Source organism: Anabas testudineus, chromosome 15, assembly GCF_900324465.2.
Source record: "Anabas testudineus chromosome 15, fAnaTes1.2, whole genome shotgun sequence".
Lineage (NCBI taxonomy): Eukaryota > Metazoa > Chordata > Actinopteri > Anabantiformes > Anabantidae > Anabas > Anabas testudineus.
The window spans coordinates 12765962-12910140 of NC_046624.1; the positions used below are offsets into that span (position 1 = coordinate 12765962).

The window sequence follows — 144179 nt, forward strand, 5'->3', positions numbered from 1 at the left end:
AAGAACAATGGTTCTTTCTGAACCATCATCCTGGACAGCAAAGGTATCCAGGAACTTGGAGAGAAACACTTTAAGCTTTACTCAGCCAGACTGACTCAAAGTAGATCAATCAAGTGCTAACAGCAAGCAGACTGGGCTCTACTTTCAAGTCTCTCCAAAGTCATGAAACACTGACAAATTTGTGCTGCATTTTTTACACATCATCCATCATTTATGGACTTTTGCACACTGTGCTACTCTGTGGGTCTGTGCAGACACTGGACATTGTACAGTACATATAGTAGATGTCATTCCATTCTGTATTTTCACTGCATATATTTACTGTATTCTACATGACTTACTATGTATAATTGTGTTTGAAAGTTAAAATCTGGATTTAAACTGACACGTAATTTCTTTCTTTACTAATGCATTACCGTGTCACTCAACACTCAAGTCAACACATGCTAACTGGAGGTTTACATTTGTAGGTTTCATAATGACACACAGATACAACCAGACTGACTTCTCTACCACTAAGCGAGTCCCTCTTTCTCCAAGTCGTGCTCGCTTTAACCACTGTCAGTAAACTCAAAACATAAAACAGTAATTATAGCTGAGGGTTTCTAAAGGAGGTGCCTGATCAGTTAAAGTTTCTCCGTGTTTTGTTGCTTGTTGCTACAGGAAGCCAGCAGATCAAATCGCAGGAATATGTCTAGTGGTGCTGGAGAGCTGGGCTTGGAGAAGAATGTCTTAAACCAGAACAGCAGAGGAACTTATTTCTCTTCATGTGAGAACAATTTTCCGAAAGCAAAAAATGGAATGTAATTTAATACATTTCTGCAAGTGATGCACCTTTACTATTTCTTTATAATCTGTACTTTGTATCCTGCTGCATTAATCTGACAGCTATAGGTAGTAGTTACATTTCAGATTAAGATTTTATATACAAAACAAATACATTTTAAACCTTAAAGTCCTTAAAATAAATAAATACATTTCTTACTATTTTCTTACTTTTATGATCAATACAGTTAATACTGATCAAGAAAATCTGTATTGAAAATAATCATTTGTTGTGGACCTCTTTAAAATAAAACAGTGATTGTTGCTCATGTATTAATAACCACAATGTAAAGTACCTTCAATTTAACCTTAATTACACACCACCACTACTTTCTGTTCACTTTTTACATCCTTCATCCAGCCTGTGTAGGTGTGAACACCAGCAGCTACAGCACCTCCTCACTAGGAGGTGATGGAGGCTGGAGACACATAGATGGAGAAAGGTACGAAGGTGGAGGAGGCGGAGGAGGAGGCAGTTATCTTGTGACCTCAGTGTCGAAGGTTACGTCCAGCTCGTCAGGTGGTGCTAGGAGAGCACAGACTGCTGGCTCAACAAGAAACCTAGCACCTGTTTTACAAGAGTGGAAGGTCATATCCAGCCGCTCAGGAGATGATGACGGTGAGATCCTGTAAATAAAACAATGTTGGCATCAGGTTGTATGAAACAGAAGCTTTGAAAACACGAAGGAAAGATTCAAGGATCTTTATTAATCCTAAAGAGGAAACAGTTTTGCCTTGTCACTCCTGCTCTTTGTTCAAAGAAAAGAGTCAAAACAGAAAAAGAACCACACTAACGCAAATAAAAAATAACATCAATACAAAAAAACTCCATAAGAACAAAGGAAATAGTAGTGATCTCACCAACCTGTCCAGTGTTTTAGCTGCTTGTTGTTTTGTTGGTCTGTTCTCTCTCCTCTTTTCACTCACCCCAACCGGTCGAGGCAGGTAGCCGCCCACCCTGAGTCTGGTTTCTCCCTCTAAAGGGAGTTTTCTTCTCCACTGTTTGATTGTTGATTATTGTGTTTTCTGTATAATTCTGTAAATAGTTATATTTTGAAAAGGTCTTAAACCTTAAACTGTAAAGTGCCTTGAGATGACTTCTCTTGTGATTTGGTGATACAAATAATTAAAATGAATTTGAATAGTGCAATGGAAAGTGATAGTATAAATATGACATATACAATGATTGTCTTCAACTTACGGAGTTGTACAGTTTAATGGTCAATAAGCGAAAGGATCTCCTTGTGGAACACTTCACTTCGTTGGAGTTGGGGTAAAATAAAAGCTACAGCGGCAGATGCCCAAACTCAGACATTGAAGGACCTGAGCTGCCTCAGAAAATAAAACTGGCTCATTGGCTTTTTTTTTTTTTTACAGCGATGTTGACCCAGTCCAGTTTACCGTCCAATCATACTCCCAAGTATTGTATATTGACACAACTTCCAACTCCTCTGCCATTATACTGTAGAAAGAGGAGTGACAGGATACCCAGATTTTCTCCTTAGCTCCTTTGATTTTTTTGTGAGCTGGTTTCAACAGTTTCAACACTCTTTACTTTATGATGTCTCCACCCTGACATTAATCTCTGTCTGCTCCTCACTGTTGATATTTGTGCTGACCTATTGTGATTTATTACAGGAAGCTCCAGTGCTAATTCCTCTCCAGAGTTTACACGCAAAGACTATGGAAACTATTGTGGGTTAAACTATAAACTTAGTTGTTGTGCAATGTTGTTTCAGCTTTATCTAAGTGTCCATGTGTATTTATGTTTTTCTTTTTTCTAGGCTCCTCCACCAGAATAGGGAGGAGCAAAAAAAGAGGTATTCCTTTAAAAGGTTTTCGTTCCTGTCATAATTTTTGCACTGTGCCATTCTTAAGTGTCACACCTAGTGTTTTATTAAACCGAGATTCCTTTCTTCATTGTGTGCTGTGATTTTTTTTTTCCAGCAAGCGAGATCAGAGCCAGATTACAAAGTTCCTCTCCAACTCCATGCAGATGTAAGAACCCCTGAATCCATTCACTGTCTGTTAATGCTTTTATTTAATCCACATTTTTAAGTCAGTCAGTCATGTAGGGCCTTTTAATGTTTTGTATCGAGTGCTGTGAGTGATGATTGTTTGTGTGTCTGTGTTTTTTCAGGGACACAGCTAGATGATGTGAAGAAGTTGCTGAGGGGACGCTCAAGCAGTATCAGCCCCACTCGCCCCACCCTGCCTGTCCCTAAAAAGGGCAGAGTGAAACCCCAGACGCTGAGCTCTACGGCCACTCAGTCTGGTATCAACCCTTACACACAGTCACACTCATGCGCGGACACTTTGCCTTGCTGTGACACAGATTGTGATGGCCTCAGGTTGTGCCTCTCAAATAATGAGCATTTCTCAAACGTTTAACAAAACTCAGGTCCTTTTAAATACAGACATAACAGGCAACTCTTGCTTCGATCGGTCATTACAAACATTTTCATGGACAAAAAAAATGACTTTGATCCTTAAAATTACTGATAAATGATGTTTATTCATTCTCTTGTCAGATGAATCATATGGAGTTGCAACGAAAGACAAAGTCACCTATGCAGGTATGTTTCTATATATACTAATATTCACATGATGAGTATTTCAAAGTTTAAAAGGAATTTAATTTCTTTACTTTATCCTCAGAGATTATCAGAGACAGTGGTATTGGATGTAAAGGATGCCACTGCTGCTCTGGTTCATGTTGGTCGTGGTGGAAGTGGCTGCTGGGACTTCTCTCTCTGCTCCTGCTCGGACTCATGTTTGGCCTCTTTAAACTGGGTAATATTAAAGATACCTCTCGAGATATAATTTTCTGAGTTTTCTGTTGTAGGACAGAGTGCCTGAGAGTGACACCCATAAAACGCGTGTTTGAGTTTTACAAGCGAGTAAACATTATGTCATAGTGCTGCTAAGACCTGCTGCTCTCCCTGGAGATTTGATCTCTGGGTGCTGTTTCACTGCCATAAAGGTGATCTGGCATTCATTGTCGGGGGAGCAGCACATCAGAGACTCCTGTTTATTTCCCTGCTGATGAAAAGGTGTTGATGTTGATGTAAATTTAATCTGATAAACAAATGCTGATGCTCTTTTCTTAGCTTACGATGTGAGAGAGCTGAAGGCGGTTCCCCATCCCAGCCCACTAACAGGTGATATTAATCTTATCAATAGCTAAAGAAAAACTTTCCCCTGCACACCCTAAACAAATCAAGTCAATGTCAACCAGATACAATAAACTAATCCATTTCTGGAGTTCTGGTTACTTAAATAAAAGTGTCATATTTTTCTTCTGACTCTCTTAATTTAAGCTTCTCACAATCTAGAAATAAAACAGTGTTTCTGTTGATGCATACAATGGACAGTAACAACAACAGACTCATTTCCATTGTAAGAAGTATTAATCCAGCTTAATGTAAATCTTTGTTTAATATAACAACCAGCCTCTTTTAGTAGTGGAAAACCATTTGCTCATTGATTTTCTGATGCTGCTGAACATCCCATCAATTACACCAACCACACCAGGGAAGCTACGCAGATTTTGTGTGATTACTCTTCTGTTGGAAGGCTAAAACAGGCAAAAGCTGTCATTGTGATGTCACTGTGAAGATGCTAAAGTGGGGAAATACTGTACTTAGATATTATTTCTCTCATCTAGAAAAGTAGGACAAATAAAATGCAGTTGTAGGCATTCAGAGGAGGTGCACATGCAGTATACTGTGTACTGACTGAATACTGAACTCTAATATGTTTATTTACTGATTTAAATCTTATCTTAAACATATTAATTTTGTTCTCCGTTTAGTGGACCCTGAATCTAGAGGTACTTTTAGCAGTTTTTCAGGTTTTGTCGTGTTTTTATACAGTATATTTGTCAAATCTTACTCTTATCTTTGTCATGTCCTGTCACAGGAATCACTGGTTCCCCTGGAATTCCAGGTGAGAAATGAAGGTAGACATTTTCATTGAGCCGTTACAAGCTGTATCTTCTTTTTTTATTGTGAGATCATGACGTCTTTTTACTCACTGTGACCTCTGACCCAGGCCCTCCTGGTGAGATGGGACAGATGGGCCCTGAGGGTCCTAAAGGACAAAAAGGAAACCAAGGTACCGGGAGTGCTTCAGACTTCAAAGTAAAAAGTAGAGGAACCGTCTAGTTTCTGTAGTATGAATGATTTTATATGATGTCTGATCAGGTGATCAGGGACTGGAGGGGCTACCGGGCACCAGTGGTCGTGACGGTCCACCTGGCCCTAGAGGTGAACCAGGACTTCCCGGAATTGGAGAGAAAGGTGAAAGAGGTATGGCTCATCATCAAATGAGTAACATTAGTGTAGTTTAATGTAGTTTGACTTCAATGTACTTCGAGTCACTACAGGAGCTCATGTGTTTGGTTTTTGCAGGTGCCCCTGGGAGTCCTGGTATCCCAGGACTTATGGGACCTACTGGCCCGATTGGAGCAAATGGTAAGTTCACTGAATATAAATACCCATCACTTCTTTATGTTAAAATAAATGAATAAATAAATATATTCAATTAAATTGTGCTGTTATCTACAACCAGCAACAGGTGGCAGTATAGAGTCATTTACAACAGTATTCAGTGAAAAAAATAAATATCTGTACTGTAGATTTTAACATGTAACAAAACATTTAAGTAGAAAAGTTGTTCTGTTTTTTTTTTTTTAATTCTAATTTTCATATGTTGTTAATGGATCTAACGGGTAATAAAATACAATCTGATATTCTGATAATGACTTGGTTACTGTGGTTTTCCTTTTATTAATTATCCGTCTTGGCTCTAGGCCCACCTGGACCTCCTGGACCTTCTGGGCTTCCAGGTAACCTTGTCACTGTTGTTATAAATATTTAACATGACACTAATACCAGAGCTGATTATTACATTTACCAACACCAACTATGTTAGTGCCTTGAGTTAATGCGTTTACATGAACTGTCTTGATACAGGTCAACCATGTCCTGCAGGTTTCCGTGGCGAGGCCGGGCCACCTGGGCCTAAAGGTAGTTTTCATGAACGTTGTTGACTTGTTAAATACAGAGCAATGGATCGTTCATTTAATTAGTTTATAATGTTGTTATGTGACTTTCCTCACTCTGCAGGTGACAGAGGACTTGCAGAATTTCAGAGATAAAGTCTTAATTTAGGGTCTATTTTATTCTAGGGCTCCATTCACTCCATACAAAACGGCAAATACATGTTATAATCTCACTTTATGCAACATTGGTGAGAGAGGTCACAGGTCTACCTGTTCAACTTTCTGAATTATACTATGTTTAAACATTATATATTCCTCAGGTGACCCTGGTTTACCAGGTCTGCCTGGACCAGCTGGAGAAAGAGGGTCCAAAGGGTCCATGGGTGAGTCATCAGCTCTCCAGCTACAGATATCCAATGTCTAATAATAATATTTTTGTTTTCATATTTCCCAAAATACGTGTTATTACTCCGTTATTCAGTTCATGTGCTTTATTGGAGTGGCTCAGTTTTCTGCAACTTCATACTTCTACTGTACTACAGTTTTTTTTTATTATAACCTGTCTGATAGATACTTTTCCTAGTTTTATTTTATTAAAAAAAAAAAAAAAGTATATCACTAGTTAGAATGTTTTTGAGCCTTCTTTTTTTGTTCATGGATTTTTAGCAATTGCAAGACTGAAAACTCACCTGATGGTTTCATTTAGATGTTTTAGAGGCCCAGATGTTTAACCATTTCCATTTCCAGGAAAATGCCTTAAGCTATCTTGATTAATTTTTTTTTTTTTTTTTTTTTAAATCTTGTTTTATATACAAAATGGCATGGAAAATGTTTTATGGAGGTAGTGAGTCAGACTGTTTCTTCACTGGAAATAGTAATTTCCTGGAGTCTTGTTGGTTGTTCTACATTTTAAACTCTTTAATTTCAGTTGGACTTGATTATGATGAATTAAGGGGATGGGTATGATCATCTCCCACTCACAAAGTGGAGGAAGCACTTACGAATTATGGAAAACTATACTGTCTTTAAAAAAAAACACACACACACACACACAGGCTTACTTCAACACATTAAACATCTGTTATTTCAACAATTTAGAGTAAACTCCCAGCTTCCTTTATCTTTGTCCTATTTCTAAATAGTTTAAAATAAAGTTTTAATTCCAGGGAGAAAAGTGAAAGCATTAATTAACATTCTCCACTAGAGGGCATTAGTGAAAAGTTTTTTATAACCATTGCCCATCAAAGAAAAGCACACTGCAAAACTATCACACCAAATGTTTGGATTTTATATTCATTAGATTTTTTTTTTTTCTTTGTTGTCATCAGGGCTGTCAGGACACGATGGTGCAAAAGGATCAAGAGGTAAATTAATTTCAGCATTTCAGACATAACAATAAGCACAAAGATGTAACTTTGCACATAACACAACTCATCCTCAAATCACCATAAATAATAATTTAATCCGTGGTCATCAGGTGACCAAGGACCTGCTGGAAGCCCTGGACACAGAGGTCCTGTAGGGTCTCCTGGAGTTGCTGGACTCCCAGGTAAAAGTAAAGCGATTTCATCCTTGAAAAACATGAAACTATATCTGATAAAAATTTAAGCTACAATATATTAATATTATCATTAATGATTAATATGATAATTTCTGATATCTTCCACTCTGTAGGAGCTCCTGGGCATCAAGGACCACCAGGTACGAACACTTTTAAACGATCCTTTGATGTGTCTGTGATATTTGTGAACTTTAACTGAAGTTGAGTGGGGAGAGGGATCAATCCCACACCACAAACGGTCAGAACGTCACACGTGCACAAATACACTAGCTTGATCACTACGTTAGAGGAAGAAGACTTCCGTGTTCACCCAGATGTCCAACAATTGAGCACTGTACTTTCTTCTCTGTACTGCTACTGTTTTGCTGTTTTCAAAGTGATTCTAACGAGTAAAAACAATGGCAGGCTGAGTTTTGGGCTGAGGTTGTTGTGGGAGTTTGAGCAGGGTTTAGGTCCCTGAGACTTGGCAATTCATCATTTTGAATGTGAACTTTGAATGCATCATTCAAAGACTGCAAATCATCATCATTCTACAAATCTAGAGGGAGAGCACTTCTAACATACTTTGTGTGTGTGTGTCTGTTTTTAGGGGTACCTGGGAATCCAGGGACACCAGGGGCCAAAGGTACCATGAACTCTTTCATGAGGCCATTCAAGAGCTTCTTTCTGAAATACTGTGGATATTGTCTTATTTATTATGAATCTCTGCATGCCTCTGCCTGTCTTTAGGTGAAACTGGTGAATGCCATCATGCCTACTAAAACTTGCATTTTATTCTAACTATAATCATTGTTTAAATAATAATAGTAATAGTTTAGGAATATCTTTTTTCTTTTTTTTCCAAAAAGGCTCCAGTTCTGTTGGCATCCCCGGACCACCTGGGTCTGCTGGTGTTTCTGGTCCTCCAGGACCTCCAGGATTATCAGGTCTGACACATCATAAACCCAGAAACTAGTCAGACAATAATCTTTGCATTCTGCATATCCTGCATCTTAGGCCTGAATGATTGTTTCATAGCAGTAAGAATACGTTTCCCTCTTTTAACCTTCAAAATGTTCACCCTGTATTTTTTAATTTAACTCCTCAGGTCCCATTGGTCCTGCTGGTCTGCCTGGTCAGCCTGGTAGGTCACAACACTTTGTCAGTCCCAAAGGAAGCTACTGTTATGTGGCCCCCAGAGTCTCATGGATGCTGCATTTTCTTTGTCTTCCCAGGTCCTAAAGGAGAAAAAGGGGATTCAGGCTCTACATTCAGCTCTGGTACGATACAATATTTGAACTTGTGTAGTCTTATTTTAGGGTACATAATGTACATAAAGTAGAAGTAACACTTTACAGAAGACAATGGTATCACTGACTTTAACAACATTTTTCTTTTTTTAAATTACATTTTGCATTACTTACATTTTATACTGGACCACCAGGACCGCCTGGGCCTCCCGGACTCAAAGGATCCACAGGTGATCAATTGTTGCCTCATTGAAGTATGAAAGCTTTTGTTTCATTGACATTTTACTTTATCATGTAATTTCCATTATTATTAATTGTAGGTTCTCCTGGGCCCAGAGGATACCAAGGTAATTTTCTTTCAGGTGTGTCTGTTGTGTCCTGATCATTTGCATGATGAGCATCAATAACTGTGACTTTTCGTTTGTGTCTCAGGTGAACCAGGACAGCCAGGTTTGCCTGGCTCTCCAGGAAGATCAGGAAGCTCTAAGAGAGGTCAGACTTTAGTAAATAATAATGAATCACAATAATCTGAAAGACAATTGTGATAAGCTAAGGACTATGCACGTGTGGAAGGAAAGCTCAATGCACTTGATATATAACTGTGCTACTTACTCCCTGGGCTTTCAGATCTACCGGGGCCTCCTGGACATCCAGGACCACCAGGAGTCAAAGGTAAACTGAACTTCACACTGAAATGTGTGATGTTGGCAATATATTGTTGTGTATTTTAACATTAATACTGTACATTATCTGCCTGTGTGCATCATTCAACTGTAATGTTTTTGTTGTTCATCATTTCTAAGGGGACACTGGAGCTCCTGGTATTCCTGGCTCTTCAAGAGGTATGAAAATCCTTTACCTTAATTCACAAAGTCAAGTGTGTTTTTATCGTGTAAAAGCCCAAACGGTTGAGGTTGTTGTCCACAGGTTTTCTTCTTCAGTGCCTTTACTATCACATTTTAAATCATTTCAGGCCCTCCTGGTCCCCCAGGTCCTCCTGGCCCTCCAGGCCAATCAGAGATGTGCCTTAATGAATGTAAGAGTGTTTCTGGAGCCCGATCACAAGGTCATAGGCCGACAGGGTGGCAGAACAGATTTTTAACATTTTCATATTTTATCTGCTCCATGCAGGTAGAACTAGACCTAGTATCCCTGGACCACCAGGTCTACCGGGTCCTCCAGGAAGTCCTGGAAGCTTCTCTGGCTCTATAGAGGAGATTTCTGCCCATGTCTTTGCATACCTGCAACGTAAGCATATATAACCAAGTTCACACTTCTAATAAAAAATAAGTCAAATGAGTCCATCTTTAACAGTGGAAATCGCGTCTGGATTGGATTTCAATCAAATTACTTATTCTTAATTTCAGAAAGAGGGATTGCTAGAGGTCTACCTGGGCCACCTGGTCCTCCTGGGCCTTCTTGTACAGGAGGTTCAGGCTCCACTACTGCTACGATTGACCATTCTGCACTGATAAGAAGTGAGATTTTATCATTCACTTTGATTGATTTTAGCTTAATTACCTGTAGAATAAAGACAAACTGTAAACAACAAGACATCTTCACTGTTTCCTTATTCCTCAAACAGACCCAGACTTCCTTTCATGGATTAGGTCTGCTGTACATCATGGTCCTCCAGGTCCTCCTGGCCCACAGGGGCCACCAGGAGTCTCCACCGCCACTCCATGCGAATCAAGAAGTTGTGGCTACAGCTGGGAGGACATTCAGCGATACCTGCAGGGTACGTTTGACACCGAGGATGAACATAATGTCTAAACTGATGCAGGCTGCCTGTTAATCTGAACTCAAATTTAACACTATTATAGTGTGATCCGTCTTGGCATTCAAAATTTATATCTAGCAATGTAGAATCTTTAAATATGTGGGACAAGTCCCGCTGAAACAAATTTGTATGACTTTCTACAATCTATTACCTTTGTGAATCTTTTATTACATTGTGCAAAGTCATCTTTTTCCAAAGCCACTAACAAACACGGTGATGTGGATTGATTCTGTCTCAGGATATGAGCTCAGAGGACTTCCTGGACCTCCTGGTCCTCCAGGTCCACAGGGACCACAGGGGCCTTCAGGCCGCTGCACTGGATCAGTTTCCAACAGTGGAAACCTCCCTCGTGAGAGCATCCGTGCTGAGGTTCAGGAGTATCTGACCAGTAAGCTACCCACACAGATATAAACACGATCAGTCTCTTTGGTCAATCGTAACTCCTTTCACCTCCATACACTTTATTTTTTAGGTGACAGTGTTCGTCGTACCATCACTGGACCTCCAGGACCAAGGGGTCAAAAAGGAGAACGTGGAGAGCCTGGTTACATCCACAGACAAAGCTACTCTGAGGGTATCTCTCACCTCAGTTCTGATCGCAGAGAGGTCGACGTCACCAAGCTCACTGAGACACTGGACTACTCCAACATCGCCCTGAAAGTTACAGACTACATCAAAAGTGAGTTTTTACTTTACAGTAGAGCTGTCAAATGTATTTCAGTTCAGTGAAACATGAAAATAGGAATATACTTATTTTCATTTTCTACTCTTATTTGTACTGTGACTGGAGTCAAAATCATATTTCAGTTCTCTACACAACCATGTGTGACATATTGATGCAACTGAGGATGGCAAAAACTCACATTACACAAATAACTGTAGTGTATAAACATCTATGGGTACACTTTAAACAGGGAACTGCTAATGGCTAATTTAGCATGAATTTAATAGTGCCAAAAATGTAAACAAATTAAAAATGTTGGGCCAGGCTGTAATTCATATTAAAACGTCATGTAAAAATTTAAATATAAATAAGTATGAACATTTCATTTCATCCTATCAACATTTTTTGACATTATTAATGCTCTGAATGCTCCATCAACATTCTCATATCCCTGGATCAATGACTTTGTTTGATTCATGCACAGATTGATGTGATTGTCTTCATCTATGATCACACATGTTACCGCACTACTGTTTTCTAACCTATAGACCAAGGCCTGCTGCAGGAGTATCTGGTTGAGGATCCTTGGAGGGCAAATGTAAGAGTGAATCAAGGCCCCCCTGGACCACCTGGCCCACCCGGACCACCTGGTTACAGTCGCGTTATTGGAGCCTATGGCAATGTCACAGCTGACCTCATGGAGTTCTTCAGAAGTGAGAATACAGGCTTATGACTTTCCACATTCAACAATGGAAAACTATCCAGACTTATGTAAGTGTTGCTGGAAAATGTTGCTTCATCATGATTAAATCTGTGCTGTTGCTCTCGCACAGCTTATGGCACCATCCCTGGCCCTCCAGGAAAAACTGGACCAAAGGGAGACAGAGGGTACCCAGGACCTAAAGGAGACAAGGGTACATTCAAACAGAGCCGATGAAACACTGCACACTGCTCTCCAAGCCTGAACTGAGATAAGTAATCTAAGGGTTTTGTGTGTTTACAGGTGATCCTGGACAGCCAGGTTTAGCAGGACTACCAGGAACCTACACTGTCCAAATTCCACACAGAGTTCAGAAGAGAGATGCAGGTAAAATATTTAAAAACAGATCAAACCCCCAAAAATATCCAGTATAACAAACATGTAAGTCATTGCTACACCATATTTTTCTATTAACTGCAGAGAATAAAGCGGGTGGCCATCGTCAAAAGCAGCGTCGTCGAGCCAACAATGGCTAAATGGCTATAATACTACTGGATCATGTCAGATTTAATTTCAATTACTTATCTTTTATTTAGTGTTCAACTGTAGCAATGAAATTAGTGGAAATGCTCCTTATTGTTGCCATCTGTAGAAACTTCAGAGGACAATTTACAAAAATAAATGGAACAGTCTCTTTAAAACAGCCTTAATAGAAGTATAGTTTTAGCTACTGGTCGGTTTTATTCTGATACAGATTATTTTTTGATATGTGGGTGTGCAATGTTTACTTTGTTGGAAGTTTGCATTTAAAGCTTTTTCAGGGGTGGCTTTGTTTAGGAGAGCATTAATGTTTAAGCGTTAACTAGCATTTGCTGATATTTTAAATGCACTTTTGCATTTCTTACAGTGCTTGTGTTACTAATGTGTATACTTTTAGTTTTATATGTTGGATCAAGTAAAATCTTCAACATTATGTACAAAATACATTACTGTTATATTACCCATGTAGGCCAACTTCCAGCCTTTACGACCTGGGTAGATATCCTATCACCAAACAATCATATGTCATAATCATATGATTAACATTTTAAGTATATAAAGCACCAATATCTGAACCTGACACAGTTCCTGTCAAACTGTGGGTCATTGGGGATGGGTGGGAGATGAGGGTATATGTCGCTGACATTGTTATTTTTTTTATATGAGACTGAAATCAATATATTTTCTTTATACCTTTAGTTGCTAAAGAATACATTTTAAAGTGTTCCCAGATTATGTTTTACACAATTGAACTTATTGACATTTGATCAGTATATTTGAAAGACGCAAAAATAAATCTATTTTTGGACTTGTGAGTCTTGATATTTGCATGACTAAATTGATCTGAAATATGTTTTTAGACAGTTAAAATATAGAATAAAAGATCAATATTTTATTTACAACAAAAAAGTTGATTTAAAAAGACAATTTAAATACATTTGATGTGACATCAGAATGCATATACTAAAAATATCCATTGTGATAGAATCAATTTATCAACACATTAAAATGCTGTAACTAAAAAAAATATCTGAGGGCTGTGTGGTGTAATTCTAAAGATCGCCTCCAATAACCTCCAATAATAATCCAGCATTCACATCAGTCACTGTTGATATCATCAAACACAAATTATAACACACTCATAATATGCAGTGGCAATAATGAGCTAATCAGCTTTATGTATTTGTGAACCATCAACATTTAGCTCGGACAATACATCCAAGGACGTCTCCTCGCACTAAAATTCCTTATTGAGAAACAACATTTTATGTTTCAACACCGTTTCAGCAAGAGCAAAAGCTCAACATGAAGAAATTACAGCATCAATATATCAGTTATGTGTTTAGAAAAGTAGATGTGGTCCTAAAATAGAATGAGCATATTTGAAAAACAAAACAAAAAGTAAAATCTAAAAAAAAGCATGTAAATTCAAATTAAAACATGTCAATGTGAAGTTTGAAGAAGCTTGGGTGAGACAAAGATGGCTGTCGAAAAGAAAAAAAGATATTGAGTTTACTACTGCATAATAACAGTGCAAATCAACAGCTTTACATTCCCTTAGTATTCACTGCTGCTCAAAAGAGGATAGTTAAAATCTATTTTATCTATTTATATATAATTATATCTAGCAACAAGTCACCTCTGTGTTTGAACAGGGGAACATATGTTTGGGAGTACAGCACTCAAATGAAATCAAGTGCTAAAGTAATACAAATATTTTTGTTCATGTCTCAAGACTAATATCATCATGGTAAGCACAGTATGTGATTAAACTTCATATGTAGGTACACACGTAACATTTCACTCATTTACAACCACAATACATTCCTTTTCATTTGAACTCGCAGCCTTATGATCCCAACATGACACTGTTTTTGACAACATTAAGACACCGCGCACGTAAGACAACACAGCCATTACAAAGTTCGTAGACTTCTCAGGACATCTCCGTTTTGGACCAGCTCTGCCTTAACATGCAGCTAAACGAGATCTCGAAATTGGCTTAATCACCAGCTAATATGAAATGTTGGGTGATTATGGGTGAAAATGTTAACCAGATATTTAAGTGCAAAACATTCAGGGGGCACCGTAATTACTCTATTTACTCCACATTATAAAAAACACAGGGAGGGCCTAAATGCAGAACACAGAACCCATGAGGCACTGGAGATCATTCGTGATGTAGCAGGCTGTGCTTTCAGTAATCTGATAAGCATTATGGGCCTTAAGCTACCAACTTTTTTTTATTTTTTCTAAATACGAACATGCTCAAAAAAAGTGCATATTATCCATTGGAAATTTCTCAACAAGCTGAGAAAAATTGATTAAGTGAGGGAAAAGTGTGTAGGCACGTCATGCTCGCTAATGGCAGAATCGAAGAAGAAAAAGATATTTAGTTTATCAGTAATGATCAGAGAAATAATGTTGTTCCACCAGGAAGAGTCTGTGAGTGCAGCCGAGTTTGACTGGAGTCTGTTTTGTAGCACAGAGAGACAGATACGCAGAGACAGACACGAGGCTATGAACCAGAGTTATTCAGGTTTGGGATGGGGTAAAATTTGGATACTCGACTCTGGGTGGTGGGGTTAAGGCATTCAGATTCACCGCTCATTTTGAAGAAGACCTCCTGCTCCTGGAGCTTCCGCGTGAACTCCTCCTCTAATGCCTGTAGGGGGCAGCAGATACAAACAACTGAGTCAACCAGTTTGAACATTAGATCACTAAAAATATGTAAATCTGCTGAGACCTTTATACTCTTATTAGTACTCAAAGATGATGTAGAGAGAATTTGTAAGCTACATGAATTGTTGATTGTCAGAGTAATTGGATTTGAACTATACCTTCTTCCTGGGTCTTAGCTTCTCTCTCCACTCCTTCATCTCCTGGCTGTGCTCCTCATCCAGCTCCTTCAGCTTTTGGGTCTCGTGTTCAATCAGAAGGTGGCACTTCTCATTCTAAAAAAATATTACATCTGGTCAAACACCTATTTAATATACCCTTTTAATGAATAATTCATGTACTCAACTTTATCTTAATTGAATCGCCCTGTCTCTTTGCTTTTAATATTGATTCCCTTTAATGATTTTTTTTAAATCAGCATGAGGTATAGAGATCAAAATAATGTCCAGATGATAGTTCTGTTCTCACTGAGGACAGTTTATGATTGAAATAGCTTGTTCAAGAAGAGAAGACAACTAATGCCACGTCTAGACAGTTGCTTGGGTAGGTAACAAGCTAGGCTAACTATGAGCCTTAGCTAATAGAGCTACTCTTCATCATTCATTTAACTTTTACAGTAGTTAACCATTTCTTAGTTTTTCCATGTGTCAACAAAATGGTTGTTGCTTCAGTCTTTCTCCGAAGAACATCTGGAGAATCAAAACTCTGCAGAAGTAACTCTGGATTAGCAAACTAGCTGCTAGCCAACAATCTCTTCACTTTGATGTTAGTTAGGCAGCATATGTGGCCTTGTTAAGTTCAATAAATTATTAGTTTCTGTGAGTATGTAAAGCGGCAGAGTTTATTCAGAATTACTTTGACATTTGCGCTACACCTTTATAGCTCAAAAGTGAATTGATCTACGCCAAGAAAAGTGACATAATGAAATAAAGTGTGTGCGTGTGTGTTGTGGTCCCCACCTGTAGCTGCTGCAACTCCCTGATGTTTGAGTCACACTGCAGCTGCAGATCCCTCATCTGGTTCTCATGTTTCTGGTGTTGATGAAGCCTCTCGTTCTTTTGCCTCTTTTCTTCCTGGGAAGCAAACTAGTCCCCACAGACAAAATACATCAAACAACTGAAACAACAATTCCCCCAACGCCATAAAACCATACCAAAAAAAGTAAGTGATATTTCTCTGCAGAGCGGTTATATTTTGATAGGTGGTCAGCTCATGTTTCAGGGATTGTTGGCATCTAGAGCAAAACGGCGATTACGACATTAGGACAAGTGAGACCTGGCCACGCAGAGGTCCAATTCAAACATCTAAAAAACTGATTGTAATGAATAAAAGACGTTTTGTAGTGTCTGTGTGTACACGCATTCATAACAGCCTGTTTTTACACTTTACTCCAAATTGCCACACAGGGTTTATCTGAACAAAGCAAAACTGAAACAGAATCTCTTCTATTATGGAGACTGGAAAGTTACTGGTCTGAGGTCAGACAGGCTGGGATAACAAAGTGCCGTGTTTGTGTTGGCAGAGCCTACGTTAGGTGTGACGGTTTGTTAATGTGACATAGTGTTGCTAAAAAAGACTGCGTGTTGAGTCACTTCTTAAATGTGAAGTAGGGCAGTAGTAGAAGTCTGTACCTGTTTTATCCGTTCTCTCTCCTGTTCTGGGGTGACAGCTGCAGTGGCAGTGATGCGGAGGCTCTTCTTGTACATGGCCATGCGGGTCTTTGCTTCGCTGCGCTGAATCTTGGGCAGACGAACCCTCTCTTGAGTCTGTTTGTTCTTCATCTCCTCTATCAGTCGCTGGTTGTAGCGCTGCATCTGCTCCATCTCCTGTAAAATACACACACGCACACAGTTTTGAGTTCAGCAGGTTTATTTGAAGAACATAAAGCGTTTCCTCTATGGAGACGTTTCTTTCTGCTCTTACTTTTTCATGCCTCTTCAGCAGCTGGTGTCTCTGCAGGAAGTACTGGTCTTTAAGCTGCTGCTTCAGCTGCTGGTGCTTCTCCTGCAGGTGGCGCTCCTCCAGCTCCCACATGGCTGCTTCTCGAGCTGCAAAACACAAGTGAGAGTTAGTGACCATGTACATGCATGGTAGCTGGTGATGAATAGAGTGATGTAAACAAAACAGACACTGTGAGAAATTTGAACAAGCTGTTCCATGTCCTCTTCAGTTCTTTCCCCATCTCTTACCTCTCATCAGCTGCTGCTTGTGGTTAAGGCAGTCTCTCTCAATAGTGGCGATCTCCAGTTTATGTTGCTGGATGATCTTCTTAAGAGCTCCATCCAGGTCTTGCTGCTGCTTCTGTAGGAACTCCTGCTCCTGAGAGGCCAGAGAGAAGAAGAGTAGTGAGAGACAGCGAGAGGAAGCCGTGGAGTTCATGTAGAGGGACAGCCAAAAGCAGCGAGAGAAAGCACAATTAAATGTCACAGTACAAATGCATTTTAAGTATCAAATCTGGCTGAAATAAAATGATGTAATCTAGTCAAATCATCCACTTCAAATTCAGTACAACACACAGCACTATGATGTCACATCATCAACTGGAATCAGAGGAGACACTCAGATCATGGATGGCAACGATCCACAATGAAGGTGAAGAGAGAAAGAGAAAAGTTAACAGTAGAGATTTAGATTCAGTATTATGAAAGACAACATCTACATTGAAATTCACCTCATCCAGAGTCCAGCTACAAAAACATATTCATTTAATTTTATTTTCTATCCTTACACACACGCACACAAAACCTATAATCATATCTTTTTTCTTTAAATCCAAATACATAGCTGGTGGCAAATTGTACATGCGGCTATTACTTACCTATGATTAGGCATAATTAATCATATAATTATAGAGTCTCTTATCAGATAAACCTAGTTAACATAGCTATTATACTGTTGAATCAAAAATGGCTTGATAAAAATGTGATACTGTAACCAAAATATGCACAATGCACAATGTGACTTTTACATCCACTCTATAAGACAGTGAGTCTATATTTGGGCCTTGGCTGACAGAGACAAACATGGATCGAGACAGAAGGGGATCAACAACTACACCACCTCTGGGACGGACTTGTACATGTTTACTGCCAGACTCAATCTAGTCTGATGCAAATATCAATACCAAATAAAATACACAGACTAAATGTAGAACATCTGTGGACTGGTGGAAGAAAAATGCTGAGCAGGAGAGGAAGAGAGTACCACTGCACAAACACAGTGATGGCAACACTCAAAAACAATCACACTGCCCATGCTTACATGTGTTGTTCATAAAGCAAACTGAACTATCTTATCAATAGATTTTGCACACATCTAAGTATGGGCGAGTGACGGAGAATAATGGGGGTAGGGACTTACATCCTGCATCTGAGCGTTGAAGAGTGCGCATGAGGACAACTGAAAAGACTGTATCATAACCTGGGCCACTGCCTGTGGAGGAGAGCACACAGCGCACTCGTCCTGATCAGGAACAGGCAACACACAGCAGGCTGAGGATCTCACACAAACACCAGCACACACACTGATCCGCTTTAAGTTCTCTATGAGATGGCCCTTTTACACTTGAAGACTCCTGGTGAGTTTAAGGCACACAGCACAGTTCTGGATACATATTAGGAGGAAGTCAGTAAATTAGTTATTAATGCTTTTTCATCTTCTCATGCTTAAAAGCAGTTTAGAATGCTGGCATTTGAGTTTAATCCTGCTTGCAGGTTTTATTACTTTCCATGCTAGTGACTCATGGAGTGTTAATAATCTAAGAGTTACCTTTGGAGGAAAAGAAGGCCTTTGTTCATGTGACTTACATCTAAATCATAAAGGGTGTACAGGAAAACTAGGCTTGGGGAAATCTTTTAGTGCAAATGTCTACTGGGAAACAAAAGCTGTGTCTGCAATCACTCCCTCGTTCATTAACTCTGAAATAGTAAAACACGGCTATCAAAATCTTTGAAACTTGTATGTATGTATTGCAATAAAGCAAAAATCCATTACTGCATGGAAGGGCAGAGACTACCTGCAGTACCTTAACATAACAACAGAGGGCCATGGACCACTAGTTGAAAACTCTAGCTTTAAAGGAATAACCAACTTGTTGTAAACTGTAGGGAGATTTTTGTTAGATGACAAATTTATTTTAGAAGTTGACAGAATATTACAATGCAGTAGGTAGCAAATGAGGAGCGATCACAGACACAGCAATAATTTATGTCTGCGTGAATATAAATACCTTACAGGAAGAGAATGAGACAATAAGAAAGGAGGAAAAAGGTCATCTCTGTCTTTCACAGAACATGAGTAAGCAGGTGATGTTTTACCTCTGCAGTCTTATAGAGCGTTAGGTCCTCCTTTAAGCGTTTCATGAGGTCTTTTCTCATATGTTTGGGTGACTGTCCAACTTCCTGTTTCACCTATAGTACAATGTATGTGCAGAAACTTGTTGATGCTTTATATTCTGAAAACACTAGAAGACATGCATGGCCCACTCTAAGAGGAAAGTTACTGCATCCAGCCACCAACCAATTTTAAATTCAGCATGCCATGTTCCCATGTCCTGCATCAGATCATATTTGTCCTTTGATCTAGTCAGTCTCTTGATTAGTAGTTTTTTCCCAGAGTATGTCAGAACTGTGTGAGTTTAAGTCAAGACTTTTGATTTGATAGAAGAAAATGTTAGTCTCAAAAACAGCTCCCTCTGTACTACTCAGCATTCAATTCAGTCCCACGGCCATCAACATGATTATGTTGGCGCTTCATATTAGAAAAGCAGAGTAACTGATTTGGAATCATTTCATAATTATGACCTCTCATTATTCGGCAGTGGACTGTTGTGTTGTCCACAAACTCTACATTTATAGAATTTTAGACTTGACAATAACATCTGATAAATACATAAATACACTTATGGAAAATCAAATGAAAACGATTATTGATCGATTAATTTCTGATAGACTGATTGATTGATAACAGTCTATTAAAAAAATTCCATATCAGTTACACTGATTGAAGAATTTTAGTTCCCCAAAATTAGCCCAAGACCACGTATAAAAATCAGCAAATCTCATCTCGTGTTTGGCCATCCCAGACCAAAGCCACCTCACACACTCACACAAGAGACATGGTTAGTTAAAATACACAGTAATAATAACCTTTAGAAAAAAAGGATAACGTATTGGAAAAACACGAAGAGCAAACAACCCTTTTTATAAACAGACAATAGCTTGTATTTATGCTGCTAAACAATAACAAATTACACAGCTGAAAGTGAAGCAACCGCTTCAAGCCAACCTGCAGTAAAATAATATATTTCGGTACACTGAAAATATACTCTGAGTGAGCCAGGAAGCAAATTGCTAGCAGCAAAACAACCACCAAGGTATCATAAAGCACTGTGGGTGCCAACCAGCACTACAGTCATAAAGAAGCTGCATAGAGCGAAATACGCCAACTGTAAACATCCAACAAGGTAGTTAAGGCCAGCAAGCAGAAGGAGAAGCAGAGACGACCAACAAAGACCAGCACACATTCATGATTCAATTTTTTACTTTATGGATACTTTCATACTCTGAACTTTAATTAAATAGTCTTCTTTAAATAAAAAATAGACTCTGTAGCACAATATTACTTATAAGGCAACAACTAGCCTCTGGGTATATTAATAATGAATCTAAAACATGGAGCTAGAAGCTTCTAGGAGAAAGCTAGCACAGTCTGTTGCTGTCATTTGCACACATACAGTAAGCAGAATAGCAAAACACAGCACTTCCAGAGGATTAATGACACAGCCATACACACCACCGGCTAAGCTGTGAAACACATGCACCATTGAACAGCTGGTATCTATTACATGCAAACACATACAATCCCAAGCTCCCCCAGCATTGAGCTCTAAGATCATTGAAGACATTTCCATGCAGAAATAGTCATGCATGACCGTACCTCCTTCTTCCGGTTCTTTAGCATGTTTTGGAACTTGGAGAGCTCCTTGTCTTGATCTGCTTTGATGCGTTTTGCTTCGTCTCTGAGACGACTGGTGTGATCCTGCTCCAGTCTCTCAATGGTCTGCTTCTGTTTCTTCTCCAGATTCTCCACTTCTTGGTCATATTGACGCTTCTTAGCCTACAAGGATAAAATCGACAGACATTGGCATCAGCCTGACAACATGATTGTTATAAGATGAACACAGAAGTTAGTTTTTCAGGTCTTTATAGCTTAGGAGGGAGGAGGAGAATTAACTGTAAAAGACATCTAGACTGTGGTGTACGAGTACATATCTACAGTGCGAGTCAAATGAAAGTTTGTATTATCATGACCATCTCTGCTTAAAGAGAACGTGTGTTTCGCAGGAGAAATAACAAATACTAAATAATAATAGAGGCAGAACAGTGTTTGGCTATATGCTTTGTGTCAGCTTCACTGTCAGTTTTAGATACATTTCGAGATAAAACAGAGTGTTTCCTAGGACTTGGCCTAATAAAAAAACATCACACCACTGTGGTACAAAAAAAAAAAAAAAACAGACTCACAGTAGTTTCCTGTTCAAAGCGTCGGTAGATCTGCTCTCTCTGTTGCTGCAGCTTGTTGCTGAGCTGCTGCTGGGCCCTTTGCTCCTCTTTTTGCAGGAGGCGCAGCTCTCTCAACTCCTGCCGCCTAAGGAAACCACACCAGAGTAGTCAGGGTGCCACCATTTTTTACTTGCCTTAAATAGAACAGTATTTAGTGATGACATTTCCACCCAAAACTTTGATTTATTTATTTGATAAACACACGTCAAATGTATTTTTACAATATTGGTGTCCCATTCATATTTGCTAGAACGCTGCTCTCTTCTCTCTTGCTAAGGTAATTCTGGTCTCAATATTTCTTTGTCAGTAGCTGTTAGGGTGCTAAATGTCAACTCTGTACGTTACTGACTTAAAGCCATAAAGCCAACAACAAACAATCAGAGAGCACTTGTATAAACAGACAGAGCAGCATGTCTCATGTCTTTAAAAGGCAACATGGGAGATGACAGAAACCTAATGCAGCATTCATCACAGGAGATAACCCACCTGGCATTTGTAAAAAGCTGTGGGAGTTGTGAAATTAACAAGAACTATTTAAGGCAGACGTGTTAAATAGGTCATGTCCCATATATAGGCCAACCAAGTGTGACAAATAGATACAGACATACCTCAGGAACCTCATCTCCTCGCTCTTGGTGTCGTTATCGGTCACGATCTTTGAGGTCGTCACACTGACCTCCACACCATCCACCATGAACTTACGTGTCTTCTTCAGAGTTTTCTTCTGGCGTCTTGACTCCTACAAAGAGGGATGGTTTGGGAGCACAAATGATTAAAATGGTGTCGATAATTTAACAGCTGAGGTTGAAAGTGAAGGAGCAGATATTTTACCTGCATGGACAAAGAGCCACCTTCTTTGCTCTTGGACAGGAAGCTTGAGATGGACAGATTTAGGTCAACACTGTTGCTATCAGCAGCAGAACTGCTTCCAGAGTCAGACTCAACATCAGGCTTCATCACAGCAGGGCTCCCTTGCTCTGTCTTGGTTTCTGAATCAACATCACTCTCTGGGACTGACACAGCATCTTGGGAAACGCTCTCATCTGCATGAGTAGCTTTTTCCTCAACTTCCTTCACAGCAACATCTCCAGATGGGATCACTTGTTCTGAATCGGCAGAGATTTCTTTCTTTTCATCACTGACACCATTTGTGGATTCGGTTGGTGCCTGTTCCTCCGGTTCAATTTCCTCTCTGGTCTTACTGTCTGGTTCAGGCTGCTCTGCCTCTTCGTGAGCCTCAGCCTCATGCCTGTGCTTTGGTTTAATTTCTATGGCGTCTGTCTCCAATAAAACATCAGCAGCAGACTCATCCACACTCGCCTTGTTGTCTACATCACCGTTTATGTTCTTGTCTATTACAACTGAGTCTATATTCTTTGTGTCTATTGTTACATCAGTGTCATTAGCTGTGTCTTCTATTCTGTCTGCTGTCACCGTGTCCTGAGTGATCTCTTCATCCGGTTCTTTGTTTTCTACCTGTGTCACTTCTCCTGATGTAGATTCTGTTTTTTCTGGTTTATCTTCAGGCTGCAATTCTTTAGACTCTTCTATATCAGCCTCTTTTTGTTCCTCTTCCTTCGCCTCCTTAGCTTCTCTTTCCTCTTCAATTTCTTGAGTAGAGCTATCCTCTATTTTGTCTTCTTTTATCTCTTTTAGTTCCTCCTCTGTTTCTTGGCCATCTGTGACAAGTTCTTGGGCATCTGCTGTATCTACATGTTCTTCTGGCTGCGATACTACTGGTACAGCAGGAATCTCTGCAGGTTGAATCTCTTCTTGTTTAGGTTCTGCAGGGGCTTGTGAGACAAAGTCCTTGGCTGGCTCTTTAAGTCCAGAGGCTAGATCTTCACTATTGACTTCAGAAACCTCGTTGAGTTTCTCCTCCTCAGTCTTGTCTACCTCACTTGTTCCAAGTCCTTCATCTGAGAACTTATCACTGGCTTGGTCCTCAACAGGTTCAGCTTCTGTCTTTTCTGTAACAGATTCCAGCGTGGAGGGAGTTGGTGGGACTTTGTCATCCTCTGAGCTGGCCACGCTGGCATCTGATGGTGCTCGCTTGTGTCCAGGAACAGCCTGAACCAGCAGTTAGAAAAGAAAAAAATCTCAACATGCCATAAGGAGGCGATAGAAAAAGTCACAGCAAAATATCCAAAACAACTATTAGAATTTATAATATTTGCAGAATACATGGTACGTACACCAGCTAAACTACATACCACAGGTGTATCAGGCTCATCCTCCTCCTCCTCCTCTTTGCTATCCTCGATCTCCTCTGTGACCTCAGCTTTGGCCTCAGCTATGAGCTCTCTGAGAGGTTTACTATCAGTTACACTGGTGACAAAAGGATGCTAGGTAGATGGAGAGGGACACAAGACAACATCAAAATCAATTAGAAATCTTCATCTGTCACAAGCTGTCAGGCTGAATCAACACACAGCAAAACAGAAAATGACACCCTCTGAAATGTGACAAATTCAGAGTTATAATTTAACTGTGTATACATTGTTTGGGTTATATTGTAAGCTGCACAGTAAGATAGGGAATGAATGGAACAGGGCAGCTTACCTGTAGGAGTTGTACTGTGCCCCACCTATTGTCCACATTCTTATCAAGTGCTCTCCGCAAAAAGTCGCTGAATTCTGGTGACCTTTCAGGAATGAATAAAAACAATCACTAGCTGTCCCTGAGTCCTTCTTTATAGAATAAATTAATATAATTCTTTCCGCTGTGGCTGTTTAGTTAAGCATTAACAATTCACCACACTTTCACACATTAAATTGTCAACAACATTATCGCCAATCTGGAGACACTCCAGTGCCACATCTCCAGTTATCACTAGTGCACAATCTCACCAGCGAGAGGGATGCATGAGTGTGGGCGGCTCGGACTTGGCTATTTTCAGCAGCACTCTCATGGGATTCATCTCGTGGTTGGGTGGCTCAATCTGTGCCAGCTCTATCAGGGTGACTCCAAGGGACCAGATGTCAGCCTTGTAGTCGTATGGACGGTCCTTGGAAGTTTCACACATGACTACCTCGGGGGCCATCCTGCAAAATATGGTATCAGCAGGTTTGTAATTAGCATTAATACAATTAAGACTTTAAGTGAATGTGTGCATTCAGGTGTGTTGTTTGATATATTTGACCTTTATAGATCTAGCTAGATCCCTGAAAAAGCAATACATTTATGTAAAGTTATTACATGCTAACTAAGACAATTATCAGATGGAAACGGGTGAATGACCTCTTATACGCAGCCTGCATGACTCACCAATACGGAGTCCCAATGAAAGAATCTCTTCTCTGTAATGTCTTGGTATTTTTAGCAGACACCCCAAAGTCAGCTGAAAGCAGAGATGAATTATGATTGAATCAAACTAAATTGTGTGATGACAACAATGAATGCACTGGAATATAAGCTATACAGCACATTTCTGTTAAAGCAATGCAATTACAGCAGAATTCTTTTAACTAACCTGCTTTAACCTCTTATAAATGAACCCTGTAAGTGGGAAGAAAAGCTTAAATCTGTGTCTCATAATGCTTTTACAGTCAATCACTGTTCTGTACCTGTGCAATTATTTCAGGCCATTCTCCATTCAATGCGTCACATACAGTATATACACATTAGAGGGACAGAGAAATATATCATTACGTCCTTGGTAACTGCTCAGTAATTATTGTTTGCCAGGCTCCGTCATGACCCTCTGCCTACAGAACATGAATCACCAGGGCTATGGATGCTGCAGCAGCAACATGAATACTTTTACTTCTGGAATATTATGTAACCAAGTCAATGCATCACCAACACCAGTAACAACTGGTGTACAAAAAATACAGTTCCCTTCTTTGAGGCTACAGAATATATGTAATTTAGTTGTAGCATTGACACTACATGAATGACTCATGATGAATGACTCCATTTTTATATGTAGATACAGTGCTGTGCATTTGTCACCACTATCCCCTAAAGTCACATAGCTCAGCTGGTTACCAAAGCCCTGATGGCAAATGGCACAATAATTTACTTAATTAGCTTTTTAAGCCTATTAGTGTTGGCACTGTAGGAAGGTTCAGAGTGGTCACCAAGGACATATATCTGAGAAAAATGGGCCACCAATTATTCTGTGTAGATAAAGCAAGTCTCTTATTGTGTGTTTAACTGGAGTGATCCTTGCTAAATTATCCTAACTATGATGGTCAGCAGCAGCAGCAAAAGATGAGGAAATCTTACCTAGTTTCACTTCTCCATCCAAGGAGAGGAGAATGTTTCCAGCTTTTAAGTCTCTGTGGATTATCTTGCTCTCATGGAGGTAAGACAAAGCCTCCAAGGTCTGCTTACAAACCACACGGATCTGAGGTTCTGTCAGGGGCCTCTCCAGTTCTGTAGATAAACATGCACACAGACAATTTGTAAGTCATGCTTTTTCCAGGCAATATGTTGCTATTAGAGTTTTTGTGATGTACTTTTGCAAACACAGACTGGGCCATTTGGATATATTAGCATCAAATGTGATGGTCTGATGGTTTCCAATAGCAACTAGACTATAAAACTCCACCCTTACACCAGCTGGTATGTATGACTGGACAAATATGGGGGAAGAAATTAGTTTTAGGCGAGTCAGACCATAGAGCAGAATGCAGCAACATCTAATATTAAAGTGAATTAATCAGTATCCTCTTTGTTACGGTAATCAGCATAGAAGAATAAAAAGTGTGGGGTGTATTCAAGCATCAAAATAAGAGAGAGAAACTGCAGCCATTGGAAGTGGACTACCCACCCCTTGAAATGTGAGCTACAATAATTGCACAGTTGGAATAGCCTTTCCAAGCACGGAGATGGAAAAATCATCCCACAAGGATGCTTCTGGAAGGGATAAAAAGAGCTGGCACTCAAGAATGGAGCAAAGAAAAAAACTCCAGAACTTTATAGTTTTTCTGTTTCCTTCAAAGAATGAGGGACTTACCCAACATGATGGCATCCACTGCACCTCCCGCACAGAATTCAATCAGAATCTGCAATGGGAAAACAAAGTGGAACAATATGTAATGTTTACTATAATGCAATGAAGCTAAAAGTAAACTACTCTTGCATATAATTTGCTGTTGATTGAAAGTAGGTGAACAACATGATCTTTCTAGAAAACATATCAGCACCCCTCCTATATATTATTGACGATCTTTATGTTTCAGTCCTTGTTGAATAGAAACATCAATAGAGGTTCTGGCTTCCTGGAGTTTATGGCGTTTATACACAAATTGCACACTACTGTAGGTTATCATAGTTGGTCCTAAACACTTGTTACAAAATGAACCTCTACTCTTCAGAGTACCATGAGATACTGACTCACATCCAGGATATTTCATCACACATTCTGATAAAAAATAATTTCCTCATTTTGTTCAGCAATACAGTACGAACCTCATTCAAGTCAAAATGAATAGGGAAAACAGACAATTTAATTCCTGGTGCACAGACAGTTTCATTCCTGCCACAATTGTTCTTTCTACTCATACGCTAAACTGATATTTGTATTAAGTGAACATGTTAGGGGAAATATTCTGAGGAAGTCATCCATCAATCTCTTCATACCTTTGTCAGCTGTAGAGCTAAAGAATACGATTGAGATAAACATAACATATTTTTTTATACAGCGGCTGAGATGTAAAATTTAACCACTAGCCAATCTAAGCTGTAAAAACCGATGTAATGTACCTCGCCACCACTTCATCTATACTGGCTTTACCAACACATTACTTAACAGTTCATAATATTAGATGATAGACAAAAATCAATCAAACAACAACAGCACACCACCCTCTGCTTGGGACCTCAAACAAAGAGGAAAAACTAAGTGGTTAGTCCTGTTCTGCATAACAACTTCCTGCTCTGTGAAAATTATACTTGCAATTTACACTCTGGGATTCTAACACATGTGCATGAATTCAAATACACTAATGTCTGGTTAAATTGAATTTCATGCATGCAAATAAATTCTCTAGTTTTCAATGAACATATTTTCCTTGATTAATCTTTAATGAAATGAAAAAAAGGAGAACAAATTATACATTAACACCCAACACATGCAGAGCAGAAACAGTCACACATTCATCATACTGTTCAAAGACAGGGGCCAGAGGGACAACCTGCATGCAGTTCTGAATTATTCACAGGCACTTTCTCCAGCCACCAAAACCACTCCATTATCTTCCCATAGATGTGGCCAGTCCACAAGGGGCGATCACATGACACCACCTGCCAGGAACTAATTGCTCTGGGGCCTCTTACTGCACACAGAATGAGATCTACTGACCATGTAGGACTTTTTAAAATGGGCTGAAAGGATTTTACTCTTATATTACTATATATGTTCATTTTTTTAAATCACTGGGATAGCAAGAATAAGATTAAGTCATTGGTGGCTTCCAATTGTTAGAAATAGTTTACACACATTGCTTTTTAACTGAGATATTGTTGATGTATAATATTTTTTTCTAGATTATGACCTGTGATTTCTGGGAGGGCAGACAATCCTGCAGTAGAGCATGCAGTCATAACCTCTGTGCCACAGGGTTGGTTTTAAACTGGTGAAATGCAGGCAACAAGAACAAATGCACGGTTATTATCCTTTAATAGAATGATGTAAGAGTCCTTCGAGAACCAGCATAGCAACTAGTAGCTTGTGATGAACTGGTGTATCTCTATGCATGAGTGGTTCACTGGGTATTTGTCTCTTTTGTTTCATTTCAAGAGCACTTTCTTACTTACCCAGAGTTTGCCTTCAAAATAGAAGGCATCTAGCAGTTTGACAATGTGATGGTGGTTGCAGGAGGCCAGAATGTCAATCTCTACCATGTAATCCTCCAACTCATCCTCTGTCTTTGTGTCTATAACCTTGGCAGCAGCAAGGGTCCCGTTCTGCTTGTTCTGAGCCTGAAAGCAAAACAAAAATAAGATTTGTGGATTACAGTATATCCTGACAACACAAAATGTATAAATCATTAAAGGAAACAAAACAGAATGGGATTGTATAAACTGGGAATGTTGCTCTATATATTTGTAATATTGCTGGCTCTGCACAGTAGTTATTGTGGAAAACAATCCACCAACATCAACATTTTAGACATTTTGGAGTGATGCTTTGAATACTGGGCCTCCATGTGACACACAACTGTGCACTGACAACTGAAGCACATCATGGCTTGAGTGGAGCTGAAAGTTACTTCCTAGAAGATCCTATCTCTATTAACAAATTTCACAGAGGATTCATGTCACATTGTTATGTACTGAAAAGAAAGATTACTTTAAAAAAAAAAAGAACTGCACCCACTTTGAGTCAGAAAATCAGTTTAGCATAGTTCAGCACATTTTCTTCAGACCTCTAAGTTAATCTTATGAAACTTGTTCACTTCCTCCCCTCATCTTCCTTTTGTACCCTTTCTACTGTCTTTGCTTTCAATTTGATACACCTGCTGACAGATCAACTGTCAAGTCACAGCATTAGTCATTTCAATATTATACCAAATAAATCTAGGTATAGTTTAATGAGTTTCTAATTAAGGCACCGGCTTCTGCTCATCTATACTGATAACTCACATCCTAAAATCTTAAATTCTGATTAAGCTACACTAAAGAAAGACTAATACAAAAAATCACTCCATGCTCTGTAAAACAACTTATTTTAAGGGCAGTGTTGAACTCAATGTTTATGGATACAGACACAATCTGAGGGAGTTAAGGAAAAAGAAATGGGAGGGAGTGTTAGGAGCAACTGCAGCAGAGTGTGTCAGATCCTATATTTACACACTTCTGACCTGACACACTCCCTGTTTCTTTCCCTTTGTACTGGCCGACGCCTGTCTAGCATAGGCCATCACTAATACATATGTAGATTGAGTTATTAGTTTCATGATGGAGAGTTCTGCCATAATCTGTCATTAAAGTAGAATCTATAACATTTGGTCATTATGTACTTAATATTTTACATGAGTGAGTTTGTTGGTGTCATAGTAATATTTAAAAAAAAATGCATAGCCATTTGATCTGAGTAAATAATAAAAAAAAGGATGAATCTCACTATTTAGCTCAACTTGTGTCTCTCATGTTATAACAAATGTATACCATACTATAAGTAGGTGAGCTTTCTGGTTCTGTACAGAGAACTGTGGTAACGTTTTTTCTTTAGTCCTAACAATGTTTATGGCAACCGTCTTTGATAATTAAAGTGTCACAACCTATGCTAGATCTCTACGTGAGGTCAGCACTTATTTCTTTCATTTTCTTTAAACAGCTGATTCACATTTTGTGGCAGTCTTTGTCACCCTGCCCAAGCGAGGCAACCACCAAAAGCCTGTGAAATAACCAATGACATGCGTAATCTGTGTTTATATAGTAATGTGAACTGATGAAGGCAACACCCCACCACCCTTTTACACGTGGGAACAAAGAGTCAGTACATTCTGAGGTGTATGTCCATTTAAAACTTAGTTAAGAAAAGACATGGATCTTCACTGGCCTTCATCATAAATGACCTAATAAACTAACATGATTTGAAAACTGGCAAATTAAGATTTCCCGGCCATTAGCTGCATTATTTCATTATAAGAGTTCCTGTAAGTGACAATGTAAGACACACACAGACAAACAGAAAGCTGTTCAATAGTGAGTCTGTACTGAGTTCTGAATTGATGAGGAAATAGAATTTCCTACAAAACTATTTTTAATTGTTCTATTATAATACAAACATTTCTCATCTGATAATTGCCATTCAATCCGTATTACCACGTTTACACTTCCTTGAAAGTTTTGTCAATAATGTTAAAAAAAGAAAAGGACTCTGCTCACAGACATACGGTAAACAGGAAGGTATATGAACAGAGCTGAATGTCTCTCATGCTGCTGACCATTTCACACCGTAATCTCAGCTCAAAGCAAACTCACACAAAGATAACCAGAAGAGTTACGTCAGTTAGGCAAAGATTACAGGCGGTGGGCACACGAGAATATCTGGAGATATAATACAATCCAACACAACATACTGCAGTAGGAGTGAGCATTATAGACTTATAACTATATCACATTTTACAAAATATTATTGTAAAGACTACAACATATTATTGTAAAACGTTAATAATATTGTACTTAACTATTTTAGGCAGCATACAGTCTTTATTGGTGAGCAAACAGGAACAGTGATCAAAAGTAATTAGCCTAAACATAACTAAAGCAAACTAACTGAATAGCTGAAAATAGAATATGAGTGAGATATTTCCTTTTTTCTATAATTAACCTGAACCTGTCCTTGCAGTTTGGTTTGGCACTGTGTCTCTTGGCTTGACCTTCCACCATGCTTTTTGTGTTTGTAGGCACATGTGATATGCCCAAGTTATGGCATGTATGGAAACACATCATCGTGCAGCTACAGACTATACGATATGGCACGAGCTTTGGGACTAACTGATTATATTGCATTATAATGTAGTGGTTTTGCAGTCACTGGGTCCATCTTGACTACATCGTCAACCTGAGGTGACAAAATGTTCTCCACTAAACACACCTGTTCATGTGTTACAGTGTGTTGCATTAACAGGCTGCTTTTTCAAGTCAGTTCCAGCATCAGCCCTCCTACATGTCTGGGAGTGACGGGGCACTAGCTCTCTGTGTTTTGTTGTCACTGTTTGCCTGTGACCTCTCAAGAGACAATCCAGGTTGTCATTTGTGAGGTCATGATTGCTGTGGACGAGTGAGCCACACCTTCACCAGTTTGAATGAAGCCAAGTGCAACTCACTGACATGACAAAGTCCTGCTTGTAACCTCACAATGTATCCGGGGCCTGCCTAAAACCTAAAACCTCCAAAGTGCCGCTTTCATGATGAGGGAGGTTCAGCTGAAGGCAGTAGGTGCACAGTGGACATGTCAAACCATCATTTGAATTACTAGGGGGTCTGGTGGCCTACAGGATGTGGCCTGAACGGGGATTAAGCTGTCAAAATGCTCATTTTAGCGTTCAGCGCTAACTAGACGTGAACGACATACAGCAGCATGACACACAATGGAAGCGGATGTGTTAAGAAATGGGTTAGAAAGCCCCAACGCGGATGTAATGTTCATACATTACCTTGTACACTTTCCCAAACGCCCCATCTCCCAGCTCCCCAATGATCTCCCAAATGTCCTCTGGGTTCACGTCTCTGTGCACATGTTCGTACTGCTTCTTCTTTTTATCGGGCCCCAACTTGAAGATCTTCCGAAAATTGAAGAAAGACATCTTTTCTTTTTCGGACGTCAACTACTGCGCTGTGGATGCGCTGTCTTCGGCTATTTCCGCTCTAGCGGTTTCCTCCAGACGCAGAGAGTCCGAATGGCGAACGAACCGAACCGCATTCAGGCGTTAAATCCAGGCGGACACGGAGGCTCCTGCGGCCATTCAGCGATGATAATGTCAATTATAACTTCCCTCGACGGCTGTTCTTCACGATCACATCCTAGCTAGCAGTGTTCACAGGACGCTGGTGGAGGAGGTGAGGGATACGGAGAAGAGTTCGCCGTTCCGCACAGGCGTGTTTATTCCCGTTTTAAGCGACTGTTTTGCCACGAAACGACAAATTACCGACCATATCATCCCATATAACATGACATTTGTTTGTCATTTAACGATACCGTGAAGACTGAACGCTGATAAAACACCCCATGCTTCGCTCGGCTGGTCACACAGAAGTTAACTATTGGATCAGCATCAGAGTAGCTAACGCTATTTGGATTTCCGTTTAAACTTTCAAAATAAAACAGAGGTGTTACATAGTAATGCATTATATTAAGAAATATAATTAATAAAATATAGTCAGACTAATTTATGTTGGCCTTATCATACTATTTAGTGAGTATTTGTGGATAAATGCTCTTAGCATTAGCATTAGCTATAACTATTACTGTTATTAAACGGTAGTTAAAGCTAAGCTAGAAGCTAACACATTTGTGTAAAACACATTTGTCACCATTACGTGGTCCAAATGCAATAATACAAAACGTATGTTGCTGTTAAACAATTAATGTTGTGCTTTTACATCGGAGGCTGGGTTTAATTATTTCCGCTGTTAGCCCTCTAACTTGACGGCGGTGCTTATCGTCTGTTTCCTGGATCTCCTCGGCAGGACGTGCTCTGCGCGGCGGCTCCACCGCGCATGAAACACTAGATAAAATGGCACAAGTTGTTCCTATTTAACTCTGTTCTGGTCCACATTTTATTACAAGGAGCTGGACGATAAAGGATAACAGTTGAGTTCATCTTATTTTGTGGCTTTTATAAGTAGGAAAGTGACAAATGTGCTCAAGTACTGCATTTCAGTACTAATTTTGGGTACTTGTACTTCACTTAACTACAACTCAGGGGGGAACATTAGGCCACTGTTTAATCCACTGCAATGGTTTAGTTTGCAACATAGCCTGTGCTACTTTATTAAAGATTAAACTAAGCTACTGATTAGTAAAACTATAAAAACTATTAACTCAAGAGTTACTGTGATAATCATTTAAGTCATTTTTCATGCATAAATGCATAAATACCAAATATTTCATGGTTCAAGCAACTCAGATTTGAGCATTTGTTGCTTTTTTGAAAATATTGTTATAATACGTTTTATATCATTCATAATGAATATCATAGTTGCACTACGGGCTATAATTAAAGATGTGTGTTTTATCTCAACCAACTACAACAATAAAATGTTTTTTGCACATGCACACTATAATAATATGTGTATTTTATTATTATAAAAGTAATCCCATAGCCTATACAGAAAGCCATTTTTGTGGGTGACGTGCTTTAATACTTCAAGCTTTTACTTAAGTGACATTGTAATATTATGAGAACATATCAGCTATTTGTTTGTTTTGGTGTTTTTCATTGGAAGATTAAGATATATCATAGTTTGTAGGATTATCTTACAGTTTAACTGTCTTAATATACAATATAAGAAGAATTTTAGAGTTAAAGCTGATCGAGCTGATTCTTATTTAAACTAATGTTGCTCTATAGATACGTTTGCTAGAAATTGTCCTATTTGTGGTAGACGTCTAAAGTGGCGTCAAATACTCCAATACATTTACTCAAGCCCCATATATGCATTTTTAAAAAATATCTCAATGAGTCCTTCTTATTATGGGATGTGTTGTGCTGTATAGCACTCCCGTGTGGCAACATTAAGTAAATACTATGTTCACCCCTCCTCCACCAGGAGGGAGCATTACACCGCAGAGTTTAAGTGCTATCGGAAATCCTGATGTAATGTGAAGAAGATCTCTGATTAGGTTGATGTGTGGTTCGTGTCAGAGCTAAGTAAATGTGCATGCTTTTAAGAAATAAATAGTTATATAAAATGCAAATGTTTTGCTGCAGATTTTTCCATCCCATTTTTTTTATGCAAAGGAAAATATGCCGCCCAAAGTGTAAATGATTTACAAGTTACACATTAGAAATAAGCCCCAGAGTGTGTCCAGACAGCTGAAGCAGCACCGCCCCGTTGACATGCACTGTCCAGCCCAGCCCAGCCCCTCTTCTCTCCGGAGGGAGGAGAACACTGATTAAACGCCCGCTTTAGTGCGTTGTCATATTTCACAAGGAGGTCAGAAGCTGCCAGACGGTCGGACAACATCGCTTCATGGCTGCACCGAAACCCTGAGAGTTTCTCTCCTCGGCGTCTCCGACTTTCCGAGTCTTCCCCGCTCAGTCTGCACCGAGCAGCTCCCTCATGGTGTTTGACACTCAGTCCCGATTTCATGGGTGAACAGATTGTGTAGTGTTTCTAGCGCTGGTTCAGGTCCTTGTGTGTCCGCGAAGATGCAGCTCCGGACGGTTCTTGACGTCAATGTTGTGGATGTTCAGAAGAGGAGGAACCCGTCCAAACACTATGTGAGTCGTGTTCTTTGTTCTGTTGTTTTTACTGTTGTGCAGCCTTCACTTTGCTCACTGTCTCTGGTTATATTTCGTTTTGGCAGCTCTGTGGATCACGGTATGGGTCTGTAGGTCCATCACTCTGCTGGATTTGCACCCCAGACACTTTTTGTGCAGACTTTTATTCTCAGGGTTGTTTCTCTTAAGTTTTATTTGGCTAACATTAGCGCCATCAACAGGCCAGAGTTTAGTTTGTACAGTATTTTGGTTTAAGTTAATATAAATCAATACACAGCTATTTTTTGTTCTGTGCTTACTAACAAATATTAGGTTATATTATAGGTTTAACTGAGATTTGTGAAACTATTAATCATTACACCTGCTAAAAATTAGCATGCTAGCAACCCAAGTTAGCATTTAGTAGACTGTAAACAACAACTTTCAGTCATCTATTTTTCTACAATATTGGCACAATTTGTTTTTAAAAGCCAGAAAACAGTAAAATATTAGAAATGCTTCTACTGTATATTACAGGGCGTATTAGTGTCTGTGTGTAGAGGAAAGAGGAATAAATAAACAAGCACCTACACTGGAGGTCACTTGGACCTTAAATCTTAAGTTAGACAGAATTTCATATTAAAATCCAGCAATTATATAAATATTAAACTATTTAGCAAGTTCTGTCACCGCCTGTTTCTGTGCTGTTATGAGCCTGTCTGACATGAAGATAAAGACTGTGCCTATACTTACAGTAACAAAATACTGTGACAGAAATATATCTTTATATAAGTCCACATGTTTTCTCATTCACAATGAAAAAGAAATCACCTCAGTATCTGGATATTACCTCAACTGGAGTAAAATACTTGCCTTCTGGGATTCATATATGTGATCAAATGACCAGGTAGATGTCACCATCACCACTGTACTATTGGTTTTCCAGTTTAAGGTGTTCGTTCAGCTTCTTTCTCCACACCAGGATCCATCGTTTCTGAGATGAAGATCCTTTGAATTACCCCCCATTGTGTAACCTCTGTTCAGCCCAGCATTGTTGCTCAGCACCTCTCAGTGAGCATAGTTCATAGGGAAGTTTTTAATGGACATATCTACATCAGCTCCTTCACATTGTAATCTTCTCTCACATCATCTTAGAGACAGATGGTTTTGTGGTCCATGAGCAATTAGCATTGAAAAAGTCTTTTCTTATCAGCAATCAGACACCCATTGAAGCCCATTTGGTTTTGAAGTACTAAGAAATTTTGCCTATTCATTTAAACCTGGTCATTATTGGGTTTTGCCAATTCATATAGTAGGTATAGAGGGTTCGTCTGTGGACCATGAACATTTGTTAGTGTTTTATGGCAACCCATGCTAACATGTATATGTACACTGGACTGATCTAATGCCAACCTATGAGCCACAAGACGCGTCTCAGTGGGACTGAGAAAAATCTATTAGTCCATCAGGTACAATTGGATTAATTAACCTGGGAGTTAGGATCAATTGCATCATCCATCTCCTGGTGAGGGAGGCTCCCAGAGGCCACTAAACACAGGGCACAGACCTCCCTTGGGATGGAAGCCGGAGGTGAGGGTTGACTGGGAAGTCCCCACAAGGGAAAAGAGGAGGGGGGGAAAAATGTCATTATCTATGAGCTAAGCAACTGAAAATTCTTATCCGGTTTGAGGAAAGAAGCAACCCTTTGTCTTCTGTCCTCACTGTTCAAGTGTGACTTCCTTCCAGCGACTCATGGCACTGAAGCCACAGAGTGCATGGCAACTAATCATTGTGTACATACATTGCCTGGGGGGATCATGGCATGTCTTCAGTTTCTGTGCAGTTTACAGACTTTGAAAATGTGCCTGTCAGCAATATTTGACCACAGTAATTTAATGCAGATGCGCCCACATAGCCATTAATGTGCTTTCATTTGTGTTTTTTACTCATTATGAATCCAGTGTATTGCGTGATTACTGATAAAGGATCAGTAATGTTGGCTACACTCATTGAAATCAGTTTCCATAAATGTTACTTAAGTATTGCACATTGATTAACTCATAATAATGTGTTGATCTCAAATGGTTTTCTGCTGCATATGTTTCAAACATGAACATGGTTTGTGGTTTCCTTGGGATGTAATTTGACCTCACACACACTCAAACATGCTGTTGCCTAAATTCAGAGTTTGTCTGTCTGTATTCAATTAGAAGAAAGATTGTGCCTCACTGCACACGCTTTCTGTAATGAACTGTGTGCAGAATGAAGATTGCATTTCAAACTAGGAACTCACGTCCTTGCAGATTGCCACCACATGTGTAAAAACTGATTTTGTAAACACTCTGTGCCATGCGCTAGGATGGAAATGCACGCGGTGCAGGCATCTGTTTTCAGAAGTTGGAGCATGCAAAATTGTTGAGGCAAATAGAGGTTTATTTTGGGGAAATTTTTCCGGCAACAGTGTTTCGTTCTGTAAATAACTGATGTTTGCCAAGAAAATTAAATTCCTTTTTCAGCTTCTGTGTGGGTTAACACTTCTTCCCTGTCATTATTCCTGGTGACAAAGTGGGAGCATTATTTGTTTCCCCAGAATGTGGACTTGTAAAAGGAAAATACAAATGCAACTCTGTAATAAAATAAATTGTGAAAATAAGCTAATTGTTATTAACCTCGTAGAATTATCGGTAAAATACATGTTCCAAAGCATTTTAAGTATTAATTATGAATCAGCTGCACTCAAAACACAATAGTCATTTGTTATGTATTGCTTTAATAAATGATAAGATGCATGAAAGTCTGTCATTGAACCCTGATGGCTTTCCAGTGTGTGACTGAAGCAGACAGATATATATATGAGTTTATTTGACCTTTGACGACCTCCTGAAGTTAAGTCAGGAGAGAATGCACTTTGTGTCATTAAAGTAACTCGAGCTGAAGCCGTGGTGTCTTTGACAAAGTGACTGTGTTCATAATGGGCCTCTTTTGTTTGTGCTTCTCTCACTAGGTGTACCTTATCAACGTCACTTACTCAGATTCCACTTCCCATGTCATCTACAGGAGATACAGCAAATTCTTTGACCTACAGGTATGACAAGTACCAAAATACTTTTCTTGCTTTAATTCACAGTTACACTGGAAGTTGTTCCAAAACAATACAGCTTCAAATTGTTTGTCTTCTTCATGTTGCCATGTTGAACTGTGAGGTCACTTTGACCTTTTGGTCATGTATTTCTATTCAGCTGCTGGGAAGCAGCTTAGTGAAAGGTCTCATTTAAGACTCCTGGAGTCTGTTTGGAAATAGGGAAATGGGGGAAATCCAGTCAGCAGATGCAGGAAGAAAACATGAGCTCAATCAGAATGCAGAATGAAGCATGGGGTGAAGCTATGCTTCTGGATTTTATTTGGAGGGATCCAGTAAACTCTAGTGAAATGTCAGCTTTTCCTAACAGTGACTCAAGTGGACATTTCAACCACACACAGCTATAGCTTGTTTTTTTAAAACGGTAACAAAACCAAACATCTAAGTATTCCAAGTAAATGTACGACTGTTACAAACTGAAATCAGCCAAAGCTCTCGTGAAAGGTTGTCTCTGGCTATTCTCTGATAACCCTTTCAGCCAAACTGCACTCCACAATGCTGTGGTGGGCTGTCACTGTGAAGGCAGGAGAGGAAACCCTTTGTTCTCTGGTCTCCTGCTAATAGCCAGGAAAATTCTGCCCTGGTCTGTTTGATGGAATCGGAGCTTCTCTCCTGTCTCTGTAAACATTAGTCCTGTCCATAGATCCCTGCGGTGTGTTTGTCTGGCCCTGGTAATCTGCAAAGAGTTTGCAGCTGTCCATACAACATGGTGGAAATTGTCTTTTAATTGTCCTCCTATAAACATAAATCAACATAATCATGTAGGTGATAGGAGCGTCTACAGTCAAGCACGCTGGCAGTTAAAGACATGTTATATTATATGTATTAAATTAAGAAAGACAGGGTCTTCTTCATACTTTGTTACATAGGATGTAATTACCATAGTATTTTAAAAACACAGAAATCAATTCCAACAGTAAGATTTGAAGTAAGCTTCCAACCAAAAGAGGATGTAGTCTAAGTAGTACATAAACCATTCACAGAATGTAGTGGATGTAATAAGTTGTGCTCAGAAACGGACTGGGGGTTGGGTTAATGAACCGTTTTGGAGCCCTGGATTTAAAGAGGGAAGATGCTTTTCCTTGGTGTTTTAGATAAGAAAGCTATTTCACAGCTGCGTGTCTCCCCATGATGTCAGTAATTTTGAGAAATAAGTTGTAGTCAAATTGTTCTAGTGTTGTATTAAAATATTGCCCTTTCGGAATGCAAAAACAGCTCTTGTTTCTGTGTCTCCCAAATGGCTCCTACAGTCCTTTACAATCTCTACACAGTGTCTTGTCTTCGTAGCACAGTTGGATGTTTTATACCTGGTAGAGAGAAAATCATTAAACACCATTGACTTGACAAATGTGATCGTGATCTCATCTGATCACCATTAATTCAGAATGAAAAGCCAAGTAAGGTCACGGAAAAACAAATGCCTTTCAAGCACTGTTGCAACATCATTCACCGCTGTAAAACTGCTCATATAAAACCCCTCGTCAGCAACAGGCAGCTTTGCTGTTTGTCTTTTAAAGTTGAACTATCCATTCTCATTGCCAAATGGATATCCAAAAGTGCACTTACAGCTAATGTTTCAAACCTCTGTAGTGCAGTAAACATAGCTCATAACTGTTCCTCTGGGAAGTAATTATCATAAATTGTCAAGAGTCTATCTCCTCTTTATCTGATTTCTTCTCTCTTTGTCTTTTCTGCTGACCTAAGTGAAGTGTGCTCTTTGTAATGCATGTGCAGAGTTAAGCAGTTTGACTCGTCTTAGATCCACTTGTTTTCATGCTGGATAGTGCTAAGTCTGAATTCCACCAAATGCTGTTTCTAGCCAAAGGGAAATGTTTTTGACCCGCACATGTTTGACTTGAGCAGAATTGGTCAGTGTGTCAAACAGAGTTTACCGTCAGCGAGAAGAGAGTGAGGTCTCACTCCTCCACACCCGTCAACCTCAGCAGACAGAGCACATGGTTCACAGCATTCCACAAGGGGATTGTGGAGTGTGCAAGCTGGTCTGTTTCCCTTTTGTACAGAAACTACACCAAAAAGCCCTTAGTTGTCATTATTTTTGGATTCGGAAATTGGACCAGGGTCAGCTTTACCCAGTCTGCCTTATAATTTGACTTCCCTACATTCTTGATACAAGATGGGATTTTAACAAAGTTAGTCTTATTAAAAAGCTGTTGTGAAACGTGTGTTATTTTGCAGGGAAGAAAAGGTCAGAAGTTATATGATTTATAAGTATACCCCCTTAATTAATAAAGTAGTTACTCGAATGAGTGTGTCCAAGTACACTTGCACACAAGATATTTTAGTTTGCTACAGAATTGTTTAGTTAAGGGAGCACTGGTATCTACCTAGTACCTAGTACTTAAGAATGTCTTGTGGTACTTCTACTTAAAGCTGAGTACTTTTTTAGTACGTTTCCTTGTTAGTATTGTGTTTGTGAACTCAAAACTTTGTCTTCTTCTTATTCATATCTGTTGTCAAGGCCTGATTCCTACATTACCCATAACTTAAATCACTGGGTATTATGCTAGTATTGACTACTTTTCACCCCGATGGATTTATTATGAGAGCTAAAGCACCACCTCCCAAACCTTTAGCCCTTCAGCCAATTTTTCTAGTGGCCTCTGATTATGATGATAAACTCAACATGAAAATGTTTGAGAGGACATCTGGCCCTGCAAACAAGTTCGGTTATTACTCTTTCTGTTTAGAATTTTTAATCAGTGGAAAACACCAGTGCATGTGCAGTGGTTCCCCACAATGTAGATGCCAGAAACCTTTTTTTGGTTTATGCATCAGCTTCTATTTAAGGACAGGGTGCCATCTTTGAGTCCTGTATCCAGCTCTTGTAATGCATTGATGCTGTAGTCTCAAGCTGCTAGCCTCAAGTAGAGTCAAGGTGCAAGTTACAAAGGTTTGGTAAGATCACTTTTTCTGGACACCACATGCTAAACATGAACATTTTCCAGTGTTGCAGCAATTCATTAGTATCAGAAAAAGCAGACAATGTGATTTAATAATAGTTCCTGGTAACAGCAAGATTTTGTAACCATGTGCATGATAAAATGTGATTCTCTCCAAGTTCTAATAGGGATGTTGCACCATAATCTTTCTGCAGTAAACAACTGTCTAGTAGATGTCAAAACACAGCCCAGAGATGGAATCAGATTGTTTTCCCACTCAAACATTCCTACAAACTCCCCCCCATCTAAGATTCCTCTCCGAACTGTTTCTTTGTCTGCTACACAGTGCAGCTTCTCTATATTTGTTCCTCCCTCCCTACTCCTAAGTTAAATTTAAATGCTTCAAATGATTGTCATTACAGTGAACAGAAGCTGTTTGGGTTTCTCTTGTCACCATAATTCATGTCCACATTGTCGTAATGCCAACATAGAGATATGCTTCAGTGTTTATTGCTCTTTCTTCCTCAGGCATTTGTTCAAAACACTGATTATCAAAAGCAGAAGGAGACAGAGAAATGTGATGACATCATAGCACCTGTTGCTACAGTGGGAAAACTTGGCTGACACTGCAGTTCAATACACTGCTGTATTCTCTGCAGACTTTAGGCAAGCAAGCTAGCGTGAACACAGTCTCTGCTTCCTTCTAAAATGAAGGAATATGAAATGTGAGAAATGTTTTGGCTCTGAGTTGTTGAGCTGTTTCCATAGAAATGACTTTCACACCTGCCCTGTGTCCTTCGAGTGTATCCAGACAGGTCCCTGGGGGTGATGTCATCATTGCTGCCTGTTTCTCAACGTGTTGAGTGAACCATCCCATGTTAGAGGGAGTACACGGCCACATCCAGCTGGGAGGCTGATACCATGATGAGTGTGCAGCTTAGTCTGTCAGACAAACTAGTAGTTGGATTTTTGAAATGGCAAAATTTGATGTCTCACCTTTTTTTAGTTTTAGCTGAAAAAAGCAAAAACAAACAAAAACAAAATAACTCCGATCTTGGTAACATCAAAAATCTTACCATGATATTTTTGTGTGCAGGTGTGGTTAACCAGCACTGTTTTTTATAGTCAGCCCTTTTGCTTTGCCCTTAAAAAACAATAAGTATGGCTGTCCTCATCAAAAGAAACCATTTCTTGTTAGCTTTCTATATTTCAGAGGAGGGTGAAAATACCATGCCCCGAGAGAAACTTTGAGATTTAGCTAAGGCAGCTTCTAAGTGTATAACCACAAGAAAAGAAACCAAACCACCTCTAACTCTAGAAGTACTACATACAACTCCTACAGACCCAGACTGAGCGGATCCAACTTTAAACTACAAAGTTTATTCTGTTTGTCCACCTGGTTCTTTTTGGCTCAGTCCAGACCAGAACTAGTATCCTACTAGTACCCTACTCAGAGCTGTGTAGATGCTCCTTTGCTGTTTGACCCAGCACATCTGGAACAAGGCAAGGCAGTACGAACAAAGGCGAGACTACATCTGGACTGGAGCTTGCTGTTACTGTAGGATGTCCTCATGTGCATTTGTGGTATTGCTGTGATTTATTTGAAGAGGAAACTAGAAACCTTTGGCTGTGAGGCAGCCATATACTCACTGGCCACTTTATTAGGTACACCTGTACAATCTAACGCAAGTAAATACAACAACTCAACCCGGAATTCTGCTTTTACAAGGTTATAATTTCTCTGTTTTTGTTGAAACTGCAAGTCACATTGTAATGCACTATATGAAGTGGTGTTTCTAATGTTTGCCCCTCCTCTTATTTATATAAATAGGGTGGCTGTTTTGGATTGCATTAAATTGTAGAGGTGTACCTAATAAAGCAAGTGTAGGCTCAACATGTACATTGCATGCTTTTTTTCCAGCCTTCTTATAGACAGGACAAATTCTGAAATAGTTGGATGCTGTCACCATAAAGATGTGACAGAACAAGCTTTGTTTTCTTTAGCCTCATTCTCTCATACTCTCAATAGACCTATTCAGTAGATGTATGAAGTGTTAACATCAAAGTGTTAATTAGCTCCTCCGCTGTTTTATTAAAGCTCCTTAAGTGGAACTTGCTTTGATTTTCCTTTTTTCAGTTATGTGCGAGTGATGTAATCTGGTCTGCTGCCCCAGAGATCAAAGTGAAACTGTTGGTAGTGTCACGACACAGTAGCTTTTCAGAAGACATGTAATTACACTCTCCGTAACAAGTAGGCTGACTGTTCCTGAAGACATTGCAAACACTTTTGTGTTCCTATTTTTATCCCAGATTCCTCCATTTTCAACTTGATGATAAACTGTAGATAAAGAGCATGCAGTTTAGCTATCATTCAAACTGAACATAATGATTGCTTTACATTTGTATTAACATGTATAATTTTGGCAATCAAAAAGGCATTTAATTTTGAGTTTTGCAAAGTTTGTGTTTGTGTCACTCGTAACTTTCTCCCTCGTTTTTGCAGATGAGAATCCTCGACAAGTTCCCGATTGAGGGAGGACAGAAAGATCCCAAAAAAAGGATTATTCCTTTTTTGCCAGGTGAAAACAGCATCAATTTAAGATTTATCCAGAAGATGACAGAAAAGCTTTCAGACATTTCATGCACAATCGATGTTTGTTAGAACTCCTTCATACACCACTACATTACATTGTTTTATTGACTGCCATTCTCCACTCAGGCTGAATCAATTTGTGGTTTTCCATGTCAGTAGGAGGCAAGTATAGGACTCATTGTGGGTCAGAGCAGAGGAGAACAGTGAAAAGATCTTTTGTTAGACAAGCTGTATTGCTCGAGTTTAGTCAGTACTATTAGGATCTCTCTGTAAGTCCAACTCTGTTGACCTGTATTCCCTCACACATACAATACTAAATATTTAAATATAATACATACTCATTGTTAGATTACAAAATTGTACTAAATAATTGTGTTTTCTGTGGTGTATAATATAATATATAAAATCTTCATCTAAATATACATATCCACATATATGCAAATATACACTACCTTTCAAGACTTTGGGGTCACTTGTAAATGCCCTTGTTTTTCAAAGAAACACATCAATGTAAACATGTATAATACTACCTCAGCTGGGGAGTGATGTCCCAGAAAATGTTGGTGGTTTTATAAATGCATAGCAACTAGCAAGCTTTTTAAGTAATATGTTATTTTAAATTTCAAAAAGTGTATGCTTTGTTTTTCCTCAGGTAAAGTCTTGTTTCGCCGAAGTCACATCAGAGATGTAGCCGTCAAAAGACTTAAGCACCTGGACAATTATTGCAAAGTAAGACGAAGACTGTGTGTCTTATTGTCCTTACTGTTCTCACATATCTCAGTCTATAATACAGGCACGTTCAGCACGAACAGTAAATGTTACCCACTCACCTTTTTACGTGTTGGTTTGAAGAGCACTTTATCTGTGTCATGGCTCAACTCCCTGAACATTTTCCAGAATATTTTCAAGGCTTCAGCATTTATCTGCCCCCCACCAGCCTCAGCAGGAAAGCAAGTGCTCTATCTGCACTGGTCATTTCCTGTCACCAGTGTAAATAGGCAGCCTTTAAAGGAAGAGATGGAAATGAGGGCACACAGGGGTAAAATAGAGTCTAAAGAATAGAAATGAATCAGCACAGCGTGGCAGTGAGTGCACATGGTCGCATGACGCCCTTTACTTATGGGTGCAGGTGCATTGCCAAGTAGGCAGCGGTTTTCATTTAGAGGAACTAAATAAGATTTACTGTGAGGCCGAGAAGCTCAAAGACAACAAAACTAGATTTCTTTTTAATATTGTTTCTATAAGGATGTCTTTAAATGGGCTGAAGCGTCTCATTCTGGAGTTCTACGCAGCTGAGACAGGCAGCTGTTAAACCATATCACCTCTGCGTGTTTTCCTTTGTTTTAACCCTCACTCTGGGCCCAGTGCCTTCTTCCTTCCCCTTCCCGTCCTCCACATCTCCACCTAGTCTTCTCATCTGCACAATGACTGTACAGTGACTAAGTGTTGTAAACTGGTTACTCATTGCTATTCAAACTGCAGGGCCTTTAAAAATACATGGAACTCTTTAAAGGTGTGGGTTTTTTCTTTTTCTGCAACCAGTAACTTGCTACCTCCCTTCTCTCCCTTTCATGAAGGCTTTAATGAAGCTCCCCTCCCACATTTCCCAAAGTGAAGAGGTCCTTAAGTTCTTTGAGACCAATTCAGAGGACCTCAACCCTCCCACAGAGTGAGTAACTATCACTGTATACTTTAGAGATTGTAAGCAATCATTGAGTATTAGTATTATCTCTGTTATATGTATGAACTGTCAGACACCAAACATTGCCCTCTGCTGGGTTGTAAACACACACTACTGTAGCAGACTGTCTTTGTGTGGTTCAGCAGCTGGGAGAGATCCTTTCACCCATGCTGACCCATCTTGATCCAGAGGCTTATCTGTGTCTCAAAGATGCTTGATTGATGGTGGCTGAGAGGCACTGTGTTTTATTAATAATGATTTCTGGGAGGTGACACCTGATCCCAGAACAAATCCATAAGTACCAGTGGTGTCATGAGGGTGCGTCTAAGTCTCAGCAGATGAGACTCTGAGACTAGTCATTCGTCATCCCCAGTTCAAAGTCAGTGGGAGTAATTACAGACAGGCTACTAGATGACTTTTTTATTTAAATTCTGCTCTATTGAGGTATGTTAGTGATTATATTTCCCTCAATAAGATATTAATTTAAACTCATTATATGTTTGTACTATAAACACACCAGAACAATGAAGGCCTCTCAAGGGGCCTCTCCTCTACTACCAGACCCACCACCTCTAACCCCCCCAGTACCCATACATGCTAATCCCACTTCAAAGTGTAATCCTCCTTCAGTCTTGGAGACAGTCCAGTACAGCTTAAATTGAGATGCTGAAGCCAAGTTCTCAGTTCAGTACTGGGGGATCTGGACCATTTCAAAATGACTTTTAGGAAGTTATACAGTGTCACAAGCTCCTAAGAGCATACAAAATATGGAAATGTGGAAAAACCGATGCCATAAAATTACTATGAGTGAGGTAAAGGGAAAGAACATTTACTGTTAATGTGTATTGATGATGGATGTTTACAAATCCAGTTTTATTTCCGCTGAATTGGATAGCTCAATCACATAGTGATTGAGTATACAGTAGGTGACTTTACAGGACAGACCATGAAAGACAGTTAAGCTTTAATCCAATCAATCCAACATGTATCTATTACAATAATTAATAATGAGCCTAAACTGGTATTTTTTTCTCACATGAAAGAGAGTTCAGATTCATTTTACTGCATTTCACTTAATTCACCACCGACATTAATAAAGATTAGCATTATTTTTAGTATTATGAAAAGAAACCATCTCATATCTTAGTTCCTTACATAAGAAAATATTCTATCAAGAAAGTTCTGGCTTCTGAATAGTTTAAAGCTGCTAATTCCTGCATAATGTGTTACAGTGTGGTGTTGTTGCAAGTAGTAAGTCCCAATTGCCATCAGCAGAGGACGGCTGTTCAGTCAGTCATCTGTTACTGCCATCTGTTGATCAACAGATGTCACTGCAAACCAAAAAATCCAATAATTGATATGTTGTTGTTCCATCACAAGAGGGAGCCATGCAAGCGGCTTAAAAAGTCAAGGTGTTTTGATTTTCAAGATTCAGTCAGTGAAAGATAAAATGACATTACTGTCATTTGTGGCAGCGATTTTGTGTGTTTTGTTAATTTCAACAATGTAGGCAGAGAGTGCATACAAGTAGTGAGTAGCTCTGCTACTTTTTTAGAAATTAATATTGAACGACAACAGATTACAGCATACTATATACATACACAATGCAAAAAAACTAAACAATGACCTCCTAAATATGTGTGAAAGTGTGATTAATAAAGACATTATACAATTAATATGCATTTTAAATTATCTTAAGACTGTCTTTTATTTATGGCCTGAAGCTTTAAGTTCTATTATCCAAACAATAATGGAAACATGCTTTTCATATCAGTACAAATAATCTTCCATGTTTGGATACTGATCAGCACCTTAAATGATTGTTTATACTGCTACATGCAGAGAATACAATTATAATGTAGATTTCCTGTATGATAATGAATGCCAGTGGCTAGATATAAATTGAAATTCCAAGTTTTAGTTTAGCATTAGGGTTGACAATTATGCAGATTTTCTGTTGTTTGCTAGGTAAGGCATTTTTCTTTATGGTTGAAATCAGTTGGCTTCAAGGTGTTTTGCTCAGATAATACAGTATATGCTGTCTGTGCCAGACTAAGTTTTTGCTGTTTCATTAGAAATTTTCCTTCTGCTGCTCAATGTGACTTTGCCTTGTATTATATTTTTAGAGCAGTAATAAGTATGTAACACCTCATTAATTTATTCTTTCCGTTTGATCAATTCTAACTGCAATGGTGTGCAACCACAGCACCATACCTGGAGACCATATTTAAGTCCAACTGGGTCAAGGGCAAAGTAACCAGTATGAATAATGGCAATAAAGCTATGCATAAATTCATAATCTCCATTTTAAATAACCGTTTACTTTGTAGACAGTAGAATCTCTTGTTACATTTAAGCAGCTCTTTTTTTTATTCGTTCAGCTGTTTATATTATTAGATAGTTGATCCTCTTGCCATGTATTTCAGCTCTTAGATACATTTGTTCTGTGCTGTGTCAGTTGTACTGTAGTCAGACATAAGCTCTATATCTACACCTGGGAGTGTGAGCATATGGGAACCAGCAAGGAGTATGTTTACTCACTCTAACAATAAAAACACCAAAGAGAACAACCTTGACCACAGACATGAATGTACCTCTGTTGGAAAAAAACTAAAACATTAGTAGTTCCTGGACTGTACTTCTTGTGTATACAGTGGTGTTGGCCCTCATACAACAACCTTTGTATTTTCTTATACTAAACCTTATTTTAGACTCCTAATGGGACAAACTTATTGTAAATTGCTTGTCTCAGCCTGATGGACACCACTTGTTTAAGAGAGTGTTTGGGTTTGATTATTTGCATTATTTACACCACTAACGTGACCTTAAAAAGAATGTCTTCCCCTCAGAAAACATTCATTGACATAAATGTTACTGAGAGTTAAAAGAGCTTCAAGTCTTGCTGTCGGGAATCAGCAAACACATGCAGCATTGTCAGCAGAGTGATATCAGAAGCGTCAATATAATTTCAGTATCAATAAGACAGCCATCATTGTGTCATCTGAGCAGCATAGAAATTATAGGGTTTCAAATTTTTCAAACGAGTAGTGAGTTTTAAGGGAGTTGATATTGACTAATATCAGAGATGGGCAAAGAGTTTGACAATCGCGGTAATAGTAGATGCTACAGCATTATAATTTGTACATGTAGGCTGTGTTAGACTCTCGACTGCAACACAGGGTGATACTATGATAATCTGATGAACAGAATATTGTTTATCTTAAATATGTATTTTAATTTTGATTCAGATTAAGATATTCTGAACATTTCAGAATGACACAAGTGACTCAAGTTTGAAATTGGTGAATGCAGCAAGTTGTTTTAAATTATTCCTACATGTCACATGTATACACATCCTGAATGTCTGCATGGAAATAAACTATGGTTTTAAGTTTTAAGGCTACTTCTTCTTGCATTTAATAGCTTGAGTTAAAGTGATGGTGTGGTACATGCTGTAAGATTGTTTGTCAGCAATCATTTATACGTCATCACATTACTGGATTTCTTGTGAATTCCTTGCTCAAGACTTATTCAAAGACCTCATTAAAGAGGAGTTAGTTGCATGACTTTATTCTGAGCTACATTTAGAACATTTTCAAACAAAGCTCCACGTCAGCAGAAGCTATGCAGTGAAGAATTAAAAAAAAAAAAACTTTTGCATACACTGGATGTTGTAAGACTTTGGACATCAGAACCCCATCTAAGATCCATTTTCTGGAGAATGAAATCAGCTCATTTAGACTTCAAATGTTGTATCGTAGTTCCTAGACAGATGTTCTTATAGCAAAGACTGTGTGGAGATCTAAGCAAAGATGCTTGTGACAAGATAATAATGGTATCAACGAAGAAAAGAAGTCTTCCTTCAGTGACTTTTTATTTGAAACATACGAGCATGCTGCTGGTACAAAACCTGTAGTCAAAACGCATGATGTGCATAGATGATGATACAGCTGCTGTGGAGTTCTTGCACATGCATATGCACAGACACACATGTGATTTTGTGATGTTGGAAGATATGCCCCCATATTGTGTTAACACAACATGATTAATCTAACTAAATAACTATGCATTTTAAATTACTGTGTGTGACAGCCGGTATAGTTGCTTTAAAACTTAATTTCATGTAATTCAGGCTTTTGTTTTTCTGAGGATTTGAATACGCAATGTCATTACCCTTTTTTTAAGGTTATACACATAAAATCTGCTAGTGCACAATTTCTATGTGCAAACCAGACATCTCCTTTATCAAAATGATTTCCTGTTCATTGTTCCTGACCTAATGACCGCTGGGCTGGAGGTCTTTTGTGCAGAGGTTAGTCTGAGGTCAGGCAGGAGGATCTGTAATGTATACATGGAGCAGAGTAGACACTTCAGTCCTCTGGCTTGGCTAAGAAATGTGAGCAAAGGACTAATATCTCACACATTCCTTTTCTAATAGGCCCACCTACAAAGATGAGCTGCAGTTATGTGCAAACAGATGGTTATGCTCAACTTAGGCTTAGGATAGACTCTCATGGGCTTGGATTTTTAATGATGTGTCAATGTCCATGCAGCCTATTTGCGTGTTTATGTACATTTACAGTGTGAGAAAACCAGATATGATATTGTAAAGATGTCCCAGTTTCTGTGGCTCTGTACTATCAACTAAAGTTTAAAATTTAGGCCTAAAACAGAGGAGCCCAGTCTTAAACACTGAATGGTGTTCAGATGTATTTTCCTCTACTTACCTTCTTCTTTTCTATTATATTATACCGGTTACAGGAATGTGCAAAGAGCTAGAGGTGTGGAATACAATTCCAGCTCTGTGCTATGGGTCACAAACTAGCAGTGCAGGTCAAGCCTCTAATTCCTCTGTGCTTCCCTCAGTTTTATCTCCATCCTACCAGATTTTGGAAAAATGAAAATATTGCATGATATGCATCATGCAATACTTCAGAAAGATTTAACATCTGTACACATGTAAACCATTCCCAAAATCATACTTTAACCTATTCCCAGGTTCATGCTACATTTCCTAAAAAAAAAAAAAAAAAATGCTCCGGCTACTTTGTTCACAACTTCATCCTAAAAAGTATCAGTGATCTATTCCTGCTGTATGTGGTATGTGAGTTGATTTTAAAACCTTTTAGATACTTAGTTTCCTCCCCCAGGGTTTAACATTGTCTCTAGAGATACACTGCGCATCATCAGCTTAGACTATTATTCTTTTTTAATAAACTATAATCCTGTTTGTCTTGGCACAGCATAAATGTTTAACATTTTTGTGTTTTCTGCCCGTCACATTATATAGAAAGTTATGAAATTCATATTTCAGCCGGCTTGCTTGGAGATCCAATATAAACATTGTTTTTACTGTGTCACCATTCAATTTAAGGGTGTATTCATCGTTGAATTTGTTGTTTTATTTTAAAATTAAATATGTATATAATTTATGTTTTTAATGAAGCTGAACTGAGCTGTAAGCTATTACATGCACGATTGGAAATGTCTCATAACTGATGTGGCTAATATTTGTGAATGCATCTGGAAAGAGAAAAGCTTGTGCCAGAAATGACTGTATCTTCAGTAACACTGTTACTGCTAGAAATGTTTTCATTAAGCAAGAAGTGTTGCTTAGCTTGAACAAGGGTAATCTTTTTATGGTGATTGCCAGACTCTAACATATTGTACCCTGGTTTTATAGTTACAATGTCATTTCACATTTTTGTTATTATCATCCAAAAGCAAAATCTAAATGAGAAACAGCTTCTTTGTACCACACCGTATAACTTTAGAAATTGCAAAATAGTTTAAAAAAACATTCTTGTAAACTGGAATCGATGACCAGGCTGTAACCTGGCAGATGTTAATCCAAACATACTTATATCCCTAACTGGCCGTGGCTCCAGTCCTGCTGCTGGCCTCTCCAGAGACCCAAGTGTCTGTTCCCATTTGCATCAAACTTCAGCTTCTCCTCAGTTTGACTACACTCTGCAGCACAGTTAACTAAGCAAAGACTTGCAGCCAAGCCAGCACCTCTCCTGCTCCAAGCTATAAACTATATGTAGGCATACAGAGGCTTAGATGTTTTTGAAATGTTAATGCATTAAACTTGTACAACACAGTCTAATCAAACCTAATTAAATAATGCTGTGAAGTATCATCATTTATGTACCTGCATTACAGTAAATGAAACATTAGCACTCGAATTGAGCTGACACCTTATTGAATTAATGAAAAAGTGCTTTTCCTATGTTTGTTGTACCATTGTTTGTTTTGATTACATCTAATTGACTTATTTCTGTCAGATTAGAGTAATTGCTGCATATTGTCTAGATCCAGAACAGTAGTGAAAAATGTAAAATTATGCAAATCACTGGTTCCAAGAGGCTTTCATATATTTACAGTAAGAAATAAACCACACTTTTCTTCTGTACTGTCCATGCAGAGTCCCATGTTTTGGGCACAAGCAGAAGCACACAGATCTGTACAGTAATCACACACAGTGGAAGCAAATTGCCTCTCTTTGACCCTGATGAAAGCACAGAGCGGGTTCATTGACACTAACGCTCGTCCATTCAGTGTTCTGTTAAAGTCCTGGCTTTGGAAGAGAAAGATGCTTTCACATCTAAAAATGAATGGCACTTAACAAGGAGATATGATTCTGTTGTCAAGTAAATAATTGCTGCTCTGTTAAGCAGGGGCAGCTGCATCACTGTAATACACACCATGTCCACCATGGCACTTTATTGGCTAAAAGATCTGATGATTTGTTTTGTTACTGTCCTTGACACACTTACTGTGGTCTTGCACACATGTATGTATTCCACCCTTTCTCCCGCCCACTTGTAGTGGGTCATATTCTGCATGCATTCTCAATGTGGGTTAGGCTAGTCCTTGTATGCCAACTGTATTTGGAAGGTCCCACACAGGGATTCAGCTGTAACCAGTTACTTGGCTGAAGAAGCTGTATTAATGCTCTGACCTCTCTTGCCCTCGTACTCAAACTGATCATGCTTCTCTGGTGTTGTTTCCTTTGCAGAGACTGTGGAGGCCCGGGCAAACGAAAATCAGGTAAGGCTCTAAAATCAATTTACTTTTGTAGTACAGTCTAAAATAGAGATACTACATCCCTTCATACTTAATACTTATGTAAATGATCTGTGATTTTAAGGTCTCTTATCTAATTTCTTTCCAATTGTTGTCAAACATTTGCACAAAGGTGCTTAAACTTTAAAGGGAAACTCTACTTATTTAGGCATATGGTGCAGTAAAAGATATAACATACATACATATGACATAAACATCAGCCTTGTTTTATAATACTGCAAAGAAAGATTGTGTAAAGCCATTTGAGGTCTGATTAGTTGCTTTAAGTGATATCACTTGGGTCAGCACTTAATGACCATGAAAACTGCAGGTCTAAAATGAAGAAAACAAAAACACGTGTAGTTAGTTAGTTAGTTAGTTAGTTAGTTAGTTGGAGGTTTAGGCAGTCTCAAGAATTTGAAGTCATTTGTGCTAAGTTTGGTTACCTGTAGCTTTATTCATTCATTATACCTCAGTTATCTGTTAACAACTTCTGCTGTTTGACTTTTGGTAGTTCATTTGTAAAGACACTTATCAGGCTGCTGTGGCCGACTACTATGCTCTCTATATAAAAACATATGTAGGAAATCAGCAGGAAATCCAGTTACAGAGACAGTGTTACCTTTGGACTGTTACTTGTTTCTGTGTTAATGGGAGAATCAGTTTCTCAGTTGTTTCAGGCATCCAGGTGTGATCTGGCTGCAGTTACAGTGTTTTCCTTTACTGCTAAACACATTTTTGTTCTGTTAACATCCTATGTTTTGTTATGGTTTGCTGTTTGCTATAATCGATGTTAAACAGCAAAGTTTTAAATACAACTTGCAAAATACAACAGTTTGTAGTCCACATGGCAGTCGAACTTAATTCCTAATACCAGTCTTCAAACATTAGTATTAAATGTTACCAAGATGTTTAACATGCTATAATAATTCATAATGATAAGACTGTTGACTTAGTACTGTATTGACTTTATGCAAGCAATTAGACATTTTTCAATACTATGATAAAGAAATTCATCTTTAATTAATCTCTCATCTATCGAAATCTATCAAAATCTGCCAGATAATGTGAACATTTAAGCTCAGTGTTTGAGAAACTAAAATAAAATCTAAACATATATGACTTTTTCAGACGTCAAAATTTTTGTCCATCTCTAAGAATTGCCGTTTGAATTGATAGAACATGTGAAGAGTTTACTGTCAGTGGTGGACGAGTCCTCATCTTCTGGCCTGTCTTGTGGCTATGGGACAGGCTGCTTGTGTGATCACAACACAAACATCAGTGAATAAATGTAAAGCACTTTGAGCTCAGGTCAAAAATGTGAGAACAGTGAATAAAAACATTTGATTTTAGTTTGCCCCATGTCCCATTCAGTAACATAAAGTAGGCAGGGTTTATGACTTGTACTGCCACCAGCCAACAGGGGGCGTCTATCTTTAAATACAGTATGAACGCACCTGAATCTCTAGCAAATTAATGGAAGTTGAGTTGCATTGTGGGTAATTTTGCCGAGGAAGAAAGATGGAATACAGCAGCAAGACATGCTTTTTCACATTTTATAGACTAAATAATTGATTGAACAAAGTAATTCTCTTATTCTCAATACTGGCAATTGTTGTAGAAATAGTTAAAGATGAAATGGTTAAGAAAAGAACGTTAGGTTGGTGGGACCTGTTTGTGAGTCCACGACGGCAGTAGCTCAGTTGGTAGAGCAGTCGTCTATGAATCCTAGAGTTAGTGGTTGGATACCCAGTTCCTCCTAGCTACCTGTCAAGATACCAAAATAGTGCTGATATGTACCATCTACTGTCTACTGTCTATTAGCTGTCCACTTGTAAGCTGCTTTGGATAGAAGCGTCCGTGAAATGACTAAATGTAAATGTTTGTGAATGCATTCTATTTGAACTGCAATTTTAGGGTTAAGACTTGGTTTTAGGGTTAAACATTCATACAGGTTTAGGATAGGCGTTAAGCACTTAGTTCTGAAAGTTAAGGTTAGGGTAAGGAGCAATGGATTCCATTGCCCCTTACCCTAACCTTAACTTTTATTATGTCAACCAGTGTCCTCACAAAGGTAGCTGTGTAAATCTGTGTGTGTATATGTATGAGTGAGGGTGAATAGGACACAAAAACTGAGTGACTCAGCTGAGCATGGGGATATGGGCGTAGGAGGCAGCAGGAAAAGTATGAGAGGGGTTTAGTGAACAGCTGTGCAAGTGTATTTGTATGTGTATGCACTTGCATGCATGCAGTCTCAGAATACCCGCATGCATTACTAAATTACAGCGTTAGTTCTGCAGTCAGAAGCAAAGCTGCTGTGGCCATCCATCCTGCAATCTGCTTCAGTTACGGATGACATAGCTGGGCAATGAAAGTCTTAGTAAATGACCTGTAAGTTAATTTTCTTGGGGCAATCCACTCTAAGGAAAAACTGTACTGGAGTTGCCACCAAACGAAGTAAGACCCAGACCTAATTTCATTATGTGTTCCGTGGTATTGAGGCTTTACGTAACAGGGAATTCCAGCTACTTAGCGAAATGGAAAAATTTTCTTATTTGGGCTCTGTGTGTGTGTGTGTGTGTCAAATAGCCTACATTCAGTCTGTGCAAAATATTACATCAGTTTCCAAATGTATTTGTATCAGTCTTATGGAATATGTATCTTATAGAGCCTGTTATATGCAGACATGATAATTTACTATTCACAGTCAATACACTGTACAAGCTCTCCATATTTGATCTCTAAACTTTCAACATTGTCCCCATGTTGACCATTAGTGGTTAAAGAAAGACTGATCTTTTTTTTCTATTCTTCTGTGGTGAATTTGTGCTGTAGCTGCAGCTTATGGTTTCTGTAATTACATGGTGCAGGTCCCCCCTACGTTTACTGTACCCCTGTTCTAAACAGGAGAATGTACCCCTTTACCACAAAGCTGCAAGGTTTTGTGGTAAAGAGGTCTCAATAAAAACCTGGCAACAGGAAGAAATTTAGGGGAACATCCTAGGTTTACATTCACTAATGATTGCCTACAGTTGGTGTCATTTGTTGATCTCGTCATAATTTTCATCTCCATCGGGGCTGTTTTTCCTCTTGTTCTCCCTCTAGCTTTTCATTATCTTTAATGTACTTTTTAGTTTTCTTTAGAAAAATCTCTCATCTCTCATATGTTTTTAATAAGATTGTGGCCTGTATCTCATTTCTTGCAACTTTCATTCCAATGAGGTTAAAGTCTATATTACTGACCCAGCATCATATCTGGTGCATTATCTAGGTTCAAAGAAAGACAGTGTCCTCTATCTAACTTAGGGTATTTGCCAGGATTGACTGTCAATACTGAGCTTGTCAACATAAATCACTGTCAAGATACTGTTATGATGAAATACTTAAAGCTTAATCTGGGAATCATTAAATAGGTAAAGACAAACACAATGTTTTTAAATTAATTCAGATTTTGGAATCTACTGATTTTTATCATGTTGAGATTCAAAAATGATCTACACAATATTAGCAATAATCAGTATTACAAAATAAAAGGATATGTGCAGAAGCCAGTTAGAAATTGAGTAGGAGAGAAAGAAATGGAGAGCTCGGGGGTGTCGTGCATGTGAAAAGCAGCTGGAGAGGAGAGGAGGTTTACGTGGCAAGTGGAAACCATTTCACTGTTGCACACAAACTGAGGGAGTGTGTTTATATGTGTAGACTTGCTGTCTTTATTTGAGCTGCAGGTCTCTAGGGGCCTATAGGGTGTGTATGTGTTGTTGAGATTGTGTCTATGGGGGTGTTTACATACTGAATATGGATTTGCATTTGTATGTTTATGCTCAGTGGCAAGAAAAGGGTTAATCCGTTTGTGAGTTAGATGATGGGTGGGTCAAGAGGTTTGTGTGTTTGTTTGTATTTGCAGATGGATAAGATTATAAACCGCCATAGGAAATCATTAAGGCCAATAAGCACTTCCAAATCAATTTAACAACTGTACAGTGTTTCTACAGCCACTGGGTACTAGAAAATCCCCTCTTTCTTGAGTCACCACATGAAAATGTTCATTTTGTGGGTTAAACAAGTTTAAATCTAATTGTTCATTTTGCCTTTTTTAACTAGAGGCTTCTCTGTTTCTGATAAGTAACCAGTTGTCAAAGTGAGCTCACACCCTGAAGGCAGCTGTAATGAATGAGATCATAAATATTTTTTTGCTTTTTTTTTTGGTTTTGTGTTTTTGCACAAGTCAGTCATGGATGTAACTCATGTTCTTTGATCCACTTGTTTTTCCTTCACATACTAGGTATTATGTTTTGAAGGTACAAGAGTTCCCTTTGGAAAACGTGATGAAATGCAGAATTGGTTTGAATTCACTAAATTCATTAAATGAACCATTTGCCTCTGATTGCAGACATTTTGGAAAACCAATGCATCAGCAACATGCAGTGGAATAGGTAACCTGTGAAGTTTCTTACTTCTTGTAGCGATGTGAAGCAATGTTTTTACCAGTGTTTCCAAGTTTGGTTACATGTTTTTTCAGACGCATGTTACAGGATACACAGTCCTCTGATGGTTTCATGTATTCCACTGATCAACAGTTGTGGGTGGCCGTGTTTCAAGAAATATTTTCTCAAGAAATCAAACTCTTCCAAGGTTCAGCTCTCCAAATGTTTTATAAAAAAAAGACACATACACTGCATAAAAAGTAACTAAAACTTAACTTTATTTTTCAAGAAATTCCACAAGGTAACTTATAAATATTTAAAAATGCTGTATCTAATGCAGTAGTTTTTAACTTCTATAACATTTACACTTACATCTGGAACTAACACTGAAAGGATTATCAGATAATGTGGGCATGATGAAGATATTCAGCAGTTTAGCAGCCCTGTAAGTCTGTCTTACTGTAAGATGAGTCGGAGTAAGGTTTTTGCACTATTTGTTTGTGGTCTGCCCCTTCTCCCTTAGGGCCACATACTGATTCAATGACATGAGTACATCTGTACTACATTGAACAGCAGTCCTGTGTCCCTTTCAAATCCAACTGCACATCTGCTGCTGATGAGCCAAACAAAGGCATTGCACTTTGCCAAATTTTACTCCTTTCAGCCCAGTTCTGTTTGCATAAATTTAGTTTAGGGTTTAAAATATTACACTAAGGCATACAGGACAATGCCAACTATACCATCAACCAGAAGGGCTGCTCCTGAAAAGTCTTTCACGAAGAATAATACTTCGAAGAAATGGGTAGACTACACTCCCAGGTTTACTCCTCTTGGTGATGAATTATTGCAAAGTTCCCAACTGTCATCATCTTTGGATGGAGCTGATGATGGGTGAGTGGGGGTGGGAGCTGGATGGAGTTAGGCCGTCTGGGAGTGCAAGGGTGGGAGCAGGAAGCACATGTATAAATCTGAGTGAGGAGAGATATAAACACACAGAGAGGCTAATAGGGTAATCTGGTGGAAGCTAGAAAGAAAGTACATTATATTAAATAAATCTCTTTGCTCATTCAGTAAATGCTTTACATTTATGTTTTGCAAGCACATATATCACATATCATTCATGGGATGTCTCAAATGATCTTTAGCATTTCCTAACGTTTTTGTGTGGAAGTATTAGTTTGCACAACTTCCACTTGGAGTTACAGTCACAGACCAACCGAATCATTTATACCTTTGTCTAATTACATCCTGCTAACAATTTCAACCATGTAGCATAGCTACATTGCTTGTAGCTATGCTAACCTTTTACCCAATCTAGCCTCATTCAATTAAATTTTATTTGCATGGCGCCAAATCACACCAGAAGTCATCTCAAGGCACTTCCTACTTGTACAGATATTTTATTCTTGTACAGATATTTTGTTCTTTATTCTTTTATTCTTATTCTCAGTTAAATCTACTTCTACTTCTTTAGTATATTTATTTCCTATAAACAGTCTTTAATAGTCTTTTATTTTTTAAGGTCACGGGCAGTCGCCTAAGCATTTCACTGCACATCGTACTGTGTATGACTGTGTATGTGACAAATAAAATTTGAATTTGAATTTGAATTTGACTTTACACTGTAACGTTTATGACCTTACAAAAACTGTAAACAGAATTATATAGAAAACCCAACAACCCCACCTTAGTAAGCTTTAGACAACAGTGGAGAGGAAAAACTCCCTTTAGAGGAGGAAACCTCCAGCAGAACCAGGCTCAGGGTGGGTGGTCATTTGCCTCGACCGGTCGGGGTGAGTGGAAAGAGGAAAGAGAAAATAACAGCAGGCAACAAACAACAACAAGCAGCAAAAACAGTGGGCAAGTTGGTAGGGCCAGTAACTGCACTCTGGAGATATACAGCTCCGGGGCTGAGGATACCTGCAGAGGAGACCAGAGAGAGAAAAGATAGAGAGCAGGAAACACAACTATGGGAGAGAGAAAAGACAAAGTTATTGACATGCAATGGTAGCATTTTAATGGAAAGACGAGAGGATAGGATGAAAGAGGAGAGAAGAGGAGCTCAGTACTGATTAATATATTTTTTATCAAATAAATAATTAAATAAATAAATATATTTGTATGCTTTTCCATTATTTTTCAATTATGTTTAGCTGGCTGTTTGAACTTTTCTTATTTGATAAACTATTTTATGGGCTTTGTATGTAAATATACTTTGTTTATACATATTTGTTTCAAATTGAATAATAATATTTGTTTTTGCAAAAAAAAAAGTACCTCTTGTTGGGAATTACTGCTCGGACATGCTTCCTCATGAAATCACCTTTTTTAACTGTGGGTGTCTGAAGTACTGTAATCTTTTTGGTTTGATGCATTTCATTATAACTTTTATTTATTCACATTATCTAATTTTATACTAAACTTTTTAATACATAGCACATTTGAAATTAGATCTGTCCTATGTAAGACTGTTTCACCTCATTTTTCTCACACTTGTTCTGGCTTGGTCTTCCTGCTGTTGCAAAACATTTCATTTCCTGAATGAGGCTGAAATATTAGCTTTTGTTTTTCAGGCCTATTGACTTTGCTGACAAAGTCTTTACTCACTCACCTCAGGTCTCAGATTTACTGTTTGACACCAGAAGGAGTTAATTGTGTATTTTAGAACCCCCATTTGATTTACATCCTTTGACATAGATTATGGGTTTCTGAGAGCATGACCTGCTACATTTTATGTCCATCTGTCTTGAAAATATAATGTTGACCAATAGTTTTTTTTTTTCTTGTTTTGTTAAAACACTGAGAGAAAAGAAATATTTGTAATCGGGTTCCTTATTGGTCATGATTTTAATTCAAGGGCAAAAATCAGCATTAAGTAAGGTAAGCAAAGGCACATAATAAATCCACAGGATTTCAGGGTTGTTGTTTGTTGTGGTTCTTTTACAAGTGGTTAGGTGAGTTGAGAAAAAATTACTGACAAGGAGTAGGTTATTTAAAATCAAGTAGTAAAAATATTAAATAGAAACTGTAAGCTAAGACTGTGGGTGATTATTAATATTTTATGTACATACATTTTGTCCCATACCTTAACTATCTCTGCATCATCCAAAATTTGTAATATACAGTATAATAGATACGTTTTAAAAGAGAGCATGGAAAAAAACACAAACAGAAGCAGATAAAAAGTCACAAACATCAACAAACAGTATTTCTAAGCTGATAAAACACAGTCATGATCTTTTGTCTCTATTGAACACTCCCATTAAACATACAGAGAGATGGTGAAAAAAGTAATGGCAACAGTTTCTTAATAATTGGTTCAACTGCCTTTGGCAGCAATAACTTTAAGTAACCACTTCCTGTAGCTGTGGATTAGACTTGCACAATGTTGAGAAGGACTATTCATTCTTACAGAACTGCTGCAGTTCAGCAATATTATTAGGATGTCTGGTGTGAACGTCTCTCTTAAGGTCATTCTACAGCATCTCTACTGAGCTGAGGTCTGGGCTCTGACTGGGCCGCTTTAAGTTTAGGGTTATTACTGCATCATCAAATTTCTACTGAGCTTCAGCTTGCAGAGAGCTACCCTGACATTATGTACACTGTAAATTCTCATTCAAGAATTTTGTGGAAATGACATGTATTTTTGAAAGTTTTTGAAAGTTAACCTAAAACATTTTGTATTTTCAAGCTAATTCAACCTAAAATTTTGAGTTTTTATTGACAGAACTTCTAAACATTCGTTTTTCTGACTTGACGTCTTAACTCATAATTTAACATACAGTTATGAGTTAAATTAATTAATTTCAGTGAGTTCACTCAACTTGTTAAATTAAGTTGATAGAAAATACAAAAAAAATTAGAATATCAGTAGACTCCCAAGGATGCATTTGTCAAGTTAATGCTCATAAAATATTATTCTTTTTAGTTCTCTAAAGAAAACAGTCATGATGGAAACTTGCTATTTGTCTTTAATACACATACATTAGATCATGGTTATTTATTTTCACCCCAATATATACTATGTGAACTATGATAAAGGTTAGTGTTGAATTCATTCCCTACCCCAGTACACTTTAAATTCTTATAACCACTTGGTACATCTTAACATGATTGTTATGTGCTCATTTTGGTACATTGTGACTCAAGCAGAAGATGTTGTTATGTTATGTTAGATTTAGTACCACGGATAGTTACTTCTTTAAATTAACTTTAAATTTTTATAGTGGGTGTATTTTAGGTCAAACAAGACTGGTTAGTTACATTTAAGTATCCAAAGCGACTTACAAGTCATTACAAGGTACAAAGGTAGGCAGGGTGAGCGTGAGGAGGTCTTGCCTAAGGACCCCTAATGGAGGTAGCCACACCTGGGATTCGAACCCCAGTCTCCCACATGGGAGATGGTGATGTTACCACTACACTAATTGTTGTGGTGCAGATTGTTGAAAAGAAGCTAAAAGTCTCAACAACTACCTAACTTGTTCAATAAACTAATAAATCGAAATCAACCAAACTTAGACATTAGTTTGAACAGCATATAATACTTAGTCAAGATAACATTAAGTTGTATTAGAAGAACTTTGTTGACATTAAATTTTAGGGCAGCCCTTTGACTTGAGTTTTAAAGTAGATACACAGGTTAAATTTTACACTGTAGGATATCTTAATAACCTTTTGTAATTAATTTTCCCCTCGTTAATGGGAAACTCTCCAGGCCCTGAGGCAGCAAAGCAGCCCCAAATCATGATGTTCCTTCCACCTTACTTTACTAATGGGATGATGTATGTGTTTTCTTTTTTTTTTTTATTGGTAAAAAACTATATTTCTATAACTATATAATAATTGTGAGCCATTTTGTCCTTGTTAACAATATTACAAGTGTTAATGGATCCTAAGGTTAACCAAAACTGTGCAACCACACATTTTGAAGAATAATGTTTGATGAAATGTCAATGTTTGCTGTAATTAAAGTAATTGCTGAATGTAACACTCACACTGTAACAGAATTTAAATAATATTTTCTTTTCAGTGATTCTGCACCCGCTTTTATGGTTTAACAAAACAGCTTGAGCAAATATCGTAAAGATTCATAAGCCACAGCCTGGCCACAGTAATCTAGTGTCAGATTCTTTGGCTTTTAGCATTTGAGATGCTATTGGTACTGAGTTCATCTCCAGAAGTTATTAGGTCCTTGACATTTCAAATTTAGTTCCTGAATTGGGTGTAAAATATTATCCAAATTTAGAGAAATTTTAATCTCTAGTGTGGAGGCTTGTCACCAGGTCAGCTGTTTGGAGAAATGGCCGTTTAATCCTTGTTGTCTTTATCATTCCTCAAACTTTATCAAAGACAGAATTGCTCTTATTTTCCATTCTTGGGATAAAATGAAAAAAAAAGTATTTACCACATTTTGAGAAAAATGTTTTATTTGGACTTGCTGGGTTTTTTTCTTCTTCTGGTGATAATATTTTCCTGGAAATATTTGTTGATTATATGAGTCAAGAGCTCACATATTTAACTTCTCTTCTCATGAACCACAGTAACTACAGATGACAGATAATAAAAACATCACATGGAGCAATGTAACCATAAATAGAGACTGCAGTCACCACTGTGTTTGTAGATCTTTTTGTGTTAATCAAACACACCATAAAAGTACATTGTTTAGCTGTTGTAGCAGCATTATTAGGTTTACTACTGTAGATGTAGTCTAAAGTGTGCAGACAGTAGTTCAAATCTGTTCAATCAGTAGAAGCTCTTGTTAATGTGTAAACTGAATGTCAGCTGGGGTTGTGTCTGGATTCTAGCTGATGTTTGTTAAACCTGCTTTAGTTAATTTAGCTATGCTTGTTTAAAGGATTTTTTTTTTAATTAAGACTTTAGCTGCAGTTAATTTAGCCTTACTCATGTGGTGGGAAAAATGTTTCGGATATTTGTAATGCATTGTTCACTATATGGACAACTAAAACATGTTTTTGTGCGTTGAGAAGAGTTAGAGTGAAACTAACGCTTGATAATTAGTGAATTTAACCAAGTTATAAACGCACAAACAAAAAGACACTGAAAAAACTAAGTCATGGCTGGAGCTTATATGGTTAACTGAGCAAAGTAGAGAAAGGAAGATTTTTATTGGCTGTGCTGCATGCTGTAGTCAGAGCTCTAGTGTTTCATGGAAACTGAAGGCCATCCCTCTGAGTATATGTCCAGCCCCTTCATCTGGTTCTATTTAAGGCCTCTAGTGCCGGCTCTTATGATTGGCGTACACAACCCCCTACTCTCCAGCCCCAACTGAGGAGAACAAGGCTTTTTAGCAGATGGTTTATTTTCCAAGGGAAACCATTTCTTTCTCCCACTCTACTGTCCTGTCCTCAGCTGGCTTTAGCTCACTTTTCTGTAACTACTATAATTCCCTCTGCTTTCTCATTGTCGCTCCTCTTTCCACTGTGTTAATGTGTCTACCTGTATCTGCTGACCTGGTCTCAGCTTTGTTGGACTTTAAGGATGAGGCCCATTTACTAATGCAGAATGGATTTTATGCAGTTGACTGCTTGATCCTTCAGCTTTTGTTGGAAGTTTCTTTACCTAGACTTTCAGCATCTCCATTGCCCTTGATGTTGGGCTGGAGAGAGATGCAGCTCTATGGCTAGACTCTCAGGAAGATGCACTGAACCCTGTGAATATTGTGATTGGCTCAGCTCTGCACACAAAGTGGCCTATGGCACAACGAGTGCCGAGCAGTCGTTCTCGTGGACCTATGGCTGGGAGCTGGCTGACAGCATGTTTTTTCCCATCAACCCCAGGTCTGGATGCCTCAGATCCCATGCTCCTGGAACAGTATGTGGTGGTGGCCAATTATGAGAAACAAGAACCAGCAGAAATCAGCCTTCAAGCAGGCGAGGTGGTCGACGTCATTGAAAAGAGTGAGAGTGGTGAGTAATCAAAACAAATGCACATGTTATGCAGTGATATGCACAAAACAGTCATTTTTATGTTTCAATCAATAGTTTCTCAGGCATTCTGCTCATTTCCCTAACCCACCCCTCTTACATCCTTTGTCCATAGTTTGCTAACTGTTACCTAGCCCCATCTGGAGGCTCACTTTGGCCTGCAGTCAGGTCTGTTTTTTCCCACTGTTGGTTTAGGCTGAGGGCCAGAATGTTACCTCTAGCAAGAAGAATGTCTTCCTGACTTGTATTAATTATTCCACCTCATTTTAATGGAAAGCCTACAAGACATGTTGGATTTACAAATGCCAGCTGCAGAGAGTCCTTAGTCAGCTGTTTAAACTGTGGAAAGAGCTAACAGACAGGGCTATGATGGTGTTTTATGGCAGATGAAATGTAGTTTGACAGTATTGAATGTGTTATGAGTCAGTAGCATGCTGACACAAGACACAACTTCATGGTATTCTGGTAATATGCTGTACTCCTTATTGAATCTCATGCATGAAAGATGACACAAATAGTTGTTCATAATTATTATTACAGCACATGGATACAGCATGAATGAAATGTCATAGAATTTGTTATTAATGTAATGAATACTAAATCATCAGTTACATTTGTTGAAAAGCATCTGCTAGAATTACTTTTATTTGAAACAAAATTGTCATATGAAACACATGAGTGACTGTAGAGGTACAGGCCCAGTAACAGGGCCTGACATTCAGCTTTAATGGTGTGCTGAGACAGTAAAACAGTAATGGGACTCATGTGTTCTTAGGATGGAAGACAGGGAAAGCAAGATGGAGAAGGAAACTGTGACCAGGAAGGCAATTGGACTTGGGTTTCATAAGGGTGTGGATGAAATGCCATGCCACACCGGCCTAAGGGAAAAGGTTCCGTAGAGTAGGATTGCTTTGAAGTGTCATATGTCCTGCCTTCGGGTTCATGTATTTGTTTTCACTCCCTGCTGCAGTAGGATTTCAACCCAATGGGGAGCCACAGTAAGGCGGATATTCTGACACCTTGAAGTCCTTTTATCAGGGGCCTTGGAGTTTTGCTCTATGAACTTAAACATGGTCTTGTGCTTTTAAATAGAGGCCCTTTTGCTTTTGTATTTCAGCTGACCACTTTGCAAAGCGATAGTGGTTGAATGTGTCTTCATGATCCACCCAGAATGTAATTTATGATTTTTCCGACTTCTGTGTTATTACTGTTGCTTAGTTTTCATGTTAATATTGCTTTGTTTCATCTTCTACTCTGATACAGGCTATATTTTGTTGCCACTCTAAGTTCAGATTTTTTATTCATCTCTAGTAAGGTTGGATTTGTCATTAATTTCTAGAAAGCAGGACAGTAGACTGCAGGCTTCTTAAAACACATCCTAAGGCTATTTGACAGTTTTATTACACACTGATGACCACTATCATAGATATCTAAATACAGTTCCATCTGCGTTCATCTTACTGTGGTGACTGTTTCCAGCAGCACAGCTAGCATTTAACTCAAATCTCAACACCTTCTGCAATGGCAATCAGCTAAATCGGCTCCATTTGGCTGCGTGACATCACTCTATGTCATTTTGCCAATACTTACAAGACCAGGTGTGTGCTAAGAAGATTACAAAGCTCATTTGATTCACCTTCCATTCCCTCGCCGGATAAGTACAAACCATTTAATAGATTCTGACAGGTTGAGTGCATTGAGGAGCTAAGTAGTGAATATGCTGAGTTATACTCAGTTGTGTTTGTCATAGCTGTCATGATAAAAGTTTTACACTGATTTTTATTGAGCTGCCTAATTTCGTATCAGCACTGTGTCTGACAAGATATGTGTTGGATTTTTTTCATAAACACATAAGAGGATGTTGAGTAGGATTGGAAGTGTAATAGTGACAGATCTATAAATGGCATACTCCAGTTCCTTATTATTTTTGCCAGTCACCCTAGTCCTTCAACAGATGTCCTGCTGTTAAAGCTACTGTACCATAGACTCTGGCTGTGAGTGCTGCTCAGCACAGTTATCGACTTTCCTTTACCTTGGATTAGACAATATATGCCTTTGACAGAGCAGTGAATCTAGGTCAGACCTTTAAGTGAGCTCAGCTTTCTACACTTTTCCAGCCTGTTGTTCCGAGCCAAGACAGTATTTTCCGTTGCATTGGCTTGATGATATAGTTAGTGTTGCACCCTTTGTTTCAACTGGCCCAGTAGTTTATATTGATTGCTGGTTGTAGGGGTTTGAAATAGGTACAGTGAGGGGTAATCTACAAAAAAGAACCCTGGCTGCTGTTGTAGCATTCAGTTTCTTCGCAAAAATACTCTTATAACACAGGAGATGCTATTTGCCAAAAAACTTGTACTGTATAAGAAATTGTTTATAATTATTAATGCTGTCCTCACTCTCTCTGCAGCTTTTTTATTTGTCTACTTTATGAGAGTCTGCCAGGGGGAGACGCTGGCTCAGGAGTAGTACAGGGAGAAAACTTGGAGAGAAAATGGAAAAAGACATTTCCTGCCAAAGTTAGTGGTTCAGTGAGGTTGGTTTATTATAATGGCTTAATGGATCCTCCAGGATGCCTCAGTTTACACTATATTGGAGAGATGTTAACCAAAGCTAAGCTAGCATCTTTGTTGGTCAGTTAAAATGCTCTATATTCAGAGGTTTAAATTTTGCCTTTTAATAGAGTATTATGTAGGAAAGGAAAAAATAATTTGTAGACACTGGGAATATACATATTGTATCCAGTTCACCTACAGTTTAAGGGCAGTGTTACAGTTCTTATGTTGTGCCCAGTCCCCTGCAGAAAATCTCTTTCTGTGGACCATTCATGGTTGATTATGTCTTTAAGATAAGATCAGCCGGTATGAATTACAATTTGCCAAATGTACTTCAGGAATGCCCGACTGTTATGGAGCAGCCAGCTCATATTTGATGGTCCTTCTGGCTTCACCAAGACACCCTGGCACCACCCGTGTACTGTAGCTCTACCTCTTCATTCTGTGCCCTAAAGCAGAATGACATTTAAGGAACAAGTTCAAGTCTTGTCTACCAAGACAGTAATTTAATCTGTATAAGACATGACCCTATAAGCATTAATGGCTTTAGGTTTGCCAACTGGAGTTGCTGGAGGGCAACATGGACATGCATATAGGTGATGCTCAACTGCCTAGCTGAAAGCCCATTAAAAACAGCTGGATTAAAATCCTGTTAGATTAAACGGGCATAGCTCTCAGCATGGCATGATGGGTGTGCAGGATGTCTGCTTTGCCTTTACATGGAACAATGTGCCAAAACAATAATACCTGATCTCTGTCTTCAGGCTGGAAGCAAGATGATCTCACAGCTCAGCTCAGCAGGAGCTCGATGTTGTGCCAGAGAAGTGCTTCTAGGACCTATCCGGGAAGTAGTTAACTACAAGGGCAAAGACTTACTTGTAGTCTTTAAAGGATTATTTCTGTAAAAAACAAGGTATATATAGAAATATATAAGGCAGTATTAGAATCAGTACACTTTCTTCTGTTCCAATAAAATGGCATTAAAACATGTGTTGCCACAATAGCCAGATGGTTATTGAGAATACTTATTTTGCAGATTTTAGCAGTGGTTTCTGCAAGTGTCAGAGCATCATGTGTGCTGACAGTTTTTTTTTCCATCTCTGATATTAAGGAGGATTAAAGGCAAGGTCAACATTTCCCAATTTGGTATGTACAGTTTCAGCAAGCACACTTCCTCGCATCAAAGAGGAAAACCCTATAACTCTTGTCAGTGAACAACCAAAGAGATGATACAGAAATCTTGCCAAGTGTTAAAAGTCTCAGAACAGATGGAAGACATATTATGAACTCTTGGTAATTCCCACCCCCCACATTCTTTCAGCTTACCAAATGTAGTGCTAATGGCCATTTCAAGAAATGAACCTCATCCTGCATTTTTAGATATGAAAACTCAAAGGGAAGGTTTGTAACTCACATGTAAACGTCTATTGGTTAATTTATTTATTTTAATTTTGTTGCATGGAGAATAGATGAAGATTCAGAGCAATAACCAAATTTAAGAGCACAAAATGTTTAGTAATTCTATATAGAAAACTCTGTTGAGCCAAAAAGGTGCCTCTCTCTCATACAAGAATTGACCATTGAGTCAAACCAGCTTTTTTAGGGGTGGGCTTTCAGACAGTCAAGGACTGCTGTGTCTCCAAATCAGTGGCGCCTAGCAAACAAGCTGTGGGCTATAGCTCTGTTCAGACCATGAGGGGATCCTTTCAGAATCTGGGAGGGAGTGAAGGTTGCTCCTTAGGTCAACATTAGCCCTTGAAAGTCGTTTTCTGTCGTTTTTGCACCCCCCCCCCCCCCCCCCCCCCGCCCCCCCCTTCTCACCAAAGCCACCCCAGGTAATTGAAACCCAGTGTTTTATGAAAACTGGAAGTGTATGTATGGGTCTAGAGACCTTCCCCTTTGTGCTTTGATACTGGATCTACTGTTAATAAATACAGAAGCTAGAAATGAATGGGGTTTACTCCTGCTGTACTCAACAGTGGTGTCGAATATCTGCAGGACTGCTGAGCCACTGCATTCCTCCTCATTTCAGCATGTAAAAAAAAACTCCTCTGACTGCTGAATCTTTGGTTCCCATATTCATGCTTTGTGTGTAGAAATCATTTATGAGTATTACACAGTGACTCCAAAGAACAGAACAATGTTGATGATGAATTTTAGTACACTTTCAGATCATGATTTAGAGAAGAATTATGTAAAATGAGCAAAAGAAACCTCAGAGTCACACATTGTTATATATGTAATTGCTTAAGTCTCAGACTTGATTGATTGTAAATGCAGATTGCAGTTTTGTTTTATAGGTTATCCAGTCACTTTAGGAAAAATCCAAAGTGGCATAAATCTAGTCTTGTTGCAGCTGAGAATCTGTTGTTGATTACAGTAAAAATGAAGCACGAGTTGTACAGCTGATAGAGTTTCCAGATGTCAGATACAGTAAAAGAGACTTGTAGAGCTCCTTATACCATTGTCCACTGTATCTGAACTTGCAGGGAAATAAGTTGAAACAGAGTATGAACAAAAGTCCACAAAGGTCTGATATTTCTAAGGGCATTGGCATTAGAAATATCAATCTCACTATTTATTTTCCAAATTGCTCGGAAATATTAAACTTGCATAGCCAATACTGATTTTCCTTCATTGTACAATAATTAAATAAAAACATAAAATAAACAAAACAAAAAAAAGAATAATTTGATGCTAATAGATTTTTACATTCTATTTATTTTATTTACTCTTTTTTGGAGTGGAGTAGTTAAACTGTTCTCTCAATGTTTCTAAGCGGCTGCTGTCATGAGAACTGACATGACAACTCTCAAAGAGAAAGCAACTATGAGTATTTACTAAAATGTCAACCATTGCTTTAAATCAGAATCTGATTGCTTCCGTCTGTCTAAATTACACTTACATTATCAGTTATTATAGAATGAACTGGAATCAAGCAGACATTTGATTGGGGATTAGGGTTTTGCACCTCGCAGCAGTCTACTGGGGTAAAAACAGAACTTTCCTCCACTACGCTTACAAAATCAAATTTTTCATGATGTCCTTGTAATGCTGTTGTCAAGAGAAACTGTTTGGTTTCTTACTTTCTGAGGCTTTGACATTTGAGGTTGACGTCTGTGGTCATGATCCTATGGTGTGATGATGTTATACGAGATCTCCACCAGAGGGTTGTGGGTTTAGCCATTATCTTATGTAACCACTGACCCCAAAAAACGATGAGCGTTACAAAATGAAACTGTGTTCAAACGTTTTAAATTTTTTGATTTACTCAGGATGTTGACTAAGTAGCTATAATCGTAATGTTGAATAATGTTTAGCAAAGTATATTGCTAGTCAGCATTTGGCTATGTTGTGTTTTTTTCCTTTGTGGTGGAAACTCTGCAGCAGCAGTTTCCCAAGTTTTAGTTTTTCCTGTGCATAGAGAGGCCAGGAGACATGGAGAAAATAGAATGTTTGTATCATCAGTTGTGGTGAGGACAGGTTCAGTGTTTGTTTTACTTCCATTATCTGCACATTTGTTTTCCAGCAGCTAAAATCACATCATTCACTCAATCTCATAGGAGCTTTACTTTAAACTGTTTCCCTTTAGTGATGTTATATACTGTCCTTTAGGTGTGTCTGCAGAGATTCTATACCAAACAGCATAAGGTTGAAGCCTTTTAGGACATATGGGGGTTAAATGAAGATAAAAAAACAAGAATACTTACCAGTATGATTTCATTGAAATGTTAGGCATTGTAATTCTGTGAAATTGCAGTCTTGGCAGCGGGAGACCCACAAAACAGCTGTTTCTTTTGCAAAAACATCAGTTAAAGGTCTGTGTCATCTTGAAGCATGTACAAATGATAACCCTGTAAAATATGAAGTTGACACTGTCCAAAATGTAAGAGTCACAGTCATGGAAAGATTCCATACCATAAAATACCTATATCTACAGTGGCAAGAAAAAGTATGTGAACCTTTTGGAATTTCATGGTTTTCTACATTAATTTGTTGTAAAACATGATCTGATCTTCATCTAAGACAAAAGGATTAACAAATATAATGTGCCTAAAATAAAGACACAAAAATTCTGATCTTTTGTGTCTTTATTGAGAAGAACCATAAAAACCTTGTAGTGCTAGTGGGGGTGGGGGGTATGATCTATGGGAAAATAGATGGGTTTTATTTAAAATCTGAAGCCCTAAATAAACTGTATAGATTGACTTTGTTCATCTCCAGAGTATTTTTGTTTTGTTTTACCATATTTGACAATGGAGGTGTTTTTATGCAAGATTGAATTAAGCTTTGAATTAATACATGCAGTGAAAGGCTTTAAGCTGACTTTAAGTGTTTTTTTTTTTCTGCATTTCATATAATTACAATCTGTCTGGTGTAAACCTGCAATGGCCAGGAAATCAGCGCTTGCGTAACGTGTGTGCCTTTTTAAAGTGCTTTTATTGCTTCTTTTGAGGTTCGGTGAACTCAGCCTAAGCACCTGCCATGTGGGAGGTTGGTTGAAAAATACAGGCAAGTCAGCCTTAGCCATCAATAACAGCATATATTTACTCAGCTTTTTAAAGTGACAGTGCGTCTTTGCTGCAAACGTATATTCAGACTTACAGCCAAATGTTCTCAATTAGTACATTCCTGCAGCTTAATCCAATATTTGTTTACATTTCTATATGTGTCAGTTTGCTCACATGAAAATGACACTTGCCCCCAAGTTAGCATGTTAGTGTGAAAATGGCAATTTGCATACATAAGAATTTTTTTCTTTTTGAGTTGACCCTTTTTTTAAAACTACTGCCAAGCTGACCTTTGTTGAAAGTGCTCCGTTGAATTTAACGTGCTATTAATGTACTTCATAGTGCCCTTTGCCTCTCATTAAATACTGTACATTAGATTTAAATATTTACAGCTCTGTAATAAAATATTTCAAACCAAATATATTTAAAATTACAGCGTACAGAGTAATTAATGCCAAAACAATACTTGAATCCTCTCAAAAACTTTCGGTTCCTCTGTGAAAATAAAAAGTCTTGTGAATGTTGTAGGCACCATTTTGTTTTTTCTAGCCTGCTTCTGTGTCTGATTTATCAGCATGAGGTTTTGTTGAAGCCCTAGCTTTGGTGCAAAGATTGAGCCCATTACATGGTTTGTTTCATCTCTGAGCCTGATCCAGCGTGGTGCTCAGAGCCAGACACTAACAGCATCCTCCTATTTGGACCCACCCTAACTCCATGGATACAAGCCCCACCGTACAGCTGATAATGTTTTTGCTGTGTAGCTTAGAAAGTTCATCAATTAAATCATCTTTTACATGGATTACACAGATGTATGGGCAAATAGGCCAGGAAAGAATTTCTCTATCATGCATTTAATCTGTCAGCAGGAAATCCCTAGTTTGCCAAGATTCCCATTAACTTGGGCAGACAGATAGGTGCGTGGCTGGGGAACCATTTAAAGCAGTTGCACGAGACATCTGAATTTGAGACACACTACACAATTAGGTTTATGTAACCACAACTGTAGTATGAAACAGCCTGAGAAATGTACCCAATATTAAATCCAGCCTGCAGCATCCTTGAAGAAATCTGTAGATTGCAATGAAAACCGTGGTGTGTTTTTATTTCTAGGTTTGTATCTTCACTATGGTTTATTTTGCTGAAAGTTAAGATGTAATAATCCAGTAGGTGTGACATTTTGAGTATAGTCATTTTTCAAATGTTGCCTGACCTAAAGCAGAAACATAATGGAGTGAAAAAAGTGCTGAAAGGACCTCTTTGTGTACAATTGTATCATCCATAAACACCATTATTAACCCCTTCTATTTAATTGCTACCTGTCTAACAGTGCAACAGGGCGCAGACTTAAAGACATAATTGCAGCATATCGCTGTAAATGCAGATCAGTCACAATTGCCAAATATAGGGGTCCACAATCTTTTTGTTGGTATTTCAATTGCCATTCTGTAGCGCACCCTATCTTTCACCACAGCATCAATTAAGCAAAACATTTTCCAATTGTTCCTGTCCATCATACACTCTGCTTTTTTTGTGAATTGTCTGCAACTAAACTACCATACAGCTCACACTTTCTGTAGGAAAATATACACTGCAGGTTTGGACCAGCTGTGAAAGTGTGATGGAAAAACTTCTATCCTTTTTATGAGCTGTTCAGACAGCTGTCAGCCATATTGTATTCCAGTTACCACAACAAATAGAGTACATGTGGCATACCACATATAGGACATTTATACCACAATGCGCTTAATTTATTGCCAACTTTGTCACTTTCGACTCCTGCAGAGAAGTGACGCAGTTTCACAAATGTGAGGTGGCTTTGTGCTGTCATTGTTACCACTATAAGTGCACATATGTAATTTACATTTGCCACAAGGGCCCATTTGGTTAACCTTGCCTAGTGCAAGGGATCCCTGTATTTCACTCACTTTATTAAGATCAGATGTAAAAAAGAAACATTATTTTGTGTGCTCATCTCTAATGCTAAGGCATTTGTCATAAAGCAGTTGTTGCAACATTGCAAATGGTTATTTTGGCTAGTATGAGCAAAGTTTTACCCACTGAAATCATGAAATTTCTCACGAGTCGAGCTACAGCTAGGCAGTGTTCCCTCTGATGTTCTTGGCCCTAACTGTGGTTATAGATTCTGTTGGGAGCACAATCAAGTTCCTCATGCTTGTGTTCATTTGTAGCTCATCCCTATGACTTGAGACATTTTATCAAAACAGTGCTCACTGACTAAAACAAAGTGATTTAACAGAGGATATAAGCCAGACTATAAGACTCGGGTGGGATTCTTATCACAAGTTCCAAATTCATCTGGAAAATTTCAACAGATCTTCTAAACCTCAGAAGACCTCTAAACTTCAGGCTGTACCTACAGTACTGTATCTTGCTCTGTAATGCATTGTATGACATGTTTGTTAAACATCCTGCACACAATGCACCCTTCATAGTCTCGTGTTTCCACAGGCTGGTGGTTTGTCAGCACCGCAGAGGAGCAGGGTTGGGTCCCTGCTACTTATCTCAACTCCCACAGTGGCACACGGGATGACTTGGAGCTGGGTGCGTCTAAAGCCGGGGAAGGTAAGTCAGTGCAAACTCTACTGCCTCTGCCCACCCAAGCACAGATACAACACCACACACTCTGTTATATACCTACACACAAATGCCACCCCTGTCCTCAATCCTCAGTCTTTGATCTGTGATAAAATGGAGAAAAATCACCCCTTCTTCACCGCTGCCGACCTACGCTAATGGCCGACGCCAGGCTAATGTGAACACTTTTCTCTGTCTGCCTGCCATCATAAGCACACTTTTACAGAGTGTGGATTCAAACCTGGGTAAACAGCAAGGAGGAGTTGCAGGAGAAACCACACCACAAGCACTGAAGTGATGTACAGTTATGCACTGTACAGAAGAAACACAGCACAGCTGACCTCCATATAACAAGCTATGAAAAAGGCGTGCATTTCCATCAGCAATAAGGAATAAAACATCAGGATGTTTCATGACGTCATGCTCTTTGAATGGTGGTTATTCAGGACAGCATCCAATCATGTAATCATTTTGATTGCCCTGTCAGATTTGGTTATCAAGACATTTAAGGGCAGATCAAGCCATGTTTCTCAATATTTGTGAGGTAAACATTATAATCACTGTGCAGCAGAGTTCACTTAATGTCATATACTCAGATTTTGACAGGCAGTGCAGTGAATGTAGGTTAACATTTATGCCACAATATGTTAGAGAAAACCCAAGAAATGGGAGGTAAGGAAATAATTAAGTTGTGCATTACACTTCCAAACAAACATTACGATTTTCCAGCAGTTTGGCCAACACAGCTTTTGTTATACAAACTGTGTATTCTCTAACAATGGGACCAAGGATCCCCTTGGTGTCGAATATGTTATGACTCAAGGATGGAGTGAGAGAAAGATATTACTGTGTTACTGCTTTACAATATGTGTAATGAGTTTAAATGCCCTTTTCTTCCCATATGGACTTACAGAATACTGTATGTATTTATCAAGAGAAGAGACATACCACAAATGTATGACCACACACACATACCTAAATGCACACTTCTACACCCAACTCCTATCTACTCTGGCAGAGATAGCTAGAGTTTGCTGCCAGGGGCTTCAAGAAGGACAATCTGTCAGTGTGATTTGTGTTTATGTGTTTAGTCAGTCATGGGAATGGCATGAAACTCATAAAGCATCTCCTTGTCAGTCCTGTGGTCTTCAGCAATGTGTGTCACTACACTGTCATAGAAACAAAGCGCATATTTATGGAAAAATTTATTTGGGATTCATGAGATATATATTTTTTATTTACTCAAAAAAGCCAAAAAAGATGCATGTTGAAAGCTCAGACAGTTTTAGATATGATTTATTGGAAATGTGCACACGTGTTTCATCCTTGCTTTGTTCATATTTCATACAGAAATAATCATATTGCTTTAAGGAACAGTTAGACATCTTGGGAAATATGTTTCTTTGCTTTTAGGCAATGAGTTAAACTGATACCACTCATATCACTGATATGTGTAAGCTAAATATAACATTAGCTAAATATAATGTGAGCAGCCAGTTAGTTTATTTGTACAGTCTACAAGATTTCAAATTCACTTTACTTCAGTTTATTTAAATAGCACCAAATGACAATAAAAAAGGAATTAGATCAAAAATCCCTCTTGAGTAAGCACTAGCCATCAGTGGAAAGAAAAACCTCCCTTTATCGGAAGAATCCTCCAGTTGGGGTTAGTGCAAAGCGGATTGAGAAATGAAGAGAAACACCAAGCCACAGACAAAACACTCAGCAGGTAGGTAGGGCTCGCAATTGCACAAAGTTGTGAATGCCAAAACGGCTAGCATAGCTTTGTCTGAATGTAAGGAAATCCAAGTTCTCAAGTTCTGCCAGATATTTCCATCATTGTAATTAAAGATTAAGCTGTGAGGAATAAGGGTTTTGTTTTCCTCCATAAGATAATTACAGAAGCTTTGTCATTTTAACATGAGACATCTTCCATTGGCATGAATCATTTCCATCTTTTAACCACAAAATGTACTGGAAAACATAGATCTTCTGAGGCACAGCACAACTCCAACCAGCAGCACCCTCAGCTGCTCTATTAATTGGGTGGCATTCCTGCAGCAACAATGTGTGTCCCAGATGCTTTAACACAACAGGATTGGAAAACCATGCTAACAACATCCTAATTACAAGCCACAGAGAAGATGTCTTGGTTTAACACTTCCTCCATAACCCCCATCTGTCAACCCTAACTGTCCACCATGTTTTTCTTTGTGGTCTTGTTTTTTGTCTTCCATGTATGTAGCTAATAATGGATCCATGTCATTTGTGTGTTGTGTGTTGTGTGTTTGTGTAACATATGTGCTTGCTCTCCATGTCTCACATGTTTGTTTGTTTGTCGTCTGGTCACCATGTGTGTCTGTCAGTTACTAAGCGACATAAGGCTCATCTGAAGAGGCTGGACCGGAGATGGACGTTGGGGGGTGTCATCAGCAGGCAGCAGAGCCGAGGTGAACTGAGACAGATGCTGTATCACCTCCCTCCCTCCTTTTGTTATTGTTCTTCTCAGTCCTTACGTATTGTCTTTTATCACATGGCTCAACTTGTCCCTCTTCACATTCAGACAGTTGTTCAGTCTTGCATCCCGTCTTGTCTTCCATCAAATACATTTATCATGAGCCACAATCCACAACTGCTAACCACTAACTGATGTTAATATAAAATGAGCCTCGAACGCAAAGGTGAAACTTTATATACACCAGTTGTTGATGCTAAGCTCACATTATGTTACAACATTGCTCCATGCTTTTGATATAATTAAACACTGTGTGCCAAAAAACAATCTTCTCAGAAAAACAGAAAAAAACCCTACCCACTCATCTGAAAGTAGTTGTGTATTAGTTTGGAATGCCTTATGCTGCATTTTAGAGCCATATTTTGCTTTTTTATGAGCAAATGAAGGATTTATGTAGTTTTTTTAATGAGTGTGTGTTTTACCGAAGTGTGTAGAAACAGACATTTATCCTGCTGTTATGTAGATAGTAACCAATATTAAAGGATAAACAAAGAGGCTTATTAATCTCCCACTTGGTTAGCAGAAAAAAAAAATCACATTCTCAGTCAGAGACTCGTACATGTTACTCTTACCAAGGCCAAGAAATTTTTTTTTCCACAGGAGATGCATTTGGACTGTTGTCAGAGGAGTGAGGATAAGCTGTTGAGTCCAGCCCAAACTTTGCGCTTGGCAGTGGATGCTGCTCTCTGGAGTGGAGAGAGAGCTGTTTTCACCCGAGGACAGAAATTCTGCTTTGTGTTAAAAGAAAAAGGAAAAAAAAAACAAAACAAAACAGATAGTTTGCTGACTCCACAAGAATAATTTATAACACTGATGCAGGCGATGCATGTTGTGGTTAACATAACACGTGATTCCGAGTTTGCCTTCACTGCACTGTTGGATAAGAGGATAAGAGGAGGTTAGTGAGAGGAAAACATTCTACCAGCCCTGCCACAAAGAGGCCGGAAGCACCAGGCAAAAGGAAAATAAAGAGCACAGTAATATCCTTTACCCAAGGAGCCTACTGGATTTTTTGCAAGCAAAGGGAATTTCTATCCCACACCCATTCAGCTCTTACACAACTTTGGAAGTGGGTGGGGAAAAGGAAAATGGAATAGTTTGTCACCAGAATGTTCATTTTTGTGTATTAACTTAAAGGACAGCACACAGAGAAGTGATTCTTTACATGCTCTTTTCCTTCTTGTGCTGTCTGCGTTCAGACAGGAATTGCTATAATGACAGGAAATGATCCCTTTGCTCTGCCCCTTGGCCTCAAGAGAATGCATAAATCAGCATGGAGCCTCTGCTCTCTATTATGTGCCGAGTTAGGAGGCACTCACTGTCACAAGGCCAAGGGCACTGGTAGGACTCTGGCTTGTCCCATGTGCTGTAATTTGCCTCAATAGCCTTTGTGTAATTTAACTATGTCAGAGCAGTTGATATTATGATGTATTTTAATTGATGGCATTTTAAGGATTTAAGAACATTAGTGCTTCTTAATTTTTATGGGGGTAAAATGCCTTAATTAGATGATAGTAGAGAGATTACAGGAAATGAAGGAAGAGAGATGGAACAACTCACACTGGGGATGTTGTGGTTTATGATCTTGGCCTTCAGGCAGGGAAACTAACATTACGACTACTGAGCCAGTTATGAGTATGATCTGGGCATCATGACCGTGTTGGGTTGGGTTTGTTTTCTGCTGCCAGCCATTTTCATAGAGAAAGATTTTTATTTTTTTATTTTTTTTAAACTGGGTTGTCACCTGAGTATATTATTATCAGTAAACACATACCAGTAAATAAACAGGTTCACCAGAAGTTAACTTTGTGTTACAAAGTTTAACTCCCTGGTTCATTCTATAGGCTATGAAGTCCTCTCCAGCCAATATTTCACCCTAAAGATGCACATTTTTGTCCTTTTGGCATAAATTGCACTGCTTTTGAACAGTTGCAGTTGCATGTTTTTGTGGTACAAGGACATAAAACACAGGGATTTAAGCGCCTTACTGATTCCTGAAAACTAAACCAGTCTGTATGCATTTGTCTAAGGCTTCTGTATTTCTGGTTTCTGGAAGAGTCTCTCAGCTAGTCTTTATATTTGTCCTAAGCTTTAAAGTCTTACATTCATAAGTTGATATCTTTTGTATATAATAGGCATTATTAGTTATAATTATCCATCTTCTTTATACTGGATTCACAGAGATCTTTTCAAAACAACAGACAAAACCTGCAGTGTTCATTTCATCCAAAAATGCATTGATGTTAAACCACTCTGAGGTAGTGAAATGAAATAGATGTTTTTTTTGTTCCTAATTTACTCTTTGTGTTCCCAAAGATGGTGTGTCTCAGGTGAGCTGTGGTGGAGGGACACAAAGAACAAAAAGAGATGAATTCTCTGTATTATTAGGTTGTTACAGTTTTCTAGTATAGATCATACTATCTGTGTAGCCTAAGATAAAAAAAATATTGATAAATTGGCTAAACACTTTGTAAATGCAGGAATCAATTATGTCTCATACTTAGTCACAACTTTATAAAGTTCTCTCAGTTTCATAAAAGATTTATATACAAATTGGATGTACCAAAGAACATTTTAGGACACACAGCACATCTACATTCACATCTGGTAGCTGAATGAAATGCCAGAAAGCAGAACAGTTCCATTGTGCATCAAAGAAAAGATACACCTTTGTCCTAGCTTTATTTAGAAAATTGGTACCAGTATATCGGGAGATAATTTATAAATAAGTGTTGCTATAAATGTGTATATTTTTGTTTGTATATTGTCCCTTCTTTGCTTTCTTTGCTTTGTACTTCCATTTTCTTTTCCTTACAAATATCTAGAGATTTTACAGCCCTCAAAAGCTTAACTTTGTTACCGTTCTCCCCCTGGTTTGACAGAAGAGAAGTACATAACCGTGCAGCCCTACTCCAGCCAGGGCAAGGATGAAATTGCTTTTGAAAAAGGAGTCATTGTGGAGGTAATTCAGAAGAACCTAGAGGGCTGGTGGTTTATCAGGTAAGCATCTTCTCATTTCCTCTAGATATTTTTTTTTTCTTCTCTTTACAAAAACATGGGATTTTTTATTATGTGCTTTTCGAACTTTTTTGACAGGTATCGGGATAAAGAGGGCTGGGCTCCAGCCTCTTACCTAAAGAAGATGAAGGATGACTTCTCTCCTCGTAAAAAGACTGTAACAGGCCCAGTGGAGATCATTGGAAACATCATGGAGATCAGCAACCTACTTAACAAAAAAGCCTTAAGTGAGAAAGATGTACAGACTGACGGTGGCCCAGAGAGCCCCCAGGTGGCCAGGAAGGAGATCAGCTTGCCAATCCCCTGTAACGACTACAGCCCTGCTAATTCCCCACAGGATGGAAAAAACAAAGCAGAGCCTGCTTCACCAGCTATAGCCCGCATTGCCCCTCATCAGGTAGAAATTGGTAAGTCATGTTACTGCGAATGTTTGAATAGTATCATTACCACTAACTTCTTGAGGTTTATAAATATATACACATGAGTGTAACCAAACTTTTTCTCTGTGTTTGTTTTACAGGTTCCCCAGTTCTTAGGCAAAAACCTCCTCCTCGAAGAGATGCCACACTGGTAATTGTTTTGATATTTTATCTGTCTGTCCATCTATCAATCTACTCTAGTCGTTAATTATCACATTGCTTTATAAATCTGATAACTAGTAGATAATCAAGTTCAGTACCTCAACATTGGACTAAAATACTTAAATAATGGAGTTATTACCATTACTTTAACGCTAACAAAAAGTCTTGTTTCTAATCAGGGATTCCAGTTGCCCTCCCCACCAGAGCCCCCTACAGTTGAAGCAGAGTATTACACCATTGCAGAATTCCAGTCCTGCATATCCGATGGTATTAGCTTCAACGGGGGACAGAAAGCAGAGGTAAGAGCTCCTTTTCAAGATAAGCTTGACATTGTAAGACATTTTTTAATCTGGGTACCAACGATAAACCTCTTTCTGTCAGTGTATCAATTTACAGGTCTCAGGTCAGTAAGAATTCTGCCTTCCCCAAGATAAAGTCTAAATCAAATAAAGTATACAAATACCTTCCTATATAGACTAAACTGTTTCTAAAACTTATTTTACATATTTTAGGTCATAGAGAAGAATTCTGGTGGTTGGTGGTATGTCCAGATAGGAGAAAAGGAGGGCTGGGCTCCCTGCTCCTTCATTGATAAACGTAAAAAGCCCAACCTGAATCGTAGAACAAGCACTCTGTGCCGTCCCAAAGTTCCACCCCCAGCTCCACCTGTCAAGAAACAAGACTCAATGGAGATTGCACCTCCTAGCAGCCCTGGATCTGAAGCTCCAGAGTCCCCTGTATCTCCAGGGAGACCAGTATATGAAGAGCCAGAATATGATGTTCCTGCCATTGGTGATCTGGATTTGGAGTCTGAGTTTGAGTTTTTGAGGGGAGAAGGTTCCTTGGTGGATGCAAAACATGAGGATTCATCCTCTGAGAAAGGATCCCATGTGTCCTCCAAGCCTTCTCCGGCTTCATCTCTCCACAGTGCGTCCTTCAAGATGGGTGAGTCATTTGAAGATGGGCACGAGGCAGAAAGGGAGATAGAGGGAGAGGAAGAGTGTATATATGAGAATGACGGGTTCCGGCCCTTCAGAGAGACCCCAGAGAGACAGTACAGCAGGGACTCAAACTCCTCCAAGACAAGTGTCTTGTCAGAAACTGGCAAGACTGCAAACCCAATATCAGGTGGATGGAAACCAGTAGGGAACAAGCTCAGAATTGACTTGAATGGCAGCCCATTTTCAACCAAAGCTGAGGAGGCATCCAGTCCTAAATCTGCCTCCACTGAATCCACTCCAGATCTGCCCAGACTTAAGAAAGACCAAGAGGAAAGTAAGACATCATCTTTTACCAAGTCTTCCTCTAAGCTAAAGCCAGTGGTGAGGCCTAAACCTCAACTAGCCAAAGCATCCAGTGCCGAGAAGATGGACATCAGTTCTTTGAGAAGACAACTGAGGCCAACGGGGCAGCTGAAGAATGGCACCAAAACTAAAGGCGAGGACTCTGAGACAGCTTCCGTCATCTCCTCTGAGGACTCTTTCTCCTCTCAGAGCACATCTGATCTCTCCTCCATATATTCTAAAGGCAGCCGTGGAGACTCTGACCTAGAAGGATGCAACCTGTATCGTACCACAGATCCCTATGAAAAAGTCCAAGAGTCTGAGGTCAGTTTCCCCGCTGGAGTGGAGGTGGAAGTGCTTGAGAAGCAGGAGAGTGGCTGGTGGTACATCCGCTGGGGAGTTTCAGAGGGTTGGGCTCCAACTTACTACTTGGAACCCATTAAGCAACAAGATGACATGGCAGGGTCAGAATCTGATGGCACCCCAACAAAACCTGGAAGCCTCAGCAAGTCCAACAGCCTAGAGAAGAATGAACAAAGGGTACAGGCATTGAACAATATCAACCAAAACCTAAAGAAGGTCACCCCACCCATCCCGTCCAAGCCTCCAGGTGGTCTTTCTAAACCTGCTGGCTTGTTCAGTTCACACAAGCAGAAAAGCACCAAACAGCAGCAAGTTGTTAGGCCTCAGTCTGTCTTTATATCAGCTCCGATCAGGGATGGTCGCAGCCCTGTTGGCTCTCTCAGGAGAAACGAATCCCTCAACTCCACAGATCACCCTCGTGCCAGCCCCACAGTTCGACGCAATGCCTCCTTTGGCACTGTGCCACGCAACTTGGCACCAAATAATATAGCTTTACCCGGCAGAAACAGGTCTGCTACAGGTAGCTCTGAGTCCCTTGGCCTCAGTTCTCAGAAGAATGCCCTCCCAGTGTTCGCAGTGAAACCCAAGCCACACATCATTCATAACAACCTCAGAGAGGTTTATGTCTCCATAGCAGATTACCATGGTGATGAGGAGACCATGGGATTTCCTGAGGGGACAAGTCTGGAGGTCCTGGAAAGAAACCCCAATGGATGGTGGTATTGCAAAGTTCTGGACAGTGGCAGACCAAGGAAAGGATGGGTACCCTCAAATTACCTCGAGAAAAAGCACTAGCACTCATGGAGCTGGCAGAACTCTAAACATGCATACAAAGACTACTCAGTCAGATTGTTTTAATTTGTGAAAAAGGCTAACCCTAACACGGTTACTAAGGACTGAAATCTTACCTGGTACCTTTGCCAAAATGAGCAGCCAGATCAAATTGTGACTTTGAAGTGAAATGAGACATCTCGTAAAATGAGTTTATATGCTACAGGGCCTGAGACGTTGCATTGGGAGCAATATACTGGGAACACCAGAATGAATTGATGACATTCTCCAGTGGCGACCTTTAACTTGAAATAAGAAGTCATATTGTGTCCACTCCTTGAACCTTTTTCTAATGTAATTTTTGAAAACATTTTAAGCATTTAAAGCCTGCATGTTTGATTCATTTTGCTGACGATGCCTTTAGCTGTTGAAATTAAACTTTTTCCTCCTCCTTTACTTACAGAAAATCCCAGTTGTTGCCAAAGCTGCTTTATGTTAGCCTCATTCTGTCTCATTTTGGTGCTGTATTTTAGCATGTTTTTTTAAAATATCGTTTTATACTGTATGTCACTTTTATGTGAAATATTTTATCCAATTATTTGCCTAATATTGTTCTAATGAAACAATTTGAGCATCTCTAATTATCACAGTATTTTCTTATCCTTAAAAGTGAAAGCAATTCTTGTTGATTATCCCTTAACCTTACAGCCTTAAAATGTTCTTGTTGTTTTCATTTCAGAGGTAATTGAAATTTAACAACCCTGAAAATGATATTTATTCATTACTTAAAAATCATACTATGACTTATTTTATTATTATTGACTGGTGAAAATTTGCAACCGCTTAAACATTTCTAAGAACTGCTCTATTATACATTATAACATTTTGAATTTCTGCTGGGCAGTAAATTTGACATAACTCTTTAGCTGCAGTAGTACTGGGATGCTCACTTTTGTTTGACGTTAACTGTGTGACCAGTGATGAAAACGGAAGTGCCAAAAGAATAAATTGAATAAATGCACTTTTGAACAATTATCAGTGCTTTTTTCTTTTAAGGTTTACAGCCCTGTCAGATTAATTTAGCCCAACAAATAATATATTATGTTCCTATAAAGGAATTTACACTAACAAGTGTCACTGAAAATATATTTTTTGTCAGGTTTGCACCACTAGTGCCAGAAACTACACATTTCTACTATGTATACACAATATCTACTAAAGCAGGGGTGGCCAACCCTGGTCCTCAGGAGCCACAGCCCTGCTTGTTTTCCAACCATCCCTGCACTTCCTGCTTCTGATTGGCTGGACACATCTGATCCAGGTAATCAGCAGAGAGTAGGGCAGAGATAGTTGGAAAACAAGCAGGGCTGTGGCTCTTGAGGACTAGGGTTGGCCACCCCTGTACTAAAGCATATCTATATTGTGAGAGAGATAGTTTAGAGTGCATGTAGGGATTTTTAAGAAATCACATGGGCCAGTGATGCCACTTAAGGTGGTCATTAAACAAAACAAAACTAAAAGTGGGGTCTAATCAGGAACTTAGTTTTCATATTGGTACACATTTAAAAGGGAGACATTTTTACATCGTCAGTCTTGTAGGAGCATTTCAAAGCTTCACATGTTGCATTTTCCATGGAGATCACCACTACTGTACTGAGTGTCAAGATGACCAGAATAATCATCTGGTGAATTATATATAGTAAAGTAAACGATGTCATCCAAACTTCAAAAATCACGTACGTTATGTCTCTCCATCGTCATGCATTAAAAAGCGAAAATATCACAGTATTGAATGTGTTTATACCTTGTATAAACCCACATCTGTACCTATGCAATACAGCTGAAGTGGTGAAACAGCTGGATGCAGTTATGCAAATAAATTAGCTCTGACTAGGTTGGCTGACATTCCTCTCATTTCTTACCCATAGTGCCGAGCGAGATAGTAGTGCAGCTCACTTTGACTGGCCACCTCTTAGAGCTTCTGCATCAGGAGAACCTGCACATTTGACTTTGGTTTAGATGCTTTCAGCCTGTGGCCGCTTGGCTGCTTAATTTAGCACCAACTGACAAAGCAAAAGTTTGCAGTGTGGAGTCTATAATATTGTCGCCTTCAGCTATAATCATCGAAAAACCAAACCAAAAAACCGATGCAGTTTTACATTGCCAGACATTGCATATTGCTGATATATTGTATTTGGTGCCTGAAATAAAATAAGAATTATAGCCCGCAGGAATTAAATGTGGACTATGTCCATCCCACTGGCTGTTTCCTCTGTTGGGATCGCCAGACTCACTGGCCTGGAACTATGGGTGTTTGCTGATTAAAACCTGTTTGTCTGCTTGCTGTGTTGGAGCATGTTTGCGTTTGCTTGCTTGTTGTGCTCAGAGACATGATGTATTAATTTATTGTTGCAAATAATACATTGTAAAACAAATACAAGATGTGCATGTGGCATAAAGAATCTAATCTATAATTTCAAACACTCAGGTGATGTGTTATTTAGTCAGTTTCAAAGGTGGCTGCACTGTTAACATGAAAAACACAACAATGACTACGACTATGAAGGAGCTTCTTCTCAGCCTGTTCTGTTCTTGTAAAATGTAGAGAATTAGAAGGACATTTTGGATATTTAAGTTGAAAGATTCACTGCATTACACACTGAAAACATGTTTGAGCTCTGAACTCATCTCATGTTGCTGATGCTACAGCCGGTTGAGTGATGTTCAGTGCAGTGAAAATAGTGTTGTAGCCGTTTCTGGCCTCTGGAGGGCAGCAGCACTCAGCATCTCAGTACAACGTGGGGCACAGCATCACAGTAGCCTTCACCTCTGTCTTCATTAATACAGTAATTAGTGAAGGGGTGAAATGGCTTATGTGATATTTCTGAACAAAGTTGTACTTTTTAACGTGATTGCGATGCTCCTCACAGTCTGTCTCTTGACACCACAAATCGGACTGAGAAAAAGATTTTACATCATGCCGAACACCGAAAGCTTAAAGCCTTAACCACAACAGAGGAAGAAACTAAAATTTTAACTGTCTGATGTCTAGTTAAAATTCAAAACCAACAGTGTCGTGCTTTTTTGGAATACAAATTTGATACCTTAATAGACAGTGTGTGTTTGACCAAACAGCTGTCTAGAAGAGATACCACAATGCAGCTCAAACGAGCCTGCCAAGCCCTTAAGCCTTCAGAAGGCCAGCAGCCAGGTTCACTGAGAGGTCTGAGTGGAAAGTCTGTGCGTACACAGACACCACAGAGATATACTCTATTCATGTCACTTTCACACACCCCAGCTGTGTATTTCTCTCTCACCTCTGAGAACACTTGGCCATGCACGGCAGCCACTGCTGCCTGTTTCATGTCCGGACGTCATGGGCTGTATTTGTGCCTATTGGAGTGCTGCATAAAACAGTGCTGCATTAGAGCCAAGCCCGTAGGGTAGTAAATAACAGATGATGTTCACTCTGGCCAGGTCTACATACCACGACTGTAAACAGTTTCCCTGTGAGTTATAGCTGTTTACTAAAAGCCCTTGCCTTTGTTATTCATATAGTATATGGTGGGATGTTAGTCAAGTGTACTACTGTGGAGACTGATTGTGTTAGGCATCTAAGAGATGGCAGCCATTCTGTTCTCCGACTGTTGTCCAATTTGAATTTTTGTGCGTAAGAGGTTAATCCATCATCAAACATTTGTATAATGTACATTTTGGGAGAATGTAATGCGCTCTCAGTCCCCATCTTCTGCCAGATTAACTTGTTTCCTGCTGTGCATAAAACATAACAAGGACGGTAGCTGTAAAATGGAAATGGCCACTTTTAACTTTTTATTGCAATATGAGTTAAATGCCTGAGCCAAAATAGGAGGTTTACCCTAAAGAAGAGCTGCATGGGTTCAAAATATATATTTTTGTAAAACCACAAATACAGTGATTCTTAAACTTTATTTAACAACTTGAACATAATGAGCAAATTCAGAAACCACTTCAAACCAGTTGATTTTCTTATCAATGCGCACATTAAAACGTTTTTTTATTTTTTTCCTGCTTAGACAGCAAATATTTGGTCCTATTTGAAAAACTGAATTATGAGCATATTGGAAACTGTCCCTACCTGCTTCACTGCAACACAAATTTAAGAAAAATAAATGTGCTAAGGTAGCAACTAACTAATACTAAAGGTGACTATCCATATTTTATTCCCTTTCGATATATTTTAATACATCTGTTGCTTCTTTATGAACATCATCATTGACATTTCATTTTGAATCATGTTTGTGTGTGTGTGTGTGTGTGTGTAAAGTGGCAAAGGTCGTATGGTTGTATGGTAAAGGTTGTCTTTTAGCTCTGTTTTTGGTCTCCTCCAACCTCTGAGGTAAGTATCTCGCTCTAGCTGCCAAATACGCCACTATAGTCTGCTTCCTCTACAATAGGCCTCAGTTTTGTTAAAAATCTATATATCCATTGCAGCCACTGCAGTTTTACAGACGTATAGCGAGTAAAACTACTCACTTTTATATAATTTGAAAATACTCAAATACAAGTATGTCAAAACTATGCTTCAGTTAAATGTACTTCATTACATTCCAGTAGTGTAGAGTACTGATCTTCTCATCTAATAATAAAGTTAGTAAGTATCTTTGTGGAAATCAGCTGACGGGGGGAAATAATTTGTATAGTCTTGGACTATGCAACAGTAATATAAACATTTGATTTAATTGATTTATTTATTTTAGGACACTATAGCCATACATATAAAACAAACAGTGATAATTCTTTATAGTAGCATTGGGAAAATAAATAAACTTCATAATGTACAGTTAATATTACACTCATTAATACCATTTCTTCTATCAAAAATGTTTCACAATATCATATTTCTGCTAGGACATATTTGGTCAGGAAAAAAACAACAACAACAAAAAAAAAAAAAAAAAAAAAACAGGTAGAAATGTAAAGGCTGAGCATCTCTTAAGCACAACAAGCTTCCAGTATTACGCAATGCAGTGACAGAAGGAACAAGGCGATATTTAAACGTTTCACCTGTAGCAGTGAATGAATTCACACATTGATATAAAGCACACTGAAAAGCTTTTTACTGTAGGTTGTGTGGTTACACCTGCTCACGTCAGTGACATCACGACCACATAATAGTGACTTGAAGATGAATATGAATGTCAGTATTCCTCCTTTTCACAGTGAGGAGCAGATAACAGCTAGATTGTCCAGGCTTGTCTTTATAAAGGCACACAAAAAAACTTACTTGTGACTCAAATGTTGTACAACATACCTGCAATTTTTCCCTCCCACAGATGACAAGCTTCAACAACTCAAAATAATCAGCACTTACTACTTTAGAAATTACTGAGTAATGGTTCAGTGTGGCCAAAAAAACACCTGAAAATAGCTTGTATTGCTTAACAATTCAAAGCAGTACATAATGCACGAGATTAGTCAAGTGAAAATGTCCTTGGAGTTCGCTTTTACTGACGGAGAGCAGCATTGATATGCAAATGAAATCCTCACAACGTCCCACAATAACAAGTTACATCCTTGTTACTGACTGCACATGTGTGAATTTTTTTTTTCCACTTGAAGACACAGTGTACTCAAATACATCATCACTGAAAGCATACATTGATGTTGTAATCTAATGTACGAATGAAAGAGAAGTGTGTAGCCTAAAGTAAGCCAAGCAATCTATAACGCAGTGTTTCATGGGTTTCATTTCTTGCAATGATGAAGAGGTTGATTTGTCATGTTTATGTGCTCTTTCAGCATTTTAAAAATACTCCACTGCCCACCAATGTTTATTTGGATGACTTTGTCCAACTGCAGCATCCATCAGGCTTACTGAGCGGCCAGAGATGGTGGGGGTGGCTGCCAAGAAATAGGACATGCAACCCATGCAAGTCCCACATTTTACAGGCTGCCTTACAAACACCAAGCAAGCGAACACTTTCTTTGCCTCTTCCTCCTGTGTCTTCATCCCGACCTTACAACATCCTCTCTCACTCCTCCCCCGTTCCCCCTTCACTGATTTAGATCCTCATTCACGGCGCCACCTTGTACAGTGACAAAGTTTACACTTTTTTTTTTACCCTTCGCACAATCTCATCCTGCATCAAGTTCACAGAAACATGGCAGGTAGTGAGATATCTGATACAACACTCACAACACATTAATTATACAACTGAGGTTCTTTAAGGATTTCTTTACTCTTTTAGTGTAGGCATTTCATTGCATTTTATTGCAGTACGAGCATTTTCTACTCATTCAGGAATGGCTTTTTTAGAAATGCTGAAACTTTTTCAGCATGGAAACTCTGGAAGCATAGCATACTGGACATAAAATGTGGCTTTAGTTTTGGATTGATTCTTCTAATACAACAATTTTTGATCCAATGTTTCCTGACAAGCCCTACAGGGGGAACCTCGGGCCTATTCTCCTTGTTTGTTACATAGTTTTGGACAACTTTACTTCTTTTAAAACAAGCTAGCAGTTGGACAGATGCCTCTTCAGATGAATCCCTCTTCAGCAAATGTCAGAGTCACTAGATAAAGTAGGTCAAGTCCAATCTGCTGTTTCGGTTGATCACACTGTAATTTCTGTGGTCTCTGATGAATCTCAACACTGAGACTGAGTCTGAGTCACTGTGAGCTTTCTAAGGATGTGCTTTAGACATTGTAGATACAATGTTTTAATGTTGGAGTTAAAAGTCCTGCGGTACCTGAGCCAGATTGCACTGTGTCCATCTTACATGGCTTCGACAACCTCTTGAGCTGAACTTGACAATCCAACAAAATGTCCAACACAAGCCTACGTGCTCCGGTAGGTCTTTATGATATCTTTGATTGTCCTCCTGCAGATGGGGCAGCATGCATTGGCCATCTTCTTGAGTTTGAGGCCGCATGCATAGCAGAGACACATGTGTCCACAAGCGTAGAGGACTGTGTCCACCATGTTCTCGTAACAAATGGTGCATTCATCGCCCCATGAGCCTGAGCATGACGGGAAGGTGGGGGACTCTGGGTGGCTGGAAATGGGAGAGCTCGGGGTTGTACCTGAGATGATGAGAGTGAAAACATAAGATATGTATTTGGTAAAAGATTCACACATTAAGCCAAAATGCCATAATTTCTGTCCAAAAGGGGCTTCTCCTTTTGCTGCTATTAACTGCCGTGAGTTTTCTTCTCATTCTGTCTGCAGAATGGGACTGCTGAGGTTGGGGAACACTGCTTCACATCACCAAGGTAAATATTAGCTTTATGCACTAACATGCATGCAGGCTGTTTTATTTCTCCTGTGCAGGTCCTGTAAAGAATGAGACTCTAATTTGGATGAACAAAAGTATACTTAATCTCCTGCTACAAAGCTCTATGTATCTATCGGGAATTATTAGGATTATCTGATCGTAGAAACAATAACAATTCCTTGGGAGAACTTAAGAGGACAGACAGAGAATAAATATAGAGAAGACAAAGGGTTCAACTGGACCACTATGACAAACCTGTGGAGGAAGAAAACGGTGTTTGGTAGTTAGAGTTGAAGCTTGAATTAAGGTTGATGTTCAAGGATGTGTTGAGGTTGGGCTCAGAATTGCCACTGCAAAGCATTGTAGGAGTACTGGGTGTACAGGATGGGGAGCTGGGGACTGATGGGCCTCGAAGGTCTGGGTGTGGAGATGAGCCTGAAGGTACACAAGAGACATGTGGGTCAAAGAAGAGCCAAATGCAACATTTTCATGACAGTGAGTTAAATATTTCTATCATCAGTCTGAGCTGATAATTAACAATCGGGATGAGCGATAGCTTTCCCTCTGCTTCAGTTTTTCAAACGGTTTCTCTCTTAGACATTCACTCTCTCTCACACACACACGTTAAATCTGTTCTATCACTAGGCAGATGACTTGTCCACAGCGTCTGTGTGTGGGTGTCTGTGAGTGAGTCAAGAGCCTATGAGTTGGTGTAGTCTCATCAGAGACGCCATGCACCCCCATCCTTCCTCTTTCATGAGCCCATGAGTCCTCTGGGTAGGGTACAAAACGTTTCGACAGACTTATCTGTTGTCTCTCCTGTATGATCGTCCCCATCTGCACCCCATAACCACCGGCTCTGGCATCAGTTCTCATATTGGCAGCTCATCTCTGCTCATAGATGAAAATACTGACCCCTATTCCACAGACAAATTCTGATCTAGTCTGCCTGGCAGGCACACGGCATTGTGGTTTACACATTGTCCTTCAACCGACCATGGCAGAAATATTTCAATGCTGTCAGGCCAGCCGTTTTCTTGGCAGCCCCATACTTCCATGTGTCAAATTGTCTAATATTGGTGGTTTACATCCTTTGCCTGCAATGACATTGTGTAAATGTGAAATGAAGGAAGAAAAAAAGAATTTAAAATACTAAATACACTTAAAAATAGAAAGACACTTTATGTGGTTTTTTGTTAGCACAAATATGTATACAGTTTGTTGCATATCTCCTGCTACGTGCTTTGATTCATGGCTCTGAACCCTTTTGCCTTTTCCTTAGACCACTTCAACCACTGCAGTCTCAGTTTCAACCTACATAAACAAACCATAGTAGCTTTTTAGTCATGCAACAACCAGTTTGCAAAAAAGAAAAGACAACAAACGTAGCAAAGTCTGCATGATCATAGAACTTCTTACAAAATTTGTTTGTATTTAAGTGCTAGGGCTGAAGGACAAGTAGCATACAGTGTTTTAAGAGCCTTTGCCAACAAGTATGCTACAAGAAAGATGAGAATGAACCAAAACATTAACTGGTGAACCATAAAATACAAACAATGAGCTGAAAGAAGCTGAAAAGCTTAGGGGAACTGTCACTGAGACCACCACATTTCACATAATTTGTTCTGTCATTAAGGCAGCTTTAAGATTATAGTGCATGCAGAAACATACTGAATGTAAATGCAGAGCAGGACACGTGTAATGAGGAAATACGTGACTGCTGTTGATTCTGAAAATGATCAGATATCCTAAGATAAGACAACAAATGACCATTTGAGAGCAACAGACTCCCATCTGTTCCACTTCACAGGCTTGACAACACCCAGCCATGACAAACTGTCACTTGCCTCAGTGGCTAGATATTTCCATGGCAACTCATGGCGTGCGGCTGCAGCGAGTGGGTGAGCAGAGACGTCACAAATGCACTCCTCACAACTGGAGTGGGTAATGACTCGAAGTACGCTCATACCCCAAAGAATCACGAGAGGGAGGGGGGTGGGGGGGGGGGGGGGGGCTCGAGAAATAAAAATCCGTGAGGAAAAGAGGAAGTGCGGAGACGATGGGAGGACCAGTGTTCTGGGAACTGCCTGTGGGTGGAAAACCTCCACATCTCAAACCTCCATGCAATTACATTTTAATAATGCATATTGAGGGCATCATAAGGAGCTATCACAGGCTCGCTCATGCTGACTGCTGAGAGCCCACGCAAGACAGAAATAACCTCTTCAGCCCCTGACTGTCTATGAAAGAGGAGAATCTAGAAATGAATTACAAAAGAGAATTAGAAGAATCAACAAATTCAACTGAAAGCAAAACAAGACATATTGATCACCCATCTCACTTCTAATTATAAATTCCTCATGCAGTGCAACACAGGGTTGGATGTTTAAGGAGTATAAATCTAAAGCACTACAAGTCCAAGTAATGCACCGCACCATAATACGAAGAACATATTGCTGCGTGCACAAAAAATGCATTAAACAGCAAATGGAGCTTCCCCGCCAACATTAGCATATCTTTAGCATATTTGTGTTACATTTGCACGGCATGTCAAACGTACAATTTCACTTCTGAAAAGTGAAATTATTACCACTCCTTGTCATTAAACCTCAATTTTTCCAGGTGAGCTCTGTTTTAGCTCTCAATCGTACCTGGTTAAATAAAAGAAATACATTTTCCACTTTCAGCTCAACCTGTTAACCATTATTCTGCAGATTTTGAGTCAGATTTTCTCAAACACTGCATAAAGTCCCCCATCCACAGAGCCAGAAACTCAACTCCAGGCATGATCAACGTCAGGGTACCTTCAGTTAATGCTGCAGTATCATGTAAAATCAGCTGGAATCGGATCAAGCTGACAGAAATTCTGTCCAACTGAAGGCACAAAGTTAACATTCATATGCATACTGTGAGGGCAGAATGTAAATTCTCAGGAGATATATGACTTGATAAAAACTCAGAGAACAGCCCAGACAGCAAAGGAGGGAAAAACTATTTCATGACTCAGCTGAGTAGGAATTCAGCCTCCAAAGGTCACTTAAGGATCACAGACTGCATTAACTTCTGAATGGAAACTTACAAATGACATCCTGTAAAGATGTTCAAACCCTAAAACCTCCATTTAATAAAATATTCAAACTACTGCTGAAACTAATGGTAATAAGAAACGGCAGACTAGTGCCTGTCTCCTCTTACCTTAAATATATGTCTCCATTGCTGATAGAAACACTAATTAGTAATCTGATGGAACAAATTCTAATTTGTTAAGTACTAGAGTTTGTTATGTAAAGTGAAGGCTCAGATGAGGAACGTTACCCCTGAATCTGAATTTGAGTATGAAAACTTTGTGATAGAGGCCTTTTCTTTTTCCCTTTCATGCAGTTTTCATCATAAAAAAATAGTTTAAATCAATGTACCTAAAATCCTGAGTTGTGTGATGTTGCTGTGCAGACCAAAGAACATCCACAGTGGCCTGGAGTTATCGACACACAGCTGCATCCCTGCACTGATGCCGTTATGGCTCATTATGACTTCCCCATCTGCGTTCACCACAAAGCCCAAGATATCTCCACTGTGGAGTGGCACTGCCACCCGATACACAGCCCAGAATTCCTTGCGGTCAACCAGGGACTCTGGGTTGGATGGGAGGTCACTTGGCCTCAGTGTGGCAGGGTCGCATGATGTCACACCGTAAGAAAGAGATCCCAGCCGCGTGGCGCCTGCCTTTAACTTCACAAACATGGTCTCCGAGCAGCGCATCGGCCGGCTGGTGAACACCAGGGTCCTCTCGTCTCCGTGGTGATCCAGCCGCGCCACCGTGTGCTTATCCAGCACAGTAACATGGATGCCGTGCATCGAGTGAAAGTGCAAATCAGTGTCCAAATTGTAGGGCAGCAGTGAACACTGCTGCGAGTTTTGAGAGTTCTGGGGCACATGGCAGGAGGTGGAGCTTAAGGGGTGTAGCCGTTCCTCTTCCTCATCATCTTCCTCCATATGCATCTCCTGTGGCTGCAGACTTAGGTCACACAAGCTGATGGAAAGGCGAGGGTCGTCACTGTGTCGCTGAATGGACGCCCGGTGGGTGGTAGCGAAAGAACGAGGACGCAGGCAGTCCAGAGGCACCATCTCACTGTCTGTAGCAAAAAAGAAAGACACAGGAATTTATGTAATCACTAGCTTGTGGTGTTTTGAAGTAGAAATTTAAAACAAAATCAATACAAAATGTATTTTGTATTGTTTTCTAAGGATTTTTATTTGGATACATCATAACGTTGTTTGGACCGTTACTAATGCAGTCACAAATATTTCCATTAATCATCACTCTTTGTCATTCGGAAATTATCAGAGAACCAAATTTAATATATGTACCCACTTAGCATTCTGCATATTCCCATGTGCAACAGTGGTTTGTTTTATATTCACTAAAAACAACTTCACTAAAAACTGTAAACAAATGGTGGCCTGGTTTCGTTGCTTTACAATGTTCTCATCCCGATGCACTCTCCGCACTAAGGCTTGTAGTTCAGCAATATGAACCGATGCATTCAATGTTCACGTTTAGAAACATATCAGGACTTTAAGTGAGGACACATACTGTAGCTGCAGGCCAGTGGCTACATCACAGCAAAGGAGACATAACGGCTTTATGTAACATTGAGGAGAAAGGAGATGCACTTGAAGCTACTGAATGACAATAAAGCTGAGCTGAGATAGAGCTTCCCACTCTATCTTTTGGCTCGGAGTCTGGTGATAACAAGCCATATTTTCTTTATCTTATTTCTTACTGTTATTTTCACTTTTATTGGAGTGTGGGCCAAATTGAAAGCCTTATGTGAGACAAAATAAAACTCTTATTAAACCAGTTTAGCTCCAGTCTTTGTTTCAGTGAGGACTACGATGTTCAGTGGGTTTCAAATGGGTGTAATGAGCTGCCACGAGTCGTAGGTGTTTCCATAACAAACTGTCTCGGCAGCAGTGACTTAATGTGCTATATTCTACCTCTGTACACTGTTCGGAGGTAGAACCTTCAGTAATGTCTCTGGATGCTAAAAGCAGCTTTTTCCCCTGATCATTTAAAGGGGAAAGGCATTCTGAAAACTGTATCATATGTCTCTTTATGTGCTGTTGCCCCCCCACTCCCCCCTGCCTCACAAATAGCTCTTCCAATGCTAATTCTGGTCACTGTAAAATATAAGCCACATGGGAACACCAATGCAAAAAAACAAAACTCAGAGAGAGCGTGTCTTTCCATGCACTTAGCCAGTACAAACGGATCTGCATCATGGCACACATGTTGCCAAATTTAACACGGCCCTGTAACATGGACTAAAATTAGCCTGATTAGACATTTGAAAGGAGCACGGAGGGACAGACTGAGGGATGAGTGACATGATGGCTGAGCTGTGTGGCTCTCAACCGCAATCGGCTTTGGGCTTCCCCTATTGCAAGTGGATGGAAAAGGAGACTGTGAGAAGAGGATGAAAAATAGGGCGGACACTTGAGAGAAAGGGCATACCTCACCAGCTCCTCTTTATCACACAAAGACAGCACATCTCCGGCCAGGCACTGATAAACTGCTTGAACTTAATTACTTCCTCAGTCAAGAGTGTCCACAACCAAGTAGTAGGCTCTTTTTATTAGCTGCCTTATCGTCTTCAAGGCTAAGTTAGCCGACTTTCAGATTCTTCAGATTTCAACTCCTGCTATTACAGCTCCCCGTGATTCACAGTTTCTTTCTGTTTTCGAGTGAGGCGCAAAACAAGCCATGAAGACAATAGTTACATCACAAGCTACTTAATACCGAAAAGCAAAAACAAGATGTACGAAAGATAAAATAAGACACAACACTGAAAGATAAAGAAGAATGACCTCTTGGGTTTGGTCTCAACAGAGAATTTCACACATAAAATGCCTGACAAACACTGAGCAAGTGAGATTACAGGGTTTGAAACACGCAATGCACTATGTTTATCTTGTTTCCTCTAATGAACATGTGTTTATTTGTTTATTTATGTGCACACCAGCATTCACAGGATGTCTGTAACGTTCATAGCATAGTTGCATGCACAGATGTAAACAACTGTTCGCGCAGGGGGGGCGAACATGTCGCAGTTGCAATTATGAGTGCAACTTGTTAAAGAAAACTTAAATTATGAGTTAAATATAAAAAATAAACCCACATAAGAGTCACATCTAAAACACTACAGCAGTGTTTGAACACACTTTAACATTTGGAGATGCTCCAGTGGTTTTAAAATAGCGTGTATCGAACATAATGGCGATTATATTCTACTCTGAAATGTTAAAGTTCAAGGCCTTGAAATAGCAATGCAAAGTCTGAATCGCTTTTTTTTTTCAGGCAAGAAAACAATACAGACGTGATTAAGTGCATGTTTGAAATTGCTCTAGTAAAATTAAGTGGCCTTTGAACAGCTCCAGCTACTCAATCTCAGGAGAAAAGCTCTATTTTAATAGACGAACACATGCCAGACTGACACTGTTCCACAGGGTCAACGGCTGACCTCTTTGGCTTTAGCTTTTCATTAAGCATTGTACCTGTGAGGAAAAAAAAAAACAGAAATCGGACTTGCTCAACTCTTGTTGAACATTAAGGAGGTATTTCTTGGCTTTGTGCAAGCAAGAACACCCATTCCAAAATGTACACCTGCAAAAAAAAAAGTATTCCACTGAGAGTTTAACTATTCAAACAAGATGAAAACTTGAGACAAACACTATTAATGCAGTACAGAAAAAAACAGTTCCTGCAAAGTAAACGTGGCAAAGGAGGATGTCCAGAATACAACTGAAAAACTGGCATTGTGTTTCACTGTGAACACATGCCAGAATGACAACGCATTGCGGTTAAAAAGCAGTTTATAACGCTGCCAAAACAAACAGTCTGCCTCCACCTCGTCTTGAAATGCATTTTAGAGAAGTCTACATGCATTACACTACTACATATGGTAGTTTAATCTAAATTCAATTAAATTCAGCACTTTCATGTATCTTATTCCTTTTTTAGTCAATAGCTCTCAGTCAGACAGTGCCATAATACCTAATAGACAGTGGAGGGTTTAGTTTATTCCTTGGCCCGCTGGAACAGGATTAGGAGGCTTTTGGTGATTTCAGTGAAGCAGCAACCTCTACGCAAGGTCAGCTGCACCAATTGAGCGTGCGTGCATCTGTGTGTTTTGAGATTTGTCCTAAGTATGCACGTCTAGAGGGGACTGTCCAGGGCTCTGTCAAGAATGAGTGAGTGAAGTCATCTGTCACGAGAAAGGAGGTTGGGGGGGGGGGGTTTAGCCCGTCCCAAATAGAGAGGGAAGGGCTGTTGCTTTTGTTTATCAGAAAACAGAAAGAAAATAGAGGGGCAACAGGGTTAAAATAAAACATGCACACGTGAGTGCATGCAATGCTGGGGGAGCTACAAGGCTGCAGAGTCTTATGACAAAGATGCACGGGAGAGGCCGCGTTTGTGTTTGTGAGATACCATGGCATAAGACCCACATATGTGGAGTGTTTGAGAGAGTCTGTGGTTCAGTGCCAGATGTTCGGGACTATGATCACAGAAATAAAAATGGGACACGCTTAGGTGACAAATGGCTGCAATGAAAACGATGCCCACCACCCCGAGCTTGTCATGAGGACACAGTTTTTTCCAATGCCGGTTTTATAGCCACTTCCCAAAGTTGACTTCAAGTGTCCCTGCATACACACAACCCTGGTTTTTTAAAATAAATACTTATCCTAAGTATCTTTAAAGTGGAAAGTGTAATTTACTCAAGTACTGTACTTAGGTGGAGTTTGAAAGTACTTAAACTGAAATTTATAACAACCAGAGTTACTACTGGTTACTTGTCATCTATAATGCTACCATATGTTTCTCTGCATGAGAAACATATGATAGCATTATAAATACAACACTTAAATCTTAAACTAGTTATTTTCACAAACAGTGATGTCTAGTTACTGTAACGTAGTAAATGTTACCTCACTATACCAGCCCCAGACCAGTTACACCTGTAATATATAATTTATCACTAATAAGGGGTAAGTATGTTTAATTTTAATAGGTGACTTAAAGAACATTTTGGTAATACTACTTTTAGTATTAAGGGCTTTTACTTGCACTGGTATCTTTACTGAAAGTACTGTTAGTGCCTAGTGCTTGATGAGCTGTCTTCTGTGCTTCAATCTGACCTCAAACATATTTCTCAGATGAATTGTTGATTCATCTCATTGTTTTGGTCGAAGCGATTTTAGGAGAACCTCTGTGAAAACAACACAGATGAACACATGTGCACACTAATACACACAGAATACACAGCACTTCAGTGGGACCAGACTCTGGTCATCTGAAAGTGATTAGCCTCCACTCCGAAGGCTTCCCCACGTACAGCCCAGCTCCCGGGATCCAAACCTGACAGGCTCCATTACGATTTCTATTTTGATTTCCCTGCAAATCTGTTTGATTCCATCTGGGCCGATTAAATCCCAGCTGAGGCACAATACCCTGTCCAGCGGCATTTATTTTGGTTCAACAAATCAAATAAATTCCAAGCGCTGAGATCACTTGAAACAGAGCTCTCATAAATACATAGACCCTAATCGCTGATGTGTACATGCTGGCAGATGTTAGGTCAAAGAGGAGGACTGTCCTCCAACGTTTTAGTTCATACCAGGCCTCTCATTTTTCTGTAACCAACTGTCCGACAGAATGACTTAACTTCAATTATATTAAACATCCAAAGGAGAAAGAAAAGAAAAATAATATCAAGATAATTTCACAATCCAGCAGTCATACGTGTGCATGGCATGTCAGATTTATCATCTGCAAAGGGAATGAGGAGCCTGGTTCGTTTTAATTTCTCATCATAGGATTAAAACAAAGAGGACTGAGTCACACGAGTTACTGTACAACCATGAAAATCAGTTAGATGTGTGATTTGTGTTATAATCATCACCTTCTGTTTGTTCCCGCTGGCTATGCAGAGCTTTAACTCGCTGTTTTGATTACAGTATTTGATTATATGTGAATACAGTAAACAACATCAGTTGAAAACTGAGAAATGATGAGTAATATTTGAACAAAATGCTGTAATCTGGTTCAGAGTGTGTCCTGAAGACATTGGATCCAGCTTGTCTGTCTCCTAAAACAGCACACTAAAAACAATGCTGTGGTAAAGACATCTTCAAAGACTTTACAGTGGTTAAGGTTTAAGACGTTATAAAATATTACTGTGTACGGAATTATATTGAAAACCCAACAGCACCATTTGCACAAGCACTAGGCGACAGTGGAGAAGAAAATCTCCCTTTAGAGAAAGAAACCATCAGAACCTGGCTCAGGGTGGGCGGCCAATTGCCTCAACCAGTTGGGGTGAATGGTAAGAGGAGAGAGAAAAGAACAGCAGGCAACAAAAAACAACAGCAAGCAGCAAAAACACTGGGCAGGTTGGTAGGACTAGTAAGTGCACTCAAGAGATATACAGCTCCGGGGCAGAGGATACCTGCCGAGGAGAACAGACAGAGGGAGAGAGAGACGAGGAAGCACAACTACCGGATATTAGTGAATTACAATAGTCCAGTCTGAAAAGTAACAAATCCATGGACTAGTTTTACAGCATCACCTTGAGACAGAATGCTCCTAATAATAGCATTATTCCTCAATGGCGAAAAGGCAGTTCTAGATATTTCATTTATATATGAAGTAAAGGAGATATCCTGGTCAAAGATAACTCTTTACAGTATTACTTACTATTACAAAAGATCTGTCTTGTCTTAATTTAGCTGTAGAAAATTAGAGGACATTTTATGTCTTTTCAGCATGCTTGAAGTTTGATTCATTGATTAGTTTCTTCTGGTTTCATAGATAAATATAGCTGGGTATCATCTGCATAGCAATGGAAACTTAAAGTGTTTCCTAATAAGATATATAGAGAGTGAAAAGAATTTGCCTGATAATGTTTTTTCTCTAATAGTTATGATTTTAATAAAAAAGAAATTAGTAAAGAAAGTCATACTGGGGGGGGGGTTTAACTAATTCGGACCAACTCATTCACTAACAAGGGAGCAGACACAGCTCTATGGGGTTTTGGTAGTTTTCTTTTTTTTTGGGGGGGGGGGGGAGGTCTGTTAGGAAACTGCAGAGAGACGTATAAGACTGCGTCTCTGTGTCCTGGGCTCCACTCTGAGATGTCAGGTTTACGTCGTCTAATAACTACTCTCTTTTTGAGAGTAAAGACACACCATCTGAAGTGGGATGGATGCCAACTCTTCTAATCAGCCCAGGTTTTGACTATGTAGCCCACGTTGTTTGCAGGACACCACTTAGACAGCCAGCGTTTAAATCACGACGTGCGGCTAAAGATTGGAGTCCAACATTGTTTTTGCAAAGTTACTCACCAATCCCACGTTAATTTTAGTGACTTCCCATTGCCGTCATCAGGCGTCTATAACTCTTATGTGAATTATTATCTTACTGTATTTAAGTTTATTCTTACACTCTGGCCCCGGGCATACACTTGACTAAGACCGCTAAATCTCTCTATCTTCTCACATCTTATCTCACTATAGAGCTGCCAATTATCAGAGTAGGTTCTGTTGGAAATGTGGAGCTAGTTGTGGTGAACCTTTGGCGAGTGTCTGGAGTTATTCTTCCTATGAACCATCACCCAGCCGGTCTGACATCCTGGCTGCTCAGGAAATCAGTCAGCCTTGTCTCCAATACTGCAAATAAGTTACACTTATTATAGCCCTGGAAGCTGTCACAGTGAATTTCCACCTACAAATTTCTTCATAATTTTAAAAGTATTTGTTCACGTTGATGTTTTGTACCACAAGCTGAGACTTTAGCAATAACTACTGGTAAGAATCATAGGAATCTGTTATAAGATTGCCACTAGGTATTGTTTTGGCAGCTATTGTGCAAAATGATGGCATGTACATAAGTAAAATATATCTATTAATGTGAAGCAGGTGCACATGCAGATGATAATCAAGCTCAAACAAAAACAAATTATTTCTTTAAGTTTAAGTTTCAATTGTAGCCTCCTTAGAAAACATATACAGCATGTACATTTGTATTTTTTAAGTATCTTTAGCCACAGATGTGACTGAACTCTAACTTTCACTTCACTGGCTGGATGCTAGTGAGCATAGTTACTGCTTCAGTAGCAAACATGGTATTGGAAGAATGATGAGCATGAAGCTATTAGGGGCAATACTTTTCTGAAATGGACAAGGCTCCCACTTCCTTGCACCACAGACCTCTAGCCTTTGGAGTTTTACCCAAAAAAGGCATCAACACGTGTCTAACAGGTCTCTTGACCTGAACATAAGTTGCTTCAGTAATTCCCAAAAGAGGAGAACTTGGGACAGGCTGCAGAGTCGTGCACAGTCTTAATGTGACTGTAATCAAGTTTAACTGTCCAGTTTCAGGATGGCTATTCATAAGATTTATTAGTGTGATCAACATAAAGAGCAGGCATATTAAAGGAAAGAGGAAAAAAGGAGAATATTCTGTAATATGATTCATGGTCTTGGTCTAATTCTGCCAAAATAATTCAGCTCAAGGAAATTACTAAATGTTTATATCATGGAGACATTTAACATCTCTCTTTGTCTGTCTCCCTCTGTCTGCTGCTTGCCTTTGGCTGGAAACTGACTTTTGACAGATGACTTTGGATACTGTTATTATCATGCTGAATTTCCAGTTTATTGTTTTTGGAGGATTTGGCTGTGAGCTGCAGACCAGATATCGAACATATTAGTACTGCATCCTCTTGCAGTACTTCAGGGTAATCAGGCCCATCAGGCCTATCTTTTGCCTTCATCAATCAAAATTACCAGAGTTTAGTTCTGTTTCCTTATGAAGCCCCGTGGAAACATATAAATACTACAATACATAAGCGGTGTAATAAGGAAACAGAATTTAAAGTTTTCTCACATTTAGCACTTTATAGCCTACATGTTATTCTTCATCCTGTCTTGTTGAGCCCTTTTTACTCTCTGCATTGTTAACTGACCCTACGTTTTATATCTGGCCACTTATGTAAGACTGCACCTATGTGACTTCTCTATATTTAAAACCTTTTCGACCACAAATCAAAAGCATTCAATGCCTACATAATCTGTGTTGACAAATGAAACAATAAGTGAGATTGGTAGCAAGTGAGCGTGAGCACACTGAGTGAACACAGTCAAAAATAGACACAAAGAAAGGAAAACACAGCACAATAAGGTTCAAATAATAAAAAAAAATAGTTTGTGCCACACAGAGCATTTCTCATTATGTGTTGATGAAACAGGTATAAGTAAAAGGTGATCTCACAAACAGACCGTATCAGTTTAAATTAAAGTGACATAAATCACATGATTACACAAGTTAGAAGCAGCTCTGCGTGGCTGTACTTGCAGACAACGGCGCGTTGAGCTAAGTAATGCAAGCATGCTTGGCGGCTTGCAATGGCAGTGCAAACATGACTTCAATAATAATAGAATGATCACTTATTTTTATTATACCTTTGTAAAAGTAGAATTCATGGCAGAGCTGCTGCATTGGACTCTGTATCTAATAAGGTGGCCAGTCAGTGTGTTTTACGTTGCTGGTGGCACTAGATGAAAAGTCAGGGGATCAACCTGCCACTCCTGGCTACTTGTCAAGGTGTCCTTGGACAAGACACCGAAACCCTGTAGTAGCGCTGACATGTACTGTCTGGCAGTTGTCCAACCACAACTTCGTCAAGGGGATCAATAAAGTATGTAATACTACTACTACTACTACTACTACTTATAATAATAATAATAAAATCTACATATATGTAAACGCCACTATCTGCAGCTTTTTCCAAAATGTTACCTGAGTCTTCTGAGGTGGAAGTAGTAGTAGTAGTAGTAGTGATGTCTCTCAGTTTGTTGGTAAGCATGAAAAGTATACAGCGGAAGATTTTCCCCACCATGATGCTCTACAGGCCTAATGCATAGCAATGTTGTGCACAGAGATGATTGATGTCAACACCACCCTCTTAATCACCTGAGAGGTACACAGGCTCTTGACAGTCTGGCAGCCATTTTGGATTCTTCTCTAATGACTAGTGAGACAGGTTGCAGATGATGTTAGCTGACGCCGGTCTCACGGACCACTACCATTCTGTCAGTGATTAAGTGACTCATCTACCTCTAGTAAACAAACCCCCAGTAGAGCATCTTGCATCCATCAAAAGATGCCTTTGACTCACTCTGCTTATCTAACTTGGAAGGAATCCATCATACCTGTACAAAACAGTGGATGCTTTTTTGAATGCAGAACAATGTAAAGTTCCTGTTTGTGTTTTGCTTTGGGAAAATGTAACTGAAAACACTTGCTGGTTATTTTCGACCTTATTTGTGGAACATTTACGACAAACAACCTGACTCAAGTAACATGAAACTAATAAAAGAAACGTAATTGCTGAATTTAAAATATGGCTGCTAGGAAACTGTGTTTTTGTTTTTTGCCTTTAATGCTGCTTGTGCAAATCTAGCAAACAGGGATATTTATGAAAATACAACAGACAAATTGACAAAATTCAAAAGCTTTGAAATCTGTTGTGTTGCTTGAGAGATATTACCCACTTGAGGAAACCTTTTGTCAGTCTCTCCAGGGGCAAACGTGTCTTAGTGTAGTGCCGCAGATGCATAACAGCACAGTCCTTTCTGTACAAAACCCAAGCAGGGCACTTTAGTCTTTTATTGATAGCTGCGTGTGGTGATGTAACAGATCTTTCTTAAATTGCATGGGCAGCATTGTTGGTCTGGACAAAGCCTGAGGCTCAGTTTGATTTTCAGCAGATTAATTTAGCTTCCTCTCTTACGCAACACTATCTCAGCTTTCAAGCTGTCTCACTGATCTCAGGATCACCTTTGACTCCTTGCATGGGTGGCTAGCTACTGAACTGCACTCCCCTGATAACAGCCTGGAGAAGAAACAACACAGCCCTTAAAAAGATCCTTAAACATCAGAATAAGACCTGAAAGCAAAAAAACGGTTTGGCAGCAGGCTGTAGTGAGAGACAGTACAAATGAAAAGGCAGCATTAGGTAGTGACTTTGATAGTTTCCTTATTTCAGCATGTAAGGTTGTAAAAGATCAAACAGACACAACGGTATGAGAACCCTGCAGAGCATGTGTTTGATGCGTATTATTCACAAGCTGTAAGAAGCAAACGTTTGACTGTAGCCCTGCTGAAATCAATTACTTTCATAGTAGGTCACTGCTACTGAATGAAAAAAAAAAAAACATCTTCAAATCATCTACCTGTTTAAAAAAACATGCAACTTTACCGTGTGTTGAAATGTAATGTGAAAAGGCTTGGTGGGGTTCACAGATATATTCACACTAGGAAGGATCTGAGAAACCATTAGTACAAACCAACCAAAAGATTTGATCAGAACAAAAATGGCAAATTTTGCCTGTAACACTGTCTCGATTAGATCTTAATACTTCATGGCGTTCTGCAAAAAAACAGGGATACTGAGCAGGGACACTTTTATAATGAATATATGAAATATTAAGGCTGCGAATGAGCAGTCAACTGGGGGAATGAGGTTACAACAGAAGAACGGTTCAGCTTAGAGATACAATGGTTATATGTTGTCGGGAAGTGGAAATCTGCTATCACTGCTAATACATTCATGTTCTCAACTAAAAGCACACCAGGGATTTGACACTAGTGCACTGTTAATGAGTTGGAAGACTCACGAACGACTAAAAAAAACAGAAAGGTCTAAATTGAAGCAGCATAGGTCATGTTATCCTGACACCAGAGCTGACATCTTTCAAATCCAACATCTCCAGTTCGTAATGCGGACTTACAAAGCTCCCAGCAAGAAGGCACAAACTGCCACATCACTCAGGTGATTCCAATCTGGATGATTTCAGCTCTGTTTTTTTTGGCCCTCCTTGTAAACTGACTCCTAATCATACAGACTAGAATCAGATGCATCTGATTGTGCCTACATATGCTTGCTCTTTTTTGTGATGCCTGTTTGCCAATGCCTGATAAAAATCTGTTTGATGCATTAAATGTGCCAGTAGCCTTAATGTCCCACCTTTTACACATCAAATACTGTTTAGTGGTTTGGGAGAAAAACGTGACCAGACCTCTGTAACCTGCTTTAAACCTGTTGAAATGCCCCTTTAGTAAATATACATCTCTTAAAAGACATTATCTCACTGACTTAGCAATGCATATTCATTAAGTCAACGGGTATTTAACTTATTTTCCTCTACTTTTATCTCAAAAGTCAAACCAAGGTCACCTAACAAAGCTATTCTTTACACCCCACGAAGCTTATTCACAGCTTCACACTTAATTTATTTCCTGAAAAAAAGAAAAACACAGAAAAAACTGCAGCAGATCTGTAATTCCCACCTGAACAGGCTGCATGATAACAAGCCCACAACAGGTGATATATGACTGAATTTATCAACTGCTGTATCATTAATTTCAAACTAGAGGGTAAGCATCATTAAGAATCAAAATGCTGCCTTCTGTTGAAGGAAAAGTCACACATGTGCCAGTTCGCAACACCAGACTTTGATGTGTCCGCCCATATTTCAGAGACTTAAGTGTTTGCTGAACGGCAGCCAAATGCTGAGACAATGCCAGGCTTTTGAGATATACCATGCTCGCGAGTAGTGACGCTCTCCGGCTATAGTGGAAAGCTGATAGCCAAGTGATCCGTCAGCTGACTGAGACCCAAGACTATTGGGTTTAAGCCATTGCTGTGGGGATAAAGGTGAATGATGTGGGAAAACCTGAGTAGAAACAGTGGGATTTGGAGCGCCTGGCCTCATTCACAGGCAATGATTGCATAAGCTACTGTACACACTGTAGAAGGTCTTGCTTTTATTTATAAAATGTAAATTTTTACAGTTTTTAAATTGTTCTTTTTGTGAATGTGACCCTCATTTAAGAACGATTGTAGGATGATCACATGTCACATGTTGTCGAAATCAGACCTGCATGACACATTCCACTCTTTTCGGACAAAAAACAAAGAAAACGTGTAATTTCCTGACATCACCCCTCTTTTTGTCCGTCTCTTGGGATGACCAACACACTCCCCTTGTTCTTTGACAAGTGCTGTGTGCTGCTCAGCACTATGAGGCCAATGAACCCCAGATAGTCGCACTCTGGCGCTGGATACCAGACAGCCCATCATGAGATAGCACGCTTCTCGCTGTCAACCACACCACATGAAATGAGGTTAAATGGCACTATCTAGACAATGTAGGGGTCTCTTCTATTTTTATTAACAGTGATGACAGTCTCTATTCTTTGGAGAGAGGCAGAGCAATTCTTGGAAATGGTTATAAATAAGTACTGAGGCGTCCACAAGGATTCATATTAATCTATCTGCATAGTGTTGTATTGTTTTAAAAAATTAGAGACAGCTGTTTTCAGTGCCTGATGTGTGCCATAAATACAGTCGCAATAAAAAGTCATAGAATTGTTGACAGTACTCTGGTCTTCTGCACAAATTGGTCATGAAATGTGAGCTGAGCTTCACAAAAGTCACAAATATAAAAAAAAAAACAAATTCAAAGCTGATAAAACAGTCATGATATTACATGTCTTTATTGAACAGACCGATAAAATATACAGGGTGATGGTGGAAAAAGCAATGACAACACTAGGCTTCTGATAGTAGTAAACGTTAACTGGAGTCAGGTGTTAGCACACTTGAAGTCCAATCGATGAAACAAGTATAAGGAGGAGGGTTTAGAGCTACTTTGATTCATAAAAACACTCAAACAGTGTCAGTGTGCTGTTCACAAGCAGCATCAGCTAATCTGATAGAAAAATCTGCCCTTCGGAGTGACCTATTCAGAGCTTAGACCTCAAACCAATACAGCTGCTGTGGAATGACCTCAAGAGAGCCGACATGCTAAGAATGTGGCTGAATTGAAGTATTTCAAAATTCATCACCTGGATTGTTCTGCAGGTCTAATCCACACAGGAATTATTATTAAATACTGTTTCACTTACTTTTTCCATAATCACTCTGTATGTTTAATAACTGTGTTCAATACAGACATGAACGATCATCACTGTTTCTGTTTCATCATCTTAGACAGTTTGTGTCTGCCATTTGTGAAGATCAAAACACATTTCATGACCGGTTTATGCAGAAAACCAGTAAAACTGGACACACTGCCCTTACGTTTTCTTGCGACTGTACATCTCCATCTACTAAACAATCCAAACATACTTCAGAATATTTAGCATAGTTGTAAAATCACACACTCCTTGTAATGATTGAGAAGGACCTGTTTTCTTTTAATTTCTTTGATGTAATGACCCTTTAAATAGCACAGAGACCTTGTCTGAATGGATATCAGAAATTCCCCCTTTTCTTTGATACTAACAACTGTGGTAACTATCCAATCTAGCTAATCTCCCACCATCTTTTTCCACAGAGCTATTTGGTGGATGTGGGAAACGTAGCTGTACACAACATCACCTCTTCCCAGTTCACACTGGAACAGCCAAAAAATGGTCAAGGCCAGAATTAAGAAATCAAAAAGGAATTTCTCAGAAAAAACCTGGTTCAGAAAGCTTAACTCACCAAGCAGCTGGACTCCCCTGGTGAGGCCGTAGACATCTATGAGAGCCCACAGAGCCTCAGATACATGCACCCCACTGAAAAACAGCATGGAGCTTGAGTCATTGACTCTGTAAAACACCCGGCCCTTCTTGTCCACCCAGAAGGAGATGACATTTCCTTCATTGGAGAGCTCCTCTGGCAAGGCTTTAGCCCAGAAGCCGCTCTGGGACACCAGGTCGGGGCAGGCGTATTTGGGTAAGGTGTCTGGATTGATCCTTGATGGGTCTTTGGATGTAAAACCAAGACGCAGAGCACCACTCCAGCAACACTGCTTCTTAGTAATCTGGAGAATAAACAGATTTAATTAATGAAGACAATCAAGTTAACATACTGTACATTGACTTTTCAGCTAGGGGAGGTGTTATAATGATATTGTGATGTTAACCCCAGTATTAATTACTGACTAATTAGTCACTATACTGTTTTTGGTTAAAATAATAATAATTTTGATATGATGATGTCCCTGGATTAAACATTAGGGGTTCACCATTATTAAAGGCAGTTCATCCAGAATTATGTCAGCCAATTACCAAATATCACGAAAATCCCTTCAATGGAGAAATTTCGCTGCCTGTCACATTACCAGGCTGCTAGCATGGCTAAAAACAACATATATGCATTAAGCAAACTAACACTAGTTCATTTTTTTATGTTTATCACCTGCAAACAATTTTTGTCTTATTTTTGAACCTTTGTTTACTTTGAATTTACCATGCAAGATAACAGTACTCCTCACATGGCAACGCTTGCGTGCTCCCTCACGTTCGAGACATAGATGGCCTGATAGGTGAATGGAAACTTGTTCTAAGCTGCTGCTGATTTGGCCCACACAAGAGCAGAGAGCGAAAAGAGAGAAAATCAAAACGGGGAGAACAGAAGGAGGATGAAGGGAGAGAGACAGGGAGGGAGAAGAAAAACACTGAAATAATGAAAGAGCTGAAGTGGGAAAGAGAGCGAGGACTTTTCAACACTTGGAGTCTGAATTTCTCACTAGATCCCGAATTCACTGTGTTCAGTCTTTACTGATGTTGAAACTGCAGTATTGTGGTATAAGTTTACAAGAAAGTGGTGCACTGTATTGTTTTGTAATGAATGAATGAAGACATTCTTTTTTTTTTCAGGAAATGATGGAAGCCAACAAGATGACTAACACTGGTCATGCTGCAATCCCAGGGGCTGCTTAATGTTTGTACAAATTTTCGTTGCTTATTGCAGATACAATAAGTGTGACTCATGCTCATGCACCAAGTATGATGTTTGTTTTGATTAGTGAAACATGTCAAAATAAGCAAGAGGAAATGATCTCATGTTGCAAATTTGGAGCTTGCATGTTGAACATTTGGTGAAATTGGTCCCTGACATTTAATAAAACATGGTTTGGTAATTTATTTTTCCAGCTACGAAGTGTCATATCATAGCCACTGCACATTTTCTTTTCTATTATGTTTGAGTTTCTACATTTGGTTATGAATTGCATCATGTCCAAACAGTTAACTTGATGCCTCAGGAAACTTAGAAATACAAATAAAAAATTAGTGGATCAAAACTGATGAAAACTGTTACTATTGTCTTGTTTACCTTCAGTCGAACTTGCTCATACACAGCGATAGGTCTGTTGCTGAAAGTGATGGCGTTACAGAAGCTAGCCTGTCTCTTGACTGTCCTCTGTGACATGTCCATGACGATCTGCGAGCCCTTGGTGCTGGGGTGAAAGAGCAGGGGGAAGGAGGACAAATTTCCACATTGCTGAATGGGCAGGCAGCGTTTGGGCTTATGGTGGCATCGGTGAGATGTTGCAGGAAACGGCCCGTTTAGAGAATCTGCACAGACAAAAGAAAAGAGAAAACCAAATTTTTACATTTAGAATATTAGATTAGTGTGTCCCACAACTAATCTAATATTGACACGTCATTTCCTTTCACATACTTTACCTGTTCCTGTAACATCTGATAAAGTAAAAATACATTAAAATGATCTAATATTTGTGTTCTGCTGCTACTTCTCAAGGTAGAACAGTAGAGCCACCCACCCGCCACAGACTGAACTATGAGCAAGGTAAATTACATGCAAAAATGTCCTCGGGTGGACAGAATTGCTCCTATGGGAAACAATGCAGCTGTGAGAAAGTGCTCTAATTTCAGTAAATAGTCATTTCTGGAATCACCCATGACTTTCTGTAATCCTACATCTTGCTTGTTTTTAAACTGCTTTATGTTTCAATAATGATTAGTTTTATTCTGACACACACCTGTACAAGAATAAGTAGAAAGCATCAAGGAAACAAAAGAATCGCCTAACATGAAAGTTTCTCATCATTAATTATAGAATCTCTAACAAATAAATCAAGACAACAGAGATACAACATTTAGGCTTGTACAAGAATTCCTGGCACTCTGTATTCAAAGCAACCCTTTCAATAGCACGGCTTAATTTTTAATGCACATATATCAATCACGATATTGATTAAACATCGCAATATTTATGCCTGAGAGTCAAGTGCCCACTGACCTCCTTATCAGAATGAAAAATGTAAAATAAACATTGTGTATATACACAATCACTGCTGCTAAAATAGATTTAGTGACACTTATTGTTGTCAAAGGAAGTGGTAAAATAAGAGCAAACAGGAAAACATCTACAACATAGTCAGATAGCAACATGTAGCAGAGGTTTTAGACTTTTTCCCATGTAAATATGACTAAAACATATTCCTTCACATCACTTCTGTCTTTTTGTGTTTTACACTTTGATTCAAGTAATCCCTAGTCTGAATTTACACTCACTCGCTCAACTCTCCTCATTTCTTTCCACATTTCCTTTCAAAGACCAATGCCAAGGTCACATGTCCTAGTGGAGGCTGCTTTTTCTCACAGACACTCATTAAATGTACAGCAGGCTAATTTGAGTTAAATATTATCCCATCAACTGATCTGAAAGCGTTTTCTTTGCTACGATACTTAAATCCTCTCCACCGTGACATTTAAAGCTTTTAAAGTAGCATGAAATCCATCCAGTCTGCCAAGATTGGAAGCCAAATAAATAATGCAGCCCTAATTAACACTTCTTCATCCTTGAGAACTGCTTGTATTTTCACACCTAAATTGGAAGACTGTGTAGGAGCTGCTCGTGTGCGCGTCTGTGAGAGAGGTAGAGTCTTTGCTGAAAGGCAGCTATTCTCGCTGTCCATTGACTGACCTTGTCAAGAGCTTTATAAAGTACCCTGGAGACAAATCGATTAAGACAAGTCAAGAATGATCGTGTGACTTCAGACACCAGATCTGTCGTAACGTCATCGTTGTTTGGATTTCAAGATAGAAACGGAGGTCGGATCTGCAGGTTCGGACATGATTTCCATCTATGGATATAAAAATGTATTAAACTAGAAGAACTCCGAAAGCAACGACTCTCAATAGGGCATTACTGTCACATATTTCTGCTGTGTCTTTCCCTTCAAATCACAATCAGAGAGGCTCTGCCAAGTGTTCTGGGCTCAGTACAGTGTATTTGTTAAGCCCTTCGCATGCTCTTGTCGCTGCAGAACAATGTTGAATTGTGCTCTGTGCACAACAGTGGTTTTAATTGAAGTCATAACAAATCCTTCAACCATATTGCATCCATGATGTCATGTCAGATGTGATGTCTTCAGGAAAACAGAACAGGACTGCATTGTACTCCATCAATGACCAAGACTGAGGCTGAATAGACTATTTCCTGCGAGGACTAAAAACCGAAGCAACACCTCACAGGACTCTGCAGACCCTCCTGCTTTGCCATCTAACCAGAGAATCCAATATCTTCTTTCATTCTCGCTGCATTAATTTCATTTCTGTTGCTGTGAAATTGAATTCTCTGATCATTTTTCAGAAGCAGATTTATTTTTACATCCCAGACATCTTGGAGCAGCTGTACAGAATTCAGAGCACACAGGAGAACATTTAACCGCAAATAAAAGCAAATAAGCAGATTAATGGATAAATAAAAATACCACGTTTGATTTACTGTAAATGCCAGCGTGGTTAGAAGCAAAAGTGCTGACGATAAAGTGGCTGCTGAAGTGTGTTTAAGAAGACATGCAACCTGACAGAGATGTCTGGGTGAACAGTGACCAGAGCCTCGCCATGATAAAGGAGAAGTGCCATGACGAACATCAGACGAGCAACTTAAGGAAGGGTAATGTTACTTAATGCACCACCGCACACAATGTGACTGCCTTTGCTGTCACTAATTGAAAGAACAAACAGCGAAGAGACAAAGAGCGGCCCTGGCCAGTGTCACCTGGCCTCCTATGCTCCTCTGTGTTTCATCCCCAGGCTTGGTCTCACTAAGAAGCTTCAACAGACTCCCTAATGTGGAGTGACGTTAGTATCGAGGCACAGTGGGCCTCTCTCACAAGACAAGTACTAAACGGCAGCAGCCTGAAGTGCCAGAAAACACGTACAGTATGCAACATGTATTTTAAATATGTCATGGTTTGTGCACTGATTTTCTTCATTTGGAGCCATGTTACACATAATGAACATACCTCAGACTATGGAAGGCGCACCTGTGAGGCCTGATCACCAAGTCCGCCGTTCCCAGACCATTGTGCAGAACATCGCAGGCTTTTTAACATTTCCTCAAATGGCTGCAAATGTTATTCAATAAAAGTGGCCCATTCATTTTCTCTCATTCTGCCAACTAACTGATTAAACATCGTAGTTCTAGTAATGGCAGTAGTACATCACCAGTGTGATAAGATAATACAAGCTAAAAATAAAACACACATTTAAGCTAGTGGTCCTATTACTTCTAATCTCAACACTGAGATAATGACATTTTCTTTTAACTATCATCACATAAAGCTAATTGCCTTTTGTAGAAAACTGTTTACCTTGTTTTGCGAACGTCCCACTGTGACGTAGCTAAACTAAACCTAAATCATTTGGCATCAAGTTTGCCAAATGTGGAGAGGAGAGAGCTGAGTGATTCATGAGCTCCTGAGCTGGACAGAGGCCCTGAAACATGACAAGAATTATAGATATTTACATTTTCAGGGCTTTGACTGAGCTCCTGTCAGTAGGACAAGAATTTCTAGCACCTATATTATTATTATGTCACAGCAGTGGCCCTTCACAGTGGAACTGGAAAAAAGACTATGTGGGTTGGCCGGTGTCCCCTTTCTGTCTGAGAAATGAGAAATGTTTACTGTTGCCTAACATTGTTAGAACAACTGAAAACCAAAAGTTGATTATACAGTACATGTGCCTCCTTCAGAACCAAACAATATGGTTGGAATCAGCTAATGTACTATTAAGACATGTAGTCATCAGTGAACACGGTGTCTCTGCCAATGTAAAGTCCGTGTAGGCCAACATCATCAAATCCAACACTCAGAAAGTAACCCTACATCCCACAAAACTAAAATACAATTACTATCAATCAGGGCCGAACAGTATTAAATATTGTCATCATCAATTAATCTGATGACTGTTCTTGATTAAATTATTCATTTTTTGTCTATAAACAGTCATGAAACTCAAATATATTTAATTTACAGTAACAAACCAGCAGTAGGCAACACATCTTCATCACATCACATTTGTCATGTTGGAAACAGATTCTGGTATTTATTTTCTTGAAAATTAACTGAAATAATGAATTAAAAAACAAATGTGTAGTTAATGTGTTGTATTAACCCAGTTTTTCTGGAAATTGACTGATTAAACTTCAATAAAACACAATTTCTCCTCTTCATAAAACTTCGAATAGGGAAATCCAATGTAATAAACTATATACTGTACAGTCTGAACAAGTTGGTAAGAAAGCCTCTGCGAGCTGCAACCAACAAATGTGAAATGAATTTTAAAAATATGCAATGCACCTGTTAACTCTAAGTATTTCAGAGCAAGTCAATTTATAGCCGCACATTAGAAAGCTGCATGAAAGCATGGGAGTTGTGTGTTTATATATAGTCTAATGAAGTCTGCAAAGTTTTCAGCTTTAAGCTGTAAAGAAAAACAACTTGCAAGCTGGCAAAGACAGGTGGGAAAGTTATTTGTAATCCGGCAGCTTGATCCTTTGTGCTTCCTTTTAATTGTGAGTCAAGCATTTGCAGAAGTAAACTGAGAATTTTTTTTTTATAATATGATGCTGCCTCTCTAATTTTGAAAATCACAATTTCCCGTTCATATGCCCTGTTGATCTGAGCCAGTCGTGACTTACAGAAGGTGGTAAAACTTGGCTAAAGCAGCTACTTTCACTTCTCATTTATTTAAGGCTACCGGGACGCCTCCAGGTTTCATGCGCACAGGCTTGAGGCTGCACACGCACGCTCCTGACCAGATTACACGGGCTTCTCCCATAATACCACTGTGTGATGAACAGTAAAGAATCAGCCAGATGCCCTTACCGTAGATGGTGTTTCTGGTGATCTGACCTCCCATGTCTGGATGCAAGGTGCGTTCACCACTTCTGTAACTACCGGCTGGATCCTCACGGTTCACTCTCAGCTGCGCGTCCTTGGCGGCCACATAATAGGGACACGACGCCGTTTCACAACAAGCCCCGACAGTGATTCAGTGGCAGGTTATGTCTGAGCAAAGCTTCATCGGCAATAAGCAGCAGACAGCAACCGACAGTGCACGCAGCGGCTCCCACCAGTCCGTGCAGAGATCACGCTGAAATTAACATAAAAGGTGGTGGTGGAGGTGGAGCTTCCCAGGAATATTAACGCTGTAGCGACCGAGGAGAGAGCTGCACCCACCCAGCCACTATACTCTGAGTAAATCAGTGGTGGTGGGTTGAGGATGCACTGGAGGTTGTGTCACTTGTTGACTAACTTGCTCTCCTTCACTTTAAAAATACAGCCTCTCTCTGCAGTGACACTTATTTAAAAAACACACAGAATCACTAGTGTGCATGGAGGATAACTGTATAGTTGTGTTGACAGGAAACACATTAGAGCATCCTACAGAGACCCAGCAGGAGGAAACGGACCCTTAATAGAGATGTCTCACTGTGGAAGTGTTTCTTCCAAACACTGAACATTTACAAAAGTACCTTCTCCGAGTCTCAACTTGCTTCCTGCGGCTCTAGTTTGGGGAGTGCATGTTTAAAATTTTAACTGAACGCCCCCTCTGCCTTCCATTTATCGCCTATATACCGTATATCTCCACTTGCAGCTTCAAGAGTCCTCAGGGTGACATCATTTGGAGGAGGTTTATGGTTTGCATGATGTGGTCTGGAGCAGTTTTGGAGGAGCAGAGTAACTAGGGAACATCAACTGTGTTAAAAAAAAACATTAATGTTTCATGTCTGTCTTGTCAGCTTGTGGGAAGATGATGATGTTTGATGTTTTATAATAGTCGAGTTGACACAGTGTCCAGGTGGAGACATAACTGGCGTCAGGACTCATGTGATCCTGGAGCTGAGAAACTGGACCTGAACTCAAAGTGATGTAAACAAACTTCAGGTTTCATTACTTAAAGCCTGGGATTTGGTCTTTGGGGGTTAGTAGCACATTTATTCCCCCTTAATGATGATAAAAGTGGCAGAAAATTACATTCTATGTGTTTAAGCAACTTTCTGTCAGAAGCATTTACACTCAGTGAAGTTTGAATTCCCGAATCAGTGAAACACAAGGAACAGTGAAAGACTGTGGGTTAGTTGAATTCATTTTCTTCAAAGAAGGAGTTTTATGTCTTTTACTTTTAGAGTAAAGGAATAATTTATTACAGTGTCTGATGTGTCTGACTTCAGAGGTTCAGCGCTGGCATGATGGCCCTGGTCCACAGTGCACCTCTCAGGATCTGCCTTGTCGCCTTAGCGTTTACATAACTTGTGTCGGCAGCCGGGCCTGAGAGACACTGTACCGGCTTTGTAGCATGAGCTATATTCTTATGCTGTTTACACAAACTGATTGCGGCTAGCTCGACTGTCTGTAAGCTATTTGCAATGAGGGCAAAGCCACACGACTGAGGGTTTTTCATGCAGCATTTAACATAGTGATTTTCTATGAAAAGTGGTCAAACACATTTTATTTGTCACAGGATATTGAGATGAACTAAAAACATCAAAGCAAAAAGTGTAAACAGAACATTTATGGCACGAACCCTGCAGCTATCACAGTAACACCTAATGGAGTTTGACATGCCACCTGATCACTAGGGTGTCAACATCTGATTGGCTGTTTGGTAATACAAGGTGAAGTGCTCGCAGTGAAATGATAAAACATGACGCCTTGTGTCCTAGAGTAATATCAAAGCAACATGGCACTGATAATGAAATGAGAAAAGCTGAGGAGATACATAAGTAACAATCATGAATTACAAAGTACAAAACACACACAGGTAATTAGTCTTCACTTTTCTGATATCACCCAGCACATCATCATTTTGCAGTGTTGTTGCTTCTGAATAATCTCCACAGACTTGAAAAGAACCTCCAACATCTTACACAGGTGACAAACGGGCACAGCGGCATCATTTGTCGTGCTGCGCCTCTTTGTTGTTGTTTTGTAGCCTCTTGTGGTTGTTCCACGTCTGTTCGTGGCTGGTTGGTTCCTCTTTGTCGTCGCTTCCCATCTTTTTGTTGTTGTTTTGCTGCTTTTGTGGTTGTATTCCATCCCTCTGCTGTGCTTTTGTGCGTCTTTGTAATTGTTTAGCCTCATTTTGTAATTTTGTGGTCCCTAAACCGTTATTTATCCAGGATGAATCTTTTGCAGGAACGCCCCTGATCACATCTGCACACTTTACTTTACACCTGGAACCTGACCAGTACAAACACAGTCTAACCTTCTGTCCACTGAGCAGCTCCACTGCTTCTCTGGTAGTTTTATTTATGATTCTAATATTTTTTAGTTACCTTGCGTCTCTTTGCAGTCACTTTCCATTCCGTTCTAGTTCTTTATGTAATTGCGTTGGACCTCTCACTCAGAATTGGATGCACACTGAATATCCTGACAGAACAGACTGACACCTCGTCCCACAGTAGATTATTTGTAGATGGGCGGCTGGCAGGCAGCAGCTGCCTGGTGGGGTGTGCTGGCGCTGGGCCGCCGCGGACATCTTGACAGCCTTGTTTGAGGCAGCCATGTGCGCACTTTCTCTCTTCAGGGATGATCCATGCTGAACAAAAACACCATTCAACTCAGAGTTTGGACTCCTGCCCTGGAGCCATATGCAAAACATTACAAAGCAACACAAGAACATCATATGATCCTCAACAGGGGGGTCGTCAGCAGAACAGGAACTCCACCCAGCAGGCATATATCCGAGGTGAAATAAAGTTGTCACATAGCTTTGAAGAGTGATGGTGACAAAATAAAGATACTGGGACAACATGTGTTGATTATGAGGCTATCATCAGGAAAACTGCAGCGACGGTCTGAAATGACCAGAATCCAGTTTATTTATTGGCAAAGTGTGCTCCCAGAAAGAATCTGAGCAAAGTATGCTCGCAGAAAGAAGTTGTTAGGGGCTCTCAGTGTAAGTACATGCAGTGCCAGAATGTGCAGATAAACAAACAGAAATTCAGCTGTTACACAAAGCAAATAGATATACAAAAAGTTCTTAGTTCACTCCAGTTCATTATCCGAGTTTACTGCATTCCACTGAAACTGGGATTCAGGAGTGTTTTCATCATCTTTATCATTTTTTACTTTCCCTCCTAAACACACAGTTGTCCAGTGGCTTCAGCTGGTTTTGTGCGATGGTTTGTAGCTCTAACAAGCACATAACAGCATAATGAGCGTGGTTCAGATTTTATTTAGCCTGGCGCTCACGGTGTGCAGTGATCCAGAGACCGTGGATCTGAAGGATCGTCACTGAGAATATCGTGTTTAAAGTCCTGAGAAGCACAGAGGAGCGCACATCCCTGTGAAGTGCTTTAATCTTTAATCGTTCAATATCTCGGCTAAATGGCATCCTTTCACATGTTAAATGCCGGACAGACTGATGCTCTGTTGTACTTGATAGCAAAACTGTATCTGCTGCAGATGCATTAATGAGGACTGGAGGTGTTATCTGAACTTCACTGCTATGAGACTAAGTTATTTGTCACTTCATTACCACTTCATACCTAAGAGCATATTAAACATTTGAGAAATTTATACCTGGTAAAATGATTTCTTGTGAGTATTATGACCATTGCTGTTTCTCAATGTTATAATTTCACTACAGTTGTTTCTGCTCCCTGCTGATGATATCTAATGCATGGATATCTGACCTGCGCTTTCACTAGGAGCCCTCCCTCCTTCATTTATCCCCCGACAGTCAGGTCTGATCCTTCTCATACACAGCTAATCTTAAAAGATCTATTCCCAGCCACAAAACAGCATAAACTGTGCGTCACATTTTTCAAACAAGCTCATGCACAATAATCAGGTGCTCGTAGCCAACAAATGCACAGCGGCAGTGATTATCCCCTCTATTTTCCTCAGTGAATACATTTTGTTTTAACCAGCAGTCACAGCAGACCACGTGACCAGACTGCTGTTAGTGAGGAAAAATAATGAGGCATTCAGGGAAATTTGATTCCGGACATTTTCTATTCACGTTTTTTATATATCTTAAAAAAGACAGTGCTTTTTAGTAAGAGCAGTTTGGGAAATGACAGGGGCTGACTGAACCACAATGAATCCAAATGTAATTCTTCTGTAGTTAAATTAGAACATTTCAGTTTTTAAATCTGTTTTTTTAAGTGTGTATGTTTACACAATTCTTGTTATTATTATTATTATTATTTAAAAAAAAGTATCAAGGGATTCAAGCAAAACTGGACACTGTAAGTATGATTCATCATCACTAAATGGCTGGCTAGGATCTGCAGCACTCACAAACAGAACAGAACATCACATTAAAAGACCATTATTTTCTCCAGAAAAATATTTAATTATATTTCCCTTTTCTGTTTTTGCTGTGTACATGTCATTTAACAGAGTAGAACAGTTACTGTGAGAGGCTGTTGCATGTACTGTAATAGTGGCTTTAACAGTGAAAAGATTGTTTTTGTGATGTAACATATATTTTTATTATAATGCATTTATTGGAGCTTGTGGAAACAGCATTGAAAGCAGGCCTTCCATCACTGTATGATTATTACTACTTTTTAGTGAGGATAAAATCTGAGCCAGATGAAATCATCCTCATAGTTACAGAATCAGGATCAATCAAATGCCTGTGTGATTTTCATCATATATCCATTATGTAATGCAGTACATTTTCCCAAACACATTTGAAAGATTTCAAGACCAGTAGTTCATCTTTTTCTTGTGGAACATAATGTGTGCTGACTTAAAAATCCATGCATATTAAAAAGGCAAATGAACACGGCAGTAATAGATAATGTAAGGTCTGAGCGGACAGTGCTGAAGAACAGTTAATTAATTAGTCCTATTTTTTGTACATTCACATCCTAGTATTACTGCAGAGGTTGTGGTAGAAATCAAGCACTGTCTATCCTAAATGTTCCCATCTGCTCAGTTTGTGGTTCATTCAACACAGCAAATGAATTCAGCAGCATTGCATCGTTTTTTCTTCGTCTTCAAACAGCACCTGCATCTGTTCAGATGAGAAAGAGCTAAAGAGGTGCTAACATAGCAAGGCCAGGCAAAGTCTCACAGCCCCATTGTTTCAGCTGCTTATTGTTATAGTTTGGTTATGTAATAATGGTGAGGCGTCACGTGATCAGCACAGGAAAGGAAGACACATGAGCAGAAAATAAAACATTAATTTTCTACTTAGCATTGAAACTGCACATATATGTGCTATAAACCCTGCTACATATATGAAGAAAATATTGTACTGTAGTGCAGTGCAGCTGTTTACAGTCTTTCTACCCTTGTTAGTATTGTATTATAAACTGTTTAAACCTTCACTAATATACAGTAAAGCCTGTGAAGCATTGCTGGAGCAGACTGTGTCTGCAAACATGTTGGAATGTTAACTGACATAAAAAGTAAATCAACCATAAATAAAGCAAGTTTATAATGATATATGACATTTATAATCAATAAATATTTAAGGTGGTCCCTGCAGCTTTGGTCTAATGCATAATTAAAGCACTTTACATAAATTCATAATGATGTAATGACAACAGAGGACATAACATAAACACTCGCTCTCTATTTGATGATGAGGTGCAACATATTGATCTTTAATGCTGCTTGGGGCCTGTTTTAGTAAAACACAGGCACATGGAGCGTTGGACAGCTTACAAATGTGTTTCAGCGTGGAGGTTTGTGTTGATTAATGACTATAAAACTGAGCTTCAGTGTGCTCATAACACCGAACAACATTAAACGCATTTTGCAGACATGGAGCCACCAAATCTGAGGCGCATACACGCACTCGTTATACTTCCTAATCTAATCATTCAATTAGATTTTGACAATTCTTTTGTATGAATGGATGTCATGGCCTAATGGAAGCGTTAAAAGAAATCAGAGCATGTGATAATGAGACAGACATTGCACCTAAAGATGATGTATTGCACTAATTATGACACAGGTTTTGGATAAAAAAAGCCTTAGTCAGATGCCCTCAGATCTTGGAAAGCTGCTTCACATCCACATTCCAAATACTTCTCTCTGACATTTATATTTAAAATATGGATATTTTATAGACATGTTTGGATATGTAAGGATTTACAACATAGGTGGCAAAGGGACACAACTCAATGCTCAAATAAAAGTGAAAATTCTTGCCTAAAAAATATTCCACTAAAAGTAGAAGTACCAGTTTAAAGAAACTGAGGCCGTTGGATAAACGTACAATATGTCTCTGAATTGAAATGAAGTAAAAGTAACAACAACCTCACAGTTATTTAGTTTAACAACTAAACAACAGTTTGGCCAGTTGCTTAAATTACATGACAACACCCCATGATTGTCAGAATAACAACCAGACCTGGAGGCTTGAGGTCATGGAAGTGCCAAAAGAGTGTCTAGTTGAGACCTGAAAGGACAGGTTTAATCTGTCCCAGGATCTGATGGTGTTTATTGAGTTTTCTGCATGACACAAACCCCATACCGGCAAAGGCAAGTGATGACAATGTTTTTTATCCAGTCAGACAAAGAGAAGGTTTTTCAGGTTCTCAGGTGTTTACTAGTTTCATTGAACAATATTTGTTTCAAAAATGGGTTACTGTTTAAATATCTGTGCATGAAAACCTATAATAGTACTTAAGAAAATACAGCCTTCATCACACTTTCACACACACTTTTCCCTTGTGCTTTATGGTTTAGCATGGCAGTAGTTGAGGGGGAATGGAAGTATGCATCTGTTGTGGGAGGTGGGTTTGGGTATGAGTTTTACAGCCTCTCTTAAACCACAGTGCCTGAAATGCGCGCTGTACATGCACTGTGCAAATGTTATGAAAAGATGTGTTGCAACTGAGCTTCAAGATAAGATCAACTCAGCTTAGGCGATGGCAAAACAAAGCTCATTGTTGTTTCTGTTGTGGACTAAGATTTGCATTGACATGTTTAAAGGCTAAAGAGCAAAATGAAGTGTTGTTTGAACACTATACTTCAATTTTCTGTACTTTTAAACAACCCATTTATAATCACATATGACAGACAGAGCCAGAAGAAGCATCATTCATCATTCTAGATTATATTAATGAAGCACAAAACAAAGACATTGAGTTTAGAACATTAAGCAAAGAATCATCTGCATATAATGAAATGATCCTAAAATTCATATTCCACACTGTACTGACAGTAAAGTAGCCCATTTAGGTAGAATTTAGCTAAAATGGACAGTTCTTCAGTTCTTTTAGTTTTCAAAAGGAAGCCAAACAATGAAGATTTTCCAGTCAGCACAGTAGTGCAGAGAAATCCACTCATGGCTTTAACAATTTCTCTTGAGGTTTTTGATTTAATGCCATCTGTTGAGCATCACAGAGGTCTGGCAACAAGATGCAACTTTTGAATTACTAACCTTCCTTTTTTAGATTTATATATATTGGTTTGTAAAAATGACAAAAACAGTCTTATATTTGGAGAACTTGACAAATATTTGCCAGACATGTTCTTGATACCAGCTACAGAGTAATGATTTAGAGTAGCAGGGAGAATAGCACCACATTTGCTGCCCTGTGTTTTCTGTCTCAGAAATAGTAAATCTTCAGTGTTTTGCTATAAAAGAAAAGAGATACTGCTGCTTGTTGTTGTTGTTGTTTTTTGTTGCCTGCTGTTCTTTTTTCTCTCCTCTTTCCACTCACCCCAACTGTTTGAGGCAGATGGCCACCCACCCTGAGCCTGGTTCTGCTGAACTGAATTGAATTGAATGTCTGTGTCCTATGTGTACAGGAAACTAAATTGCAGATATGAAACAGCCACTTGAAATTTACTGAAATCTACTATTGCTTGCAATTTTTAGAAAATCGGCATGATCATGTCAAGTAGGAGTAATCTTGACAGAAAATTAGATCAACCTTTGCTCATTATGAATAAATATCTACAAATATTTAACACTGAGCTTAAAATTACTCCAAATGCTTATTTGCATTACTCATACATGTACTACACCATGCTGTATATCAAAAATAACGCTGTACTCCTGACATTATATAAATAAATCCAATGACGTTAGGCCCATGCTGACAACCTGTAAACACACTTGACAGATTGTGCCTTTTTTTAAAGATCAGACGTTAGTGTCTTATTTTGCCGACAGTTTAAATACTTGGACCACTGGGTGACATATGCAGAGGACACAAATTGCAACACTGCAATCTTTCCACTCGTACATAAATCACTGCAAGAGAGAACGTGGAGGGAAAGCTGTGAAAGAGAGGCTAATGGAGCAAGGAGCACAACCATGTCATCTGTCAGACAGGTTTACAAGGCACCTAGTACACAAACTTTAAACATCTTTACTCACGGTTTCTGGAACTTACTGGCAAACACGCAACAGACAAACAAATTGGAAACTAGCTGAGAACATACAGTGAAAATGGGCATGTACAGTATCTGCAGTGGTGGTCTAGATAATGAGTTCGCTTACTCTACTTGGAAATTCAACTGTATGTGTCCTTTAACTGCAGGAGATGGATTTCCACCATGTGCTCGGTGTCATTGGTGATCTTAAGAAGTATTTAAACCCAGTCAGTATTAATAATCACATGTATACAGTGTATCGGTCACAGGTTTTTTTTTTCTGCAAGGACATTTTACAATGTACATATACTTTGCTATGCATACTTACCTGATTTTCCTTATTTAATGCAGTTTACTTTTGTTTAACTAATTAAAGATCTACCTCTTGTGCCACTGGAACTGAAGTTTCACTTGCTATCACGTGAATGATATATTATGTGACTGAGCCTAATTTTTTTCTCCCCTGTGCACTTTCAAATTTAAGTGTATGAACGAAGCATTTTAATTAGCTACATATATGAACAAAATGTAAATATCATCACACAAATGATGTATATGTCCACATTTTGAGACAAAACTAACATTTATGAATGCTCCTCTGTATCATCACCCTTTTCCTCACATTTGAGATTAATTATTTTCAAAGTCAGTGTGTAACAAGATAAACGACGTTTCACTCCAGAGTATTGATTCCTCTGTGTCACAAACAGATGCTCCGTTATTGTCTGTGGCCTCACAATCATATTAAGTCGACAACGAGGTAAGGCCATGTTACAGCTGGATGACAGCTCGACTCATCTAGATACAAATTAGTTCACAGTTGTTAGTCGTGCTCTCAGTCATATACACGCTCGGAGCTATACATTTGTGGCAGCTGTTTCATTGCAGCATTTGTTAATAATATAAGATGTATTAAGGAAACATCCTATTTCATCGTGCGTTCATTTAATGCTAAAGTATTCTACTTGTGTAAACTTGATTTTCCATTGTTGTGTCTATTACGGGTTATAATTTAAAGCTGAATGACAATGTGCAGATTGCCTGGTCCAGATTTCCACTCTTGTTCCGCCTGTTGTTCCTCTGCTCTCCAAACAGATGCTTCATCAAATCTCTTTATACTTTGCTGCACAATGGGAGTTACACACTGTCACTTCATGGATCCCATTCAAACACACTCAGCGTATAAGCTGTCATTCACCATTTTCATTTTCGTGGATGTGTGTGTGTGCCTGCTTGCCCATAAACATATGCCAGTGGGCTCCTTTTTCATGTCGTGGTGCAACTCTTTATTTGGAAATACGTTGTAAATTCAACCTGCCAGTGAACCAGTAATATGTGTATGTTTATTCCCATCTGGTCTTTATCCAAAAATGACAGTGCTGCAAAACATTAACATCAAACAAAGTCTCTTGTGACCTTGGTTACATTTTTTTTTAAAATTTCCTCTTACTGAGTTATCGTCACACTGCACTTCAGCCAGTTATTAGGATCTTGGTATCAGGGAGGGGATTTGCAGATCAATGCCCCTCGGCAAGACAAACCAAAAGCTGGATAAAATATGAATGCCTGTGTGGATTGTTTGGTTTTCACTAATAAGGCTCTTCAGTCTTACACAGCATCTGAGTGTCATCTAGTAACTCATAATAACATGATGTGTACTGAGATGAATCATACAAACGTGAAAAGAATTAGCTGCTCTCCCGGGGAAGGTCACAACCCCTGCTCAAGCCCTGTCGTCAGACCAGAGATACGCTAACATTAACCCAAGTTATACTAGTAGTATGCACATTTGTTAAGGTTGTGGCAAGTTGGCACTATTACAATGACTCATGGATGTACAGACTGTCACTGATCAAATTGATATATTCTGTGATTTCTTTGAGATAGACTATGGAGATGTGTGATGTCCTTGGAATCTAGAAATATGTGTGTCACATCTACTGCATTTAAATCAATACTCAATATAATGCATTGAAGGTGTCATTTATTTATTCATTTATTTTTTTAAATAACTCAAAGTAGTTTTCATGTATTATTGCGTTTCTTTCCTTGAAACATTGTCTTGATTTAAATCCCAGAGGTGCAGGTAATCCATTTGCTAAAATGTGAGTTTAGAAGAGAACAAAACATGCATTTATTGTAACCTGACAATATGTCACATGAAGTCCCTACAAGTCTCCATTCCCTATTATTATTATTCTACTATAAGTGTGCAAAGGGAGTAGTCCTTTGTGCAGCACAGCAGTCTTCTTCACTGTAGCTGTACTCATGACATTTGTCTTCAGCACATCTGTCTTTACTCACTTCATAAAGCTGACATCATCTTTACAAATGCAAACCCCTGCGCCCCCCCCCCCCCCCCCCCCCCCCCCAACACAGGCCCTGTAGAGACTTCTAGAGCAAGTGGACGGAGGACGGGTAAATACATCAAAATCAACAGCAGGCATCTTTCGGAAACAACTGACAAGATGCAGCCCCAAAGCAGGCACAAAATGAAGGTCAGCGAAAAAAGGAAAAGCACGTTGTCTCTGTCTTTCACTCTGCAAGCAAATTGGACCCATTTTTAGACACATTTTTCCCCTTATTCCACATAAATCGCACTAATAAGAGTTAGGTTTAATCGCAAAGGTTACAGACAAGAAAATGGCTGAGATGTTGCACTCTGTTGTCAAGGAAACTGGTCAGAACTGGCCCGGTGGCCTTGGAAGTGCACAGAAAACTGCTGACCAAAACCATCTGATAAAGACAGAACACAGACACCTTACTTTAAATTTCCAACCATTAATAATAATAAAAACACTGAAGTTCAAATTTATAGTTAGGAAAAAGAAGAACTGGTTGAAGTGTTAACACTTTAGTATAATCACCCTCTATTTAGTGTTAAGTGTGTAAACAGATCTTCTCCTATGAAAATGTCTTAATGTGTATAATTACAGTTCTGTTTTGCTATACTATTATACACTACGTACTTAAACACCATTCTACACTCATGTATGTCCACAGGCAGAGTTATATCTTAGACAAATTGATAATCATTTTTGTCTTGTTTACATCCACCACCACGCATTTAGAAGTTAATATGAAGACTTAAAGTGTTGCATATATTTAATATACCTGCCACATCTACAGTACTAAGGTTATACGTAATAAGAGATTGTTATATATGGACTTTTCATGGACTAATTTTAGTACCCAATATTTTGTTTTTCTGAACATCTTTGAACTCAAACTTGAATTAATTTATTTGCATCTTGCAGAGAATGAAAGTGTAACAGTAAAATGCAATACACTGATGATTGTATTATTATAACTACTTACATGGACTAAGTTTTTGTAAGTAAGGTTTTTCAGCCTTATACAGTCAGCATCATTCGAATTAGATGTTTGACACACTGGATAGTCAAACAACAACACCTGAGCTTGAATATTAAAAAAACAAAAAAACAAGCTTCAATGAAAATTATCTGTTTGATATAATAAGGACTGTGTTTCAAATCTGTGAGAAATATTCTTTGTGCAAATAAAAACGGTTGCAGCTGTGATATTGCTTGTATTAAATAGTCACTTTAGGGATAAGATATTGCCAAGAGCGTGGGTTTGGAATAATTCATGATTGGTGTGTGTGTGTGTGTGTGTGTGTGTGTGTGTGTGTGTGTGTGCGTGTTCACGGACACAGAGGACTCGCATCTGTGAAAGAAACTGCGACACATAATGATGCGAGCTGAGTAAACACATCACAATATTCATGATTACAGTTTCTCATGCTGCAACTGAATCTTCGTTTTGAGCATTTTGCGAAATACATACTCAAATTTTTAAAATAGGTGGATTTTATTATGAAATAAATCTTTGCTCTTACACTTAATGAGATTCTGCTCCCTCTGGAAGGCAATTAAACAATGGACCCTGTGTTCCTGTGTCTGCCAATATTCTGACAGTTCTCCTCTATCAACACACAACTATCTAATACCAATTAGTTTCTGTCTTTTCAAATACATGCAAATTAAAGTTGCAGCAAATTAACTGGCTTTCCAGCTTATCCCGGGCACTGAAGTGTAGACTTCACTGTGCTATATCTTTTATTTTGTCATTATTTCACTCTCCAGTCAAAGTTGGTTCACTCTCAAGGGTAATATGATGGGAACGGGATTAACTTGACCCAACTCGTAATATCTGGATGTAGGTGTTTATCTGTAATGTGTGACCGAGAAAAATTACAAGGTTGCCTCTTTGGGTTAGAGAGAGCAAGAGAGAGTATTTACATGTGGTGAAGTGCACAAGCAGAGCTCTTGCTGTAATCACAATCAGCTTGTTTTTAATGTAACTTGCTCCCAATGATCTAGCCCCCTCTAGTGTGTGAAGTAATGATCATGTAAAAGACTGCTGCCTCAAGGGTCCTCTTTAGACACAGCCGTCATACATCATACATGCAACAGCGTGTCTCAGTGTATTATTCACATATGGCAGCATTTGTGAGACGTTCTAAAGACCAGAGAGTATTGCCCTTTAAGAGGAACAAAATCTCATTTAGTGTCAGGTGTTTTAGCAGTGCATGCTTTCCTCATTTCCCTCTCTGCCCTCAGCAGCTATTAGTCTTTGCTGGTCTTACTCTGCTGTTGCATACATTTGCTCCTCTGATAAACCAATTCATTCAGCAACACACAAATCGACTCCTTTTAAACCACTAGGGGGCACTATGAAACAATCCAGCCCTTAGCAAATTAACAGGGGAGTCATGAGGGATAGTTATTCGTATATCATTCCCTGTTTATTGCTGGGTTACTGAAAATGAAATTCAAAACAAACAGGTCTGTTTGGTACATTTCACCCTCGTACCACTTTTTCCCCCCTTCTTTTTTCTTTCCTTCTCCTTTTTTTCTAAACCAACCAGTGGTTCTGTTGTCTGGAATATGCTAATCTGCTATGCACCGGCAACTCCCTGGGTGAAGATCACTTATTAAAAGCATAGTTGGGAGGGTTTATGCAAATTGAGTCAAATCAAAGCAAGCTTTCCCTTGGTTGGTTACCCCTTTGCATACATTGTGAATTTGAGACCAATATTTTATTCCTGATATTCCTTTTTCTGAAGGCTGTGCTACTTTCACATCATCTCTGAGCTCTCCTCGTTGTGTATTTAATGTTGAATTCATGTTGCTCTGCTTTCCCTATTTTTTTGCCAGCGTGTTGCTGCAGACAAACAGTTTGCTTGTCTGCAAAAAGGAGAAGTTTCATTTCCCGTTGAGTGGATTGACAGATTTGTTAGAAGGAAAAGATGGATAATATCCGCTGTGGCCAAAGGCTGCCGTGAAGTAGTCTGACACAGACACTGATTAAGCCTCTTGAGATCTGAAGGGATTGTGGGTCTTAGCTGAGAGAGAAAAAGAGAAACAAAAAGAGAGGAGTGAGCAGGCTAAAGAACAAAACTGCAAATTGGATTGGATGAGATGCAAGCATCCTGTGGGTGTGTTGGCTTTTGTGTAACATGTTGTTCAGGTTGGACCAGCAATCAGTCATGCTTCCTTAAATCCAGACCATTAGGTGCGGGAGAGAGGGGATAAGCAGATCTCAGATCAACAAGAGGAAGGAGCATCGGGGATAATGTGAAGCATTGTTTGTGCACTGTGTTGACTTCTGATATCTGGTTATTATTTAGGAAAAAGTCCATTCTTTCATTTTGCATAGAGTCCCAGATTGTGTTGAAGAACTTAACTGGAGCTTTTGACATGCACATGGCTTTATGTTTATACCACAGTAATGCAAACATATCTGACTTCCATAATAACCTCTGCCCTTTAGCTCACCTGGTGCTCTGCTAATTTAGAGTGCCAAGGTGAGTCCTGTATGTTCCATATTTATATATTTGACAGTAAATTAAGTAAAAAGAGCAGAGGTCAGTGCTTCCGCCCTCCAGGCAAATTTGCAGACTCTGCAGTCTTGTGATGGGTACTAAATATCACCAGGTGTCCCTATTGCTAGTTTAGATTGTAGTAAACTGGGAATTTATAAATGAAAGGTTACAAAATATAGCTGTGATTACTCAGCCATTCATTTCACTCAAGCAGTGGGCTTTATTAAATAAACTGAATGTTTGGTCATGCTTTCAGAGGCAGAAATGCAAATTGAGTCACGCGTCGAAAATGGCTTCTCCTTGTGCAGACTGCCGCAGTGAGAGTTAACCAGGGAAGTGTTTCACCGTCTTTGCCCTGTCATCATGACTGATGTGTTTGATAAAGACTCACGAAAGCACACATGGCTCAGTAACAGCTGTGTAAAATCGCCTTAAAGTCTTGTTTGATTGTATTTGTGAACATACATGTGAGACTTTCAGCGAGGTGCCTTCAACTAAATCACATTGCATCACATTAGAGGTGAGGCAGGCTCCCCGGAGTATTGCTGATACACAGTTTACATCAAAAATGGATGAGAAATACAGTATTCTCTATGTTTTCTCAGCAACTAAACATTTCTTTTAATGTAATGTGTCCATTGTAGACACAAATAACTCTAAGTGTGTTTATCAAGTAGGTTTTGTCTGCGTGTATCCATTTAGACAGTCGTGTTCCTCCGTGTCTTTGTGGGTCATTTCAGTAAGTTTTGGACTACAAGGGGATAATTTGCACATATTTCAGCATTTAACTCAAGCATAAACCCCATCAGTGCAGTAGAGGTAGCTGTGGATGATTCCTTAATCCAAGCAGACACTGACAGAAGGATTCACAGAGACAGAAAGTCTTCCGACAACACCCTGTCTACTGCACACCAGAAAGGATCAAATTCCCTAATGTAAATGCAGAAGGGCTTGTCGATTTCAAAGTCTAATTGCAATATTAATCAATTACGGAGAATAAAAAGCTCATTTTTATGCCTACCATGGCTGACTGGCATGCTGACTTCCTGTAGTCTTGAATGACTGGATCATTTGAGGTTTGTATTTTACTGTGGGAAAATTAAATCATCCCACTTCACTATTTTTCTATTTCATATTTGAATAAGCCACAAAACAATGAGGTTCTTATACATTAGTATAGTAGCTACATCATACAAGTGTAACATATTGAATGTTGCTGGACTCCTGTTGATATAGTTACACAGAATCAGTCTTGCATTAATGGTGAACGCAGTTCAATAATGTCTCAGTCTGGATGAAAGCAGCCCCCCATAAAAACCATCAGAGGGCAATCGATGTGCTTTCATCCCCAGGACGGAAATTGCACTCATATGGCTCAGAGTCTATGAAGGTCCCCCATCCAAAGCCAAATCATTAACATCAAACTTGCAAGAAAGAAATCAAAATGTCAGTCTGCCCTGCAATCTCTGAGCAGATGAGTATTGCCTCTATTTCTTATATAATTTCATTCTCCTTATATCTACCCCTGAAGTAGCCTACTGTAGGCCTGTTTCTGCCAGTCTCATTTGACTGTATTGAATATGGAGGGTTGAAACAGTTATGCATAAACTTTTTTTATTATTAAACATACACTTCAAATAAGCCACCGTACTGAGAGACAGATTTTATGTACGATGGCTTGAAATTCCCTGAAGGCTTCATTACCTCGGTTAATTAATATTAAGCGATTACTTTGTCCAAATTACATATTCATACATTATTTAAAATGTGTATATCTCTGATTTTTTTCACCCTGTTCTGTGTCATTTTCACCAATGGGAATATATCATTACAAGGTACAATGGTAATGTAAAAAATGTCAGATACAGTATGTATTCTAATATAACAGGGTCTAGATTGTACCAAAATTTACACTATAAAACTCATACTGTGCTGTGTTGCATGCTGTAACTGAAAGCATTGAAAAATAGACAGATCCCACTTACATAATGATCTTTTATTTCAGACTCCGATTGCTGACCAGGACCCCCACGTGTCTCTTCCTAGAACAGACCAGATGCTAGATAGTTCACAAACTGTTCCCAGAAACAGTACCAGACTTTTTCAGAAGAGGAACAGATGTAGAATTTGTTAATGCTATAAGCACCACACATAAAATTGCATTTACCTGCTGAGATATATACATCTACATGAGCTAATACCAGCTGATGTACTTAATCACTCTCAGTTGTCCTCAAGAGAATTTGTAATTTGTTTCTGTAATTTAGGCGAACTGACCATTTATGTCAACAAGATTTATATGTTCATATAGTACAGTAAATCATTGATCCATACACTCCAGAACAACATGTTTTTGCTAAAGTTTAGTTATTTGTGGACACAAAAATAACTTGGTTATTGTTGTGTGGGTAGTTTTCGTCAAGGCAACCTTTTAGTCTTGGTTTGGAAATGACTGTTATCGTGCTTCCTCTCTTTGTTTCACATAAGGAATACATTTTTCAGTAATTGACTTTTAAAACTAGCCAGACCAGTTTTCTGTCTTGATACATTGCAAAATGCGGTAATGCAGAATATTTTCTTTCATACCTGAGACTCTGACGTCTTTTGTGAACAATCATGAATAGTTTCAAAATATACTTGTTGGGTCATTGTGTGCTGCTTCAAAGCACAGACCAACCACAAAATAAAAAAAGATGTTAATTTACTGAAAATGCTGTGAACGTTCAAACGTTGTATTAAAGCACTGTAGAATTCACTGTAGCAGTCCTCCTTTTGATCATCTGGCATTTGCATGTTGTTCAATGTATGCCAAGGCCTCCTGTGATGCATCCCACAAACACAAAAATACATACAAACACAAACTCTCTCTTCTTCTTGCCTTTTATTCCCTCACATTTCTAGCTGTTTTTTTGCAGCATCTATAAGTTCAATGCTCATTTCAACTTATTTTACATTGTTCTTGTGGTGGGAAAATGCTACTTGTGTGTTCGCAAGACAATTACTTGGAGTTAGCACCACTTGTCGACTTGACAGTGTGTGTATTCTAGTAGCCTGTGGTCCCCTATATTGTTACAAAAGCAATTAGCAACCGAAAAACAACACTGGCTCACTGTAGTGCTAAATTGAAATAATGCAAGGCAGATGACACGTAATTGCTATAATTACACTGTAATGACAACTATGTAATGATAGTATAACTGTTTTTTTTTTTGTCTTCATTGTGCATCATGACTGGCGTACCCTGTCATTTCCAGTCCAAGACTGTGTCTAATTTGAGCTGCATTGAAGGTTTTTGTGGAATTAGTTACCGTGCTTCTTAAGGCATTTTTTTCTCATTTTAACAGATAAAGTCGTCTCAGATTTCTTATTTTGACATTTAACTTTGTTTGGTTAAATGTTTGAATAGTGTCATTCATATCGATCCAAACAAATGACACTCAAATCCCTCCTCAAACATGCTTTTGTCAGATTTTCAATCTGCTGCCAGCACTTTGTTGGCTTGCTGTTACAGTGCATTAAGATGTTCCTCAGTTTGAAAAAGCATCTCAAAAATTCAGTTTCCTCTAGTTTTTCAGTTTAGTCGGCTCCTCTGCACAAAACTTATTAAGGGGAAGGGAAGGTCAGAAAAGAGAGTAACTTTTTTCCTTTTTGCTGAAAGGAAGGTAGTGTAGAGCAACTCCAGTAAAATAAAAAATGTAAATATGTCATAAAGTGACAGTGACATATCTTAGTTCAAAAAGAAAGAGGCCTTGCAGAAACAAATATGCATAATTTTGTCAAGTTGCAACATTTTCTGGTTGTGAAAGTTATTATTAAGATTTAAAGCAGGTATTATATCTTATTTTAATTTGACTAACACATGTGCATTGTTTATAGCAGTGATTTCACCTATTGACCAAAACATGTAATTAATTAATTAATTGTAAGTGCCTTGAGATGACTTCTGTTGTGATTTGGCGCAATACAAATCAAATTTAATAATTGCATTGAATAATATTCATGCAGGTAGAATATATTTTGTGATAGTTTATTATTAGTACCATTAAAGTGCTTTTTGTTTTAGTTAGGTGTATCTAATAAACTATACAGTAGTGATAAAGTGCAGTGTTTGGCTTCTCTTCATAATTACACCACTAGTATATAAAACCAGTGGTTAAATATCACAAGAGACAATTTACAAAAGAGCTGCCACACACTCAAACACACACACACTCGTCAGACACAAGGATGCTGATCGTTTTTTGACATATATCAGTGTTGACATGTTCTTATTTCCAGAGCTGAATTTTTTTTTTCCAACTCTGAGATGAACCGAATGGAAATTCTGCGGCATTGGCTGGTGCGGGCAACACATCTGCCTCGGTCAATAGGCCAGAGCTGCTCATGGACTCGGCAGCAAAGCACAGGAGCAGACAGCAGTGCCAGCAGAGCCGGATCAAACAGCTTGATCTGTAAAGGCCCTGACTCAAGACACAAATTGACTGGGGGTGCAGAATAGAGCACCTATTCCCCAGTCGGATAACTTTCACAGTTCATAGACACAGAGGGGGACCCATTTTTGGGAAGCGTGTCACAGTCATTAAATCCAGGCTATGTTTGTATTCTGCACACGCGTCTGCTGAAGATCTGTCACTGTGGTGCTGATAACATGGGAGACAGCATCACCTTTGCCCCCAACTCTCTCCCACATTGGTGATGGGAGGACTTATGCTATTAGACACCACAGGAAAGTATTTCGCTCTTGTTAGACTCCTGACTGCAGACCGAACACCCCTATCTGTTACCAGGAGAGTGGTCTGCTGCCAGAGGCGCTTCCTGCAGTAGTAGATTATTTGCTTCCTCAGATGGATGTACTTTACATGACATTAAACAGAAGCAGTGTGGGATCTGCCTGGTACAAACCCATCCCTTTCTCCCCTCCCCCCCTGCCTTTTGAAGAGCGTGGGAGCGTTTCATGCACAATTAATCTCATAAATCTAACGTCTAATAATCAGTGAATTTTATTTTAGGAGGATATAATGTGGAATTAGTGGTCACATGCACTTGAAAAAAAAACAATGTTAATGTTGTTTACATGTGTACCATAATTTGAAATGAAAATTGCACCGTCTTCCAGCACAGAATTTTAAAACATGCATCAGCATCAAATAGATGTGGCAGGTTCTCTGGACCACAGAGTGTTCCTAATGTCTTGAGAGAGAGTAAATAAAGAGCCTAACGTGTCCTACTGCACACATCTAAATAAGACTTGTCAAGAGAACATTATCTTCTCTTCCCACGAGGCCTTGTATATTGTGATGCCTCAGCTTGTTTGTTTTGTGTTCAAGGGACTGCTTTGAAAGGGAAATGATGGTGATATTTTCTCGTCAAACATAATGACTTCCCATTTGGAAATCTCAAAAGTCTGCAACAGAGGGACATTGTGCATCCAGATAAGTTTCAGTATTCACTCGAGACGTATACTGAAGTGTTACATGATTACAGAATAATGCGAGGTATAGATCAACCTCAAAGCTAAATATAAAGAAAACTATTATAACACCATTTCAATATAAACTTTTTTTACAAATTTGAGTCATTTGATTTTTAAAGCAAAAACAGCCATGATTTCACGTGTGTTTAATTTAGCCTCACTTTCATTGCTAATCTTTTTTTGCATACTATACAGTTAATCACCTCTTTGATTGTAATTTAGTTATATCAGTGATAAATTATGCATGCATTACTTGATGCTCGGGTCACTTGGGGACAGAGTGACAAGTTAATGCAATCCAGTACAGCAACTCTGCTATGAATTGTCCTTTTGCAAGGTTATAGGTTCTCAGCTTGTGAGTTGAAAGAGAGTTGAGAGTACTATATGTTTATTGTTGAAGCCATAGTAGGTGGTAGAGTCATACTTGAGTGCATTATAATAGGATGTGTTTCTAATATTTTGCCCCCCTAATTTATGTACAGTTAAAATCTGCTGTATCGGATTGCATTTGATTGGACAGATGTACCTAATAAAGTGGCCAGCGAGCCTACTACCACCTTACAAAGTTGATGCACATCATAAATTGCATCAAACTGTTGCCTAGTTACGCACCCAGCAGACACAGAGAAATGACAACAGTCGGCTACAGTCATGTTTCAGTCAACTTATTGGCTGAAAGCCTCATATTTGCTCTTCTTTTAGTTCTGTTCTGCTCTTCAGCAGCTCCTGAGGGAAATATCTGACGCTTTAGCTGCTAAATGTTCAGCTATGCTCAGAAGCTGGTGACAAACTTTGTCTGTCAACTGTTCACTTGCTGTGAAAGTGAGAGGGAAACAAATCAGTAAAGCTGAGTGTCATAAAACTAAAACAAGGTCCAGGAAGATCTGAAAATTGTCTGTTAAGTGGAGCTGCAGAACCAGACAGTAATTACCAGCAGCTTTATCACTGGGTATTGATTAGAACTCACCACTGTACTGTGCCCAAATCAACTCACTGGCTGACTTCTGTATACAAGGTCGTCTTACAGTTGCTGCCACTCGTTTGTACTTAGTTACACGATCTGAGAGCTCAGAACTTTTTCCTGTTCACTCTCCCAAGACTCTGACTGATTTTGTTAAAACAGTGTTTTTGTGCTGTTCCCATTGCCTGAAATGAACTTCAAAACTTACTTAAATTGAAAAAGAAAGTGACTCTGGGTGAATTTAAACAGGGAACTCCAATCTATTGGAGAGTGTCACTCTTTTTAATGGTTCACTGGTGCCTTGTACTTTATTATATCATAATTGTTTTACTCAAACCACTGAGTCAAGGTGAATGTATGATTGTGTTTCATACTGTTTTGCCACTATGTTGATTCTGCTATCTTGGCCAGGTTTCTCTGGAAAATAAGATTTACATAATTATTTGGTTAAATAAAGGACTTTTTGAGTTTTTCCCTACACACTACAAGTTTCATATTACACATAAACATTGATTAGACCAAGTCAAAACCTTCTATTATGCAGCATGTGAACATATCTTCAGTGGTCTCCAGAGATTTTTAGAAATATTACTTATAATGAAAATTATGTTTTTAATCAGTGTAAGCTAATATTATGTGACTTACTGTAGTTAGTCATGAACTGTAATTAGTTATTTAATTAATTAAACTTCTACTTTCCCAAAAATATTTAATTGGTGTAAATATTATCGCACTGAGTAAACACAACCAGAGGCACATACTCATCTCAAATAACCTATTGTGCATTATTGTGAAGTTGGACCCAGAAGGATTCCAGTGTTTTGAAATGTACATTCAACAGAAAAACGTACAGGATGTTGTTTAGAGCTGCGCACAGTGTTGTGGTTTCATTACAAAGGCTCAGTGTGCTTTTTGGTGTCATATGGGTCCAGAGTACCCACAGAGTGAGGATATAGTCATAGATTTATATTCTGTAGAGCCTTTGTTGTGACTGTGAAGTTCTGTCTGTTTTCACGAGTAGCTGACATTACTGACATTTCATCATTTTACCATAACAATCCTTATTTTGGACAAAGTTAGACAGTGTACCCAGGACAGCAGTCTACTGTACAGCAGGCTAACGTCACCACAATAACAACGTGATATTGTATTTCTTCATCTTCCTGCAATGATGCTACAACTGAAGAGACAAAGGAGATAAAGACGCACTTGTTTTTCAAGGCTGTTCAGTGTTCTTGTCTTTTCATTTCATTTCAGAGAAGAATTAACGCGTTTTTCCTAAGATTTCATGTTTGAACCGAGAGAACATTAACTGTGTTGAATCAGTGTTGCTCTAACAAGTGTCTGTGATCTGACTAACGATTAGATTCTAAAAAGCTAAAAAAAAAAAACACACACACACACGTACCGGCTAAAAGACAGAGCTCGTATTCATAATGTCAGTCAGTCATTCTCTGCTTGCCTTGACATTGCAAATCTCCTGTCATTTCAGATTCTGACACTCCCCCCCTGCCCCAGTCAAGTAACCCAGCTCTTCTTGCCCTTTCCTGTCACCTGTTTCCCCACATACACACTTTTTCTTCATTCCTGTGTCATTATAGTTAACAGCCAACTTCCACTTGTTCTCTGCAAGACTGTCTTTGTGCAAGCTCAGCGAGCGCTTTCCAGCTTTGGTTCTTATTTTTGCATTTGGCCTTTGTTACCTGTCCCTTTTGTCTTGATCGCCTTGTGGTTTTTCCCTGCCTGCTGTGACCTCTGGCTGCCTGCTTACTTCACCCTTCGCCTTTACCCTTTACCTGCTTGAATCTGCATCCTTTCGATGCAGAATTTGAATCTAATCATGTCTGTGTTGCTCTGAGATTCTCTTAGTTAGCATGAATAATAGTTTGTGCATTGTTCTTTTTTAACAAAAGTGGAAAATGTATTAAGTGGATCCAACAATTAGTTGCATTTGTGAGTCCGAATTTAAACTTTGACCTGCAGATTTGTGCTGACCTTAAAGGGAACAGGAGAGAAATCTCCAGGAGGTTTTCTATATATGTTTTTTTTTTTTAAGATTATGTTCTACCAAAAGGTCATGAAGTTACCATAGGTCACAAAGTCAGGGAGCTTTATATTTTTTTAATGATTTCTCTTAAAGCAGGACATTGTGCAGAGTAAAGACACCAACCCAGACATAGAGTATGGTTTGTTTGATGACAGTTTTTGTCTGATGAAAATTTCAAACCTGCCTGAATTTTGCAATGTGAGCATTTCATTTTTGCAGAGGAGATTGATAATGGCTTTTAAGGCCTGAACACTCCTCTCATTAGATCGTAAGACCAGTCAAAGCAAAGCTGTCAATGGGTTTGTACTATTGACAATGATAAATGATTGTAAACAACATTTCTAAAAGGTTTGTGTTGAAAAACCGTGACTGTTAGCCTCTGTTGCACATAATTAAAAGTCACTGACAGTGGCTAACAGTTCATAAAAAGGGTATGGTATTTTCAGCTAGTTGTAATAATTAAAAACTTCACTGGTTCATTTTCTTTCCCCAGTCAGGCATGCGAATGAGATGACCAGGTTTGGTCACAATTACTTTGGATGAAAGAAGCGAATTCATTAATTTAACTGGTAAAGCAATTATGAAATATGTATGTGGAACACATTGCATCAGCGCTATGAAAGTCTGTCATTGTCCTGACTGCTGGTTGTAGCATTGACATTTTAATTGGTGATTTTCAGCTCACATTCTGCACCAAAAATACACTGACGGCAGAGGAAAGTTTCTAGGACATTTCAGAAAGAACGTTAGCTTCTAAGCTGGCTGGCCACATACACAATCATGCGCATTGACACAAACACACACACACACACACACACACACACACACACACACACACACACACACACACACACACAGAGTCATTGAAATTGAGTAGTCTGACTGAGCCTTGTGTGGGCTCAGTGACAGCGTTGATTAAACATTAAGGAAGAGATATAATGCCATTTTACCATTGTGAGTTATCCAACCCCTTTGTACTATCATTTCATCTTTGCCCTTGAACTCAAACACATTGCCGAGTGACAGGATAGAAAGAATAATGATAATGAATTATGCATAAATGAGAACTTGAATTCATCTTTATACAACTTTGGAAAGTTGGTGCGTTTGAGGACCCCTGAGTGTTATTTGTCATGCAGCTGACAGGAAACACTGCAGTTGGTTATTGTAAAAATGGGCTTAGTGTCTGTGCTAAACAGAACAGTTTTGTGCTGCACTGTGGCCCATGGTCCTTATCCTCATCTTATTTTATGGCAAATAAAGGAAAATAAACAATTTTTCCACTTCTGCTTTCTCCATTCCCTTTTTTGAGCTGATGTGAGCTGGATTAGAAAATCAGAACCACTGCTGTAAAAGAAACATGTACTTACAGTAACAGTGGTACTTGGTCTGGTTGCTGTATGAAAGACAAAACAGAAAAAAAAAACACATCACTGTGTTTTTATATATTTTTTAGGTTATTTTACACCTGTGTGTCTCCTATCTAATGTTCTAAAGTGCAGCAGCAGTTGAATCTTTTCTTCAAAACAAGAAAATGACGGCACAGCCTGTGACACCAAATGAAGTGTCTGCTGAGATACAGAAGAGCAGCACACATTCACAAAGAGGACAGACTGCCGGCAGCAATGGTGTTTCACTGATTGCCGATTTGTCTGCCTAAGCTTGTCTGATCCATCCTACTGTAGCCATTTTTGGTAAATAAAGGTCATACATGTCTGTAGCCATCCATATCAATGACATCAAACCTGAGCTTGGGATCCTCTTGGACAATCAGAAAAATTGCACCCTAACACTCTGATATATTCATAGCTTTATTTCCACCCATGTTACACACTTATCACTTTCATTTTGGCCATGTTATTGCTGTTGGGATATGTGTAATTTTCTCTGCAGGCTTTCGAATTTCCTGGATGTCTTATCATCAGCCAGTGCCCTTTGATATTATGAACTTTTGAGCATGATATGAAAGGCAGTTTTCTGTACTTTCTCTGTAGGTGTGCTGTGTAATTCATGTTTTCTTTAGTAGCTCTGGTTTTGGATAGGTCAGTACAAATTCTTTTTCTGAAAAACTTTTACTGTTGCAGGGTGAAACCTGTACAGAATGCATACAGTGTTTTTATTTGTGCAACTTTGTAAGACAGAATTCATATTCAAGCCCGTGCAAACTTGATTTCTAATCCAGACAAATATGATAGCTAAATAAGATAACATAACATGTAAAACAAAAATCATTAATAGTTTATTTTGTTAAATGTTTAACATACAGAAACTCAGGTGATCATCTCTGAAATCACACTTTGACCTAAATGTTGCTAAATTCTGACTGAACGACACAAAGGCGTGTGTTTGTGCAGGACCTTATTGCTTATAGTAGTACTTCGATTGAGAAAATACATTTTCAGGATCTTTAATCAAAATATCACATCCATAAAAATCCAGGGAGTAAAACCATCATGATACAGTCGTTTTTACTCCAACCTAACAAAAGAAGCATCCATTTGTGTTTATATGCAGCATACAGAAATGATACAGTGTAAACATCTACCACTGACCTTCATAGCATTTCAGTGTATCACTACATATTATTTTCACACCAGATCCGAGTTTCAAGGTAGGAAGCTCATCGTATATGACCATTAGGCTAAATGTTCTGTAGATTTAAAAATATCTAGATGACTGTCTGAGCCATAAAGTTCGGGGCCATTTAATAGAAAAGTGCCCCTTTCTAACCTTGGGGGTTCTCATAAGCATAATGCTGCAGTGCATGACAGTGTTGCATATGCAACTATTTTAATTTACTGTGCACAGGGAGGTCCTCTGGAGCCAGACTGTGCTTGATGAAGGTGCTATCACCCTCAATGTGAAGAATAATTATCACAACAACACATACATAAGCCCTCTATTAGATTAAGGCCCACTTTAATATGGTCCCAGCAAGAGTGAGAGTGGTGGCTTAATGTAATTGGTTATAAGACTACATGCGGAGGAAAGCGTCACGAAAAATGAAGCAGATTTATAAGACATGCTCCATCTCCGTGTTTCCTTTTATTTTTTTCTCCGTCTCCCGCTGAAGCTTTATTTGACCACTCTAATCGCTCCTGTCCTGTGATCTCACAAGTGTGTCATATAAATGGCTGGCGCACTCTGTTTATTTTTCCCATCCATAATACATAGGGTATCTAAATCCTGCTGGCGTGTGCAGGAAACAGAGAGAGAGGTGGCTTACTAATGGTGTGAAATAAAGGCTCAGAACAAAGTGGCAGAAATACATACACATAAGCCAAGAAGAGCTGGGGAGGCCACGCACTGTGGTCTGCTGGGTGAGAAGTGGCGATTTGAGAGTTTGAAGCTTAGAAAGGCTTTAGGCAGAGTTTGATCTGCCCTTTCTCAAGCAGTATTTAGAATCACCTGCCTAAGTATTGCCTCACACTCACCTGACTGCAAGGTCACTCAAAGCCACATTTTAATTCAGTTCTCTGGAAAGCACGAATTGCTCTCTGGTGTAACCTTTATCTTTCTTTATCCAGCAGCTTCAGAGTGCTCTCTGTCCTGCAGAATTCACTACTTTGGCATGAACATTTCCACATTGGAGTCATATTTCGACATGTTAATATGTTGTTGATGAAAATATGCATCAGGAAGAGTATATACAGTGTTTGGGGTTCACTGGCCACGTGTAAACTCATCTATTTGCAATGTTTATTAAAGTAATCAATCACTAATGAAAGGTGCATATGTATTTAACAAAATCTGCACAACCTGAAGCTGTGATAGATTTCAAGCCTCTTTTCTCAGCATCCAGCTCCAAGACTGCGAAAAGTTTTTTTTTGCTTTTGATAATAAAAGACAAATAAAAATGAGTAAACACTGCCGTCATGTTTTCTTTGCAGAATTTCCATAAGTCTTAACACAGTTTGTTTCATCACACAGCTAGTGCAGAATATTAAAACTTAAAGGCACAACCCAAATACTGCATGCGTGTGGAAGACGTAAGGTACAAGAACTGTTCTCAAATTGGAGGCAGTGCAGCTTAATTTGTCAGTGAGATAGCTGTATTAGCTAGCTTCATAACATACCAATATTAAATCATAAAACTCTCTCAAGCTGTGTAGACACCTGCTTTCCTCTTGATTTATGTCTCTTGCTCTTGCTTCTCTCTCTCAATTTTTTTACAATTTTATGCAATAGAATTGCTTCAAAGTTCACTTGAAATCCTGAGTGTTGACACAACTACCGCATTAGGAGGGAAACTTTTCTTTAGGTCTGTGCAGTTTTTACAGTAGCTCACTAATGAAACAAAATGTCAAAATTACATATGAAAATCAACTGTAAACCAACCTGCCAACCCCCCTTTATTCTCCTCACTGCTACACTCCTGAATGTGGCCGATCCTTCAGCACTGCACATCACTGTTTTTAGTCTATGTTCTGCTGGTTCTCACATCAACTTTAGCAGCCAGGTTTCTTTTTTAATTGAAAACAAATCCCCGGTCTTTCCGCTCACTCGCTATGAATCTGCCTGGCTAACTGCTCTGAGTTTGACCGTTTAGCTCGTTTTATAATTGTTCACTCATCTGCATTCATATATATGCAGCATCCAATAAATATTTCAGCCTTTAACCCACAGCTAGATGATATTAGAAGAACATGAATGCCATCTGTTTCATAGAGATTATTAAAAGAAATAAAAATGTGCCTTGCACCCTCCGTATGACTCACAGCAAACAGACAAAATCCGATTTTATTGTTTTTTGTCTTGTTTTTTCTGGGCAGGGGATTTTAATTTTGACTTTTACATTTTGTGTCTTGCAGCAGAGCTTTGTGCATGAGCCACTGCTCGGGAAATACTGTATATCTTTTCCTGGTCTCCTGCTGGTATAGCACAGCAAAGCCAGGATAAACAGGTGCCCGTTTTCAGATTATTCAGTGTAAGTGAAGCAGTTGGAACTAAAATGCACACTCCTCTACCTTTTGCAGAGTTCATAGAAAGTACAAAATGTGGGTTTTTACCCATCATATCAGATTAAATACAGCACAATGGCATAAACTCAAAAGAAACAAGGAAGCACAAGAGTTTTGTTTTGGCATTCTTGTTTCCATCTGATCTTAAATTCGTCCGAAGGTATTACCTCTGATTTGATAAAGCTGTCAAAAGTCACATGAAAGCATGGTTAGAGATGACGCAAGATCAAAGGCTGTCTTGCTAATATCTGTCGGTAAGTAGTGCAAGCATCCAGGAACTGTATTCCCTGATACTGTATGATGGTTTCACAGAACTGAGTAATTACACCTGCCAAGTGTTAAAAAGTAATGCTCTCCACCGCAGTTTCAGCCCCCCGCCAAAGCCCAATCTAGGCTTGCTTGAATGACAGTATTGCAAAAACTGTGGAAAAAGGAAAAATGAGAGTGACTGAACTGGAATAGAAGTGTTGTGGAGAGAAGATGGATTCCTGTGCTCTCAGTGGAAAGCTGTCATAACAGTCCTCAGCAGCTGTTCTGGGAGCAGCTAGGAGTCGCTGGAAATATGTCACACACACCTCCACTCCTCTGTACAGGCCCAGGCAGGAGTCCCACCTAACTGTGTCACATTTCCATCTCATTGTGGTGAAAGCCTCCCAACAGAGAGGGAGAGGAGTGCAGAGGAGCCGGGGCACAGGGGGAAGATCCTTTAATTTACTCTCAGAGGGAAGCTATAAGCCTCTATCCTACCAGGGAGGCAAAGCGCCGCGTGAGGCACTGCCGCCGTACGTTGCCCTCTCACATCGTTCACTTCCATCACAGCACCTCCATCAGATCTGCTGCGACAGGGAGGGATTGTGTAATGGTTATAAACCTACACCCTCGTTTGCCAGTATCCTTACGCTGTAACCATTGTGCAACTTAACTGGTGCATTTTCCTCTCAACATGGGGTAAAAAAAGAAAAAGTAGAGCATTACCGTTAACAACAGAGAGCAGTCGGGGGATCCAGACAGTAAAAGTCGTGTCATCCCTGATAAGGCTCAGCCTCTGGCCCTACAGGAGGCAGTTTAAACTTTGGAAATTATGAATGCCCACCAGACTCGTTCACCATGTTTTTATCCTCAGCCCGGAGAGCTCCACTACCAATTCCTTTTGCTCTAGTAGCTTACAATGACAATGTTAGCAGTTTGGTGAAACACCAAATTAATTAAGATCATTCATTTAACCCTTTTGATTAGCATTAATTTGAGATTTTAAACTCCACATTAAAGACATTCACAAAGGTCTGTAATGAAGTCGTCCTAGATTCTTCAGGCAATTAAATTCCAGGCAAAGAGTGTCTTAAATATGTACAAAATATAATTAGGATGTGAAATGTTATTTATTTAAAAGCCTAAAACAGCAAAAACGAAAATGCAGAATGACTACAAACCTTTTACCAACCATTAATACAATGATTAATACTAGATGTAAACCTAATATGTGTTTTCTGGTGTTCATAAAGTTTCAGTTACTGAAAATCCTCCATTTGTTTGTTGGTGTTATTTGAGTTATGAGGGTAATTAATTAATAGATGTTCTGGCCACTTGGGGGCAGCACAATAAGCTGCAAACACAATAATATGGCAAATGTTAGCAAACAGTGTCCTGTTTACACATCAAGTGGATACAGAGCAACATTAACTTTCATTTGGAGTCTTGTTTGTGTCCACCAGGAAATGTAAGTTCAATATTCGCTCTCCTTTCAGCTCTATTCTGCTCTGTGCCAGCTCCTGAGGGAAATATCTGACTGTTTAGCTGATAAATGTTCCACAGTGTTCAGCAGCTTGTTGCTAACTTTGTCTATATACTGTTTGGTTCTAGCAGGTTTTGTACAGTGGGTTTATAATAAACTGACTGTTAGAGTGCAACACAGCAGCTTAATAAAACAAGCATATGAAGAAATGGATATCAGATAGATTATGATGTTAAGTGCACTTTAGCGTGGACCACAGATTGATGAGGTCTTATCCAATGTCACCTGATTTAGAGTCTCTTTAACATGTGGTTTTATTAGAGGCTTTTGATGGGTTGTTAAAAAAAAGTTTCAGGTCTAGTTACTCCAGTTTTAGCTGATACTCGATACAGCTGCAGGATAAAGTCACAGTTTCTCACTGCAGCTGTATTCAGAGGCTCCCATCCACTGATAGATGTGCTCCACAAAGCTGTGTCCTTCAAAGGACCAGAAGGCCACACTGCGGCCTGCGGCCTCTACCCAAATGAAACAATCCAACCAGGCAGGGACAAAGCTAATGGTGCATTCAGGCGCTCCGCATACAAACTCTAAAGTTCAACACTAGGGCTAGGACTAGGAAGTCACCCTTGAATGGTAAACGCCAGTGGTCAACTGGGAATTTTCACGAAACCTGAGTTTCCAGTATAAGGTATGAACTTGAGGAACACTGGCAAATAGCATTAATTTGCATTTGGTCCAGTTAAAGCCAAGCAGCTAGACACAAATAGACCTGTGTAATGTGGTTACGTGACGTTTCCTGGCATCATTTCCGAGCATCTGAATGCACGTTTTCCAAAAATAATCCCAAACTAACAAATCATCATGTTGTGTTGAAGCCAGAATTGAATTAACAAGATCATTAAACTACCTTACTTTATATATACATATATTACATTTGTTTTAGAAAAATAACATTTTCAGTAACAACCATTCTGTCTCATATTAATTGGGTTTATATACTTTGCAGCAGCAGAAATATAATATCAGTGTTGTTAATGAATGTGTCTGCCAAGGTGTCTTCTAAAAACAACTTGGTTAAGGTTGTGGAGAGATTATGATCATGGTTTAAAATTACTTGAAGCATGAGTTACTTTTATTTAACCTATTTTTTAAAGCACTTTTTTTGCTTTGTAAATCCTCACCACACCCAGGTTTAAGAATGAAAAACTCTGGTCTGTGGTTGATCCCTGAATATTACATATTTGACTCTATAAGCATGGGCTTATATAGTGCAGCCTTGTTCCCATTCATCCACCCGAGCATGAGTGAGGTTGGGCATTGATGTCTGCTCCCAGTTGACAATCCAGTTCATCCCTAAGGTGCTGGATATCATTAGGTGAGGGCACTGTGCTGGCCAGTCTACCACAGCAACTCAGAACATAAAATTCTTTTTTAGACCTTGCGTTGTGCAAGATGCTTGATAGGACTATTTGGAAGCACAAATATTAATGTCTGCTGTATCATTGAGATTTCACTTAATCAGAAAGAACCTAGTCTAAGAGTGTGCACACACCAATATAACACCGAATACTGCTTATTAGGATTTGAAATAGCATTTGATATTTGCATGTTAGCATGAACCTCTTAAAATAAGAAATAACATACTGTATCTATCTCTCATCCTTCTCTCTTTCAACGTGTCCTCATATTTTGCCCTGAATTGAGCCAAGCTTTATAATTAGCTGTCTCCTCTGCTTTCTTCTAATCTGGTCTTCTAGGTACAGTAGACAATTTTACTGTAAGAAAACTCTGTGAGAACGGAATAAGTTTAATACATCCCTCTCAACCAATTTTCCTGTACCGTTTTATTATGGGGTTTACAGTGACAACTTGGTTTTCCAAATGAATAGTTACAAAAAAAAAATGCAACCATGACTATTAAGTGAGTCTCACAGTTTGCAATTCATCACCGTCTGTCCACTTCAGTGCACGATTATGAAAAGCAGTGGGACCATGCTAGATGGGATAATGATGCAGA

The 144179-nt window shown here is 39.0% G+C and overlaps 5 protein-coding genes across 9 annotated transcripts; 3 read left to right on the forward strand and 2 right to left on the reverse strand.

Annotated features, from left to right (window-relative positions):
- The first annotated feature begins 796 nt into the window (after positions 1-796).
- Positions 797-9722, forward strand: LOC113158403 (collagen alpha-1(XVII) chain-like). Its single transcript, XM_026354302.1, has 30 exons — positions 797-803; positions 1187-1444; positions 2464-2520; positions 2610-2645; positions 2773-2823; positions 2966-3100; positions 3357-3401; positions 3484-3618; positions 3936-3986; positions 4747-4773; positions 4879-4941; positions 5031-5135; positions 5238-5300; positions 5639-5674; positions 5802-5855; positions 6151-6213; positions 7159-7194; positions 7308-7379; positions 7505-7531; positions 7981-8016; positions 8240-8317; positions 8479-8514; positions 8606-8650; positions 8815-8850; positions 8941-8967; positions 9053-9112; positions 9248-9292; positions 9424-9462; positions 9594-9656; positions 9694-9722. Exons 1-30 carry the CDS (start codon positions 797-799, stop codon positions 9720-9722), a joined length of 1815 nt encoding a protein of 604 aa, XP_026210087.1.
- Positions 9723-10244: 522 nt separating this feature from the next.
- LOC113158406 (collagen alpha-1(XVII) chain-like) lies at positions 10245-13136 on the forward strand. Its single transcript, XM_026354304.1, has 7 exons — positions 10245-10358; positions 10599-10788; positions 10873-11079; positions 11613-11777; positions 11898-11978; positions 12068-12151; positions 12245-13136. The coding sequence occupies exons 1-7, from the start codon at positions 10245-10247 to the stop codon at positions 12298-12300; spliced, it is 897 nt and encodes a 298-aa protein (XP_026210089.1). The 3' UTR covers positions 12301-13136.
- Positions 13137-13451: 315 nt separating this feature from the next.
- Positions 13452-32287, reverse strand: slka (STE20-like kinase a). Of its 4 annotated transcripts, XM_026354224.1 has the most exons (20): positions 31662-31811; positions 28312-28476; positions 26510-26558; positions 25777-25926; positions 24814-24886; positions 24396-24590; positions 24109-24190; positions 23760-23891; positions 22378-23616; positions 22155-22285; positions 21508-21631; positions 20921-21100; positions 19300-19392; positions 18344-18415; positions 17173-17302; positions 16907-17031; positions 16615-16809; positions 15943-16068; positions 15145-15258; positions 13452-14969 (listed from the first exon to the last, which is right to left on the reverse strand). In XM_026354224.1, the coding sequence occupies exons 1-20, from the start codon at positions 31809-31811 to the stop codon at positions 14823-14825; spliced, it is 3672 nt and encodes a 1223-aa protein (XP_026210009.1). In that variant the 3' UTR covers positions 13452-14822. The 4 variants fall into 4 exon arrangements, with proteins under 4 accessions (XP_026210009.1, XP_026210010.1, XP_026210011.1 ...); XM_026354225.1 differs by lacking the exon at positions 18344-18415 and having other exon boundaries at positions 31662-32287; XM_026354226.1 differs by lacking the exon at positions 19300-19392.
- Positions 32288-34087: 1800 nt separating this feature from the next.
- sh3pxd2ab (SH3 and PX domains 2Ab) lies at positions 34088-82406 on the forward strand. Of its 2 annotated transcripts, XM_026355045.1 has the most exons (14): positions 34088-34451; positions 37435-37515; positions 42973-43048; positions 43715-43791; positions 44640-44731; positions 51765-51796; positions 63036-63164; positions 72715-72828; positions 75207-75290; positions 78238-78355; positions 78452-78780; positions 78894-78943; positions 79134-79253; positions 79467-82406. In XM_026355045.1, the coding sequence occupies exons 1-14, from the start codon at positions 34380-34382 to the stop codon at positions 81393-81395; spliced, it is 3303 nt and encodes a 1100-aa protein (XP_026210830.1). In that variant the 5' UTR covers positions 34088-34379; the 3' UTR covers positions 81396-82406. The 2 variants fall into 2 exon arrangements, with proteins under 2 accessions (XP_026210830.1, XP_026210831.1); XM_026355046.1 differs by lacking the exon at positions 75207-75290.
- A 3705-nt stretch (positions 82407-86111) lies between these two features.
- neurl1ab (neuralized E3 ubiquitin protein ligase 1Ab) lies at positions 86112-112905 on the reverse strand. The gene is made up of 6 exons (XM_026356492.1): positions 112669-112905; positions 107859-108100; positions 106242-106563; positions 92046-92762; positions 88885-89064; positions 86112-88438 (listed from the first exon to the last, which is right to left on the reverse strand). The coding sequence occupies exons 1-6, from the start codon at positions 112700-112702 to the stop codon at positions 88194-88196; spliced, it is 1740 nt and encodes a 579-aa protein (XP_026212277.1). The 5' UTR covers positions 112703-112905; the 3' UTR covers positions 86112-88193.
- Positions 112906-144179: the final 31274 nt, after the last annotated feature.

Bases quoted from the DNA above. Each gene is read 5' to 3' on its own strand.
- LOC113158403 (XM_026354302.1), top strand. The intron at 5,136-5,237 runs GTATGGCTCATC...TGGTTTTTGCAG, and splicing joins TGGAGAGAAAGGTGAAAGAG to GTGCCCCTGGGAGTCCTGGT. The intron at 8,968-9,052 runs GTAATTTTCTTT...TTTGTGTCTCAG, and splicing joins TGGGCCCAGAGGATACCAAG to GTGAACCAGGACAGCCAGGT.
- LOC113158406 (XM_026354304.1), top strand. From the start codon at position 10,245: ATGGTCCTCCAGGTCCTCCTGGCCCACAGGGGCCACCAGGAGTCTCCA. The intron at 10,359-10,598 runs GTACGTTTGACA...CTTTTTCCAAAG, and splicing joins CATTCAGCGATACCTGCAGG to CCACTAACAAACACGGTGAT. The intron at 12,152-12,244 runs GTAAAATATTTA...TATTAACTGCAG, and splicing joins AGTTCAGAAGAGAGATGCAG to AGAATAAAGCGGGTGGCCAT.
- neurl1ab (XM_026356492.1), bottom strand. From the start codon at position 112,702: ATGGGAGGTCAGATCACCAGAAACACCATCTACG. The intron at 106,564-107,858 runs GTAAACAAGACA...TTTATTCTCCAG, and splicing joins ATGAGCAAGTTCGACTGAAG to ATTACTAAGAAGCAGTGTTG. The intron at 89,065-92,045 runs GTACATTGATTT...GTGTACCTTCAG, and splicing joins CACACAACTCAGGATTTTAG to GCTCATCTCCACACCCAGAC.
- sh3pxd2ab (XM_026355045.1), top strand. From the start codon at position 34,380: ATGCAGCTCCGGACGGTTCTTGACGTCAATGTTGTGGATGTTCAGAAG. The intron at 37,516-42,972 runs GTATGACAAGTA...TCGTTTTTGCAG, and splicing joins GCAAATTCTTTGACCTACAG to ATGAGAATCCTCGACAAGTT. The intron at 43,049-43,714 runs GTGAAAACAGCA...GTTTTTCCTCAG, and splicing joins GATTATTCCTTTTTTGCCAG to GTAAAGTCTTGTTTCGCCGA.
- slka (XM_026354224.1), bottom strand. From the start codon at position 31,811: ATGTCTTTCTTCAATTTTCGGAAGATCTTCAAGTTGGGGCCCGATAAA. The intron at 19,393-20,920 runs GTACGGTCATGC...ATTGTACTATAG, and splicing joins TAAAGAACCGGAAGAAGGAG to GTGAAACAGGAAGTTGGACA. The intron at 15,259-15,942 runs GTGGGGACCACA...ATATTTTTTTAG, and splicing joins GGGAGTTGCAGCAGCTACAG to AATGAGAAGTGCCACCTTCT.